Source organism: Phyllobates terribilis, unplaced genomic scaffold (assembly GCF_046119375.1).
Source record: "Phyllobates terribilis strain yellow unplaced genomic scaffold, ASM4611937v1 Scaffold_17__1_contigs__length_24005725, whole genome shotgun sequence".
In the NCBI taxonomy this organism is placed as follows: Eukaryota; Metazoa; Chordata; class Amphibia; order Anura; family Dendrobatidae; genus Phyllobates; species Phyllobates terribilis.
In genome coordinates, this window is record NW_027362777.1 from 12,842,085 (window position 1) to 12,986,263 (window position 144,179).

The window sequence follows — 144,179 nt, forward strand, 5'->3', positions numbered from 1 at the left end:
AAGAGCCAGACCCGTATTAGTACGTCATGGCGATCGCACGCGCACACAGGCTGTGCGGGCGCGATCGCCGCCGGGTGTCAGCTGATTGTCACAGCTGACACCCGGTACTATGTGCAGGGAGCGGTCACGCACCGCTCCCAGCACATTAACCCCCGCGATGCTGCGATCGAAGTCGATCGCAGCATTGCGGAGGCCAGGGGAGGTGATCGCAGATACTCACCTCCTCTTCTGGCTTCCAGCGCTGTCTGCCGTGGCTTCCAGGATGTTGCCATGACGACCCGATGTCGTCATGACAACATCCGGGTCACCAGACAGCAGGAAGATTTTTTGGACATGCACAGTGAACCTCCAAACAATCTTCTCCCTGTCCAGCGCTGACAGCCTGCATGGCACAGGGATGGTGCTGCATTCCTGTGCCATGCAGGCGATCAGAGAAAAAAAAGTCCCAGAGTGGGACAAAGTAATAAAGTATAAAAACTATCAGAAAGTGAGAAAAAAATATAAAAAAAAATTGCAAAAATATAAAAAAAATAATCCACCAAAAATAAAAATATAATGTACCCATCAATATATATTATTATTATTAAAAAAAAAAAAAAAACAATAAAAGTACACATATTTGGTGTTGCCGCATCCGGAACAACCTGACCTATAAAACTGTCCCTCTAGTTAACCCCTTCAGTGAACACGGTAAAAATAAAAATAAAAAATGAAGCAAAAAGCAATGCTTTATCACCATACTGCCAAACAAAAAATGGAATAACACGCGATCAAAAAGACAAATATAAATAAAAATGGTACCGCTGAAAACGTCATCTCGTCCCACAAAAAACAAGCCACCATACAGCTCCATCAGCCGAAAAATAAAAAAGTTATAGCTCTCAGAATAAAGCTATGCTAAAAAATAATTTTTTCTATAAAATTGCTTTTATTATGTAAAAGTGCAAAACATAGAAAAACTATATAAATGTGGTACCGCTGTAAACGTACTGACCCGAAGAATAAACCTGCCTTATCAATTTTACCATACGCGGAACAGAATAAAAAAAAACAAAAAAAACAATTCCTGAATTGTTGTTTTTTGTTTATTCTGCCTTCCAGAAATCAGAATAGAAAGCGATCAAAAAATGTCACGTGCCTGAAAATGGCACCAATAACAACGTCAACTCATCCCGCAAAAAACAAGCCGTCACATGACTGTCTGTCAAAATCTGGAAAAATTATAGCTCTCAAAATATGGCTATGCAAAAACTAGATTTTACAAAAAATGCGTCTTTTAGTGTGTGACAGCTGTCAGTCATAAAAACCCCATATGATTCTGGTATTGCTGTAATCACACCGACCAGAAGAATAAAGTCGTCTAATCACTTATACCGCACGAGGAACGGCGTAAAAAAAAAACTCTCAGGTTAGGGTTGTGCTAGGGTTGGCCTAGAGTTAGGGCTGGGTTTGGGGTTAGGGTTGTGATGGGGTTGGGATTTTTTTCAAAAGTAAGAAAAAAAGATGACGATATGGCGACTAGTGTTGAGCGCAAGTGCTCGCTACTTGAGTTTGAATCGGGTGCTCTGGTATGCATTGAGTATCGTGGGTATTTGAGTGACATGCACGAGTCTCCGCCCCATATGCTTCGCGGCCAAAAAAACTTTGCGGGGATTGCCTGCCATGCACGAGCGATCCCCGCATGTTTTTTTTTGGGTGTCTAATAACCATGAAACATGAGGAGCAGGGACTCGAGCATGTCAATCGAGCACACGCTGTACATGGTGCATACCTGAGTACCCAATGGAAACTCAAGTAGCGAGCACTTGCGCTCAAGGCTAATGACAACTTATTCAATATGATGACCAAATGTTAGAAAATTCTGTGTCGTACCTCTGGGTTCAAAATGTTCACTATACACCTTAATAAAATCCTTGAGGGGTATAGTTTCCAAAATGGGGTCACTTGTGGGGGAGTTCCACTGTTTAGGCACATCAGGGGCTCTCCAAACGTGACATGGTGTCCGCTAACAATTTGAGCGACAATTTGTTAGCGGATACCATGTTGCATTTGGAGAGTCCCTGTGTGCCCAAACATTGGAGCTCCCCCACAAGTGACCCCATTTTGGAAACTATACCCCCCAAGGCACCTATCTAGATGCATAGTGAGCACTTGGAACCCCCAGGTGCTTCACAAATTGATTAGTAAAAATGAAAAAGTGAAAAAAAACATTTTTCATTTTTATGAATCAATTTGTGAAGCACCTGAGGGTTCCAAGTGCTCACTATGCATCTAGATAGGTGCCTTGGGGGGTCTAGTTTCCAAAATGGGGTCACTTGTGGTGGAGCTCCAATGTTTGGGCACACAGGGGCTCTCCAAACGCAACATGGTGTCCGCTAACAATTTGAGCCGACAATTTGTTAGCGGATACCATGTTGCATTTGAAGAGTCCCTGTGTGCCCAAACATTGGAGCTCCCCCACAAGTGACCCCATTTTGGAAACTAGACCCCCCAAGTCACCTATTTAGATGCATAATGAGCACGTGGAACCCCCAGGTGCTTCACAAATTGATTTATAAAAATGAAAAAGTGTTTTTTTTTTTTTTTTTTTCACTTTTTCATTTTTACAAATCAATTTGTGAAGCACCAGGGGGTTCCAAGTGCTCACTATGCATCTAGATAGGTGCATTGGGGGGTCTAGTTTCCAAAATGGGGTCACTTGTGGGGGAGCTCCAATGTTTGGGCATACAGGGGCTCTCCAAACGCAACATGGTGTCCGCTAACAATTTGAGCCGATTTTCCATTCAATTTGTTAGCGGACACCATGTCGCGTTTGGAGAGCCCCTGTGTGCCTAAACATTGGAGCTCCCCCACAAGTGACCACATTTTGGAAACTAGACCCCCCCAAGGCACCTATCTAGATGCATAGTGAGCACTTGGAAACCCCAGGTGCTTCACAAATTAATCCGTAAAAATGAAAAAGTGGAAAAAAAAACACTTTTTTATTTTTACGGATTAATTTGTGAAGCACCTGGGGGCTCCAAGTGCTCACTATGCATCTAGATAGGTGCCTTGGGGGGTCTAGTTTCCAAAATGGGGTCACTTGTGGGGGAGCTCCAATGTTTAGGCGCACAGGGGCTCTCCAAACGCGACATGGTGTCCGCTAACAAATTGAGCCGACAATTTGTTAGCGGATACCATGTTGCATTTGGAGAGTCCCTGTATGCCCAAACATTGGAGCTCCCCCACAAGTGACCCCATTTTGGAAACTAGACCCCCCAAGTCACCTATCTAGATGCATAGTGAGCACTTGGAACCCCCAGGTGCTTCACAAATTGATTCATAAAAATGAAAAAGTGTTTTTTTTTTCACTTTTTCATTTTTACAAATCAATTTGTGAAGCACCTGGGGGTTCCAAGTGCGCACTATGCATCTAGATAGGTGCCTTGGGGGGTCTACTTTCCAAAATGGGGTCACTTGTGGGGGAGCTCCAATGTTTGGGCACACAGGGTCTCTCCAAACGCAACATGGCGTCCGCTAATTATTCAAGCAAATTTTACAATCAAAAAGTCAAATGGCGCTCCTTCCCTTCCGAGCCCTGCCGTGCGCCCAAACAGTGTTTTTTCCCCACATTTGGGGTATCTGCGTGCCCAGGGGAAATTGCACAACAAATTTTGGGGTCTATTTTTTCTTGTTATCCCAGTGAAAATAAAAAAAATTGGGTCTAAAGTAACATTTTTGTGAAAAAAGTTAAATGTTCATTTTTTTCTTCCACATTCCAAAAATTCCTGTGAAGCACCTGAAGGGTTAATAAAGTTCTTGAATGTGGTTTTGAACACCTTGAGGGGTGCAGTTTTTAGAGTGGTGTCACTTTTTGGTATTTTCTGTCATAAAGACCTCTCAAAGTGACTTCAAATATGATGTGGTCCCTAAAAAAATGTTTTTGTAAATTTTGTTGGAAAAATGAGAAATCGCTGGTCAACTTTTAACCCTTATAGCTCCCTAACAAAAGAAAATTGTGCTGATGTAAAATAGACATGTGGGAAATGTTATTTATTAACTCTTTTGTGTGACATATCTCTCTGATTTAAGGGCATAAAAATTCCAATTTTGAAAATTGCAAAATCTTCAAATTTTTTGCCAAATTTCCGTTTTTTTCACAAATAAACGCAAATGATATCGAAGAAATTTTACCACAATCATGAAGTACAATATGTCACGAAAAAACATTCTCAGAATCAGGGGGATCCGTTGAAGCGTTCCAGAGTAATTACCTCATAAAGTGACAGTGGTCAGAATTGTAAAAATTGGCCTGGTCATTAACGTGCAAACCACCCTCGGGGGTTAAGGGGTTAAGCACTTAGCATCGTCAACATACAACAGGTTCTTATGATCGGTCAAGACAGTCACCTTATCTGCTGGACCTCAAATTGACATTTCTCCAGTTTAGCAAATAAATGGTTGCCACGTAGAGCCTGAAGAAACTCTCTGACATGCTCGTGATGCTACTCCAGAGTATGTGAATAAATCAATATGTCATACAGGTAAATCACCACAAGTCTACCCACTAGTGAGCAAAAAATATTATGATATTTTAAAAGACTGAAGGTGCATTGGTTAACCCAAATGGCATCACCAAATTTTCAAAATGGCACTGAGGCGTAATGAATGCGGTCTTCCATTCGTCACCCTGATGTATGTGTATAAGGTTATATGCCCCTCTCAAGTCAAGTTTGGAAAACCATTTAGCTCCAGATAATTGCTTAAACAGGTCCGGTATAAGGGGTAAATGATAGGAATTGTGAGCCGTGATTTTATTAATCTCTCTAAAATCCAAGTACGGATGCAACTCTCCATCCTTTTTTTAACAAGACAAACCCTCACGGCGAGGTGGATGGACGTATATGACACTTAGGGCAGAGACACACAAGGCCATATAACTTGTGCGAGGATCGCATCGCACTGAATGGACTGGCCCGCACCTCTCCTGACCTGAACATGACAGCGTGATGTATTTCTATGTAGCTGTCAAGCTCAGGTCAGGAGAGGTGTCGGCCAGTACGAGATTTATGATGTGATCCTCGCAGGAGAAGTACGGCAGTCTGTCTCTGCCCTCAGCCGGACTCTTCTGAGTATAGTCTATCAAGGCTGCCCTCCCTGGAAGGGGTTAAACATACAATATTTCGGCCTTTTAGCTCCTGGTATGAAGTGGATAGCACAATCATATGCCGCCATATAGTAGACGTCGGGTAACTGGTGATAATCACCTCATGTGTCGTCTATTTGTCTCCAAGCAGGAAAATCCCACGTTACATTCACACATAAAACTGTAGAAAAGGCGGCGCGGGGTAATTGTGCCAGTAGTGAGGGGCAAATAATGCCGGAAATGTCACTGACTGCGGAGACGTCTCCATGTAGCGTCTTCACTCTGGATATCACTGTACAGGAGCCGCACAGTTCACACTGTGCATCCACTGAGGCCCCTGATCATGTGACCCCTGACTCCTCCCCTCCTGTGACCTCATCACAGGTCCTGTGCGCACAGAGCAGCCATATATGTTGTGGCGGCTCTGCAGGTGGAGGTATGTGGAGACCCCCATTACTGGGCGCAGGGGGCATTAACCCCTTCAGCACGGAGACTCTTTTGGGGTCTCTGTGTGGTGTGAACAGTGAGATAACAGCTGTGGACAGAATGCGGCTTAGCTGGTTCCCATCCACATTAGATCCATTCAGACGACTGCAGGATGAAGGACAGAAGCCCAGAGAAGTCCTCACACAACGCCATTATTCATCTCCTAGCTCCAGCACAGTAATGTAGATGCTAGTGATGACATTCGGAGGATTTGCAGCAATATGTGGCAGATACTTGCTGGATCTTCTGCTTTCTGGACCGGTTCTACTTGTAAGTCTTATTAACCCTTTCACCCCAGAGTCTGTTTCACCTTCCTTACAGGTCACTTTTTTCAATTCTGACCAGTGTGTGAAGAATTAAAGCAATGGCAAAGGGAAAAAATTAAAATGTTACTTTTCCCCACAAAAATGTTACTTTACCCCCAAATTTTGCATTTTCAAAAGGGTAACAGGAGAAAGTGCATCATACAATTTGTTGTGCAATTTTTCCTGAGTAAGCCGATATCCTATGTGTGGTAGGAAAACTACTGTTTGGGTGTACGGCAGGGCTCGGAAGGGAAGGAGTCCACTTGACTTTTTGTATGCAAAAATTTTTGGAATCGAGAGCATACCCCATGTCGGCCCCTGATGTGCCTATACAGTGGCAACCCCCCACAAGGGACACAATTTTTGAAGATAGACCCCTCAAGGAATTTATCTAGTTTTGTGGTGAGCACCTGGAACACACAGGTGCTTCACATAATGTTATAATAAGCCGAAGACGAACAACTCCCATACAACAAACTGTAATAATTATGTTATTGAACATATATTAAAAAGACAACAATTAAAAACAAAACCAGAATTAAAAAAGGGAAATCTACTGCAAATGAACAAGTAACAGGTAAAAAAGTTTTACTTATAGTTTATGCCAGATGTGAAAATACATATATAGATCCATATGGAGAAATATCTAATAAACACTAACTATATGATTACTTCATACATATAAATAAAAAGAGCATAGTGCATGTATGAGCACCACATATCTGTTAGTAGTGTCAGTTCATTTTTTAATGTCTCCCCCGAGTGGGACCATATGGAATCTTATGAAAACTCCAGAAATAAAGATATTTGGTCTCATTCAAAATCCATCACGGCTAGTTGCTGAGGTTATGCTATACAAATACAAAATTATTATTATTATTTATATAGCTCCATTGATTCCATGGCGCTGTACATAAGAAGGGGTTACATACAAAATACAGATATCACTTACAGTAAGCAAACTAACAATGATAGACTGGTACAGAGGGAAGAGGACCCTGCCCTTGTGGGCTTACATTCTACTGGATGATGGGGAAGGAGACAGTAGGTTGGGGGGTTGCAGTAGCTCCGGTGTTGTTGAGGTGGCAGCAAGCAAGGTCATGGCAGGCTGTAAGCTTGTTTAAAGAGATGTATTTTCAGGTTCCATCTGAAGGATAAAAGTGTGGTGGATAATCGGACGTGTTGAGGCACAGAATTTCATAGGATGAGGGATATTCGGAAGAAATCTTGGAGGCGATTAACCTCCACCTGTAGAGCCGCCACCACATATATGGTTGGTAGAGACTAAATCCAAGTTGACAAAATATAACTAGTGCTGTGATAGGGTAACAAGAGGTACACAATGTATTCAGGTATATTAATAACCCCTACAGAGCCATCTAGAATTGTTTAGCACAGGCTTTTGCAGAGCCTTTGTACTACCAGTAACGTGGAAGCCCCCTATATTTCCATTGACAGAAGACGCACCTGAGCGGGGACTTGCATTTTTTGTAGATTGAATTGAAGCTTTTTTTGAAAACATTTTACATAACATTTTCTATCACATTTATCCTGCGCTCTACGCTGAGCACTTACATTGGGGTTTCCATCTACAGTGGGGGAAATAATTATTTGATCCCTTGCTGTTTTTGCAAGTTTGCCCACTGACAAAGACATGAACAGTCTATAATTTTAAGGGTAGGTTAATTTTAACATTGAGAAATGGAATATCCAAAAAAATCAAGAAAATCACATTGTATAAATTAGATATTTTTTTGCATTTGGCAGTAAGAAATAAGTATTTGATCCCTCTGGCAAACAACACTTAATACTTGGTGGCAAAACCCTTGTTGGCAAGCACAGCAGTCAGACTTTGTTTGTAGTTGATGATGAGGTTTGCGCACATGTCAGGAGGAATTTTGGTCCACTCTTTGCAGGTCATCTCTAAATCATTTTGAGGCTGTCGCTTGGCAACTCAGAGCTTCAACTCCCTCCATAAGTTTTCTATGGGACATGACCCCATCCATCTTCCTTTCAGCAAGGTGAAGTCATCTTGTCCCCTTTGATGTTCTTAGGGTTGTACTCATTCTTCTTCTTCCTCCAAACATGGCGAGTTGAGTTAATGCCAAAGAGCTCAATTTTTGTCTCATCTGACCATAGCACCTTATCCCAATAACTCACAGAATCATCCAGGTATTCAATGACAAAATTCAGACAAGCCTGCACATGTGCCTTCCTGAGCAGGGGGACCTTGAGGGCACTGCAGGATTTTAAACCTTTAAGGTGTAATCTGTTACCAATGGTTTTCTTGGTGACTGTAGTCCGGGGTGCCTTGAGATCATTAACAAGTTCCAGTCCGTGTAGTTAAAGCCTGATCTCTCACCTTCCTCATGATCAAGGATACCCCACGAGGTGAGATTTTGCATGGTGCCCCAGATCGATGTAGATTGACAGTCATTTTGTATTTCTTCCATTGTCTTACTATTGCACCAACAGTTGTCTTGTTCTCACCCAGCATCTTACTTATGGTTTTGTAGCCCATTCCAGCTTTGTGCAGGTCTATAATCTTGTCCCTGACATCCTTAGAAAGCTCTTTGGTCTTGCCCATTTTGTAGAGGTTAGAGTCTGACTGATTAGTTAAATCTGTGGATAGTAGTCTTTTTCAGGTGATTATATAAGACAGCTGTCTTTAATGCAGGTAATGAGTTGATTAGGAGCGTCTAACTGGTCTGTAGGAGTCAGAACTCATAATGGTTTGTAGGAGATCAAATACTTTTTTTCTCACTGCAAAATGCAAAAAAAATTATCTAATGTATACAATGAGATTTTCTTGATTTTATTTTTTGGATATTCTATCTCTCAATGTTAAAATTAACCTACCCTTAAAATTATAGACTGTTCATGTCTTTGTCAGTGGGCAAACTTACAAAAACAGCAAGGGATCAAATAATTATTTCCCCCCACTGTAAATCTCTGAGTGACATGATTCAGATAAAACCCATTCACTATAACGAGGCAGCAGAGTTACTGTGGACTCCATCTCGTCTCTGTTTAGCGTTGTCTTTTTTGGTCTATTGCGCTTTTATGCTCTCTTAAAAATATGGACACTGCCAAATCATAGGACAGACTTGAGTCCACAATGTCTTAATCTGCCTTATTATAGGGAATCTTCCATTGGGTTTTCCGTCTGAATCACATATTTCAGAGATCTACATGGAAACCCTGATGTAAGCGTAGAGCGCAGGATAAATGTGCGCCAAGCCTTATTGCGATCTTTGGGAGGAAGAATGAACAAATCAACAGCAGGTGAAGAATTGTTTTTATTTATTTTTTATGCCGTTCCTCATGTGGTATAAATGATTAGACGACTTTATTCTATGGGTCAGTACGATTACAGCGATACCAGATTTATATTGTTTTTTATGTTTGGCTGCTGTCACACACTAAAAGATCCTTTTTTTTTTAGAGCTATAATTTTTCATTATCTCTGCCGACAGAGTCATTTAAGGGTTTGCTTTTTGCGGGACGAGTTGATGTTTTTATTGGTACCATTTTCGGGCATATAACATTTTTTGATCACTTTCTATTCCAATTTTTGGGAGGCAGAATGAACAAAAACAAGCAATTGTTTGGATTTTTTTATCTCGTTCCGCGTGTGCTAAAAGGCAGCTTTATTCTTCTGTTCAGTATGATTACTGCGATACTACGATTATATCATTTTTATATTTTGGCGCTTTTACACAATAATAACAATTTTATAGAAAATTAATTGTTTTTGCATCGCTATATTTTGACAGCTATATTTTTTTTCTTCTCTGCTGACGGAGCTGTATTACAGCTTGCTTTTTGCGTGACAAGATGATGTTTTTTGTGATACAATTTTAATTTAAATTCGACTTTTTGATGGTGTTTTATTTCACTTTTTTGGCAGCTTCATGAAAAACCATAGTTTTTGCTACCTTTTTTATTTTTTACACTGTTCACTGAAGGGGTTAACTAGTGTGACAGTTTTATAGATCAGATAGTTCTGGACGCGGTATTTGAGTACCAGGGGGTGACAGTACGAGAGACATAACCAGTCCGTGATGAAAGCACTGGAATTCTGCCTGACCAAAAATGTATTTTTATTCAATAAGGAGTACTTCCACCAGCTCAGGGGCACCGCGATAGGCAGCCCGTGTGCACCATCGTATGCCAACCTGCTCCTGGGCTAGTGGGAGGAAACTATTGTTTTTGGTGACACTTCGCAGTGCCCTGAGGAGAGTATTATCATATGGCTCTGCTACATTGATGATATCTTTGTCATCTGGAAGGGCACTGCGGAGACGTTCAAGGATTTTGTCAAGAAACTCAATGTTAACAATATTGGGTTACATTTTATGTATGAGTTGAATTCATCTAGCCTGGCCTTTTTGTACATTAAAATTGAGATCAATTCCAAGGGTGAAATTATCACTAAGGCACATAGGAAAGAAACGGCCACAAATTCCCTCCTGAGGTGGGAGAGCAACCATCCGGCGCCCCTCAGGAGGGAAATCCCCAAGAGACAATATTTAAGAATGCACCAGAATTGCTCTACCTTGCGGTCCTTCGAGAAGCAGGCAGATGACCTCAAGATAAGGTTTAAAGACAGAGGTTACCCCGAAAGAGCCTTGAGGGAGGCAAACAACGAGGCCTTAAAAAACCTGATCAAAGTGAAACTACACGATTCGTCATGAGATATTGCAATAGAGAGGAGGAGATTAGATCAATCCTCCAAAGGAGTATTAAAGATGGACACAGACATGGAAAATGAGATCACACCTTACCCACAAATCACATACCAAAAAGATAAATCTTTGAGGGATAGGCTAGTGCATAGCCAGTATCAGCTGAGAACCACCCCAACTTGGTTGGATAGAGGAATCAAAGGGTGTTTCACATGTGGGGTAAGATGTAAGATGTGTGAATCGATCCAGTCAATCAATGTTCAGAAGCAATGTTACTGGTATCAGGTACTCCATTCGGCACTTCATAAATTGTCGCACTAAGGGCATCATCTATAAGGGCATATGTGAGTGTGTGGTGGAGTACGTTGAAAAAACAAGAAGAGAATTTCGTAGGCGGGTGGGGAAACATATACGAGATATATGGAATAAAAGAGACACACTGGTCGCTAATCACATAAACCTACTGCATCACGGGGATGTAAGGAAGATCCTATTTATGGGGGTCGAGAAAATTACATCTCCGGTGAAAGGAGGTAACTGGGATAGGTCGATTTTACAGAGGGAGACCCGTTGGATTTTCAACCTCAGAACGGTACACCCGAATGGCCTGAATAAGAAAATGTCCTTAACTCCTTTCTTTGAAATAGAGGTGTAATAGGGACATATAGTCAGGGACAGCCGCCGACGAGTGGGGGCGCCATTGCGCAGGACAGGATGCCAACCTCCGCGTTAGGTAGGTGTGCAGATAGAGAGGGAAACGCTAGGGCATTTATAGATCTTTTCCACCCATTCTTTGGCAGTTTGGTTTGGTAGGGCAGTTCTGTATTGACTAGACACACCTGCCCACACTGTAACAAAACCCTCACTGGCGACAACAGTCGCTGATACATAGCACTCTCTTTGATGTCTCCAACATCGTTGACAGCCATCATTTCTGCTCAGCGTGAATCGATTTTAACCAATGAACAGCACTGAAGTCCACTGTTCCCTCGTCCAGCGTAGATGCTACCTGGCCCATGCAAGTCGATGACGCCTGTGCCTGGTGGTGTGGTCAGGAACCCTAGCAGACCACACTGATGTAAACTGTTTCGAATGGTCTGACATGACACTTGGGTGCCTCTCACCTCCCTTAAATGTGCCTGCAGTTGTGTGGCATTATTCAGTTCCGAAAGGCATTGTTCACAATGAAGCAGTCATCAGTGTGGGGTGTGGCCAAAGGATGTCCACTTCTCTGCCTTTCTGTGACTTTTCCACTCTCTCTGTATCTCTATTGCAACCTGCTGATGATGACACTCTGTGACACTCAAAGCTCAGTGACCACTTTCATCTGAAAACATCCTGCTTCAATTCTAACGCCTACATTTTTTGGGCGATTCATGGATCAAACACTTGTGAATTTTGCCATTAGGCTCCTTGTTAGAGAACAGCAAGTTGTGCAAAGAGTTCTGTAGGGTTTCTAGTCACTCAGCTGCGGTTGAGGAAGGCACCGGTTTCATTAAAATGTCCAGGCTAGTTTATTAGAACTTCATAAACCACTCAGCATAAGCTAACAAAAAGACGCCCTTTTCCGGCACAGTGAAAAACAGAAAGTAAATAGTTCAGACAGTGCTGTGGGTTCGCCTACTCAGGTCAGTGTCCTTTAGCAGACAGCCTGGAGGTCTCCACAGTTCCAGTCACAGACACTGAATGAGACACTTGGCCTTCATTTTATCTGCCATACCACACTCCCGGCTGGGACTATGTGAGCCCCACTCTTTGACTGCTCTTAAACTCGGCCCTGATACGCCCTATTAACCCTCAGCACTATCTGTCCTTGAGTCTGCTTTCCAAAGCTTACATCACCGAAGCTACCAACCTCGATGATATATATCTCCCATCAAGCACCTGTGTTACATGCAAGCCGCCTAAGCTCAGATAGGGGCGAGACCGATTACATGAATTCATTGGAATTCTGGGGGAACCGTTATTCCGGGCGACCATAGGCTGCAGCTTCTCTGAGGCACAGGACAGATTCAATTGCTGACCAGACACATTTGAAAGAGTCCTCATAAACGGTAGAACAGTAACATTTAATGAGGCATGGCCAATGCAATGTACATGTCTCTTTGAGCAACAGGCTCCAGTAATAACAGTACAATCTTCTTTGCAGCACAGCAGTACACAGTCTATTATCCTGTAGCATAGTACAGTACAGTTTAGATGCATACACAACCACAGGCTTTTCCTTCACAAGGTCTCAATTGTACACAGCATTCTTTATCCTGCATGGAGATGGGGGGGGGTTTGATGAGGGAGACGATCCCTATGACAGGATTCCTTCCAGTCCTTATCTTCCTGGTTGACAGTACTCCACACTGTTAGCTCAGGGAGTCTATCTGACCTGTGCTTAGCTTCCCTCCTGACCTGAATTCTGTTTTCTTGCCTTCTGTGAGATACAGATCATAAGCCACCTTTCTCTTCCGCTCTGGACAGACAGTAAACAACTTCCCCACAATCCCCCTGGGGCTCTGCTAAAACACTCCCCTTCTCCTGTGACTGTGTTAACCCCTCTAGTTGCTGGATGCTTCTGGAGCACACTTCCTGTCTCCTGTGCTTGTGTTACTTCTAATAGTTGCTGAATGCTTTTAAAGCAACAGCACTATTTCTGCACGTCACACATGTCCGGCGGCCATCTTACAGTACTGAAACATTGAACAGTTGGACATGTGTATCAAAACATTAAGAGATGGTCACATTAAAGAGGTTATCCACTGCAATGTGTAGTTGGCAGATGGATTTAAACCTAGGAAATAAGGCTTTCTTCAAATACCTTGTGTTTCCAAATGTGCCTGTGAGCGGCGCTATCGTTGTCCTCTTAGCACCATCATGTGACCCCCGGCTGCAGTTGCCTCTGATGTCTGGTGACTTCACGTCAAGTTCCGGAATTGATTGACTGGGCTGTGGGCGGCGTTTCACCACGTCACAGCCCAGCATCGTGTGCGCTCTCTCTTCACTGCTTTCATTAACAGAGTGGCGCAAGCCCGCGAGATGCTGGGCTATGAAGTGATGAAACTTCACAGCCCAGTCAATCATTGAGACTGGGACATCGGTGATGTCGGGTCAACTTCCAGTTCTGGGAGTTGTCATTTTTGCCCAGTCTCTTTCTTATGGTGGAGTCATGAACATTGACCTTAACTGAGGCAAGTGAGGTCTGCAGTTCTTTGGATGTTGTTGTGGGGTCTTTTGTGAGCTCTTGGATGAGTCATCGCTGCACTCTTAGGGTAATTTTGATCGGCCGGCCACTACTGGGAACATTCACCACTGTTCCATGTTTTTTGCTATTTGTGAATAATGGCTCTCACTGTGGTTTGCTGGCATGTCAAAGATTTAGAAATGGCTTTATAACCTTTTGCAGACTGATAGATCTCAATTACTTTGTTTCTCATTTGTTCCTGAATTTCTTTGGATCTCAGCATGATGGCTAGCTTTTGAGGATCTTTTAGTCTACTTCACTTTTTCAGGCAGGTTCTATTTAAGTGATGCCTTGATTGAGAACAGGTGTGGCAGTAATCAGGCCTCTATATGGCGAAATTGAACTCCGCTTCCCAAAGATGTGATAAACCACAGTTAATTTATGTTTTAATGGGGACTTTCAGCAAGGTGAAGTCATCTTGTCCCCTTTGATGTTCTTAGGGTTGTACTCATTCTTCTTCTTCCTCCAAACATGGCGAGTTGAGTTAATGCCAAAGAGCTCAATTTTTGTCTCATCTGACCATAGCACCTTATCCCAATAACTCACAGAATCATCCAGGTATTCAATGACAAAATTCAGACAAGCCTGCACATGTGCCTTCCTGAGCAGGGGGACCTTGAGGGCACTGCAGGATTTTAAACCTTTAAGGTGTAATCTGTTACCAATGGTTTTCTTGGTGACTGTAGTCCGGGGTGCCTTGAGATCATTAACAAGTTCCAGTCCGTGTAGTTAAAGCCTGATCTCTCACCTTCCTCATGATCAAGGATACCCCACGAGGTGAGATTTTGCATGGTGCCCCAGATCGATGTAGATTGACAGTCATTTTGTATTTCTTCCATTGTCTTACTATTGCACCAACAGTTGTCTTGTTCTCACCCAGCATCTTACTTATGGTTTTGTAGCCCATTCCAGCTTTGTGCAGGTCTATAATCTTGTCCCTGACATCCTTAGAAAGCTCTTTGGTCTTGCCCATTTTGTAGAGGTTAGAGTCTGACTGATTAGTTAAATCTGTGGATAGTAGTCTTTTTCAGGTGATTATATAAGACAGCTGTCTTTAATGCAGGTAATGAGTTGATTAGGAGCGTCTAACTGGTCTGTAGGAGTCAGAACTCATAATGGTTTGTAGGAGATCAAATACTTTTTTTCTCACTGCAAAATGCAAAAAAAATTATCTAATGTATACAATGAGATTTTCTTGATTTTATTTTTTGGATATTCTATCTCTCAATGTTAAAATTAACCTACCCTTAAAATTATAGACTGTTCATGTCTTTGTCAGTGGGCAAACTTACAAAAACAGCAAGGGATCAAATAATTATTTCCCCCCACTGTAAATCTCTGAGTGACATGATTCAGATAAAACCCATTCACTATAACGAGGCAGCAGAGTTACTGTGGACTCCATCTCGTCTCTGTTTAGCGTTGTCTTTTTTGGTCTATTGCGCTTTTATGCTCTCTTAAAAATATGGACACTGCCAAATCATAGGACAGACTTGAGTCCACAATGTCTTAATCTGCCTTATTATAGGGAATCTTCCATTGGGTTTTCCGTCTGAATCACATATTTCAGAGATCTACATGGAAACCCTGATGTAAGCGTAGAGCGCAGGATAAATGTGCGCCAAGCCTTATTGCGATCTTTGGGAGGAAGAATGAACAAATCAACAGCAGGTGAAGAATTGTTTTTATTTATTTTTTATGCCGTTCCTCATGTGGTATAAATGATTAGACGACTTTATTCTATGGGTCAGTACGATTACAGCGATACCAGATTTATATTGTTTTTTATGTTTGGCTGCTGTCACACACTAAAAGATCCTTTTTTTTTTAGAGCTATAATTTTTCATTATCTCTGCCGACAGAGTCATTTAAGGGTTTGCTTTTTGCGGGACGAGTTGATGTTTTTATTGGTACCATTTTCGGGCATATAACATTTTTTGATCACTTTCTATTCCAATTTTTGGGAGGCAGAATGAACAAAAACAAGCAATTGTTTGGATTTTTTTATCTCGTTCCGCGTGTGCTAAAAGGCAGCTTTATTCTTCTGTTCAGTATGATTACTGCGATACTACGATTATATCATTTTTATATTTTGGCGCTTTTACACAATAATAACAATTTTATAGAAAATTAATTGTTTTTGCATCGCTATATTTTGACAGCTATATTTTTTTTCTTCTCTGCTGACGGAGCTGTATTACAGCTTGCTTTTTGCGTGACAAGATGATGTTTTTTGTGATACAATTTTAATTTAAATTCGACTTTTTGATGGTGTTTTATTTCACTTTTTTGGCAGCTTCATGAAAAACCATAGTTTTTGCTACCTTTTTTATTTTTTACACTGTTCACTGAAGGGGTTAACTAGTGTGACAGTTTTATAGATCAGATAGTTCTGGACGCGGTATTTGAGTACCAGGGGGTGACAGTACGAGAGACATAACCAGTCCGTGATGAAAGCACTGGAATTCTGCCTGACCAAAAATGTATTTTTATTCAATAAGGAGTACTTCCACCAGCTCAGGGGCACCGCGATAGGCAGCCCGTGTGCACCATCGTATGCCAACCTGCTCCTGGGCTAGTGGGAGGAAACTATTGTTTTTGGTGACACTTCGCAGTGCCCTGAGGAGAGTATTATCATATGGCTCTGCTACATTGATGATATCTTTGTCATCTGGAAGGGCACTGCGGAGACGTTCAAGGATTTTGTCAAGAAACTCAATGTTAACAATATTGGGTTACATTTTATGTATGAGTTGAATTCATCTAGCCTGGCCTTTTTGTACATTAAAATTGAGATCAATTCCAAGGGTGAAATTATCACTAAGGCACATAGGAAAGAAACGGCCACAAATTCCCTCCTGAGGTGGGAGAGCAACCATCCGGCGCCCCTCAGGAGGGAAATCCCCAAGAGACAATATTTAAGAATGCACCAGAATTGCTCTACCTTGCGGTCCTTCAAGAAGCAGGCAGATGACCTCAAGATAAGGTTTAAAGACAGAGGTTACCCCGAAAGAGCCTTGAGGGAGGCAAACAACGAGGCCTTAAAAAACCTGATCAAAGTGAAACTACACGATTCGTCATGAGATATTGCAATAGAGAGGAGGAGATTAGATCAATCCTCCAAAGGAGTATTAAAGATGGACACAGACATGGAAAATGAGATCACACCTTACCCACAAATCACATACCAAAAAGATAAATCTTTGAGGGATAGGCTAGTGCATAGCCAGTATCAGCTGAGAACCACCCCAACTTGGTTGGATAGAGGAATCAAAGGGTGTTTCACATGTGGGGTAAGATGTAAGATGTGTGAATCGATCCAGTCAATCAATGTTCAGAAGCAATGTTACTGGTATCAGGTACTCCATTCGGCACTTCATAAATTGTCGCACTAAGGGCATCATCTATAAGGGCATATGTGAGTGTGTGGTGGAGTACGTTGAAAAAACAAGAAGAGAATTTCGTAGGCGGGTGGGGAAACATATACGAGATATATGGAATAAAAGAGACACACTGGTTGCTAATCACATAAACCTACTGCATCACGGGGATGTAAGGAAGATCCTATTTATGGGGGTCGAGAAAATTACATCTCCGGTGAAAGGAGGTAACTGGGATAGGTCGATTTTACAGAGGGAGACCCGTTGGATTTTCAACCTCAGAACGGTACACCCGAATGGCCTGAATAAGAAAATGTCCTTAACTCCTTTCTTTGAAATAGAGGTGTAATAGGGACATATAGTCAGGGACAGCCGCCGACGAGTGGGGGCGCCATTGCGCAGGACAGGATGCCAACCTCCGCGTTAGGTAGGTGTGCAGATAGAGAGGGAAACGCTAGGGCATTTATAGATCTTTTCCACCCATTCTTTGGCAGTTTGGTTTGGTAGGGCAGTTCTGTATTGACTAGACACACCTGCCCACACTGTAACAAAACCCTCACTGGCGACAACAGTCGCTGATACATAGCACTCTCTTTGATGTCTCCAACATCGTTGACAGCCATCATTTCTGCTCAGCGTGAATCGATTTTAACCAATGAACAGCACTGAAGTCCACTGTTCCCTCGTCCAGCGTAGATGCTACCTGGCCCATGCAAGTCGATGACGCCTGTGCCTGGTGGTGTGGTCAGGAACCCTAGCAGACCACACTGATGTAAACTGTTTCGAATGGTCTGACATGACACTTGGGTGCCTCTCACCTCCCTTAAATGTGCCTGCAGTTGTGTGGCATTATTCAGTTCCGAAAGGCATTGTTCACAATGAAGCAGTCATCAGTGTGGGGTGTGGCCAAAGAATGTCCACTTCTCTGCCTTTCTGTGACTTTTCCACTCTCTCTGTATCTCTATTGCAACCTGCTGATGATGACACTCTGTGACACTCAAAGCTCAGTGACCACTTTCATCTGAAAACATCCTGCTTCAATTCTAACGCCTACATTTTTTGGGCGATTCATGGATCAAACACTTGTGAATTTTGCCATTAGGCTCCTTGTTAGAGAACAGCAAGTTGTGCAAAGAGTTCTGTAGGGTTTCTAGTCACTCAGCTGCGGTTGAGGAAGGCACCGGTTTCATTAAAATGTCCAGGCTAGTTTATTAGAACTTCATAAACCACTCAGCATAAGCTAACAAAAAGACGCCCTTTTCCGGCACAGTGAAAAACAGAAAGTAAATAGTTCAGACAGTGCTGTGGGTTCGCCTACTCAGGTCAGTGTCCTTTAGCAGACAGCCTGGAGGTCTCCACAGTTCCAGTCACAGACACTGAATGAGACACTTGGCCTTCATTTTATCTGCCATACCACACTCCCGGCTGGGACTATGTGAGCCCCACTCTTTGACTGCTCTTAAACTCGGCCCTGATACGCCCTATTAACCCTCAGCACTATCTGTCCTTGAGTCTGCTTTCCAAGGCTTACATCACCGAAGCTACCAACCTCGATGATATATATCTCCCATCAAGCACCTGTGTTACATGCAAGCCGCCTAAGCTCAGATAGGGGCGAGACCGATTACATGAATTCATTGGAATTCTGGGGGAACCGTTATTCCGGGCGACCATAGGCTGCAGCTTCTCTGAGGCACAGGACAGATTCAATTGCTGACCAGACACATTTGAAAGAGTCCTCATAAACGGTAGAACAGTAACATTTAATGAGGCATGGCCAATGCAATGTACATGTCTCTTTGTACTGTTATTACTGGAGCCTGTTGCTCAATCTTCTTTGCAGCACAGCAGTACACAGTCTATTATCCTGTAGCATAGTACAGTACAGTTTAGATGCATACACAACCACAGGCTTTTCCTTCACAAGGTCTCAATTGTACACAGCATTCTTTATCCTGCATGGAGATGGGGGGGGTTTGATGAGGGAGACGATCCCTATGACAGGATTCCTTCCAGTCCTTATCTTCCTGGTTGACAGTACTCCACACTGTTAGCTCAGGGAGTCTATCTGACCTGTGCTTAGCTTCCCTCCTGACCTGAATTCTGTTTTCTTGCCTTCTGTGAGATACAGATCATAAGCCACCTTTCTCTTCCGCTCTGGACAGACAGTAAACAACTTCCCCACAATCCCCCTGGGGCTCTGCTAAAACACTCCCCTTCTCCTGTGACTGTGTTAACCCCTCTAGTTGCTGGATGCTTCTGGAGCACACTTCCTGTCTCCTGTGCTTGTGTTACTTCTAATAGTTGCTGAATGCTTTTAAAGCAACAGCACTATTTCTGCACGTCACACATGTCCGGCGGCCATCTTACAGTACTGAAACATTGAACAGTTGGACATGTGTATCAAAACATTAAGAGATGGTCACATTAAAGAGGTTATCCACTGCAATGTGTAGTTGGCAGATGGATTTAAACCTAGGAAATAAGGCTTTCTTCAAATACCTTGTGTTTCCAAATGTGCCTGTGAGCGGCGCTATCGTTGTCCTCTTAGCACCATCATGTGACCCCCGGCTGCAGTTGCCTCTGATGTCTGGTGACTTCACGTCAAGTTCCGGAATTGATTGACTGGGCTGTGGGCGGCGTTTCACCACGTCACAGCCCAGCATCGTGTGCGCTCTCTCTTCACTGCTTTCATTAACAGAGTGGCGCAAGCCCGCGAGATGCTGGGCTATGAAGTGATGAAACTTCACAGCCCAGTCAATCATTGAGACTGGGACATCGGTGATGTCGGGTCAACTTCCAGTTCTGGGAGTTGTCATTTTTGCCCAGTCTCTTTCTTATGGTGGAGTCATGAACATTGACCTTAACTGAGGCAAGTGAGGTCTGCAGTTCTTTGGATGTTGTTGTGGGGTCTTTTGTGAGCTCTTGGATGAGTCATCGCTGCACTCTTAGGGTAATTTTGATCGGCCGGCCACTACTGGGAACATTCACCACTGTTCCATGTTTTTTGCTATTTGTGAATAATGGCTCTCACTGTGGTTTGCTGGCATGTCAAAGATTTAGAAATGGCTTTATAACCTTTTGCAGACTGATAGATCTCAATTACTTTGTTTCTCATTTGTTCCTGAATTTCTTTGGATCTCAGCATGATGGCTAGCTTTTGAGGATCTTTTAGTCTACTTCACTTTTTCAGGCAGGTTCTATTTAAGTGATGCCTTGATTGAGAACAGGTGTGGCAGTAATCAGGCCTCTATATGGCGAAATTGAACTCCGCTTCCCAAAGATGTGATAAACCACAGTTAATTTATGTTTTAATGGGGAGTTGGGGGGGGGGGCAATCACTTTTTCACACAGGGCTCTGTAGGTTTGGATTTCTTTTTCCCTTAATAATAAAGACCTTCATTTAAAAACTGCATTTTGTGTTTACTTGTGTTATCCTTGTCTAATATTTAAATTTCTTTTGTGATCTGAAACATTTAAGTGTGAAAGACATGTGAAAGAATAAGAAATCAGGAAAGGGGCGAACACTTTTTCACACCACTGTTGGTTTTATTAGTAGATGTAAAGGAATCTAAATACTGTACAATAATCTCCTCATATGTTCCCCTTATTATCTCCAGTAATTGTATTATTACACTGGATTTTTATGATGTTACATCGGCTCATCATCTTCTCATTCAGGTCTCTACAATATCGGATCCTCTTAGTGAATATCTTCTATATAAAAGAATTTTCCTGAATTACGCATCAAAGATGGATATGGACAGAGACAAGATGGCGGAGAGGATATTACACCTCACCCTAGACATCCTCTTCCGTCTTACTGGAGAGGTGAGAGATTCTGATGATGTCACATTACACCATTCTTATCTATGGGAATAACAGATGGACAGAACTGGAGAGGTGAGGACTCTGGAAATGTCTGGAGTGAGATTTATTAATGTGTCTCTCCATAACCAGGATTGCACAGTAGTGAAGAAGACTTCTAGTGAGCGCTGTCAGGACCCTGTGTCTGAGGGATGGGGAAGACCCCTGAGCCCAATCACGAGGCCTTCACCTCACCACCTAATACATGAGGACATCAATGACCAGAAGATCCTAGAACTCACCTACAAGATGATTGAGCTGCTGACTGGAGAGGTGACACTGCTGGGAATGCTGGGACATTATACAGTAATGTTATGAAGGGATCGGGGGGATGACGGTATCATTGTATATGTCAGGTTCCTATAAGGTGTCAGGATGTCGCTGTCTATTTCTCCATGGAGGAGTGGGAGTATTTAGAAGGACACAAAGATCTGTACAAGGACGTCATGATGGAGGTTCCCCAGCCCCTCACATCACCAGGTAATAGACAGGACTAAATACACACGGCCTATAATTATCTGTATGTAAAGAATGAATTCAGTCCCTGTATGTGTTTCCTCCAGATCTATCCAGTAAGAGGACAACACCAGAGAGATGTTCCTGTCCTCTTCTTCCACAGGACTGCAAACAAGAAGATCCCAATGTTCCTCAGGCTCATCAGGTAGATGGAGAGAAGGTGTCATGAGATCTCCCCTATGATGTGTAGACGGCTGTGAAGATCTTGTACTCAGTCTTGTTTTATCCACCAGTATTATATGTTTTATACTTGTGTAATGAGAATGGTGGAGATGGCAGGATTAGAGCTGATCATAGATGTGACTTCTCCATCTGTCTGTGACTTTTATAATATTTGTTTCAGGGTGAAGATCTGACCCATATTAATACTACAGAGACATATGTGAGGGATGATGATCGGTGTAAAGAGGAGATTCCTACATATGACTACCCAGGTGAGTAGTAATCACTAAATGCAGAGAAGTCACAGATTCTTCTCAGTCACCAGCTGTGGCTGCTTTATTGGTTGTGTAGTCCGGCTGTATCACAATTGTGTGATCACCATTTTGCCTCTAGACCACAACATTCTCTTCCACCCAAAACTGTTTGAATGGCTTTGAACATTGAAAGACCTTTTCCATAGAACTTATAACCTGGAGGATCCACCTACCCCCTGGGATTAGATGATGCTGACTGTTACCTGCCCAGATCTGTAAACTACAAAGTAAAATGACAGCGTATGTAGAATGTGCTGACAAGTGAGAAAATCTCTTGTAGAAAAATATTATGATGGGCCTCTTAGAGAAAGCGGAGGGTAATGATGCTGTTGGCTTCCTAGTTCCCTGATATCTTATTGGATGAATCTACCTTCCCTCCCTTCTGTGCTGTTGAATGTCCTCATATGGTCCCTACAAGACCAGGTCCAGTCTCCCTGACCTAACTTAACTTTTATGATTGAAAATATTAAATGTGCAGTGAGGGCCACGTGTGAATTTCTGTACAATAACAGCAGATTTACCCTTTATCCTGACTTTTCAATTTCTTTTTAAACCGACTAACTTCAAAACAGATTGTGATAAACTATAAAGAAAACATTACACCTGTGCCACGATATATCTCTAAGCTGTGCGTGGCTGATGGCTGTAATATACATTTATTCACGTCTGCAGGAAATGTGTGGCCATGGCTCGAGTCCTGGTTTCATGGATTTGTTGAGGGAGGGCAATAACCCTTCACGGTTGACCAAGTGAGTGTCAAATTATTATATTGATTGCAATCCACAGAAAACCAAACGGAAACAATGTTCTGTATTGGGAGGATTCAAAGAATCTCTGATCCCTTTTATTTTGCTTAGCATTTTATATTGTTTTGAGCATATCAATAGCCAATCAACTCTGCAGCCATACTACAGTCCTACAGGCTGACCGATGTTAGTACAATTATTACGGAAACACATATATGGTCATATTAGTTCGAAGCACGATGGAATTTTACAAGGTCAATCCTGGCCTAAACTAGTTAGATAACAGGAGCGGAGTGTCTGACAAAATACAAAATGTTCTTGTGAGAAAAGTTAGTGTGGGAAAGATGAAGCGAGAGAAAAGATGGAAAGAATGTATGTTATGCAAGGAGTGATAATAACATGATTTTGAAACAAGCAGACAAAATGGAGCTGCTATAGCATGAATATCAATATGTCCTTTACATTTTCCCCCCTAAAAATTATGTTATTATCAACATTAGAGGTGCTATCCCAGGGTCATGCTTTGAGCCTGAGGGACATTGGTCTTCGCTCAATTAGTGCCCTTGTTACCAATCGAGGCTATCGCGGCATGTCCATCCCCCCTTGTTGGTTGATATAATCATAAAGCTCTGATCTTCAGACGTAAGGTTTGTCAGGGCGTGCGGGTAAAGGTCATCATTCCCTTGCCATCCAGGTCCTCAATGCTGGTTACATCTGGGAGGTCCGTGTACAGTAGCACTGAATGTCGGTTAACAGCGTCCTCCTTGCTCTCTGCTGACTGGCAAGTTTTCCTCATGCAAAATGGGATACAATAAAAGACTAGTTTTAGTAAGACATATATTACCAAGATGCAAGCAGCAATATGCAACACTCCTTGTAATATTCCAGCAATCCACCCACCAATCCCTTTAAACCAATTAGCAGGATTCAAAAAGGAAAATGTATCAGACCACCAATTGTCTTTGGTCAATTCTTTATGTTTGTTATACTCTTCCCTGAGTTTCCTAATGTCCTCCATTTTAGTCTTTAACCGTATGGTAGAGTCGGGATCAATATAGTGACAACAGGCTGGGCTTATAACCTGACACATCCCTCCTTGAGTTGCTGTCAAATAGTCCAGCACTAAAGTATGTTGATTAGCCACTATGATAAGTTGATTCTGCACCGCAACAGTAGTATTAATTACTTTCAAAATATTCCAAATCTGGTCATCTAAGTAATCAGTGACCTCCAATAATTTATCCCACATTTGTGTTACCATAGGGTAGAGGAAGACAGTACTGGCTATCTTATTGGGTATACTAATTTGTACTAAATGAGGTCTTCCTGATGGGCGTGGGGTGTTGTTCTTGGCACGTTTATAGATGGTATGAAGAGGGATGGCTCTCATATCTACTTTACTATAGGGAATAAGATAAGTGGCTGGAGTTAGCCGGGCCAACGTACAAGTCCCCCCTACTCCGACTGGGAGCCATTTATATGCATTATTCCCACAGACCCAATATGTGGCTGATGGCAGATCCCATAAAGCAGACTGCTGTAATACTAACTTATGTACCAAATCAATAAAAACGGTGTTATTTGATAACATACACCATGAAGGCATTTGTCCCAGGGGGCTACAATATCCATCATTCGGACTGCCAAATGTTGGATCACTAGGCTTATATTCAGAGGATTCATTACAAGGGATATTACCAGATATTTTATAACATGTGTCATTGGTACCTTTTATAAACAGATTTGCATGTACCCATGAGTGATTATGAATGTATCTTTCCAACAATGACGGTTTAAAAGCATCTGCCATACTAGAGGTAGCATTAAAACTGATTTGTAGACCTTCAGTTGGTATGAAGCCTAAATTAGTCTAGGAAGACTTGTTTCTGGGCACCCATTTGTTTCCTTTAAGGGCAGGAAATTTTAGGTGTCTACTGGTGGCAGTAAGATTTCCTTGCCACCAGGGGAGATACAGTGGTGTTCCATAATCTACTAAACTTAGTAGCGTTATTAGCAAGGGCGTCGCTACAATTGGGCCAGTTTAGTATTTCTTCCAGAGTGACTGGGACCGCCAGAAAAGGCATACTAGTGGCTGAAACTGGTGAGTGAGTACATATCCAACAGTCACTGATCGGGTTGTTCTCTAATTGACTCAATTCCTGTACCAAAATCTGGTGGTGAGTAATGAACTTGTTATTAAAAGGGTCAGTATTCTGTTGTAGGCTATTCCTGGTATTGATTAATCTAACCATACATATTATCATAAAACATCTCAGGATGGTTGACGTTTGCAATGTGAAGCATGGATCCATGTTGAACTCCCTTCAAGTTTTACTGCACTTGGTATGGTCCGTCATACAATGGTACTAGTCCGTGTTTCCAAACATGCCTCTTCACATACACATAAACTCCGGGCTTGAGGGTATGATAACCTTCTGCATCAGCTGGATCTGGAATAGAAGATGATACTAACGCATGGGTGTTAGTTAAGGCTTTGGCAAGCTGAATCACATATTGCACAACATGATCTGTTTCTTCTGATAATTGTTGTGGGGTAAATCGAGCTATAGCTGGTTATTACCCAAATAGTATCTCATAGGGTGACAGTTTGTTTCCCTATGGGGGTGGTGCGTATGTGGTATAATGCAATGGGAAGGAGTTCAGGCCACTGGGCCGTAGTCTCCTGCATCATTTTGGTCAATTGCCTTTTCAGTGTGCCATTCAATCTCTCCACCTTGCCGCTTGACTGAGGATGGTAAGGAGTATGCAGCTCCACTGTTGATCCGATCATGGTAAGTATTTCTTGATATGCGCATGAGGAAAAGGCTGGTCCCTGATCACTTTCGATAACTTCTGGGACTCCATACCGGAAAACTTCTTCGGAGACCAGCTTCTTGGCAGTCATGTTTGGAACGGCGAATGCTTCTGGCCAGCTGGAAAACATATCCACTACCACTAAGCAGTATTCATATCGTCCTGCTTTAAGGAGAGTGATATGATCAACTTGCAATTGTTGGAACGGATACTCTGGTTTAGCAAGGTGTTTTGTCGGTACATTCTGTAATCTGCCTGGGTTGCAGGTTTGGCATATTGTGCAACCTTGTTTTGTGCGCTCAACACGGTGGAAATTCCTGGGGCCCAATAGAGTTTCTGTACCAGTAGCAAAGCTTGATTCTTCCCTCAATGCACCGGTCCATGGGCCCAGGCTGCAACGGCCTGATATAGGAGTCGAGGCAAACAATACAGTTGTCCCTTTTTCCATAGCCCATCTATCAATTTAGCACCCGCCTCCTTCCATGACTGGTGTTCTTCTTTAGAGACTTTTTGCTATGTGCAGCGTAGCTTTGTGATTGGAGGGACCGGTTGATGATTTTTCAGCAGGTTGATCCTGGGTTGGCACGGAATTTAGCTGTTTGGTCTGCTGCCGCGTAACAGCCATGGACATGGATGTTGGAAGAAGAGCTGCTTGCTTAGCATGGAGATCAGCAAGTGCATTACCTCTTGCTTCAGGGGCATCTGGTCAGGTATGAGCTTTTACCTTTACAACAGCCAACTGTCTTGGTAGTTGTACTGCTTCCATCAATTGTCTGACTCTTTCAGCATTTTTCACAGGAGAACCTGCAGTCGTGACAAAGCCTCTCCTTGCCCAGATCTCCCCAAAGTCATGTGCAATCCCGAAGGCGTATCTCGAGTCAGTAAATATACACTGTGTTCCAAATTATTATGCAAATAATATTTTCTCAGATTTTCCCAAATTACCTATATGAATTGCAGTCATTTTAATTTTCCAGTCAAATAACTATTAGAGTACAATTGAAAGGTTTTTGTACAAACTGCCTATGATAACAGTATATTTAAAAAAAAACAAAAAAAAACTCAAACTGCACTCAAAATGCATGTTCCAAATTATTATGCACAGCAGAGTTTTCAACCTTTTAATTTTAATAAAGAACAAAAAAATGGTCATTTTTGAAATTATAAGCATTAGCAGGTTATTACAAACTGAAATCAAACAGTTTTCAACTCAAAACTTTATTCTAGGTGATGTTACATTTGCACATAGGACCCCTTGTTCGAAAGGAGCTTCTGAACTCTCTCGTCCATTGAATTTGTCAGGTTTTGGATGGTTTCTGCTTTAATTGTTTTGCATGAGGACAGAATACCCTCCCAGAGCTGTTGCTTAGATGTGAACTGCCTCCCGCCATCATAGACACTCCTTTTGATGATGCTCCAGAGGTTCTCAATGGGGTTGAGGTCAGGGGAGCATGGGTGCCACACCATAAGTTTGTCCCCTTTTATGCCCATAGCAGCCAGAGATGCAGATGTGTTATGTGCAGCATGAGATGGGGCATTATCATGCATGAAAATGATCTTGCTGCGGAATGCACGGTTCTTCTTCTTGAACCATGGAAGGAAGTGCTGTTTGAGAAACTCAACATACATTATGGAGTTCATCTTTACCCCTTCAGGGATCCTAAAAGGGCCGACAATCTCTCTCCCCATGATTCCAGCCCAAAACATTACTCCACCTCCTCCCGTAGCCGTGTTTGCATGGGGTGTCCATCAACCAGCCATCCTCCACTCCATCCATCTGGACCATTGAGATCATTTCATGCATGATAATGCCCCGTCTCATGCTGCACATAACACATCTGCATCTCTGGCTGTTATGGGCATAAAAGGGGACAAACTTATGGTGTGGCACCCATGCTCCCCTGACCTCAACCCCATTGAGAACCTCTGGAGCATCATCAAAAGGAGTGTCTATGATGGCGGGAGGCAGTTCACATCTAAGCAACAGCTCTGGGAGGGTATTCTGTCCTCATGCAAAACAATTGGAAGCAGAAACCATCCAAAACCTGACAAATTCAATGGACGAGAGAGTTCAGAAGCTCCTTTCGAACAAGGGGTCCTATGTGCAAATGTAACATCACCTAGAATAAAGTTTTGAGTTGAAAACTGTTTGATTTCAGTTTGTAATAACCTGATAATGCTTATAATTTCAAAAATTACCATTTTTTTGTTCTTTATTAAAATGAAAAGGTTGAAAACTCTGCTGTGCATAATAATTTGGAACATGCATTTTGAGTGCAGTTTGAGTTTTTTATTTTTTTAAAAATATACTGTTATCATAGGCAGTTTGTACAAAAACCTTTCAATTGTACTCTAATAGTTATTTGACTGGAAAATTACAATGACTGCAATTCATATAGGTATTTTGGGAAAATCTGAGAAAATATTATTTGCATAATAATTTGGAACACAGTGTATTCACACGTTTTCCTTCGGCCTGTTGACAAGCAGCAATCAGAGCTTTGAGCTCTGCTTCATGTGCTGACATACTGGGAGGTAAGGCTGCAGCCTCTACCAATGTATCTTCAGTTGTGACAGCATATCCAGTATGAAACCTGCCAGAGGTGTCAGCATATCTGGATCCATCCGTATATAACGTAAGTCCTGGGTCATCCAAGGGTACTTCCCCCCACTAAAACAAGTGAAGTTGACTCCGCAGTAATTAGTTCCAGACAATCATGTGGTGGAGCATCTTTCCCCTCTCCTTCAGGTGCTGGTAGCAGGGTGGCCGGGTTGATGGTGGTGCACCGGTGTAATTTCACATTTTCTGGCAAAATCAACGTACACTGCAGCTGCGGGTGTCTCTGTGTGGACAGATGTTTAGGTTGCTGTAAAGCAAAAACAGCTGCAATATCGTGTGGAGCATAAAGGTGAGTCTCATGTCCAAGGATGATGTCCACCGTTTTTTCAAGTAACTGCTGTGTAGCGTGAACCGCTCGTAGACAGCTGGGGGAGGCCCTGGCTACCGGGTCCAGACGCGCTGAGCAATAACCGACCGGGCGCTGCTTTGTACAGTTTCTCTGTGTGAGTACCCCGGCGGCATGCCCTCCTGTCTCAGAGACATACAAATGGAAAGGTTGAGCATAATCTGGGTTTCCAAGGGCAGGGGCTGTCATTATCCTTGATTTTAGTTGCTCAAAGGCTTGTTGCAGCAGTTCTTGGTGGTCCTTGTTGTTTACACCAGCCAGAGTGTCTTCTTTTAATGCATCATATAGGGGTTGCATCAGACGTGAAGCGCCTGGGATCCATTGTCTACAACATGTACATAGTCCGAGGAACCGTTGCAGCTCTATGGGATCTTTTGGGAATGGTAGTAGGTAGATGGTCTTTCTTTCTTCTGTGAGATGTCTGGTACCCTGAGTAAGGCAGTGGCCTAAGAAAACCACTTGACCAAGGCAAAACTGAAGTTTCGAGGCTGAGACTCGACAATTCAGTTTTGCTAGATGCTTGAGGAGGCTAACACTGGCCCTGATGGACACTTGCTCCATGGGGGCACACAAAAGAAGATCATCAACGTATTGTAATAGTACGACCTCAGAGTTGTCCAGCTGCCACGGCAGCAGACAGCTAGACATGTTCTTTGCAAACTGATTAGGGCTATTCTGCACTCCCTGCGGCATCACCGTCCAAGTCAATTGCCTGCCCTGATATGTAAATGCAAACAGAAACTGACAGTCTTTATGTAGTGGAATGCTGAAAAAGGTGTTTGCTAAATCAATTACTGTAAACCAGGCTGCGGTAGATGGTATTTGTGAGAGAAGTGTATGTGGGTTAGGCACCACAGTAGTTTCCAAGACTGTCGCTACATTTACTGCCCTCAAATCCTGCACCAATCGATAAGCGGGCGGCTGCCCCGGTTGGGATTTTTTCCTTACGGGGAACAACGGCGTATTGCACGGGGAGACGCAGGGGATTAGTGCCCCTTTCTCTAACAAGGTGTGAATTTGCTGGTGTAGACCTTGTTCTTGTGCATGTGTGAGCGGGTACTGGCGAACCTTGGGAAAGGGCGCTCCGGGCTTGAGGTACACCTGTATTGGTTCTACCGGCAATCACCCAATGTGGTCTGGGCCTTGTGACCACAGAAGGGATTTCCTCTGTGTATGGAGCTAACCTGGGATCTTTTGGGAGATTTCCAATCGTATCTGATATGTTAATCATAACCGTGGGTAGCGCCCGTAAGATGCAGACCTCCTCTATGTGTGCATCAGAGTTTGGATCCTTTAAACCATTGACCATTGTCCTGGTATTGAATTCGGGATCAGAATTTAGACAAGAGGTCTGCTCCTAAAAGATTTACCCGGCAGGTCGGGGATATGACAAATTGTGCCATTACTTCCGGAAATGGGCCAATCGGAATAGGTTTAGTGAGAGTGTGTTTGTTAGGTCTGCCATCTACACCGATCAATATTAGATTGTCGTTAGAAAATTGGACTGGGAGACCCTGGGGCAGTTCAGTGGATTTTAAAATGGAGTTGACTGCCCCAGTGTCTACCATGAACTTCACCGGATTCCCTCCTACTGGGATAACTACAGATGAACAGAGCCCGGGCGTGGTTACGGGCATCACGATGGCAGACTCTGGTTGGCCTCCATTTCAGAATGGATGGTCTTGGGGGACATTTTCTCGTGAGTCTCGTGGGCCGGGCGTCCTATTTCTAGATAGGGGGGCTTGGGCAGTGCACTGGCTAGCAGGGGTGTGACAGTCCCTTTGGAAATGTCCCGTCCGGCCACACCTCCAACAATGAAGATGGGAATTCACTACTGGTCTTTTCCCGGGATACATTACTCGCTGATCAGGTACCGCCATGGGGTAATAGTGAGGCTGTAAGGGAGGATACTGTGTTGCGGGTACTGTAGGTGCTGCAACTGCCACTGCAGCGGGTTTTGATTTGGGCTTAACCGCAGAAGCGGTCCGGCCGACACTTTTCTGGAAGCTTTTTGCTACCTTTAGGGCATCTCCTGGGGTGGCTGACTCAACATCTGGTCATACAGCCAATATCGAGTCCTTGATTTCAGTCCGTAACCCCTGGATAAAGGCGGATACTAACAGCTGGCAATGAGTTTTAGTATGTAAGGAGAACCCAAGGTCCTTATAGACCTGCATAAGGCGCCCATTAAACTTCTCAGCTGACTCTCCCTTCTCTTGAGTGACATCTGTGAGGGTAGTGGATTGATCAGCCAACTTATCCTGAGCCCATATTTTAAGGGCTTGACAGAAGTCAACCCAACTCTCATACGTATTGGTGTCTAATGCTCTATTATATGGGACAGCTGCGTCTACCATGGGATAATATCCTTCACCGGCTTTTACATGGAGCAGGTGTAAAAGATCTTTCCTTGTTGTTGAATATATCTCTCTATCTGCGGCCATGCCCCTGCAAAAAGCCATGGGGGAATGTTCGGGATCCGGGAGACAGTTACACAGAGTATCCGTCTGTACTGGGGTAAATGGAGTATATTTGGGTGGGCTGGTATTGTGGTCCGCTTCCTCCATTTCCTCCATCTTTGTGAGAGGGGGTGGAGGTGGAGGGAAATCAGCATGAGTACTGATTGTTGGGAGATCTTGGAGGTAGGGGAACACTGTGGGAGACCAGATATCGGGTTTGATTAGTTGAGCGGCATAATCAACGAGATCCCTGTCGATGGCCAAGAGTCTTATCTCTCTCAATTTAGTTGGATGCGTGGCGATGTATTGCTTTATAGCCCTGACTATTATTTTGGCCGCGTCTTGTTTTGGATATCCAAAAATACCGGTGGAAATAAATGGCAGGGCTAGGGTTGGGACCGCATGAAGCTGTGATGCGTATGCTATGGTGTTTTGAATTGTTTCTGTAAGCAGGTGTTGTGACCTGGGTACATCCAGGGGATCATATTTTGGTCCCACCGCATGTATAACATACTGACATGATAGCTGTCTCGCTCTTGTAGCCATCACTTCTCCTTCTCTTAACGGACCGTGGACACGGATGTAATCGTTGGATGTAATTTGTATTGTAGGTCCCCCAATACAACATATTTCTGCAGCTAGCCCCCCCCCATGCTGTAGTTTTGCATTTGCTGCGCTTACAATGATCCCAACTTGCTGTTGCGGTATACTCCCCATGCCTATTCTCAGTATAGTGGAAAATTCCGAAGGACCATTCAGCAAAACAGACGCCACCTCCTGGTACTCGTGTCCATGTTCTATTTCCCCAGTTCGGGAGAGGGTGAATAGGGTAGAGTTCGCAGGTCCCTGGGTCTCCCCGAATGGAGTGTGGACCATGGCGGGAGCAGGTGGGACAATGGTTTATAATACCCGCCATCAGCGTTAAGTAATGGGAAGGTTGGTGCTACAACACTGGGTCTGCGTGTTCCACAATTATAATACGTCTCGCACCATCCCGGATTGGTGACCCAACACACTTTACAAAGCCTGCCTTCTGGGTTATATGGTGGTGGCTGGCCACCAGTGGGAAGTGCAGGGTATTTAATCTCCTTAGGTATAAATTGCTCCGGATTCAGAATCTGGGGTACAGCTACATTTGTGGGGGTAGGGGATGCTTCTTTAGGGGCTTCAGATTCAGTTTGTGGACACATAAGTTGGGAAGGGGAATTTACTTCCTCCTCTACCTTTTCCCCATCAGCTTCATTTTGTAGCACAAAACAGCCAGTCTTTGTTACAGTGCTAGATAATTTTACTTTCTTGACATAAAGATAATTGAAATAACCAGGCTCCTCCTCTATTTCAACATATCCATCACCACAAATCTCATGTGCAACTTTCTTAAACTTTTCAGCATCTTCCAACAATCCACAGTCAACTAGTCTTCCCCTTTTCTGCCGGATTCCTTCGTCCCACAATGTAGGCTGAAGTCTCCCCTCCACGGGATAGTTTAACAACTTAAACACTTTTGGTGCATTCTTAAATGATCTTTTCCCCTCTCGACCGACCATGATAGTCATCACATCCTCTCCCTCCTGAGGGGGAGACACTTTCTTTCTGCTCCACGTAAACATTGATTAATCACTGCACTGCTGTCTTTCGACTGACAAAGATCCTTGATTTGTGCACAGTATGAGTCCGGCCGGCCTCAACTGTTCCACTGACTCGCCCCTCCCTTCGGGGAAGTCACATACGGTACTAGGTGAATGGAGGAGAGCTCGCGTCTGCAGCCCTCCGGACACTCGATATACTTATATCTGTGTGCGTGTCCTACCCAATATTCGATCACCTGCCGCGACTGATACTAATAGTGTTCAGTCTCCTAAGAATCTTTGTCAGAAGTTAAGGAAGATTCATACAATATTCACTTGTCAATCCGAGGTGGTACTGCTTTAAAAGTTATCAATATCAGACCCCTAATTGGACTACACCCCTATAGTCTCAACTTTGACTATATCCAACCAAGACATCCGGAGATACTGCAAACAACCACGCACCACGTGGAAACCACGCCAAACGGTCAGTATCACTAGTAAAGAACTCGGGCACTTACCGTGGCTTTTGTGGGGGATGATCAGTCCCAATTCCAGTGGGGGAGGCCGAAAGCAAATCTCTCTTTGTGGATGTCCAGAGGTGGTGGGGCGTCCCTGGTTAGGGATCCGAGTCACGGCACCAAGCTGTTGAGGGAGGGCAGCAATGACCCTTCATGGTTGACCAAGTGAGTGTCAAATTATTATGTTACAAGGTTGATGTAAAGGACATATCGATATTCATGCTATAGTTACTTCATTTTGTGCTTGCTTCTAAAATGATGTTATTATTACACCTTGCATAGCATACATTATTTCATTCTTTTCTCCTGCTTCACATGCAATTTTCTTACAAGAATCTTTTCTCTCAAGAACATTCTATGAAACACCCTGCTCCTGTTATCTAACTAGTCTGAGCCGGGATGTATAACCTTGTAACTTTCCATCATGTGCCGAACTAACGATAATATGACCATATGTGTGTTTCTGTAATAATCGTACTAACATTGGTTTAAGCCTGTAGTACGGCTGTAGGTGATTGGCTATTGATATACTCAAAACAATATATAATGCTAAGTAAAATAAATGGGATTAGAGATTCTCCGAACAGGAAAAAAATACACAAGCCGGGAGCTGAGCACAGAGGACTGAACCAGAGGAGAACAAGGCTGTATCTGGCAGCTTCCGGCAATATGCTTCCAGCTTTAGTAGGGTGTGGTGCTTTCCAGTTGGCTGAAGCAGGGAGCAGATTACTCCAGCTGGACAGCACACACACCCATACTGCCAGACTGGATGGTACTACTGGTCCCAGGCACCCTAATCTTAGTGGCTGGACAGAGCCTGCGCCGCCCAGAGCTTCTGGTTCTGACGTCTCCTCCATCACCAGCGCCGCCTGCAGGATGAATAAGGCGGCTTCTGGTGAGAGAAGCAGACGTCGCAGGAGCAGATCCCAGAGGAGATGGGACCCACCATTTGCAGAAGCCCTAATGTGACCAAATTGCAGAAAACAAGAGCAGTAGAAATCCTCATAAAGGGACACCATTTTGGAAATTATAACCCTCAGTGAAATAATCTATAGGAGTAGTGACTATTTTGACTCCACAGGCACTTTCCGGAAATTAGCACGCAGTGGATGTTGGAGAGTGAAAATTACAAATATATAATTTCATTACCCAACACATAGTGCCCAGATTGTGCTCCAGGAGACACACACCATCAATTAAGTGGGTTCTTCTCACTATAGTAATGTCAAGTAAATGGATGCTAAATGTGTTTTGGGCACACTGCAAGGCTTTGAAGTGAGGGTGAGATTTGACTTTGGGAGAGTGGATATTGCTGGATTGGTTTATGGAAGCCATGTTGCTTTTCAAAAGCCTTTGAGCCACTAATAATGTGGAAACCTCTGGTTTTCTATTGACAGATGATGGACCTGAGTGGGGACTTGTTTTTTGTGAGATGAGTAGAAGTTTTTATTGGTATTATTTTTGGCTACATAACATTGCTTGGTGGCTTTTTATTCCATATTTGGGAGGCAGAATTAACAAACAGTTGAACACTACGATCCACTGGTTCATCCTATGAGGTTTTCTATTAGACTGTGAACTGTTATTGTCTTGGTGAATAATGACGGCTAACATAGGACAAAAAAAAAATCACAGAAAAAGATACAGCCTTACTAACTCCAAATCATATAACAAATGCACTAGCAGGATGCCACAGACCCCCATGATAAAGGGGGGGGGGGGCAGCGCAGGTGAAAAATACTGATGAAGCAACCACTCACAAACCTACCAATTCATGGGGGGGTGGTTGCCTAGTATTAAAGATGCACACAGATGAAGCTTGCATAGGACGCCAGTCACACAGGTAGGTGTGATGCAGTGTCTGGCTTAGGATAGTGATGATGCCCATACTATTAGATCAGGAGGGCTGCCCAGCACTATATAAGTGCACCCCACATGGACAGACACCCCAGTACACCCAACCAACACTAAATTGCTAATGCATTTGTTATCTGATTTATGTTGGTAAGGCTGATTTTTCTCTGTGATGTTTTCTTGGTAGATAATGATACTTTTACATAAAGTACATTTTTATGGAGAGTTTAATTAGAAATATTCAACATTATAAATTTTAAGGATATGTTATTCATAAATAATAATTGGTTTTATTCTTGGCAGATGACTGTACCAGGAGATCAGAGAGACAGCTGACATCTTCAATTTTTAAATCAAATGATCTTGAGATCCCCCAAGATGCAATTGAAGTGAATGCCATTACTCCAGATATACCATCATTCCTTCACAGCAAAGATCTGTCATCTCATCATTTGAAACAGGTCCTGTCTTCTAATTCATTACCGACTACTAAGGAAAATCAAAGTCACAAAATAAGCATTAAAAAAGAAATTGCTCCTAAAACAAAGAAGCAATTTTCATGTTCAGAATATGGAAAAAGTTTTTCCCTCGAAAAGTCTTTTCTTGGGCTGTGTGCCCACTTTGCGTTTTCCAAGTGATTATGCTGCGAAATTTCCTCAGCATAAATGCTTGGGAAACCCTTGGTAATCCGCCCCCCAGGGTCCCCAATGACAAGCCGCAATGTCAATGCCCATGCTGCGGATTTTTCCGCAGCGTTTATGCTGCGCTCAAAAATCCGCAGCATGTCCATTAATTTTGCGGAAACGCGGCGTAATCGCTGCCATTGACTTGCATTGAAACGCATAATATCCGTGTCAGTACATTTGTACACACGGATATTATGCGTTTCTATGTGTGGATGGTACCCAAGTCTGGAGGAGAGGAGACTCTCATCCAGACCTGGGTACCATAGAAACTGTAAAAAAAAGAATTTAAAACAAAAAATAAAGTTCATACTCACCTTCCGATGTCCTCCCGGTGTTTTGTCTGCTCCGTCCGGTCTCTTGCAATGCTCGCGCTGTTGTGAAGAACCTGCCATGACGTCAGAGTCATGTGACCCATCACATGGCTCAATGACATCACCGCAGGTCCTTCACAACAGCGTGAGCCGCCCAACACACCGGACGCAGCGGAGATAACACCGGGAGGACATCGGAAGGTGAGTATAAACTTAATTTTTTTATTTTTTAACATTCTTATTCTTTTTTTTAACTAACTTGGTCACACTACTATAAATCCATGCCGGTTGCATGGATTTATATAGTGTGAACAAGTTGTCAAGCACTTTTCCAAGTGATGCTAAAATCGCTCGGAAAAGCTCTTGATAACCCGCATGCAGAAATGCATGTGTAGCACCCTGAGGATTCGGCTGCTACAGGGGTATTACACCTCAAGCCAGAGGTGTGGTATTCCACTCCCGGGTAAGGATGGAGTGTGGAACTGAGCTCAGTAGGCTGCATGCACTACATACATCCCATTTCCGGGGGACAGACCAATGGTACTCCCACTAGAGAAATGTGCAGGTACGACAGCGTCTGTCCCTGGCTGGAGTGGGAGGGGGGTGGAACATCCCAGTAGTGTAGGGGCAGATAGGGGGAGCAGTCTGGGTAATGCTAGGAGCTCATTGGGTGCTGGTCACCTGAGCTCACACATAGAGGGAGTATATAAGGTGGGAACCATCTTAGAACAGGGTCTTTTGTAGAGGTTTGGTCAGACAAGCAGAGCAGCTCAGCCAGCTCCAAGGCCAAGAGAGTGAGAGAGAGGAGAAAAGAAGGACCCAGAGGGGGAGAAGAGGGAACTCCAAGAACCCAAAATTAGACCAAAGGGTGAAGAGTTGGCACAAGGGTACCGGATCCCAAGCTGGTGGAGGGCACTAATCCTTAGCCAGAGACCGGAGGTCGTGGGCAGGATCTGCCACGACCACCCACTAAATCCACCCGGAAGGCAAACCAAGAATAGGGTCAGGGAACCCAGAGACAAGGGTTTTACCAACAAGAGGCCCGAGGGAGCCGGACTTAGGTGGATCCCTGGTGGGGAAGGCCAGAGAGAAGGACAAGTCAGAAAGGGAGCTCAGGAACACGCTCCAGAATCACCTGGGGGTTGGCCGAGTCCAGGACCTGGTGGACGCAGCACGGCTCGGGTGGTCACTCAAGGCCGGAGTGACCAACACAAAAGCAGTAAGTAAAAACCCTGAACTGCACAGCCCGACTCTGAGTTTCATTACCATCCTCACTGCACCTCCACAACCACCATCCTCTGCAACTGACCCCCTGAGGCTATACCCCTCCCGTTGGGGGTTATACTACCTGAGCTGCACACACACCACCAGCCTCAGCGGACCCTGCTGCAGCGGCGGCCGTAGTGACCGCAAATCAACGGGTGGCATAGTCGACACTAAAGAACATCCAGTAACATCTGTAGGACTGCCACACACTGAGCTTGACACCCTGGGCACGGACCGGGTCACCGCCACTCGGAGACTACAAACCCCATCTGATCCGGCTCCGGGTATCCCCCAAACAACACTGGTCCAGGGGGCGCGTCACATGCAAAGACGCTTAACAAACGCTTCTACCCGGCGGGATAAACGCATGTAAAAAACGCATGCGTTTTTCCTGCCAGGGAGAAGCGTAAAAAATATGCAGCATTTCTGCATCGTGGGCACATAGCCTTAAACATAAAATCATTTACACAGCAGAAAATAGATTTTTTTGTTTCAAGTGTGGGAAATTTTTTAACCAGAAATCAAATCTTGTTAATCACCAGAGAAGTCACACAGAGGAGAAGCCATTTTCTTGTTCAGAATGTGGAAAATGTTTTACAGAGAAATCAAGTTTAATCAAACATCAGAGAAATCACACAGGGGAGATGCCTTTTTCCTGTTCAGAATGTGGAAAATGTTTTAGCCGGAAATCAGGTTTGGTTAAGCACAAGAGATCTAATGTGATAGAAGATTACAGTCCGGGGAAGACGGGAAACATTCATATAGACGACCGGTGGAGATGTAGTCAGTGAAGAACTCTGGCTAAATATGTTTGTAGAGCCGTAGTAGAAGATGAAGATGTTGTCCTCCTCATGAAGTAGTTATTTCTCATGTCACATGTAATGAATATCTCCTGCAGTATTGCTAATGCTGATTGCAGTGTCGGTAAATGAGACGAGAATTAGCTTTATGGAAGATGAGTCTTTGAGAAATGTGTTCAGCTACAGACTCCGAGGAAGAAACTGCTTGTTGTCTGTGGCCTAAAATATATAGGTTTTATTAGTAGATGTAAAGAAGAAAACTAAATACTGTAAAATAATATATCTCCTCATATGTTTCCCCTTATTATCTCCAGTAATTGTATTATGACGCAGGATTTTTATGATGTTACATAGGCTCATCATCTTCTCATTCAGGTCCCTACAATATTAGATCCTCTCAGTGAAGATCTTCTATTTAAGAGAATTTTCCTAATGGACCCATCAAAGATGGATTTGGATAGAGACAAGATGGCGGAGAGGATATTACAACTCACCCTAGAGATCCTCTTCCATCTTACTGGAGAGGTGAGAGATTCTGATGACGTCACATTACACCATTCTTATCTATGGGAGTAACAGATGGACAGAACTGGAGAGGTGAGGACTCTGGAAATGTCTGGAGGGAGATTTATTTATATGTCTTTCCATAACCAGGATTACATATTAGTGAAGACCTCTAGTGAGCGCTGTCAGGTCCATGTGTCTGAGGGATGGGGAAGACCACTGAGCCCAATCACAGGGCCTCCATCTCACCCCTTCATACATGAGGACATCAATGACCGGAAGATCGTAGAACTCACCTACAAGATGATTGAGCTGCTGACTGGAGAGGTGACAGTGCTGGGAATACTGGGATATTATACAGTAACCCAATGAAGGATCGGGGGGATGACTATATCATTGTATGTGTCAGGTTCCTATAAGATGTGAGTATGTCACTGTCTATTTCTCCATGGAGGAGTGGGAGTATTTAGAAGGACATAAAGATTTGTACAAAGACGTCATGATGGAGGTTCCCCAGCCCCTCACATCACCAGGTAATAGACAGGACTAAATACACACAGCCTATAATTATCTGTATGTAAAGAATAAATTCAGTCCCTGTATGTGTTTCTTCCAGATCTATCCAGTAAGAGGACAACACCAGAGAGATGTCCCCGTCCTCTTCTTCCACAGGACTGTAAACAAGAAGATCCCAGTGTTCCTCAGGATCATCAGGTAGATGGAGAGAAGCTGTCATGAGATCTCCCCTATGATGTGTAGATCGCTGTGAAGGTCTTGTGCTCAGTCTTGTTTTATCCACCAGTATTATGTGTTTTCCTTTTGTGTAATGAGAACGGTGGAGATGGCAGGATTAGAGCTGATCATAGATGGGACTTCTCATCTGTCTGTGACTTTTACAATATTTGTTTCAGGGTGAAAATCTGACCCATATTAATACTACAGAGACATATGTGAGGGGTGATGAGCGGTGTAAAGAGGAGATTCCTACATATGACTACCCAGGTGAGTAGTAACCACTAAATGCAGAGAAGTCACAGATTCTTCTCTGTCACCGGCTGTGGCTGCTTTATCGGTGGTGTAGTCCGGCCATATCACAATCGTGTGATCACCATTTTGCCTCTAGACCACAACATTCTCCTTCACCAAAAACTGTTCAAATGATTTTGGGCATTTAAAAGCCTTTTCCATAGAACTTACAACCTGGAGGATCCACCTCCCCCCTGTGATTAGGAGACGTTACCTGCCCAGATCTGTAAATCACAAAGCCAGAAAATCACTTGAAGAAAAATATAATGATGGGTCTGTAAGAGAAAGCGGAGGGTAATGATGCTGTTGGTTTCCTAGGACCCTGATATCTTATTGGATGACTCTACCTTCTCTCCCTTCTGTGCTGCTGAATGTCCTCATATGGTCCCTACAAGACCAGGTCCAGTCTTTCTGGCCAAACTTCACTTTTATGATCGACAACATTAAATGTGCAGTGAGACCAAGTGTGAATTTTGTACAATAACAACAGAGTTTCCCTTTATCCTGACTTTTCAGTTTCTTTTAAAACCGACTAACTTCAAACCGGATTGTGATAAACTAAACAAAAAAAACAAACATTACACCTGTGCCATGATATATCTCTAAGCTAAATTTAAGACACCTCAGCTCTGCACTATTATAAAAAGTTCTCTTTGAACGTCTAATATTTCTTCTTGAAACTCATCTGACAGAAAATATTGTCCCTTACGATAGTTTAGATTGCCAAGAGCCACCGAGCTCCATACTCTAATTACCTCAGAGAGGTTTCACCACTAGTTACTCACTACTTACTGATGGAGACTGCTGAGATTGGTCATTTCAGTAGATGTGTTATTGTCTATACTCACAGTTTTGCCTATAGTAGTTAGTGCCCAAAATACTCTGATTTAACCCCTTCCTGCAGCCAGTTTTGTGTTCCTATCTGGGCCCATTTTTCAAATCTATGGAAAAATACTCTGGCTTCTCTTCAGAACGTAAAAATCTTTTGCCTTTTACTAAAGATTTCCATGGAGAGGAGCAAAACTGAGTTTTGTGAAGATATTTTTTCTATTTTTTTTTTTTAAACACAAATTGAGAGATTACGGGGAATTTTACTTTGATTTTACAGAATGTCTGCAAAACTGCTGAATGGTTTGTGGTATCGGGGTATTTATTTTCTGGGCTTTGACTGAATGCTTCATCTGCTCCCCCAAACCCGCTATGTGATTAAACCACTAAACCTGTTAAAGAGGTTATGTACGGTTGTCCTGAGGAAGGAGTCGGTGGTCTCTGAAACGCGTAGACAATAAACCTACATTTTTATCCATACTAATGGTTTGTCGTGACTCCAGAGGACGCAGAAACAACGTCCTTTCCCAGCACCTATCTCTGACATTTTTCAAATCTGACGTGTGTCACTTTATGTGGTGAAAAGTGTTGGAATTCTTCACAAAGGATAATAGGAAACAAATGGACCTTACAAATAATTTTCCATCTTCTCTTGAATCTGACAATACCCTATATATGGTTGTACACTACTGTCTGGGCACATGGCAGGTTAAGAAGGGAAGGAGCGCCATTTAGCTATTTGAATGCAGATTTTGCTGGGATAGTTTGCAGACACAATGTATTGGGGAAACTGTTCATGGTCACCTGGCAGCTCAAAAGTTGGCTACCACAAACAGGCTTGGCACTATCTACTCCATTTTCCAGATCCCAGGGTTTGCCTTGCTCATCATCTTTTAACCCCTCTACATGGATTTGGACTTAGACAGAGACCCCCTAAGCTTGGGCCACAGTGTTATCTAATGTTCTGTGGTGTGAGATGGCAAGAAGAATAGTCAGATAGCCGGGTCAGAACATGGAGGTCAGAGAAAATACAAAATCACACAAGAGTAGTCAGTAAACGGGCCGAGGTCACAACAGGACACAAGTACACAAGCCGGGAGCTGAGCACAGAGGACTGAACCAGAGGAGAACAAGGCTGTATCTGGCAGCTTCCGGCAATATGCTTCCAGCTTTAGTAGGGTGTGGCGCTTTCCAAATGGCTGAAGCAGGGAGCAGATTACTCCAGCTGGACAGCACACACACTCATACTGCCAGACAGGATGATACTACAGGTCCCAGGCACCCTAATCTTAGTGGCTGCGCAGAGCCTGTGCCGCCCAGAGCTTCTGGTTCTGACGTCTCCTCCATCACCAGTGCCGCCTGCAGGATGAATAAGGTGGCTCCTGGTTACAGAAGCAGACGTCGCAGGAGCAGATCCCAGAGGAGATGGGACCCACCATTTGCAGAAGCCCTAATGTGACCAAAATGCAGAAAACCAGAGCAGTAGAAATCCCCCATAAAGTGACCCCATTTTGGAAATTATAACCCTCAGTGAAATAATCTATAGGAGTAGTGAGTATTTTGACTCCACAGGCACTTTCTGGAAATTAGCACGCAGTGGATGATGGTGAGTGAAAATTACAAATATATAATTTCATTACCCAACACACAGTGTCCAGATTGTGCTCCAGGAGACATACACCATCAATTAAGTGGGTTCTTCTCACTATAGTAATGTCAAATACATGGATGCTAAATGTGGTTTGGGCGCACTGCAAGCCTCAGAAGCGAGGGGGAGATTTGACTTTGGGAGAGTGGATATTGCTGGATTGGTTTATGGAAGCCATGTTGCTTTTCAAAAGCCTTTGAGCCACTAATAATGTGGAAACCTCTGGTTTTCCATTGACAGATGATGGACCTGAGTGGGGACTTGTTTTTTGTGAGATGAGTAGAAGTTTCTATTGACATTATTTTTGCCTACATAACATTGTTTGGTGGCTTTTTATTCCATATTTTGGAGGCAGACTGAACAAACAGTTGAACATTACGACCCACTGGTTCATCCTATGAGGTTTTCTATTAGACTGTGAACTGTTATTGTCTTGGTGAATAATGATGGCTAACATAGGGCAAAATTAAAAAAAAAATCACAGAAAAAGATACAGCCTTACTAACACCAATAATCGTACCAATTCATGGAGGGGGTGGTTGCCTAGTATTAAAGATGCACACAGATGAATAGGACTCCAGTCACACAGGTAGGTTTGATGCACCGTGTCTGGCTTAGGATACTGATGATGTCCATACTGGGTAGGAAGGCTGCCCAGCACTATATAAGTGCACCCCACATGGACAGACACCCCAGTACACCCAACCAACACTAAAATGCTAATGCATTTGTTATCTGATTTGGTGTTGGTAAGGCTGATTTTTTTCTGTGATGTTTTCTTGGTAGATAATGATACTTTTACATAAAGTACATTTTTACAGAGAGTTTAAGTATAAATATTCAACAATATAAATTTTAAGGATATGTTATTCATAAATAATAATTGGTTTTATCCTTGGCAGATGACTGTACCTGGAGATCAGAGGGACAGCTGACATCTTCAATTTTTAAACCAGATGATCTTGAGATCACACAAGATACAACTGAAAAGAATGCTATTACTCCAGATATCCCATCATCCCTTCACAGCAAAGATCTGTCATCTGATCCTCTGAAACTGGTCCTGTCTTCTGATTCATTACCAACTACTAAGGAAAATCAAAGTCACAAAATAAGCAATAAAAAAGAAATTGCTCCTAAAACAAAGAAGCCATTTTCATGTTCAGAAAGTGGAAAATGTTTTACAGAGAAATCAAGTTTAATCAGACATCAGATAACTCACACAGTGGAGAAGCCTTTTTCCTGTTCAGAATGTGGAAAATGTTTTAGCCGGCAATCAATTTTGGTTGCGCACAAGAGAATTCACACTGGGGAAAAGCCTTTTTCCTGTTCAGAATGTGGGAAATGTTTTTTCCAGAAAGCGCATCTTGATAGACATCAGAGAACCCACACAGGGGAGAAGCCTTTTTCCTGTTCAGAATGTGGGAAATGTTTTAACCAGAAATCAGATTTGGTTGAGCACCAGAGAACTCACACAGGGGAGAAGCCGTTTTGCTGTTCAGAATGTGGAAAATGTTTTAGCCGGAAATCAGTTTTGGTTGAGCACAAGAGAACTCACACAGCGGAGAAGCCTTTTTCCTGTTCAGAATGTGAGAAATGTTTTAACCAGAAATCAGATTTGGTTGAACACCAGAGAACTCACACAGGGGAGAAGCCTTTTTGCTGTTCAGAATGTGGAAAATGTTTTAGCTGGAAATCAGGTTTGGTTATACACAAGAGAACTCACACAGGGGAGAAGCCTTTTTCCTGTTCAGAATGTGGAAAATGTTTTAGCCGGAAATCAGGTTTGGTTAAGCACAAGAGAACTCACACAGGGGAGAAGCCTTTTTCCTGTTCAGAATGTGGAAAATGTTTTAGCTGGAAATCAGATTTGGTTATACACCAGAGAACTCACACAGGGGAGAAGCCTGTTTCCTGTTCAGAATGTGAGAAATGTTTTAACCAGAAATCAGAGTTGGTTAAGCACCAGAGAATTCACACAGGGGAGAAACCTTTTTGCTGTTCAGAATGTGGAAAATGTTTTAGCTGGAAATCAGATTTGGTTATACACCAGAGAACTCACACAGGGGAGAAGCCTTTTTTCTGTTCAGAATGTGGAAAATATTTTTGCTGGAAATCAGGTTTTGTTACGCACAAAAGAATTCACACAGGGGAGAAGCCTTTTTCCTGTACAGAATGTGGGAAATGTTTTAACCAGAAATCAGATTTGGTTAAGCACCAGAGAACTCATACAGGGGAGAAGCCTTTTTCCTGTTCAGAATGTGGAAAATGTTTTAGCCAGAAATCAGTTTTGGTTGAGCACAAGAGAATTCACACAGGGGAGAAGCCTTTTTGCTGATCAGAATGTGGGAAATGTTTTAGCCGGAAATCAGATTTGGTTATACACCAGAGAAATCACACAGGGGAGAAGCATTTTTCATGTTTGGAATGTGGGAAATGTTTTAACCAAAGATCAGCTTTAGTTATACACCAGAGAAATCATACAGGGGAGAAGCCTTTTTCATTTTTAACCAAAAATTTTATCTTCATAAAGGGGTTGTCCACTACTAGGACAACTCCTTCTCATTCCTCATGTTTAGCCTTGTTAAAATAAAAACACTGATACGCACTTCCTGTTCTGGCGCCGTTCCATTGGTGTCACAACTTGCTTTTCCGTAAGGATCACACAAGATTGTTGCATCACACAATCCTGCTGCCAATCAACTCCACCTTCAGACGTATTGTACATCAACAGGAAGGACATGGCATGGACATAGCACCAAGAGAACGCACACACTGAAAGAACTCTCTTCAGACCGTGTTCTTGGGGGAATTATAAGCAATTTACAGCCTCAAACATGACTTTCGATATGGGAAAGAAAGAAGAGATCAGAGGTTAATCTGAGGTCCTCCACCTCTGTCAGCATGTCTGGTATGCAGCGTTTCTTATGGAAGGTCTTATCTTCCTGCTCCGGAGCTATTACTGCCTCACCTCAGCGTGGTAAAAGAAGCAGTCTTAACCCTCATGATGCCAGACAGCTCCGGACTGTAAGTCCTGCACCAACTTCTCTCTTAATGTAGGCCTCACAAGAAAACAGCTCCACAAGTCTCCCTGTACTCTCACCAAAGCCCCCATGCTGAGCAGTGCTTGCTTCACAGGGACATTTACCCCCCAGCCACAGGTTATTCTGATATGGGGAACAACATAACTTATTTGTATATCAGATTGCGTCTATCCCTACTAAAGAAGATATGGAGCAATATATTCAGAGTCTGGAGACCACATCCAATACTGAAATACGTCCCCTCACTTCTATCCTGTCACAGCTTACTGACAAGGTACAGAGATTAGAGGATAATGTCGTCCAAGTTAGAGGCCATCATAATGCTCAGAAACTAACACTGGATCTTCACAGCCAGTAAATAAACCATCTGTTTAATATGGTTGATGATCAAGAAAATCGCAATAATATCTGGATAAGGGGTATACCTGAAAGCATCAATGCACAAGCGATTATGCCAACACTGCGATCATTATTCATAATATCCTTGGTGACCCTATTGATAAGAAGCTGGAGATTTATAAGGCGCACCATACAATAGGCAATCATGGCCCAGATCTTGAGCATCCAAGGGACATTATCTCTCGCATACATTTTTTCAATGTAAAAGAGGCCATTGTGAGGAAAGCAGAGGAGTTGGGTCCTGGTGATTTCAATGGAAAATGCATATAATAGCTCACAGATCTATCCTGAATGACACTTGCTAAAAGAAGGGTATTGAAACCACTACTTGATGCCATCCGGGAAAATGGCCTGATGTACTCTTGGGGGTATCCATTCCAGCTGTATATTTTCAAAGATCCAAGCAACATGAGACCTATTTGTGATGCCCTGGACATTCCATATATCTGACTGGCCACCTGCTCCACCATTGCCACAGAGAGTTCCAGCACGTCACAGAAGGTGTTCAATGGATCAGGAACTTGATGGTGATGCTGCCAGATGGGAAAGGAACCTGCCAATCATATGAGCTCCTGAAATGAATCTAGTCTTCCCTGATGAGAGACAGTTTGCCGATGCTTACTTATTTCTTTAAGCATATAATTAGATATATCTAAATAGAGCATTAGGTGCCACTCTTCCACTATATAGAATGTCTAAGTTCATATAAGATCTTAGACCGGCATATAAGTTGAGTTCACATGATACTACTGTAATATCAGGCTGTATTACATTACTTGTTTTATATTCCATGGTTCCACCTAATAGGAATCCTAGAACCGAAAGTTTGACTTACGCCTGTAAAGACAACCCCCAGTTAGGGACTTGCATTGGGATCTGCTTGTTTCGCAATTTCCTACTGTTTTGATGTATTCATAATCTATACTTCTTAGACACTGAGAGGTTGACGTTACTATCTATCGTCTATACTTCATCTTTTCTCTTAATCTTTCTCTCTTCCATTCCCCCTTTTTTTCATATAATATGGCACAACTCAAAACTTGCGCATTGAATGTCACAGGACTTAATGTTCCAGAGAAAGGAGCTCGTGTTTTATCGTAGGCACAAACAGCACGTACATTTTCTCTTTCTTCAGGAGTCACACTTTAGAGGCGATCATATACTGTACCTCAGATTACTAATAGATAGCATTTTTCTGGGGCGCCAAGATGATTAATGTTTTGAAGTCTAAGGTGCTGAGTATAGGCCGCCACAGATCCCTGCTGCATACTATTGTAGAAACACTGACACGGAGAGGAGGTATGCGTTAAGATCTCCGTCTACTCCAAAATTTTGACTTTGGAAAACTGCTATCTCCCTAATTGTGACCAAATTAAGACATGCCGTCATTACTTAAACAAACTAAAATATTTTGCGGAGGACCTTATCATCATTGGAGGTGACTTTAATTTTTTCTTGGATCCTTCTTTAGACGCGTCCCTGGGCTGGAGTCACCAATCTAAAACACAAACAAAAGCTTTGCTAATTGTGCTTTGGTCTCAACCGGTTGACGTATGGAGGATACTACATCCAGACGTAAAGGATTATACCTATTATTCTCCTTTACACAATATGAATAGCCATATAGTCCTTTTCTTAATTAGCCGTCACTTGCCTACATGGCAACCTACATCTCTAAAATGTTGTACAGTAAAGTTAATATATAAGGCGTGGGATAGGGGTAAAAATATTCTGGGGATTGAAAAGTACACAAACTATACTCCTTTATGGCACAGCTATAACTTACCAGAGCTACAGAAAAAAAAATGTTAGTGAGTGTGAGGATATGGGTATATATTTGGTGTCACAACTCTTGAGGGATGGATTATTCAAGATGTTTGAACAAATAAAGGCAGGTTTTAACCTTCCACATAGGGTGTTTTATCAATATCTGCAAATACATATTGCATATACTACACAACTAGAATAAACATAAATTGACATCACCCAATAGATACCATTACTACATCGATGGATACAAAAGGTCTAATATCCCTTATTTATAGGCAGTTACTGGCCCTACGTTTGGATAAATATCCTTTGATAGTTAAGACATGGGAGGTGGATGTGGGTCCCTTATCTGAGGAGCAATGGGGGAAATACTGGATTAGACACCGAAAGTTTCATTGTCAGAGTTACAAAGATTGTCCCGAATTCTTCTCATTCATAGGGTATATAGATCCCCAAGTATTTTATTTAAAATTGAAATACAAATGGATGACACATCTCCTATATGTGGTCAAAAGGACGCGCCCACTTGATACATATGACGTGGAAATGTGTAAATATTGGCGACTAATGGAACGTGGTGATGGCTCTTGTACGATCTGTATTTGGGATACAACTTCAGTTGGAACCTAAAATCCGAATCCTAGGACTCCTGGGAGAGGACGTAGACCCAGACTCCATATGGCAGTAGATAGCTCAAGAATATTATTCCCAGCCAGAAAGTTGTTGGCACTACATTGGATAGACAATTCTCCCCCAACGATAACAGAACTAAAATCCAGGATAAATAACACTCTATGCTTGGAAAGGGGATCTTATATTAAAGGAACGCTGTCAAGAAATCCATACACATATGGGAGCAATGGTTAATTACCCCAGGTATTGCTTCAAAGAACCTTCACAGAAATACTATCCTGGATCGTTTGTCCATTTCCTTACAGTAAGCCAGGAATTTATATCCTTATACCCAAGGTGTCAGCAAATAATAATTGTCTCAGTCCACACAATTGCCCCTTCTTAGATATATCCTTTTTCTTTTGATGTCTCAATAGGGAAAAACATAAGCAGTCGGGAAGTATTCAGATATTTATGTACAAATGTACAAATTACTGTTCCAAAACATTGTACTATAGAGCGATATTGGGATTTATATCATTGTAAACCGGTTCTTGTATTGTTTACTGGTTTTTCTTTCTTTTTATTGTTGTTCTCACAATGTTTGTATAAAAAAAAAAAAATATTGGTAATTCTTTTATTTTTTTTTCCATAAAATCGATCTGATTGAAAAACGAAAGGAGGGAAGGTCTTTACTAGATCAAACGTACACAAAATGCCAAGATCACATGTGAAGGTTCTCGTACGAATTTGCAGATAAATGTGGTTGCTCATTGGCAAGGAGGTTACATCCACACGTGTAAAGGACATACGTATCCAAAATAAAAGGGGCACCCGGGCCAGAAATTCATAACCCCACTGACATAGCGGAAGCATTTAGTTGCTGTTTAATAGTTCACTATATAATATTCATGGACAAAACCCTGACATGCCACCTAATATTCTTGAAACAAAAATTGACAAATATATTATGGACACTGACTTTCCTTCCTTACAGATCCCTGAGCAGGAGATACTAGACAAAGCTTTCACTGAACAAGAGACAGGAGAGGCCAATAAATCCCTATCGGGAAGAGCCCTGGGGCAGATGGATTCAATAATAGATTTTATAAGATGTTTTCCCCCCCAGTTATTACCATTTTTAGCCAAAGTGTTCAATAATATCTCAGAAGACTCCCCTTTTGCCCCCAATCACTTAAGGCTCATATAATGGTTTCATCAAAGCCTGGAAAAGAACCAAATACCTGCCCTAATATTCATCCAATATCATTAAATAATGTAGACGTCAAAATATTCTCTGAAGTGATTACAACACGGCTCTCCCACTATCTACCCTCAATTGTTAGCAACGATCAGGTTGGCTTCATTAAGAGTAGAGAAGCTCGTGATAATAAAAATAAAACATTGTTGTTAACCACTTTACAGCCTGTGGCGTATTAGTACGCACCAGGCTGTCACCCCCTGGTACAGTGAGGGCTCCGGCGCTGAGCCTGCACTGAACCGGGCACATGTCAGCTGATTTATACAGCTGACATGTGCCCCCAACAGCCGCGGGTGGAATCGCGATCCACCTACGGCTTTTAACATGCTAATTGCTGCTGTCAATCTCTGACAGCGGCATTTAACATCACCGCGCCGGAAGCGTGTCACTTACCCCGCCCATCGGTGACCCCGTCACGTGGTCGTGGGTCACTGATGGGTGGGCATGACAACCCTGGGTTTGCAGCAGACCCCAGTGGTTGTCATGTGCTGATCGCTATGAGCGCCACCTACTGGTCGACGCTCATAGCACAGGAGCATTTCTGCTACATAGAGGTGATCTGCTCATCCCCTCTATGTAGCAGAGATGATCAGACAGTTGCTGCTTCTATAGAAGGAAGTAAAAAGTGAAAAAAAAAATGTTTTTAAAAATATTAAAATAATATAAAAGTTGAAATCACCCCCCTTTTGCCCCATTCAAAATAAAATATTAAAAAAAAACAACCCACATACACATATTTGGTATCACCGCTTTCAGAATCGCCCGATCTATCAATATAAAAAAATTATTAATCCGATCGGTAAACGGCGTAACGAGAAAAGGAATTCTAACCGCCAGAATTATGTTTTTTGGTCGCCGCAGCATTGCAATAAAATACAATAACGGGCGATCAAAACATCAGATCTACCCCAAAATGGTATCAATAAAAACTTCAGCTCAGCACGCAAAAAATAAGCCCTCACCTGGCCCCAGATCCCGAAAAATGGAGAAGCTACGGGTCTTGGAAAATGGCGCCATTTTGTTTTTTAGCAAACTTTGGAATTTTTTCCACCACTTAAATAAAAAAGAACCTATACATGTTTGGTATCTACAAACTTGTAATGACCTGGAGAATAATAATGGCAGGTCAGTTTTAGCATTCAGTGAACGTCGTAAAGAAATTAAAAAAAAAAACATCTGAGGTATTGCACTTTTTTTGCAATTTCAACGCACTTGGAATTTTTTTCCTGCTTTCCCGTACACGACATGGTAAAACCAGTAATGTCGTTCAAAAGTACAACTCGTCCCACAAAAAATAAGCCCTCACATGGCCATATTGGCCAACAAATAAAAACGCTATGGCTCTGGGAACAAGGGGAGCAAAAAACAACAAGGCAAAAGCGGAAAAACCCAGGGTTGCGAAGGGGTTAATTTGACATGCAAAAAAACGGGCACCCAATGTTCCTTGTTTCTGCCTACACTAAAAAAGCGTTCGACACAGTGCATTGGACTTTCTTGAAGAGCACCCTACCACAAATTAGGATGGACTCTTTCTTGTTATCTAAAATTCTCTCCCTCTACACTGACACTAAAGCGATAGGGTAAACGGCCTTCTATATGACACATTTTCTATTAAAAAGGGGACGAGACAAGAGTGTCCCTTATCACCTCTCCTATACACATTGGTGATGGAATATTTAGCGGTAGCATTACACACAAATCCAGATATTAGTGGAGTTACTATATACTCACATCACTATAAACTAGCTCTATACGCAGATGACTTGTTGCTCTATGTTTCAAACCCAATGATCTCATTTCCCTCTATAATAAAGGAATTCTAATAACTCGGCCATGAAAGCAATTTTAAAGTCAACTACTCTAAAACAGAAGCCATGAACATAACTTTTAACCCTGAACTGACACAATAACTAATTTCTAACTTCCCCTTTAAGTGGCAGAAAGACACAATTAAGTACCTGGGTATACAAATTCTGGGGAACTTGGATGATCTGTATCTTTTAAATTATATCCCCCATCCTTGAACAAATGGTTCAAAATTGAATTAATTATAACTTGAAACCCTTGTTCTGGTTTGGTCGTATTAATGTGATCAAAATGGACATTTTACCAGATCTTCTTTATATATTTCAGTCCGTTCCAGTCTGCGTTCCTCAGACCTTTTTCTCCCGTCTCAACAATTCTAACAGCAAGTTTGTATGGGGAACACCGAGGCCTAGGATACGTGTTACAATATTGTGAAGAAACAGGAGGGAGGGTTAGGGAGCTGCAACGCTGAATCCAAACAGGGTGAAGATAGTCCACTGAAGGGTGCCGGTCCCGCTGGTGAGCACAGACATATGAAGAAAACGAAAAGGAGAAAATCAGCACTCCAACAGGTAAAATATGAAAAAAATGTATTGGATCATTTAAAAAAAAACAAAAATGTAAAATTCTTATGCGTTTATGGCGCTAGGGTTGCGCCATTAGTCATAGCAGATGAGAAAAGGACAATGAAGTCATATATATACAAGCACAATGGAGTCACATGACACGAAATGAGAAATCAATTAGACATGCAAAAGGTGTGAAGAAAATCCCAGCCACAGTTCACATTGAAGGCAACTAGATCAAATACAGACAAGATGATCATTGCAAGTGACTCGCCCCCTGGGCCGTGGGGCACACGGAACCGGGCGATAGGGAGACGCTGGGAGTAGTAGTGGCGGCCCGGTCCCGCGGCTCAGGGTGGTCAGGCCAGTGGTAGTCCGTTATGTGCTGATGATTATGTCCGACTACGCCACCCGTGGATTGCGGTTATTAGGAACCGCCGCTGCAAGGCAGTCCGCTGGGGCTGATGACGTGTGCAGATGGGATGGTGTGACTCCCCACGGGAAGAGTGCGGCCCCAGGGCAGTGTAGTGGATGGTGGGAGTGATGGTGATGAGAGTCCCAGTACCGGTAGTGCTGGAGGAGCGAAAGAGCACACAGACAACGTACTGCAGTCCAATGTCTTTTACTCACAGTTCAGGTACTCCAGGTCACTTCTGTACAGGTAGTGACTGCCCGAGCCGTGCTGCGTCCACCAGGTGTGGGGCTCGGTCAACTCCCAGGCAGTTCAGGAGTATGGCTCAGGACCCCCTTTTGCCCTTTCTCTGGCCTGCCTCACCAGTGACCCACTTTTGTCCAGCTGCCGCGGACTTGTGCGGTTAAACGTGGGCCCCGTCCTCTGCTGTCCTATATGGTGCCTTCCTAGCAGGTTTGATGAGGTGTCGCACCAATAAATGATCACGACGACCGGTCTTTGGCTGAGGGTAGTTTCTCCTCCACCAACTTGGGATCCGGTACCCTTAATCTGCCTGACCCTTCACCCTGGATTCTCGTGCGTTCTTAGGGTCCCTTCCACCTTCTTGTTCCTGAGCCCTTCTGTTTCTCTGTCTCTCCTCCGTCTTTCCTGTTCCTTCTTATCCTCCCTTCTCGTGGAGCTGGGCTCAGGTGGCACCACAGCTCCCCTTCACCTCCTCCTCGGCCTCTCACTAGGCCCTCCTGGAGTAGAGCTCCTACAGAGCCTCTACTCCCTGTCTTCTCCTCTCTGGACAGAACCTAGATCTAAGATGGTGCCCACCTTTTATACCTCCCTCTAGCCATGAGCCCAGGTGACCAGCAACCAATGAGCTCCTATCTACGCTCAGGAACCAACCCCTATCTGCCCCTACAGCACTGGGTGTTCCACCCCCCTCCCCACTCCAGACAGGGACATAGTCGGTCGTGCCTGCACTTCTGTCTAGTGGGAGCACCGTTGAGCTGTCCCTCGGAAATGGGGTGTGTGTGCTGTATGCAGCTAACTGAGCCCTGGTCCATACTCCATCCTTACCTGGGAGTGGGATATCACACCTCTGGCAGAGGTGCAATACCCCTGTAGCGGCCGAACCCTCGGGGCGCTACACAAGCGTCACACAACAAGCCAGAAATGTAAAACACCATGATGGTGAAAAATAAGATAGAATTAGACCTCATACTCTTATTCATGCATATCCGTATCCCCCTCTGTATATAAACTGTTTATTGCAGGACATTTGTGTGAAGACCACCAGTGTTAGCTGCCAGGGGATTATCCCATATAGGAACACAACATTGGGATTAAGTGTACAGGTGTGAGATCACAGGGTCAGAACATCGCAAATGCCATCAACTATAGCAACGGCAGGTGGGAGGATATACTGATTATAGAGGGACAGGAACATGTATACTGTACATGAGATGGATGATAGCTTCAATATAGAGCATCGCAATAACAATGTCCAATAAACAGAGAAAACGCATCAATGTCTAATTTGTTAATAGAAATATTGTTCTTATCGATCTGACACATGTAAAAATAGTACAAACAAGCAAGAAAACGATCAATAAGCTAATATTTAGAAAAATAGTTCAATAAACTTTATTGTAAATAGTAACAAGCATGATTTAGGGTAATTATAAATATAGCCATTCCAAACCTTGAAAAAGATTGCTCCACTAGGTACAGCATTAAACATCTAATCCACAATTGGAAAGATACATGTATGTAAACAAGTATTGACAATCAGTACACATACTAGAGGGTGCATAGTCTACCACTAGCCAATAAAGTGCCAAAATAAGTGCATGTATAGTCATTTCAATAAAAATATGCAGTCCATCATAGTCCTGTCTATACATACCAAGAAATAAACGAAAGGGCTGCAGAGAACAAATGACAGGGCACAGGAGCGTCACATTAACCAGCTGTACACGTGGAGCAACAGCCCCGACGCGCGTTTTGGATTTCCCTTCGTCAGGGGGCGTGGAGATTTGTATGTTTGAATTGATTTAAATAGTACCCGAAGGACCCATGGGCCGGAAGGGGCGTGTGCGTAGTCATAGCTACATAGACGCTATCAGCGCCCGCATCACGCCACCACCGGAAAACAAGGCCCCACGTGACCCGGAAGTGACGCGTGCGTTACTAAGGATACCACAACGTGCGCCGGCATCCACATCACATGGCGATAGCTACAGGCCACACGTGACCCGGTAAGAACCATCGCCACAGATACAGAGAGACGGCAGGCGCCGAGGAGCCACAGCACGCACGCGTACAGGGTCATTATTCCAACAATTGTACAGGCTGTATATATGCTTATTAGAAAAAAGGGGGGGGGAGGAGGGGGGAAATGAAGTATAACAAACACTAGATTTTCCATGGCCACATATACAATAGAAGAAGAATAAGGAGAATAGATATATATATCAACTCAAAAATGAAAGATTCAAAATAAAAAAATAAAAAATAAACGATATGAAAAAATAAAGATAGTGACAACATGTATAAACATATGCATTTAGAGCCACGACCCAGCAACCACAAGGGGATTCCATCAGGACATCCCACAATGTGTACACACATGTGTGTTAAAAGGCATAATGAATAGGTACATAGATTAAATACGTCCTCAATACAGGAAAGAAAGCATATTAAATATTATAAATAAATGAACCCATAGATGTAAATACATCAATCGCATACAATGTTGCAACCCGCACACATATAGATGGATATCTAAATGTTTTTTCACATAGTGAATACATCAAGCCACGTAATGTCCAATTATATGTATCACTTATCAAAAAATATATACCAGGACGGCTCCATCTGTGTGGTGCGGAGACGGGACGAACAAAGTCAATTATATGCCACACTCGTCAAGTAGACACCGGGACGGCTCCATAAACGTGGCACAAAAGAGGAAGAAGAGAAAGCAAGTAAAACCGCAGCCAGGAAGAGTAGGTAGTAAGAGGTCCTAGATAGCATAGAAAGTACATTAAAAACAGATAAAAAACAATATAAAAAACAACAACACAAATACAAATGCAGGGTTCATGGCATAGAACATAATATAGGCGTTGCACAATTCAATGTAAATTAATGGACACTTTCAATTATTCAAAGGAATAATGCATAGCTGATGTTTTCATTCAACCCTCGTGGATGTACAGAATTTAGGGTCCAGATCCAGCGAGATTCAATTTGGGCTAATTTCTGTCCGATCTTGCCTCCCCGTATATTTGGTGTAATGGAGTCTATCCCCCTAACCCGAAAGAGCGAGGCATCGCTGTTATGATGGATTTTATAGTGACGCGGGATCGTCTTAAGAGTTGATGTATCCGCGTGGTCGGCGGCAGCCAAAATCCCCAGTACATGTTCACATATTCGTATCTTAAACTGGCGAGTTGTCATGCCAACATAAATCAGGCCACATGGACATGTAGCGATGTATATTACATTTTTAGTTGTACATGTGATGAATTTGTTAATTGTAAATGTTCTAGTTCCATCAGATTTGAAGAACGTATCACTCCGTTCTACATTAGGGCATGCCACACACCGACCACACGGGACACATCCGCTCCGCCTAGGTTGCCCATCCAGAAATGTATTGCCTCCCGACCCCTCATAATGAAAGCGTACCAAATAATCTCTGAGCATACCGAGCATTATCTGTCATATCAACGGGAGGCAAATAGATGCATCATTGTAAAACAGAAGAGAACAAGTACAGAACACTGGTGAGATTACTGTGGAGCATTGTAATGGTGAATCAGATTACTGTGGAGCATTGTAATGGTGAATCAGATTACTGTGGAGCATTGTAATGGCGAATCAGATTAGATGGAGCGCACAAATCCATGATATCCAAGAGCTGAATGTACAGCTGTACAGATCAATGTACAGATCAATGGCAATGGGAGACGTCTGCATAGAGTCTGATGGAAAACCTGATCGTGAGGCTATAGATGGAGCAAGAATTTCTATCTGTATCAAGAAAAACAGGTAATTACATTATAATAAAACTGACAAAAACAAATATCTGATGCAGAACTGAATCGTGAAGCTGTGGATGTAGCGGGAATTTCTATCTGTATCAACGAAAAACAAATCATTGAATTATATTGCGAAAAAAACTGATAAGAATAAATATATGAGAAATGGAAGATAAATAAGCTGCAGAACATTGCAATGGAAATACTCAGTCATTGCTGAAAAATCTTTAAGATATTTGCATCATTCATGTGCGTTCTGCGAAGATGAATCAGCGATGATAGCACAATATACAGAAAGGCAAATAAGTACACCGGCAAATAATAACACACTAGAGAATGGCAAGAGTGTGCAAAGCAGTTATCAAAGCAAAAGGTGGCTACTTTGAAGAACCTAGAATATAAGACATATTTTCAGTTGTTTCACACTTTTTTGTTAAGTATATAATTCCACATGTGTTAATTCATAGTTTTGATGCCTTCAGTGTGAATGTACAATTTTCATAGTAATGAAAATACAGAAAATCTTTAAATGAGAAGGTGTGTCCAAACTTTTGGTCTGTACTGTACATCCAACTCCTGGATAGTATGGATTTGTACGCTCCATCTAATCTGATTCACCATTGCAATGTTCCACAGTAATCTCACCAGTGTTCTGTACTTGTTTTCGTCTGTTTTACAATGATGCATCTATTTGCCTCCTGTTGATATGATTGATAATGCTTGGAATATCTGCGGCTCTATGATCCTTCGCCAGGATATTATACTTTGCACCAGATCAGATGCGGGTGTATTTCCTAACATCAGTGGTTTTCACACAAATTTCCTGCAATAAACAGTTTATATACAGGGTGGGATACAAATATGCATAAACAAGAGTATGAGGTTTAATTCTATGTTCCTTGTATGTAGTATTATTTGGTCATTATCTGGTGGTAATATGTGGTCTGGTCATGGTGTGGTGGTACTTGTTCCTTGTATGTGGTGTTAAAATGTTCTGTCACTATGTGGTGGTAAAATGTGGTCCGGCCATGGTGTGGTGGTATTTGCTCCTTGTATGTAGTATTATTTGGTCACTATGTGGTGATATGTGGTCTAGTCATCGTGTGTCGGTATTCTTTGTATGTGGTATTATTTGGTCACTATGTGGTGGTAATATGCAGTCTGGCCATGGTGTGACGGTTTTTATCCCTTTGTATGTGATATTATTTGAAAAAAATGTATGTGACATATTCCCTTAAAGAAAAATATACCTAAATAGAGTACTGGATATTTTAAGAAATGTTTAATAGGTTACAGTAGAGTAGGGCCCTGCCAGAAGAGTCTACCTTGTCGTGGCGGCGGCTTACAAAATCGTTTGGCCAAAACAAAAGCTGCTGCTATGTATGTGATATGGTGTTCTATGGGAACTGTTAGGGTATGTGCACATGGTCAGGAGCCGCTGTGTGTTTGACACTGCATGCTTATGCAGCATCAAACCTGCCGCAGTCTGGTGTTACAGCATAGTGGATAGGATTTCTAGAAATCCCATGTCCACTATGCGACTCTGTGCACCTATGGATCACCCACGGAAACTGACATGCAGTACGTCTTTCAGACCTGCAGCATGTCAATTTCTCTTGCGGGTCCACATGTGGACTTTCTCCACAGACTAACATCTATGAGAAAACTCCACATGTGCAAAAAAAAAATCGTGCCACTCAATAGCATAAATTGAGGGCAGAAGCCGCACGGCTATCCCGCAGCTTCGGTGTTGCAGGCGCCTCTGGAGCGTGGGCACATACCCTTAATGTGTGATTGATAAGGATGTGGTGCAGAAGTGGAGTTTTTCCAAGAGTGGGCGGTGTGACTGTGGAAGGTTTGAGGAGTGGAGGTGGAGCTGGGGTGGAGCCTGGGCGGAGTCTCAAGGGGCCCGAAATTTTTTTGTCAGTATGGGGCCTGAAATTCCTGGCGGCAGCCCCGCACATATACATACACTCATATACTAATCTTTCATGATATCACGGTCTTCTGGAGAGGGCGGCAGAACCCACTGTGGAGGAGGGGACACAGCAGACAGGACTGATTTCAGCTTCCTGCCCCTGCGTGCGGTCCGATGCTGTGGACTCTCCTCCCCCACCCTCTACTCTTTGAGGAAATGCTGCTGGGAAAGGAACCGCAGGAGGCAGAAGACCCCTATAAGACCCTGCAGGAGGACAGACACAGCAGCCAATGAGCGCTCTCATCAGTCTGATGGAACAGCGTTCATTGGCCAGCGGCCTCTCTCCTGCATGACATGCCCCATTTTTCAATGCCCGCACTCTGCCCTGAGTATCAAAAATCATTACGGGTGGGAGTGGACGGGATTAAGCAGCATCAGCCCTCAGTCAAGGGCCCCCATAGCAGCTGCGTGGTCTACTGCCTGAGCACTGCACCCCTTCCTGCATGGGCCCCCCTTCACCTCTGGGCCCGGGTGCATCGGTGGTGTGTCGGGCCCTGGCTGAACCCCTCGCTGCGGCTCTGAGCAAATGTAATCTTATTTACACACCAACAAGTGGTAAAGAAATCAGTGAGACACCTGTGGGATAAGAACGTAAGAACGCCCATTACACCCTCAGATGATTCCCTGGTGGGTACAGTGTCCGAAATGGGGTCATTTTAGGGGGTCGTATGTTCTTTACACCTCGAGGGCTTTGCTTTTGGCCGCTCCGTACACCTCGTACACACCTGACTCCGCTCCGTACACACAGCTCCGATCTGTACACCTCACACACACATGGCTCCGCTCCGTACACACAGCTCCGCTCCGTACACACGGCTCCGCTCTGTACACCTCGTAAACACGCGGCTCTGCTCCCTACAACTCGTACACATGCGTCTCTGCTCCGCAGTTCTCTACTCCGTACATCTCGTACACGCGCGGCTCCGCTCCGTACACCTCGTACACGCGCGGCTCCGCTCCGTACACCTCGTACACGCGCGGCTCCGCTCCGTACACCTCGTACACGCGCGGCTCCGCTCCGTACACCTCGTACACCCGCGGCTCCGCTCCGTACCCCTCGTACACGCGCGGCTCCGCTCCGTACGCCTCGTACACGCGCGGCTCCGCTCCGTACGCCTCGTACACGCGCGGCTCCGCTCCGTACGCCTCGTACACACACGGCTCCGCTCCGTACACCTCGTACACACACGGCTCTGCTCCGTACACCTCGTACACACACGGCTCTGCTCCGCACACCTCGTACACACACGACTCTGCTCCGCACACCTCGTACACACACGACTCTGCTCCGTACACCTCGTACAAACGCGGCTCCGCTCCGTACACCTCGTACACACGCGGCTCCGCTCCGTACGCCTCGTACACACGCGGCTCCGCTCCGTACGCCTCGTACACACGCGGCTCCGCTCCGTACGCCTCGTACACACGCGGCTCCGCTCCGTACACCTCGTACACACGCGGCTCTGCTCCGTACGCCTCGTACACACGCGGCTCCGCTCCGTACGTCTCGTACACGCGCAGCTCCGCTCCGTACACCTCGTACACACGCGGCTCCGCTCCGTACACCTCGTACACACGCGGCTCTGCTCCGTACACCTCGTACACACACGGCTCCGCTCCGTACACCTCGTACACACGCGGCTCCGCTCCGTACACCTCGTACACGCGGGGCTCCGCTCCGTACACCTCGTACACACGCGGCTCCGCTCCGTACACCTCGTACACACGCGGCTCCGCTCCGTACACCTCGTACACACGCGGCTCCGCTCCGTACACCTCGTACACACGCGGCTCCGCTCCGTACACCTCGTACACGCGGGGCTCCGCTCCGTACACCTCGTACACACGCGGCTCCGCTCCGTACACCTCGTACACGCGGGGCTCCGCTCCGTACACCTCGTACACACGCGGCTCCGCTCCGTACACCTCGTACACACACGGCTCCGCTCCGTACACCTCGTACACACGCGGCTCCGCTACATCCACACTGTAAACCTCTCCTGACTCCACACATAAACTTCAGCTCATCCAGCACCATGACAACCAGCACAGCAGAGTCCTGCATCCACTGAGGCCCCTGATCATGTGACCCCTGACTCCTCCCCTCCTGTGACCTCATCACAGCTCCTGTGCGCACAGAGCAGCCATATATGTGGTGGCGGCTCTGCAGGTGGAGGTATGTGGAGACCCCATTACTGGGCGCAGGGGGCATTAACCCCTTCAGCACAGAGACTCTTTTGGGGTCTTGTGTTGCCCCTTTATAAGAATGTAGCACCCCGAGGACTTGGCTGCTACAGGGGTATTGCACCTCGAACCAGAGGTGTGGTATTCCACTCCCGGGTAAGGATGGAGCGTGGAACAGAGCTCAGTTAGCTGCATGCACTACACTCACCCCATTTCCGGGGGACAGACCAACGGTACTCCCACCAGATAGATGTGCAGGTACGACAGCTTCTGTCCCTGGCTGGAGTGGGGAGGGGGGAGGAACATCCCAGTGGTGTAGGAGCAGAGGGGGGAGGGACTCTGGGCATAGGTAGGAGCCCATTGGGTGCTAGTCACCTGGGCTTGGGTGTCAGAAGGGAGTATATAAGGTGGGCACCATCTTAAGTCAGAGAGTCCAGACAGGAGTAGAGTCCGGGTCTGTGCAGAGAGGAGCTCAGCCAGAGAGGGCTGACAGGGAGCTGTGGCTCAGTCTGGGCCCAGCTCCAGAGCCAGGCCTGGAGAGGAGGCCTGAGGCAGAGAGAGAGAGAAAGAAGAAGAAGGAGGAACAGGAACACCAGGAAAGGCCCAGAGACGCAAGAAGAGAGGGAACCCTGAGATCCCACGAGTTAACGGGTGAAGGGTTGGCAGAACAGGGTACCGGATCCCAAACTGGTGGAGGCCAATTATCCTCAGCCAGGAACCGGAGGTCGTGGTCAAGCCTTGGCGCGACCCCTCACCATATCCACCAGGAAGGCATACCATATAGGGTCAGGGAAGCCGGGAAAGGTTTCGCCACCAGAAGGCCCGAGGGAGCCGGACAAAGGTGGGTCCCTGGTGGGGACGGCCAGTAGAAAGGAAGAGAGGGGAGCCCCGGACCACGCTCCGGAATTGCCTGGGAGTTAGCCGAGTCCCTCACCTGGTGGGCGCAGCACGGCTCGGGTGGTCCTGACTGCGCACAAGTGACCTGATAAAGAACTGTGAGTAAAGCTGTGAAAACTGCAACCGCACGTCTCAGTGATTCCTTGTCACACCACCACTTCCACCATCATTCCTCCCTGCTTCACCAGCTACCCTGAGGCTATACCCCTCCCGTTGGGGGTTATACCATCCACGCTGCACCACCGTACCACCGGCCTCAGCGGTCTGCCCTGCAGCGGCGGCTTCATAGCCGCAATCAACGGGTGGCGTAGTCGAACTCTATAACATCTATTAAATTCCGCCACATAGTTTGACACCCTGGGCACGGACCGGGTCACCGCCACGAGGACTACTACCCCTATCAGATCCGGCTCCGGGTATTCCCCCGCATGCGCAACGCAGCACAACATGGCCCAGGGGGCGAGTCAAGAATCATAAGGTTTTTGTTCTGTTTCCTGTAATAGATACATACTACCCAACTATGGAGACAGGAAGGGAGGAAACGTATTGTTCTCATAGTACAGGACCCCTTTACTGCCACACAGTGTAATGCCCCCATTATGCCCCTTATGCAGGATGTATGATGCCCCCACAGTGTAATGCCCCCATTATGCCCCTTATGCAGGATGTATGATGCCCCCCACACAGTGTAATGCCCCCATTATGCCCCTTATGTAATATGTATGATGCCCCCACACAGTGTAATGCCCCCATTATGCCCCTTATGCAGGATGTATGATGCACCCACACAGTGTAATGCCCCCATTATGCCCCTTATGCAGGATGTATGATGCCCCCACACAGTGTAATGCTCCCATTATGCCCCTTATTCAGGATGTATGATGCCCCCCACACAGTGTAATGCCCCCATTATGCCCCTTATGCAGTATGTAGGATGCCCCCCACAGTGTAATGCCCCCATTATGCCCCTTATGCAGGATGTGTGATGCCCCCACAGTGTAATGCCCCCATTATGCCCCTTATGCAGGATGTATGATGCCCCCACAGTGTAATGCCACCATTATGCCCCTTATGCAGGATGTATGATGTCCCCACACAGTGTAATGCCCCCATTATGCCCCTTATACAGGATGTTTGATGCCCCCACACAGTGTAATGCCCCCATTATGCCCCTTATACAGGATGTATGACCCCCCCCCACACAGTGTAATGCCCCCATTATGCCCCTTATGCAGGATTTATGATCCCCCCACACAGTATTATGCCCCTTATGCAGGGTGTATGATGCCCCCACACAATGTAATGCCCCCATTATGCCCCTTATGCAGGATGTATGATGCCCCCACACAGTGTAATGCCCCCATTATGCCCCTTATGCAGGATGTATGATGCCCCCACACAGTGTATTGCCCCCATTATGCCCCTTATGCAGGATGTATGATGCCCCCCCCACAGTGTAATGCCCCGATTATGCCCCTTATGCAGGATGTATGATGCCCCCACACAGTGTAATGCCCCGATTATGCCCCTTATGCAGTATGTATGATGCCCCACACAGTGTAATGCCCCCATTATGCCCCTTATGCAGTATGTATGATGCCCCCACACAGTGTAATGCCCCCATTATGCCCCTTATGCGGGATGTATGATGCCCCCACACAGTGTAATGCCCCCATTATGCCCCTTATGCGGGATGTATGATGCCCCCACACAGTGTAATGCCCCCATTATGCCCCTTATGCGGGATGTATGATGCCCCCACACAGTGTAATGCCCCCATTATGCCCCTTATGCAGTATGTATGATGTGCCACACAGTGTAATGCCCACATTATGCCCCTTATGCGGGATGTATGATGCCCCAACACAGTGTAATGCCCACATTATGCCCCTTATGCAGGATGTATGATGCCCACACATAGTGTAATGTCCCTTATGCAGTATGTAAGCTGCCCCCACACAGTGTAATGCCCCCATTATGTCTCTTATGCAGTATGTATTATGCCCCCCACACAGTGTAATGCCCCCATTATGCCCCTTATGCAGGATGTATGATGCCCCACACAGTGTAATGCCCCCATTATGCCCCTTATGAGTCATTCCATGTCAAGTGGACCAGTGGTCCCCACTTGACCTTCTCCGATTTTGCTGAAAATTTATAAGGATGTACATGTATGTTTGAAAAGAGGTTCTGTAAATTTTTAGGGCCAGATCTCAAATACATTGGGCACTGTTGACCTTTCACTGGAGGTTCCACCAAGCCTGCGGCTTCAGCTAAGAGAATTTTGCAAACTTTGGCACATAGCCATTAGAGTTCTATACTGGCTATGATGCTGAAATTTGCCATACTAGCTCAACTTTTGCTGCTAAACACGATAAAATTTTTACCCGCTATGACAAAACAATATATCGGCCGCAATTTTGTGTCAAAGTAGCTTGTAAAACGCGTCGCATAAAATTCATGCCAAACTTTGCCCATATATAACTCAAGACCAAAAACCAATAGTAACTGGTGCTTTGCCCTGTACACCAAACATCTACATGACTTTGCATTACTGCAATATCCCGGTCAAATCATATGTATTTGTGGAAATATTCACACCCACATATGATGAAAAACTTAAAAAAAACGAATTTTACCTATTTTTAGGTCAAATTTCTAAAAAAGGGTACCCCTAAAATATATTAATTCTGATATCATTAGAAAGAGCACATATTTCTCTACAAGGATCATTGTTGTTTTTTTTTGGAGTCTCTCAGTTTAAGAAAAAAAAAATGCCACTGAACATGGTGTTATTTATTAATAAGCAATGAATGGTAACTGCACTATTCAAACCCTTGCGTTTGTCCATGGTGGTTATACCACAACCAATTCCCTAAGAATTGGTATTATAATCCTATTAAGATTTGTAATAATGCTGTCTTTCGAGAATTGGCAGCCCCATCGCCTAGGAGCCATGGCCGATAGCAGGGCAAGGCCAGCCGCGGGCGGTCTCTTTATCGCAGGTTCCGAAGCCTGAGGGTGGGTGTCTTTGCCTAGGATCCCAAGCCTAATATTGGGTATCTTTTGTTGGTTCCCAAGCCATAATGTTCAGTCTAAGTGGTCTGGAATTGTTGCTGAATTTGCAACATAATCGGTTCAGAGAAGCTGTATTGTCGGCCCATTGCTGTTGCAGCTGGTGCTGGAATTATTGCAATGATTGACTGCTCGGGAATCCAGCATGTATCATTTCTCACAGGCCAGTGAAAGAAGCTAGCTGGTCCATGAGGATGGATAAAATTTATTAATGCATCATGGTCGTCGACTGAAATTTCAGAAATATTTCCAATCCACCAGTTCCTATCGTAAATGCAGGCAATGTGTTGCCCTGGCTGGAGGTTTGCAATTGGCACAAAAGGCATTTCTGATCTGACAGATCTATCTACATGGGCAATGAAAGATGATGGGTCATTTGACACCCTTGAAATGCGAATCTTTTTGTCATCAATTGGCACAAACTGGTGATTTTCTCTTGTTCCAGCAATTGTATGTCCATCTTTGAACCTTTCCTCTTGAACTACCCGTATTTCGTCAATTTTTTCTTTTTGAACAAAAAAAAATTTGATTCCATGCAGTTGCTCGTTGCAAAAGTTGAATAAATCCACCGGGGTCAGGGGTCAGTATTTGGTTTTCAGTTGGGCGTTGAAGACTGGCACGAGCTGCCAACCTCTTTGCTGTCCCTCCAATCCCATCACAGGGCGACTTTCCATGACTGGTACCAAAAAAATTCCATTCAGCGCTGATATTGAAATAAGCATTGTGGTGGCACAAGTTGAGAAAATTTTTGAAATTTTTGTACTGGGCTGCAGATCCATCGCTGAAGTAGTGGATATGATGAATCCCATAGATGAGAGTCTTGAGATACTCCACAATTACTGTTAAGAAAGTGTGGACTGCAACTGTGTCATGTCGTGAGCAATCACTGATTATGCACAAGCTGATGTTCTGCGCAGCTTCACCATTTAACTCCTTGAAGTAAATTATAAATGGGTGTACTGTAGCTTGACTATTTTCCCAGTGGAAACATTGAATGGCATCTTGAACAATAAATGAGTAATTTTCAGCAAAGTCCATAAGGATCACAAGCTCTCTAGGTCTCAGATTTTCCTTCAACGATTTCAAATAGCTACTTTGATGCTTGGCGATGTAGTGATGGCTACAAAGTTTAGAAATTTTCAAAACCAATTCTTCAATGAAATCTTCTATAGTCAGTTGTTTGGTATCAAGCGTGTCTCGATCAGTGTGAATCCATTGTTTGAACTCAATAATATCTTCAGGGTCACTGATGACAAACACATTGACTAGAAATTCTTTTAAAACTTCAGGACCCAGGCATTTATCACAACGGCCAAGCATACAGTCCTTGGATTTAATTCCACAGACCATTTTGCATATGAGCTCTTTGTAGTCATCATTGATTGGGCATGCTGCAAGCATTAGTTTGACATTTTGGTGAATGGTACACACACAAACTTAATGTGTTCCAGCAGATCCAACGGTTACGCGCCACTTTGGCCGAAGCTCACAAAACTTGGAAAATCCAATTTCAGGGCTATTCCAATCCCGATAAGCAACAAACATTTCCCTCATATTGCTCAGTAATAGTCGCTTTTGCATCTGCTTTTTTTCTCCTGCTATTCGCACTGATACATAGTCTTTTTTACCAGGGCACATTCGACTGAATTCATCATCCTCAAAAAATGCCTGCACCTTTTTCTTCACTTCCTCAGAAACTTTCTTGCCACACTTGATTCTAGGTAAGGCTAAGATCCCATGTTCACATTTAAGCTTTCGAGCTTGTTTGACCATTCGTTCAGAGACACCGAATTCGTCTGATATAGCCTTAATGGACCAACTTTTAGGTGCCAATTTCAAGATTTGGACCTTTTCTGCCCGACTGGACACCTGCAGCTTTTGCTTCAAATCTGCCAAAAGGTGATTGTAATCCAGACACATTTTGCACTGTGCTGTTTTTGTTTGCTCAATGTCTTTCGGCTCAAGCCCTCCAATTGAAGCAATCTTGCTAGAAAATGAATTTTGTACCTGGCTTATCTTTCTCCTTGCATATCCAAGTGAATCCCGCTGGCTTACCCGTGGATATTTCAGAGGAGAGATGCCAATGGATGTTAAGCTTGAATTTAGACTTTCAGGAGAACATTCCATTCCATCTGGATCTGATTCAGAGGAAACTGGATCAGCTGATTTTTTCCTGTTAGCAAATTCTTTTCGATATGATGCACACATCTTCTGGCCAGGCTTCACATCATTCTTTGTAAATTCGTTCAACTGGTCAGCTGCTAACAAATTGATAGCTCGCAAATTCTTTTTGGTGGTATGACCTTTCTTCCCAAAAGGATTGCAACACGATTTTTGCAAATGCTCATATTTGGTCAAGAATGAAGCTTCATGGTGTAAACAGATTTGTGAATGTTCGTCAAAATTTAGTCCCACTCGTCGACGCAGCAATTTCTGTTCATCCAATCCAAAGCTTGTAAACAATTTCAACTCATCCTTGCTATGGGTGAATGTCTTAAGGTGGCACTTCGAATTGTTCGCAAGGCCGATAAAGCACTGGGCCGATTCTTCATCAATTTCATTCTCCATCACTAAAAAATAAATAATATATGCATTAAAATGTAACAATAGTCAATAACTTCATAAACAAAAAGGTTTATAGGTTTTTGATTATAATGGACATTGCTAGCAACAATACAACTCTGTAACGTGATAAGAATCTGAAAATCAAACACAAAATCAATGCATTACGCGCATAAATAACACCATGTTCAGTGGAATTTTTCTTTTCTTAAACTGAGAGACTCCAAAAAAAAAACCAATGATCCTTGTAGAGAAAAATGTGCTCTTTCTAATGATATCAGAATTAATATATTTTAGGGGTACCCTTTTTGAGAAATTTGACCTAAAAATAGGTAAAATTCGTTTTTTTTAAGTTTTTCATCATATGTGGGTGTGAATATTTCCACAAATACATATGGTTTGACCGTGATATTGCAGAAATGCAAAGTCATGTAGATGTTTGGTGTACAGGGCAAAGCACCAGTTACTATTGGTTTTTGGTCTTGAGTTATATATGGGCAAAGTTTGGCATAAATTTTATACGACGCGTTTTACAAGCTACTTTGACACAAAATTGCGGCCGAATTATTGTTTTGTCATAGCCGGTAATAATTTTATCGTGTTTAGCAGCAAAAGTTGAGCTAGTATGCCAAATTTCAGCATCATAGCCAGTATAGAACTCTAATGGCTATGTGCCAAAGTTTGCAAAATCCTCTTAGCTGAAGCCGCAGGCTTGGTGGAACCTCCAGTGAAAGGTCAACAGTGCCCAATGTATTTGAGATCTGGCCCTAAAAATTTACAGAACCTCTTTTCAAACATACATGTACATCCTTATAAATTTTCAACAAAATCGGAGAAGGTCGAGTGGGGACGATTTTTAAAACTGGTCCACTTGATGTGGAATGAGCCATATGCCGGATGTATGATGCCCCAACACAGTGTAATGCCCCCATTATGCCCCTTATGCAGGATGTATTATGCCCCCACACAGTTTAATGCCCCCATTATGCCCCTTATGCAGTATGTATGATGCCCCCACACAGTGTAATGCCCCCATTATGCCCCTTATGCAGTATGTATGATGCCCCCATTATGCCCCTTATGCAGTATGTATGATGCCCCCACATAGTGTAATGCCCCCATTATGCCCCTTATGCAGGATGTTTGATGCCCCCACACAGTGTAATGCCCCCATTATGCCCCTTATGCTGGATGTATGATGCCCCCCACACAGTGTAATGCCCCCATTATGCCCCTTATGCAGGATGTATTATGCCCCCACACAGTTTAATGCCCCCATTATGCCCCTTATGCAGGATGTATTATGCCCCCACACAGTTTAATGCCCCCATTATGCCCCTTATGCAGTATGTATGATGCCCCCACACAGTGTAATGCCCCCATTATGCCCCTTATGCAGTATGTATGATGCCCCCATTATGCCCCTTATGCAGTATGTATGATGCCCCAACATAGTGTAATGCCCCCATTATGCCCCTTATACAGGATGTTTGATGCCCCCACACAGTGTAATGCCCCCATTATGCCCCTTATGCTGGATGTATGATGCCTCCCACACAGTGTAATGCCCCCATTATGCCCCTTATGCAGGATGTATGATACCCCCACACAGTGTAATGCCCCCATTATGCCCCTTATGCAGGATGTATGATGCCCCCACACAGTGTAATGCCCCCATTATGCCCCTTATGCAGTATGTATGATGCCCCCATTATGCCCCTTATGCAGTATGTATGATGCCCCCATTATGCCCCTTATGCAGGATGTTTGATGCCCCCACACAGTGTAATGCCCCCATTATGCCCCTTATGCAGGATGTATGATGCCCCCCTCACAGTGTAATGCCCCCATTATGCCCCTTATGCAGTATGTATGATACCCCCCACACAGTGTAATGCCCCCATTATGCCCCTTATGCCGTATGTATGATCCCCCACACAGTGTAATGCCCCCATTATGCCCCTTATGCAGGATGTATGATGCCCCCCACACAGTTTAATGTTCCGGGACGTACTAAAAAGAATGAAGATCAAGAATAAATAAAAAGAATGAACATAAAAACTTACAGTCCAAACATATGGAGAGATATTATGGATTTCTTTTGTATCTTGCACATGGGATGAACATGAAATATATCAAGATTACAAGGGAATGAACACATTCCATTTAAACAGGTGTATCACTACCACCATCCCCCCTCACACAGTATAATATTTCCACAGTACCGCCTGAGGTCCTGCAGTTGGAATAATCCCTCTGGGAAATGGTTTTCCCTCTGCCTGCTCCCCTCCATGTAGACCCTCGAGCATGTATACTTGCATGTAGGGGAGCAGGCCTTACTAGATATCGAGGCTTTGTACAGTAATATACCGCATGAGGATGGTATCAGAGGAGTAAGACATTTCTTGAAATCGAGATCAATAGAGTGTAGCAGACATAATGACTTCATGGAGGATCTTCTAAAACTCACTCTTACTCATAACATATTTCTTCTTGACAGGAAGTACTTCCACCAGTTCAGGGGTACTGCGATGGGGAGCCCCTGTGCCCCCTCGTATGCTAACCTATTCCTGGGCTCATAGGAGGAAACCACAATATTCAGGGATGATCATAAGTGGTGGCATCCATATATTGGGGTATGATATAGATATATTGACAACATTTTTATCATCTGGTCAGAGACGAGTGAACAATTTCTTGAATTTGTCAGGGAACTCAATATCCATAGAGTGGGCCTTAGATTTATATCAGAGTTTAATTATGACAGTTGCCTTACTCAAGAAAGAACGGGATGGGACCCTAGGGACACTCATCTGCCATTAACCTATGAGCACTAATAAACTATTAAATTACTAAAAAAAAACAAGCAATATGCAAGGGCCAATTTTTACAGTTGAGTAGAAACTGCTCTAATGTCACAGATATTAATATACAGGCAATAGACATGAACACCAGATTCAAGGAAAAAGGTACCTACAGTACATTTTGGATTACGCACAATTGTTTGCAGAAAAACAGGATAGACGGACACTCCTCCATGCCTAACCGAGAGACCCAGAAAAATATGGGATAACACAAGTAGTAGGAACTTGTCACAATCAGAGTGACCTTATCTTTAATATCCGCAGAAAACACTAGTATAGTATGTACTTGTGGTCGACCCTGACCTGAGGGTGCTGTGGGATCTACTCCCACAATAACTTGTCAATTATGGACCGTTTAGTGCATAGTTTCTATAAAAATTTGGCTAGGTAGAAGAATCTGTGGTTTCTTTAGTTGTGGAGAAAGTTGTACATGTAATTGGATGAGACCATATAAATCTTTCTCGAGTTCATCTACGGTTGAAGCCTTTTTCCAGAGGGATTATTCTAACTGTAAAACCTCAGGACTTGTATATGTGGCCACATGCAACTGCCCCCTAGATTATGTATGCACGACCAAGAGGATTGTGGGGGGGGCATTTGGGCGAAATACGCCATGGCCGGGACACCTCATTAGTGAGACACATGAACAGTGCACATTGAGGTGAAACCAGAGACATCTCCTTTTGCATCATTGAGGTGGTTAAACCCAATGTGAGAGGAGGTGATCTCATTAGATGTATCCTCAAAATGGAAAGTGAGTGGATTTCCAGACTGGATTCACAAGCTCCAAAGGAACTCAGTGAGCAAATTTCCACCAACGTCACATTGCACCACAGACTGTCCAGAAGTTGGCAGATGCTTTAGTCCAGGTCTGGGAGGAGATCCCACAGCAGACCATCCACAACCTCATCAGGAGCATGCCCAGGCATTGTAGGGAGGTCAAACAGGCACGTGGAGGCCACACACAATACTGAGCCTCATTTTGACTTGTTTTAACGACATTACATCAAAGTTGGATCAGCCTGTAGTGTGTTTTTCCACTTTAATTTTGGGGGTGGCTCCAAATCCAGGCCTCCATTGGTTAATAAATTTGATTTCATTGTTGATTTTTGTGTGATTTTGTTGTCAGCACATTCAACTTTGTACAGAACAAAGTATTCAATGAGAATATTTCATTCATTCAGATCTAGGATGTGTTATTTGAGTTTTCCCTTTATTTTTTTGAGCAGTGTATTTTGATGTTGCCCGCGAGCAGATTCAATCAGGGGACCAACCAATTTCCATAGCAATTCTCTTGAATGCTCTACAATAATGGGCAAAGGCACAAGGGGACTTCGAAAGTGAGAGGTGGGGGCGGTTAATTGGCGTGTAGGGCAAGACTTGCAATACTTACATCCGGGCCAATAGAACCTCTGCACAATCTATTCCTGCGTTTTTTCCACTCCCAGATATCTCCCCAAGACATGTCAATGGGCCATGTCCAACACCTTCTGTCTATAGGGGCCCGGCACTATTAACTGCTCCACTCGCTCCTCCCTCACTTTCTTGACCCGGTATGACTCCCCACTCATCATAAAATGGGGAAACCTTGTGTCAACCCCCGGCTCCTGTGTAACCCCATTTATAACAGTGACATTATTAAAGGCTTCCTTCAGAGTTAGGTCCCAATGTTGGGCAAACCCAAAATTCTCACTGGTCACCCCTAACTCCGGAATGGCAGACTCGGGGGGCACTACCTCCTTATCCCCAATAAGGACACAAAAGGGAAACCTGTCTGACTCTGGGTGTGGTGATACCTCCTCAGGGTTAACTGGTTTCTTATCTGAGCCAGCGAACCTGGAACTCTTCCCCCACACATCCCAAAACAAACAAAAGTCCCAGCCTATAGTAATAGGGTGCAACAAGTCCTGAACGACGCCGACCTCGTGGGACTCAGTACCGTGAGCCATTTCAATGTCTACTCTGGCCATGGGCTAGTCCTTAGCATTACCATGAATGCACCGACCGCCAACTTTTTTTCCCCGGGATCATTTGAAGAGGAAGGGTGGCCATCATAAGGGTCACCAGACTCCCGGATTCTAGCAGTGCCGTTACCTCCTGTCTGTTGTCCTTCACAGAACATGCTTGTGGCCCCTCGCTGGGTTTACATTTCACACTACAGGTCGGATAAGCTTAATATGAACAATGGCGTCCTATGCTGCAGTCCATCGGCTCAGCTGACAATGGGCGGCTATATGGCCTGGGCCGTGGCACCTCGAGTAAACAACATCACCTGTAGGGACCTTAGGCACCACCTCCCCCGCCCCTTTGGACCTTGGATGGCCCACCCCCTTTTGAGTCTCCGCCCCCTGTTGGGAACCCCAGTATGGAGTGGGCTGCCTTCCCAAGGAACCTTCAACCCCCTGGTATCTCTTGACCAGTCCAACCAGGTCATCCGCATTCCAGGGATCACCCTGGGCAACCCAAGCCTGTATGGGCCTTGGCAGGGAGTGCACAAACGGGTCCATCACCACCCGCTCTACCATCTGCGCAGGTGTAGGGGAATCCGGTACCAGCAACTTCTGGACCAGGTGCAACAGGTTAAACATTTGGAAGCAAGGTGGATTGTCCCGGTGATTACCCCAGCGGTGAACCCACTGCGCCCTGATAGTCATTGTCACCCCCAAGTGGGCGAGAATCTCAGTTTTTAGCTTGCCATACCCTTTGGCGTCCTGCAAAGCTAAATCATAGTACACCTTCTGGGGCTCTCCCGTCAAGTATGGCGCCAATACCTTAGCCCACTGCTCTGGCGCAAGTTTCTCCCTCTCAGCGACCCTTTCAAACACCGTTAGGAAGGCCTGAACGTCATCCACCAAGGTCATTTTCTGCAATGCCCGTTGTGACATGCAGAAGTAGTGCTGTTGCTTTAAAAGCATTCAGCAACTATTAGCAGTAACACAAGCACATGAGACAGGAAGTGTTGTGCTCCAGAAGCATCCAGCAACTAAAGGGGTTAACACAGTCACAGGAGTACAGTGTCCATTTTAGGACATGATCAGATATCAAAATCAAACATCATAATGATGTCAGTTTGAGGCTAAATACCCTGTCTGACAAGTGTTTCTGAAAAGTGATTTTGATAAGTGACTTTTACAACTGTTCGCTGATGGGACTTGAACCTAAAATTCTGTATCAAGACACCAGTGCACTAACCACTGAGATATTAACTCAGTTGAAGAAACCTAGGAGTTCCATCTGGTTATATGCTTTTCAGTTCAAATCTGATTGAAACTCATTGGGACTTATGCACAGACTGCAAGCAAGACCAATTCAAATGATGTTTGATTTTGATGTGTGAGTCTGATGTGTGACTTTCTTCAAACATTAGAATCAGAATCACAATGACTTTTACTCACCCTGAGTATTTTCATGGTTGATCTCATAAGACAAGAAAAGCTGCCAGTTACTATCACTTGCCTGGATAGCTCAATGGTAAGGCATCAGCCTCTGAAACTAAAGTGTCACAGTACAAATCCCAATAGAAATATTATTTTTTTTTTTAACTATCCCTGTTTAGCACACAAACTACAGGGGTGTTTTACTTTTAATATCTGACATTTTGATTGTCATCCTGACGTGTTAAGAGTTTCCGACACGCTGTGCATTTGCATGGTAAATTACATAGCCAAAGTAAATTGGGAGGCACTAATTTACTACATATCTATTTCCAAGTGACTGTTCATTTGCATAATTTCTTAAAGGGGTCTAATGATAACCTTTCTTTTTTGTCAATTTTTCTTTCCATCCACCCAAGAACTGGCTGCAAACTCCCAATTTACTTTTGCTATGTAATTATTATAATTATATATCACTACCTAATTAATCAAATAATGAACCTACAGTTTAATGGTAAGGCATCTGTGTCACATAGTTTTGGTTTGAAAGGATAATAGTAATAATAATAATAATTAATAATAAAAAGTTCAGTGTCCCTACAGGTTTTTCTTGGCTTATGAGATTAACCATGATAATACTTAGTAATTGTGATTCTTATTCTGATGTGTGAGAAAAGTCAGATATCAAAGCCAAGCATCAGTGAAGTTTGTGTGCTCGCCAGCATCATTTAAAAAAACAAAAGTTTATTTTTTCTGCATCAGTGATTTAAACTCAGAACTAGTGATGGGCGAGCACTAAAATGCTCGGGTGCTCGATTCTCGGGTTGAGCATATTGGAATACTCGGGTGCTCGACCCGAGCAACGAGCCCAATGTAAGTCTATGGGAAACTCGAGCATTTTTCAGGCGGCTCCCCCTGGCGGTCTGTTTTTGATCAAAAATAGCATGAAAGCTATCCCACCATGGCAAGGTGAACCTATTCGGGATAGTCCTACTCTGTATAATATTAAAAACCTTACCATGTGTCAAAGCCTCAAACTTCTGTGTGTGAATCAATCATGAGATCAAATGTGATAGAAGATTACAGTCCTGGGAAGATGGGAAACATTCATATAGACGACTGGTGGAGATGTAGTCAGTGACGGACTCTGGCTAAATATGTTTCTAGAGCCGTAGTAGAAGATGAATGTCGTCCTCATGAAGTAGTTATTTCTCATGTTACGTGTAATGAATATCTTCTGCAGTATTGCTAATGCCGATTCCAGTGTCTGTAAATGAGACGAGAATTAGCTTTATGGAAGATGAGTCTATGAGAAACATGTTCAGCTGCAGACTCCAAGGAAGAAACTGCTTGGTGTCTGTGGCCTAAAATATATAGGTTTTATTACTAGATGTAAAGAAGAAAACTAAATACTGTAAAATAATAAATCTCATATGCTTCCCTTATTATCTCCAGTAATTGTATTATTACACAGGATTTTTATGATGTTACATAGGCTCATCATCTTCTCATTCAGGTCCCTACAATATCGGATCCTCTCAGTGAAGATCAATTAAACAGAATTTTCCTGATTTTACCCATCAAAGATGGATTTGGACAGAGACAAGATGGCGGAGAGGATATTACACCTCACCCTAGAGATCCTCTTCCGTCTTACTGGAGAGGTGAGAGATTCTGATGATGTCACATTACATCGTTCTTATCTATGGGAATAACAGATGGACAGAACTGGAGAGATGAGGACTCTGGAAATGTCTGTAGTGAGATTTATTAATGTCTCTCTCCATAACCAGGATTACAGAGTAGTGAAGAAAACCTCTAGTGAGCGCCGTCAGGTCCATGTGTCTGAGGGATGGGGAAGACCCCTGAGCCCATTCACAGCTCCTCCATCTCAAGCCTTGATACATGAGGACATCAATGACCAGAAGATCCTAGAACTCACCTACAAGTTGATTGAGCTGCTAACTGGAGAGGTGACACTGCTGGGAATACTGGGAAATTATACAGTAACACAATGAAAGGATCGGGGGGATGACTGTATCATTGTATGTGTCAGGTTCCTATAAGATGTCAGGATGTCACTGTCTATTTCTCTATGGAAGAGTGGGAGTATTTAGAAGGACACAAAGATTTGTACAAAGACGTCATGATGGAGGTTCCTCAGCCCCTCACATCACCAGGTAATAGGACAGGACTAAATATACACGGCTTATAATTATCTGTATGTAAAGAATGAATTCAGTCCCTGTATGTGTTTCCTACAGATCTATCCAGTAAGAGGACAACACCAGAGAGATGTCCCCGTCCTCTTCTTCCACAGGACTGTAAACAAGAAGATCCCAATGTTCCTCACGATCATCAGGTAGATGGAGAGAAGGTGTCATGAGATCTCCCCTATGATGTGTAGATGGCTGTGAAGGTCTTGTGTTCAGTCTTGTTTTATCCACCAGTATTATGTGTTTTCTATTTGTGTAATGAGAACGGTGGAGATGGCAGGATTACAGCCGATCATAGATGGAACTTCTCATCTGTTTGTGACTTACAATATTTGTTTCAGGGTGAAGATCTGACCCATATTAATACTATAGAGGCATATGTAAGGGGTGATGAGTGGTGTAAAGAGGAGATTCCCACATATGACTACCCAGGTGAGTAGTAACCACTAAATGCAGAGAAGTCACAGATTCTTCTCAGTCACCGGCTGTGGCTACTTTATCAGTGGTGGAGTCCGGCCGTATCACAATCGTGTGATCACCATTTTGCCTCTAGACCACAACATTCTCTTCCACCCAAAACTGTTCAAATGATTTTGGGCATTGAAACCCTTTTCCATAGAACTTACAACCTGGAGGATCCACCTACTCCATGTGATTAGGAGACGTTACCTGCCCAGATCTGTAAACCACAAAGCCAGAAAATTACTTGAAGAAAAATATTATGGTGGGACTGTAAGAGAAAGTGGAGGGTAATGATGGTGTTGGCATCCTAGATCCCTGATATCTTATTGGATAAATCTACCTTTTCTCCCTTCTGTGCTGCTGAATGTGCTCATATGGTCCCTACAAGACCAGGTCCAGTCTTTCTGGCCAAACTTCACTTTTATGATCAACAACATTAAATGTGCAGTGAGGACCAAGTGTGAATTTCTGTACATTAACAGAGTTTCCCTTTATCCTGACTTTTCAATTTCTTTTAAAACCGACTAACTTCAAACCAGATTGTGATAAACTAAACAACAAAAAAAATTACACCTGTGCCATGATATATCTCTAAGCTAAATTTAAGACCCATCAGCTCTGCACTATTATAACAAGTTCTCTTTGAACGTCTAATATTTCTTCTTGAAACTCATCTGACAGAAAATATTGTCCCTTACGATAGTTTAGATTGCCAAGAGCCCCCGAGCCCCATACTCTAATTACCCCAGAGAGGTTTCACCACTAGTTACTCACTACTTACTGATGAAGACTGTTGAGTTTGATCATTTCAGTAGACGTATTATTGTTACTCACAGTTTTGACTATAGTAGTTAGTGCACAAAATACTCTGATTTAACCCCTTCCTGCAGCCAGTTTTGTGTTCCTATCTGGGCCCATTTTTCAAATCTGACGTGTGTCACTTTATGTGGTGATAATTTTGGAATTCTTCACAAAGGATAATAGGAAACAAATGGACCTTACAAATAATATTCCAACTTCTCTTGAATCTGACAATACCCGATATACTGTTGTACACTACTGTCTGGGCACATGGCCGGTTAAGAAGGGCAGGAGCACCATTTAGCTATTTGAATGCAGATCTTGCTGGGATAGTGTGCAGACACAATGTATTGGGGACACTGTTCGTTGTCACCTGGCAGCTCAAAAGATGGCTACCACAAACAGGCTTAGCGCTATCTACTCCATTATCCAGATCCCAGGGTTTGCCTTTAACCCCTCTACATGGATTTGTACTAAGAGAGAGACCCCCTAAGCTTGGGCCACAGTGTTACCTAATGTTCTGTGGTGTGAGATGGCAAGAACAATAGTCAGATAGCCGGGTCAGAACATGGAGGTCAGAGAAAATACAAAATCACACAAAAGTAGTCAGTAAACGGGCCAAGGTCACAACAGAACACAAATACACAAGCCGGGAGCTGAGCACAGAGGACTGAACCGGAGGAGAACAAGGCTGTATCTGGCAGCTGCCGGCAATATGCTTCCAGCTTTAGTAGGGTGCGGTGCTCTCCAAATGGCTGAAGCAGGGAGCAGATTACTCCAGCTGGACAGCACACACACCCATACTGCCAGACTGGATAGTACTAATGGTCCCAGGCACCCTAATCTTAGTGGCTGGACAGAGCCTGGGCCGCCCAAAGCTTCTGGTTCTGACGTCTCCTCCATCACCAGCGCCGCCTGCAGGATGAATAAGGCGGCTCCTGGTGAGAGAAGCAGACGTCGCAGGAGCAGATCCCAGAGGAGATGGGACCCACCATTTACAGAAGCCCTAATGTGACCAAATTGCAGAAAACCAGAGCAGTAGAAATCCCCATAAAGTGACACCATTTTGGAAATTATAATCCTCAGTGAAATAATCTATAGGAGTAGTGACTATTTTGACTCCACAGGCGCTTTCCAGATATTATCACGCAGTGGATGTTGGAGAGTGAAAATTACAAATATATAATTTCATTACCCAACACATAGTGCCCAGATTGTGCTCCAGGAGACACACACCATCAATTAAGTGGGTTCTTCTCACTATAGTAATGTCAACTACATGGATGCTAAATGTGTTTTGGGCGCACTGCAAGGCTCAGAAGTGAGGGGGAGATCTGACTTTGGGGGAGCGGATATTACTGGATTGGTTTATGGAAGCCATGTTGCTTTTCAAAAGCCTTTGAGCCACTAATAATGTGGAAACCTCTGGTTTTCCATTGACAGATGATGGACCTGAGTGGGGACTTGTTTTTTTGTGAGATGAGTAGAAGTTATTATTGATATTATTTTCGCCTACATAACATTTTTTGGTGGCTTTTTATTCTATATTTGGGAGGCAGAATTAACAAACAGTTGAACACTACGATCCACTGGTTCATCCTATGAGGTTTTCTATTAGTCTGTGAACTGTTATTGTCTTGGTGAATAATGACGGCTAACATAGGTCAAAATTTTAAAAAAATCACAGAAAAAGATACAGCCTTACTAACACCAAATCATATAACAAATGCACTAGCAGGATGCCGCAGACCCCCATGATAAAGGTGGGGGCAGCGCAGGTGCAAAATGCTGATGAAGCAACCACTCACAAACCTACCAATTCATGGAGGGGGCGGTTGCCTAGTATTAAAGATGCAAACAGATGAAGCTTGCACAGGACGCCAGTCACACAGGTAGGTTTGATGCACAGTGTCTGGCTTAGGATACTGATGATATCCATACTATTACATCAGGAAGGCTGCCCAGTACTATATAAGTGCACCCCACATGGACAGACACCCCAGTACACCCAACCAACACTAAAATGCTAATGCATTTGTTATCTGATTTGGTGTTGGTAAGGCTGACTTTTCTGTGATGTTTTCTTGGTAAATAATGATACTTTTACATAAAGTACATTTTTACGTAGAGTTTAATTAGAAATATTCAACAATGTAAATTTTAAGGATATGTTATTCATAAATAATAATTGGTTTTATTCTTGGCAGATGACTGTACCAGGAGATCAGAGGAACAGCTGACATCTTCAATTTTTAAATCAGATGATCTTGAGATCCCACAAGATACAATTGAAGTGAATGCCATTAACCCAGATATACCATCATCCCTTCACAGCAAAGATCAGTCATCTGATCATTTGAAACAGGTCCTGTCTTCTGATTCATTACCGACTACTAAGGAAAATCAAAGTCACAAAATGAGCATTAAAAAAGAAATTGCTCCTAAAGCAAAGAAGCCATTTTCATGTTCAGAATATGGAAATAGTTTTTCCCTCGAAAAGTCTTTTCTTAAACATCAAAGCATTCACACCGCAGAAAATAGATTTTTTTGTTTCAACTGTGGGAAATTTTTTAACCAGAAATCAAATTTTGTTAATCACCAGAGAAGTCACACAGGGGAGAAGCCTTTTTTCTGTTCAGGCATGAGATCTAACGTGATGGAAGATTACAGTCCGGGGAAGACGGGAAACATTCATATAGACGGCCGGTGGTGATGTAGTCAGTGAAGAACTCTGGCTAAATATGTTTCAAGAGCCGTAGTAGAAGATGAAGATGTTGTTCTCATGAAGTAGTTATTTCTCATGTCACGTGTAATGAATATCTCCTGCAGTATTGCTAATGCCGATTCTAGTGTCAGTAAATCAGACGAGAATTAGCTTTATGGAAGATGAGTCTTTGAGAAACGTGTTCAGCTACAGACTCCAAGGAAGAAACTGCTTGTTGTATGTGGCCTAAAATATATAGGTTTTATTACTAGATGTAAAGAAGAAAACTAAATACTGTAAAATAATATATCTCCTCATATGTTTCCCCTTATTATCTCCAGTAATTGTATTATTACACAGGATTTTTATGATGTTACATAGGCTCATCATCTTTTCATTCAGGTCCCTACAATATTAGATCCTCTCAGTGAAGATCTTCTATTTAAGAGAATTTTCCTTATGGACCCATCAAAGATGGATATGGACAGGGACAAAATGGCGGAGAGGATATTACACCTCACCCTAGAGATCCTCTTCCGGCTTACTGGAGAGGTGAGAGATTCTGATGACGTCACATTACATCATTCTTATCTATGGGAATAACAGATGGACAGAACTGGAGAGGTGAGGACTCTGGAAATGTCTGGAGGGAGATTTATTAATGTGTCTCTCCATAACCAGGATTACTCAGTAGTGAAGAAGACCTCTAGTGAGCGCTGTCAGGTCCATGTGTCTGAGGGATGGGAAAGACCCCTGAGCCCAATCACAGGGCATCCATCTCACCCCTTCATACATGATGACATCAATGACCGGAAGATCGTAGAACTCACCTACAAGATGATTGAGCTGCTGACTGGAGAGGTGACACTGCTGGAAATGCTGGGACATTATACAGTAACGCTATTAAAGGATCGGGGGGGATGACTGTATCATTGTATGTGTCAGGTTCCTCTAAGATGTCAGGATGTCACTGTTTATTTTTCCATGGAGGAGTGGGAGTATTTAGAAGGACACAAAGATTTGTACAAATACATCATGATGGAGGTTCCCCAGTCCCTCACATCACCAGGTAATAGATAGGACTAAATACACACGGCCTATAATTATCTGTATGTAAAGAATGAATTCAGCCCCTGTATGTGCTTCCTCTAGATCTATCCAGTAAGAGGACAACACCAGAGAGATGTCCCCATCCTCTTCTTCCACAGGACTGTAAACAAGAAGATCCCAATGTTCCTCAGGATCATCAGGTAGATGGAGAGAAGGTGTCATGAGATCTCCCCTATGATGTGTAGACGGCTGTGAAGGTCTTGTGCTCAGTCTTGTTTTAACCACCAGTATTATGTGTTTTCCTTTTGTGTAATGAGAATGGTGGAGATGGCAGGATTAGAGCTGATCATAGATGTGACTTCTCATCTGTTTGTGACTTTTACAATATTTGTTTCAGGGTGAAGATCTGACCCATATTAATACTATAGAGACATATGTGAGGGGGGATGAGCGGTGTAAAGAGGAGATTCCTACATATGACCACCCAGGTGAGTAGTGACCACTAAATGCAGAGAAGTCACAGATTCTTCTCAGTCACCGGCTGTGGCTGCTTTATCGGTTGTGTACTCCGGCTGTATCACAATCTTGTGATCACCATTTTGCCTCTAGACCACAACATTCTCCTCCGTCCGAAAATGTTCAAATGATTTTGGGCTTTGAAACCCTTTTCCATAGAACTTACAACCTGGAGGATCCACCTACACCCTGTGATTAGGAGACATTACCTGCCCAGATCTGTAAATCACAAAGCCAGAAAATCACTTGAAGAAAAATATTATGATGAGCCTGTAAGAGAAAGCGGAGGGTAATGATGCTGTTGGCTTCCTAGAATCCTGATATCTTATTGGATGAATCTACCTTCTCTCCCTTCTGTGCTGCTGAATGTGCTCATATGGTCCCTACAAGACCAGGTCCAGTCTTTCTGGCCAAACTTCACTTTTATGATCGACAACATTAAATGTGCAGTGAGGCCAAGTGTGAATTTCTGTCCAATAACAACAGAGTTTCCCTTTATCCTGACTTTTCAATTTCTTTTAAAACCGACTAACTTCAAACAGGATTGTGATAAACTATACAGAAAACATTACACCTGTGCCATGATATATCTCTAAGCTAAATATAAAAAGTTCACTTTAAATGTCTAATATTTGTTCTTGAAACTCATCTGACAGAAAATATTGTCCCTTACGATAGTTTAGATTCCCAAGAGCCACCGAGCCCCATACTCTAATTACCCCAGAGAGGTTTCACCACTAGTTACTCACTACTTACTGATGGAGACTGTTGAGTTTGATCATTTCAGTAGATGTGTTGTTGTCTATACTCACAGTTTTGACTATAGTACTTAGTGCCCAAAATACTCTGATTTAACCCCTTCCTGCGGCCAGTTTTGTGTTCCTATCTGGGCCCATTTTTCAAATCTATGGAAAAATACTCTGGCTTCTCTTCAGAACGTAAAAATCTTTCGCCTTTACTAAAGATTTCCGTGGAGAGGAGCAAAACTGAGTTTTGTGGAGATATTTTTTTCTATTTTTTTTTTTTTTTTAAGCACAAATTGAGAGATTGCGGGGAATTTTACTTTGATTTTACACAATGACTGCAAAACTGCTGAATGGTTTGTGGTATCGGGTTATTTATATTCTGGGCATTGACTGAATGCTTTTGGTTTTGTTTTTTTTACCCTTAACTGAAGGATGCTCCAAAAATGGAAAGAAAAAAACAACCACAAAGAGCTGAAAAATGGAGAGCTTCATCTGCTCCCCCAAACCCGCTATGTGGTTAAACCACTAAACCTGTTAAAGAGGTTATGTACGGTTGTCCTGAGGAAGGTGTTGGTGGTCTCTGAAAAGCGTAGACAATAAACCTACATTTTTATCCATACTAATGGTTTGTCATGACTCCAGAGAGCGCAGAAACAACTTCCTTTCCCAGTACCTATCTCTGACATTTTTCAAATCTGACGTGTGTGACTTTATATGGTGATAACTTTGGAATTCTTCACAAAGGATAATAGGAAACAAATGGACCTTACAAATAATATTCCAACTTCTCTTGAATCCGACAATACCCTATATACGGTTGTACACTACTGTCTGGGCACATGGCAGGTTAATAAGGGAAGGAGCGCCATTTAGCTATTTGAATGCAGATTTTGCTGAGATAGTTTGCAGACACAATGTATTGGGGACACTGTTCATGGTCACATGGCAGCTCAAAAGATGGCTACCACAAACAGGCTTGTCACTATCTACTCCATTTTCCAGATCCCAGGGTTTGCCTTGCTCATCATCCTATAACCCGTCTACATGGATTTGGACTTAGACAGAGGCCCCCTAAGCTTGGGCCACAGTGTTACCTAATGTTCTGTGGTGTGAGATGGCAAGAACAATAGTCAGATAGCCGGGTCAGAACAAAATCACACAAAAGTAGTCAGTAAACGGGCCGAGGTCACAACAGGAATCAAATACACAAGCCGGGAGCTGAGCACAGAGGACTGAACCAGAGGAGAACAAGGCTGTATCTGGCAGCTTCTGGCAATATGCTTCCAGCTTTAGTAGGGTGCGGTGCTTTCCAAATGGCTGAAGCAGGGAGCAGATTACTCCAGCTGGACAGCACACACACCCATACTGCCAGACTGTATGGTACTACAGGTCCCAAGCACCCTAATCTTAGTGGCTGGACAGAGCCTGCGCCGCCCAGAGCTTCTGGTTCTGACGTCTCCTCCATCACCAGCACTGCCTGCAGGATGAATAAAACGGCTCCTGATGAGAGAAGCAGACGTTACAAGAACAGATCCCAGAGGAGACACACCATGTGACCAAAATGCAGAAAACCACAGCAGTAGAAATCCCCATAAAGTGACACCATTTTGGAAATTATAACCCTTAGTGAAATAATCTATAGGAGTAGTGACTATTTTGACTCCACAGGCACTTTCCGGAAATTAGCACGCAGTGGATGATGGAGAGTGAAAATTACAAATATATAGTTTCATTACCCAACACATAGTGCCCAGATTGTGCCCCAGGAGACACACACCATCAATTAAGTGGGTTCTTCTCACTATAGTAATGTCAAATACATGGAGGCTAAATGTGGTTTGGGCGCACTGCAAGGCTCAGAAGTGAGGGGGAGATCTGACTTTGGGAGAGCGGATATTGCTGGATTGGTTTATGGCAGCCATGTTGCTTTTCTAGAGCCTTTGAGACACTAATAATGTGGAAACCTCTATTTTTCCACTGACAGATGATGGACCTGAGTGGGGACTTGTTTTTTGTGGGATGAATAGAAGTTTTTATTGATATTATTTTTGCATACATAACATTGTTTGGTGGCTTTTTATTCCATATTTGGGAGGCAGAATTAACAAACAGTTGAACACTACGATCCACTGGTTCATCCTATGAGGTTTTCTATTAGACTGTGAACTGTTATTGTCTTGGTGAATAATGGCGGCTAACATAGGGCAAAATTTAAAAAAATCACAGAAAAAGATACAGCCTTACTAACACCAATAATCGTACCAATTCATGGAGGGGGCGGTTGCCTAGTATTAAAGATGCACACAGATGAAGCTTGCATAGGACGCCAGTCACACATGTAGGTTTGATGCACAGTGTCTGGCTTAGGATACTGATGATGTCCATACTGGGCAGAAAGGCTTCCCAGCACTATATAAGTGCACCCCACATGGACAGACACCCCAGTACACCCAACCAACACTAAAATGCTACTGCATTTGTTATCTAATTTGGTGTTGGTAAGGCTGATTTTTCTGTGATGTTTTCTTGGCAGATAATGATACTTTTACATAAAGTACATTTTTACGGAGAGTTTAAGTAGAAATATTCAACAATATAAATTTTAAGGATATGTTATTCATAAATAATAATTGGTTTTATTCTTAGCAGATGACTGTACCAGGAGATCAGAGGGACAGCTGACATCTTCAATTTTTAAATCAGATGATCTTGAGATCAAACAAGATACAATTGAAGTGAATGCTATTACTCCAGATATACCATCATCCCTTCACAGCAAAGATCTGTCATCTGTTCCTTTGAAACAGGTCCTGTCTTGTGATTCATTACCAACTACTAAGGAAAATCATAGTCACAAAATAAGCATTAAAAAACAAATTGCTCCTAAAGCAAAGAAGCCATTTTCATGTTCAGAATATGGAAATAGTTTTTCCCTCGAAAAGTCTTTTCTTAAACATCAAAGCATTCACACAGCAGAGAATAGATTTTTTGGTTTCAACTGTGGGAAATTTTTTAACCAGAAATCAAATCTTGTTAATCACCAGAGAAGTCACACAGAGGAGAATCCATTTTCTTGTTCAGAAAGTGGAAATTGTTTTACAGAGAAATCAAGTTTAATCAGACATCAGATAACTCACACAGGGGAGAAGCCATTTTCCTGTTCAAAATGTGGAAAATGTTTTAACCAGAAATCAGATTTGGTTAAGCACAAGAGAACTCACATACATGAGAAGCCTTTTTCCTGTTCAGAATGTGGAAAATGTTTTAGCCGGAAATCAGATTTGGTTAAGCACAAGAGAACTCACACAGGGGAGAAGCCTTTTTCCTGTTCAGAATGTGGAAAATGTTGTAGCCGGAAATCAGGTTTGGTTAAGCACAAGAGAACTCACACAGGGGAGAAGCCTTTTTCCTGTTCAGAATGTGGGAAATGTTTTAACCTGAAATCAGATTTGGTTAAGCACCAGAGAACTCACACAGGGGAGAAACCTTTTTGCTGTTCAGAATGTGGGAAATGTTTTAAAGATAAATCAGTTTTGGTTAAGCACAACAGAACTCACACAGGGGAGAAGCCTTTTTCTGTTCAGAATGTGGGAAATGTTTTAACCAGAAATCAGATTTGGTTAAGCACCAGAGAATTCACACAGGGGACAAACCTTTTTGCTGTTCAGAATGTGGGAAATGTTTTAACCATAAATCAGATTTGGTTAAGCACCAGAGAACTCACACAGGGGAGAAACCTTTTTCCTGTTCAGAATGTGGGAAATGTTTTGTGAAGAAATCATCACTTCTTAGTCACCAGAGAACTCACACAGACGAGAAGCCATTTTCATGTTCTTAATGTGGGAAATGTTTTACACGGAAATCAACTCTTAATAAACTTTAGAGAAGTCACACAGGAGAAAAGCCTTTTTCATTTTTAACCGAATATTGTATCTTCATAAAGGGGTTGCCCACTACTAGGACAACTCCTTCTCATTCCTTATGTTTGGCCTTGTTAAAATAAAAACACTCATGCGCACTCCCTGTTCTGGCGCCGTTTCCATCGCGTTTCCATAAGGATGTTACATCACACAAGATTGTTACATCACACAATCCTGCTCCCAATCACCGCCACCTTCAGACGTATTGTACATCAACAGGAAGGACATGGCCTGGACATAGCACCAAGAGAATGCACACACTGAATGCACTCTCTTCAGACCGTGTTCCTGGGGGAATTATAAGCAATTTACAGCCTCAAACATGCTGTCCGATATGGGAAAGAAAGAAGAGATCAGAGGTTAATCTGAGGTCCTCCACCTCCGTCAGCATGTCTGGTATGCAGCGTTTCTTATGGAAGGTCTTATCTTCCTGCTCCGGAGCTATTACTGCCTCACCTCAGTGTGGAAAAAGAAGCAGTCTTAACCCTCATGATGACAGACAGCTCCAGCCTGTAAGTCCTGCACCAACTTCTCTCTTAATGTAAGCCTCACAAGAAAACAGCTCCACAAATCTCCCTGTACTCTCACCAAAGCCCCCATACTGAGCAGTGCTTGCTTCACAGGGACATTTACCCCCCAGCCACAGGGAATTCTGATATGGGGAACAACATAACTGATTTGTATATCAGATTGCGTCTATCCCTTCTAAAGAAGATATGGAGCAATATATTCAGAGGCTGGAGACCACATACAATACTGAAATACGTCCCCTCGCTTCTATCCTGTCACAGCTTACTGACAAGGTACAGAGATTAGAGGATAATGTTGTCCAAGTTAGAGGCCATCATAATGCTCAGAAACTAACACTGGATCTTCACAGCCCGTAAATAAACCATCTGTTTAATATGGTTGATGATCAAGAAAATCACAATAATATCTGGATAAAGGGTGTACCTGAAAGCATCAATGCACAAGTGATTATGCCAACACTGCGATCATTATTCATAATATCCTTGGTGATCCTATTGATAAGGAGGTGGAGATTTAAAAGGCGCACCGGACAATAGGCAATCATGGCCCAGATCCTGAGTGTCCAAGGGACATTATCTGTCGCATACATTTTTTCAATGTAAAAGAGGCCATTGTGAGGAAAGCAGAGGAGTTGGATCCTGGTGATTTAAATGGAAAACACATATAATTGCTCACAGATCTATCCTGAATGACACTTGCTAAAAGAAGGGTATTGAAACCACTACTTGATGCCATCCGGGAAAATGGCCTGATGTACTCCTGGGGGTACCCATTCCAGCTGTATATTTTCAAAGATCCAAGCAACATGAGACCTTTCTGTGATGCCCTGGACATTCCATATATCTGACTGGCCACCTGATCCACCATTGCCACAGAGAGTTCCAGCACGTCGCAGAAGGTGTTCAATGGATCAGGAACTTGATGGTGACGCAGACAGATGGGAAAGGAACCTGCTAATCATATGAGCTCCTGAAATGAATCTTGTCTTTCCTGATGAGAGACAGTTTGCAGATGCTTACTTATTTCTTTAAGCATATAATTAGATACATCTAAATAGAGCATTAGGTGCCACTCTTCCACTATATAGAATGTCTAAGTTCATATAAGATCTTAGACCGGCATATAAGTTGAGTTCACATGATACTACTGTAATATCAGGCTGTATTACATTACTTGCTTTATATTCCATGGTTCCCCCTATTAGGAATCCTAGAACTGAAAGTTTGACTTACGCCTGTAAAGACAACCCCCAGTTAGGGACTTGCATTGGGATCTGCTTGTTTCGCAATTTCCTACTGTTTTGATATATTCATAATCTATACTTCTTAGACACTGAGAGGTAGACGTTACTATCTACCGTCTATACTTCCTCTTTTCTCTTAATCTTTCTCTCTTCCATTCCCCCTTTTTTTCATATAATATGGCACAACTCAAAACTTGTTCATTGAATGTTAGAGGACTTAATGTTCCAGAGAAAGGAGCTCAGGTATTTTATCGTAGGCATAAACAGCACGTACATTTTCTCTTTCTTCAGGAGTCACACTTTAGAGGCGATTATATACTGTACCCCAGTTAACTAATAGATATTATTCATCTTGGCGTCCCAGAAAAATGCTGTTTTGAAGTCTAAGGTGCTGAGTATCGGCCGCCACAGATCACTGCTGCATACTATTGTAGAAACACTGTCTGACACGGAGAGGAGGTTCGTGTTTGTTAAGATCTCCGTCTACTCCAAAATTTTGACTTTGGCAAACTTCTATCTCCCTAATTGTGACCAAATTAAGACATGCCGTCATTACTTAAACAAACTAAAATATTTTGCGGAGGACCTTATCATCATTGGAGGTGACTTTAATTTTGTCTTGGATCCTTCTTTAGACGGTTCCCTGGGCTGGAGTCACCAATCTAAAACACAAACAAAAGCTTTGCTAATTGTGCTTTGGTCTCAACCGGTTGATGTATGGAGGATACTACATCCAGACGTAAAGGATTATACCTATTATTCTCCTTTACACAATATGCATAGCCATATAGTCCTTTTCTTAATTAGCCGTCACTTGCCTACATGGCAACCTCCATCTCAGGTAGGAACTGCTGTATGGTCAGATCATGCTCCTGTATATTGTAACTAGCTATTGAACCCGTTCTACGCCCGGGTGACGAGCATTTTTATTGGTATATAGTCTCCCATGCGGGTATGTGCTGCCCCCCTCCTGGTATTTCTGCTGCCCCCATCATCCTATCCCGGTATGCATGGCACCCCTCATCCCCATCCTGGTATGCATGGCACCCCTCATCCCCATCCTGGTATACATGACACCCCTCATTCCCAATCCTGTTATGCATAGCACCCCTCACCCCCAATCCTGGTATGCATTGCACCCCTCATCCCCAATCCTGGTATGCATGGCACTCCTCATCCCCAATCTTGGTATGCATGGCACCTCTCATTCCAAATCTGGTATACATTGCACCCCTCATCCCAATCCTGATATGTATGGTACCAAATCCCTCATCCTGGTATGCATGGCACCACTCATCCCCCAATCCTGGTATGCATGGCACCCCATCCCTCTTCCTGGTATGCATGGTGCCCCTCATTCCTATCCTGGTATGCATGGTACCCCTCATCCCTATCCTGGTATGCATGGCACCACTCATCCCCCAATCCTGGTATGCATGTCACCCCATCCCTCTTCCTGGTATGCATGTCACCCCATCCCTCTTCCTGGTATGCATGGTGCCCCTCATTCCTATCCTGGTATGCATGGTACCCCTCATCCCTATCCTGGTATGTATGGTACCACTCGTCCTGGTATGCATGGCACCCCATCCCTCATTCTGGTATACATGGCACCCCTCATCCCAATTATGGTATGTATGGCCTCCTCATCTCAGAAACCTGGTATGCATGGCACCCAATCGCTCATCCTGGTATGCAATGCATGCCTCATCCCCAATACTGGTATATATGGCACCCAATCCCCTATCCTAGTGCGTATGGCACCCCTCATCCCTATACTGGTATGCATGGTACCCCTCATCCCTATTCTGGTATGCATGGTACCCCTCATCCTGGTATGCATGGTACCCCACATTCCTATCCTGGTATGTATGGTACCCCCCATCCCTATCCTGGTATGCATGGTACCCCGCATTCCTATCCTGGTATGTAGGGTACCCCTCATCCCTATCCTGGTATGCATGACACCCCATCCCTCATCCTGGTATACATGGCACCCCTCATCCCAATTCTGGTATGTATGGCCTCCTCATCCCAGAAACCTGGTATGCATGGCACCCAATTCCTCATCCTGGTATGCATGGCACGCCTCATCCCCAATCATGGTATATATGGCTCCCTCATCCCTATCCTGGTATGCATGGCGCCCTATCCCCTATCCTGGTATGTATGACACCCCTCATTCCTATCCTGGTATGTATGGTACCCCTCATCCCTATCCTGGTATGCATGGTATCCCGCATTCCTATCCTGGTATGAAGGGTACCCCTCATCCCTATCCTGGTATGCATGGTACCCCATCCCTATCCTGGTATGTATGGTACCCCTCACCCCTATTCTGGTATGCATGGCACCCCTCACCCACCAATCCTTGTATGCATGGCACTCCTCATCACTATACTGGTATGTATGGCACCCCTCACCCCCCCAATCCTGGTATGTGTGGTACCCCTCATCCTGGTATGCATGGTACCCCTCATCCCCCAATCCTGGTATGCTTGGTACCCCTCATCCCCCAATCCTGATATGTGTGGCCCCATCACCCCCCAATCCTGGTATGTATGGCACCCCTCATCCCTTTCACGCTGCACACATACAAAAAAATAAACACTTAATCTTACCTTTCTTCTCTGTGCTCCAGCACTGAAGTGTTCTGTTCTGCTGGAGGCTGGGGAAGGAGTGCGGCTCCGGAGTACGCACATGCCCATACCGCGCTGTCCGGCGCCATTTTGCTGAAGACACACTGCAAATGTGTCTTCAGTAAAATGGCGCTGGATAGCGCTACGTGAATGTGCTGATTCCGACACCTTCACTCCTGCCCCAGTCTCCGGCGAAGAGAGGCGACGCGGCAATGCTCCTTCCGGTCAGGTAAGTATGGCGCCGGGAGATCGCAGTATGCGTTCAGTGTCTACGCATACCGTGATCTCCGGCGCCATACACACTCCTCTTACCTGTAACGGCACAGTCTATAAAGGCTTCAGACAGAGACATGCATCTCCCGTTATATTATAGATCTGACTATGCCGGACTCCACCAAGGCTTCAGATGTTGGAACCTAAATGATAATCTGCTGAAAGACTCACTCTGTGTCTCAGACCTTCTTGAGTATAGACTCCTTCAAATGTATGAGCATGATGAAACTGCCTTACCATTTAAATGGGAAGCACTCACATGTGTCCTCAGAAGTATAATAATAATAAAACATAGATAAAAGCTAAAAAACGGAGAGAACAGCTAAAGTCCTCATTTGCTTGAGCGGATTGATCTCCTTGACAAACAACATAAACGATCTGCTTCCCTCCAGGTATACACAGACCGGCTTAATGCTAGAATGGAGCTAAAGTAGGTTCATGGATGGGATAAATATTGTGGTATTTCAGGGCATTTACTTACGGAAGGAACCAAGTGGAAGCTTCCATTCTCGGTACTAGATATGGGGCCTCCTCGAGAAAATTATTTAAAATGTCGTACACTAAAGTTAATATATAAGGCGTGGGATAGGAGTAAAAATATTCTTGGAATTGGAAAGTACACAAATTATACTCCTTTATGGCACAACTATAACTTACCAGAGCTACATAAACTAAAAAATGTTAGTGAGTGGGAGAATAGGGGTATTAGAATAAACGCCATACTGATTGATAGACATCACCCAATAGATACCATTGCTAAAGCAGTGGATACAAAAGGTCTATTAACCCTTATTTATAGGCAGTTACTGGCCCTACATTTGGATAATATTGATAGTTAAGACAAAATGGGAGGAGGATGTGGGTCTGTTATCTGAGGAGCAATGGGGGAAATACTGGATTTGACACAGACACTTTCATTGTCGGAGTCACAAAGATTGTCCCGAATTCTTCTCATTCATAGGGTATATAGATCCCCAAGTATTTTATTTAAAATTGAAATACAAACGGATGACACATGTCCTAGATGTGGTCAAAATGATGCCCACCTGATGCATATGATGTGGGAATATTGGCGACTACTGGAAGGGGGTGATCACTCTTGTACTATCTGTATTTGGGATACAACTTCAGTTGGAACCTAAAATCTGTATCCTAGGACTCCTGGGAGAGGACGTAGACCCAGACTCCATATGGCAGTAGATAGGTCAGGAATATTATTCCAAGCCAGAAAGTTGTTGGCACTACATTGGATAGACAATTCTCCCCTAACGATAACAGAACTAAGATCCAGGATAAATAACACTCTATGCTTGGAAAGGGGATCTTATATTAAAGGAACGCTCTCAAGAAATTCATATAAATATGGGAGCAATGGTTAAATACCCCAGGTATTGCTTCAAAGAACCTTCACAGAAATACTATCCTGGATCGTTTGTCCATTTCCTTACAGTAAGCCAGGAATTTATATCCTTATACCCAAGGTGTCAGCAAATAATAATTGTCTCAGTCCACACAATTGGCCCTTCTTAGATATATCCTTTTTCTTTTGATGTCCCAATAGGGAAAAAAATAAGCCTTTAGGAAGTATTCAGATATTTATGTACAAATGTACAAATTACTGTTCCAAAACATTGCACTATAGAGCGATATTGGGATTTATATCATTGTAAACCGGTTCTTGTATTCTTTACTGGTTTTTATTTCTTTTTCTTTGTCACAAAGTTTATTTAAAAAAAAGAAATGTTGGTAATTCTTTGTTTTGTAAAATAAAAATGATCTGATTGAAAAAAAGAAAGGAGCGAAGGTCTTTACTAGATCAAACGTACACAAAATGCCAAGATCACATGTGAAGGTACTCGTACGAATTCGCAAATAAATGTGGTTGCTCATTGGCAAGGAGGTTACATCCACACGTGTAAAGGACATACATATCCAAAATAAAAGGGGCACCCGGGCCAGAAATTCATAACCCCATTGATATAGCGGAAGCATTTAGTTTCTTTTATAGTTCACTATATAATATTCATGGACAATACCACGACATGCCACCTAATATTCTTGAAACTAAAAATGACAAATATATTATGGACACTGACTTTCCTTCCTTACAGACCCCTGAGCAGGAGATACTAGACAAAGCATTCACTGAACAAGAGATAGGAGAGGACATTAAATCATTCCCTATCGGGAAGAGCCCTGGGCCAGATGGATTCAATAATAGATTTTATAAGATGTTTTCCCCCCCAGTTATTACCATTTTTAGCCAAAGTGTTCGATAATATCTCAGAAGACTCCCCCTTTTGCCCCCCAATCACTTAAGGCTCATATAATGGTTTCATCAAAGCCTGGAAAAGAACCAAATACCTGCCCTAATATTCATCCAATATCATTAAATAATGTAAAATATTCTCTAAAGTGGTTACAACACGGCTCTCCCACTATCTACCCTCAATTGTCAGCAACGATCAGGTTGGATTCATTAAGGGTAGAGAAGCTCGTGATAATAAAAATAAAACGTTAATTTCACATGCAAAAAACAGGGGATCCCAATGTGCCTTGTTTCTGTCTACGCTAAAAAAGCGTTCGACACAGTGCATTGGACTTTCTTGAAGAGCACCCTACCACAAATTAGGTTGGACTCTTTCTTGTTATCTAAAATTCTATCGTTATACATTGACCCTAAAGCGATAGGGTAAACGGCCTTCTATATGACACATTTTCTATTAAAAAGGGGACGAGACAAGGGTGTCCTTTATCACCTCTGCCATACACATTGGTGATGGACCAATTAGCGGTAGCATTACACACAAATCCAGATATTAGTGGAGTTACTATAGACTCACACCACTATAAACTAGCTCTACATGCAGATGACTTGTTGCTCTATGTTTCAAACCCAATGATCTCATTTCCCTCTATAATAAAGGAATTCGAATAACTCGGCCATGTAAGCAATTTTAAAGTCAACTATTCTAAAACAGAAGCCATGAACATAACTTTTAACCCTGAACTGACACAATAACTAATTTCTAACTTCCCCTTTAAGCGTCAGAAAGACATAATTAAGTACCTGGGCATACAAATTCTGGGGAACTTGGATGATCTGTATCGTTTAAATCAGAGGTCCCCAACCGCCGGTCCGCGGACCAGGACCGGGCCGTTGGGGTTTTTCAGCCGGTCCGCGGGGAGAGGGGGCCCCTCCAGCCTCCAGCAGGGCCGCCATCAGGGCATGACTGCCCTGACTCCAGTATGGGGCCCGGCCGGTAGGAGCCCCCTCGGAGCCCCCCTCTTGTGCGTCTCTCTCCTCATGGGGCCCCCGGCCGCATGCTAAGCGCCGGGTCCGGGACATCTTAGCGCTGCGCTGCTGCGGCAGCACCTTCATGATTCCCCTGACTTCCGGTCATGTGACGGCGCCGTCACATGGCCGGAAGTCAGGAGAACCTGGTGTCAGCGATTTGGACGAGCGCCAGGATTCTGCAGGGATAGCATGGGGGTAAGTATAACAAGTTTTATTTTTTTTTAAATACAATTAACTAGGAGTGGGGGGAATGGGAGATGCACATGGGGGGAGGGGAGAGATGAGAGATGCACATGGGGGAGGGGAGAGATGAGAGATCCACATGGGGGGGAGGGGAGAGATGAGAGATGCACATGGGGGAGGGGAGAGATGAGAGATCCACATGGGGGGGAGGGGAGAGATGAGAGATGCACATGGGGGAGGGGAGAGATGAGAGATCCACATGGGGGGAGGGGAGAGATGAGAGATGCACATGGGGGGAGGGGAGAGATGAGAGATGCACATGGGGGGAGGGGAGAGATGCACATGGGAGGGAGGGGAGAGATGAGAGATGCACGGGGGGGTGAGAGATGCACGGGGGGGTGAGAGATGCACGGGGGGGATGAGAGATGCACGGGGGTGGATGAGAGATGCACGGGGGGTGAGAGATGCACGGGGGGGATGAGAGATGCACGGGGGGTGGATGAGAGATGCACGGGGGGGTGAGAGATGCACGGAGGGGATGAGAGATGCACGGGGGGTGGATGAGAGATGCACGGAGGGGGATGAGAGATGCACGGAGGGGGATGAGAGATGCACGGGGTGAGCTGCACATGGGGGGGTGAGAGATGCACATGGGGGGGTTATGTTTACATAACTTTGTTGCCTTATGAAGGGCGGGGGGGGCCCCCAAAAATTTCTTGCACAGGGGCCCACTACAGTCTGTGTCCGCCCCTGGGATGAAGTAAATGCAGCTGAACAGCAGCTGTCAGGACAGCTGCCCTGTCCTGCTGCAGGGCGTGATGGGGCCTCAGTGATGCGGCTCCTGGCACAGCACATTATGTGGGGCTCCTGGCATAGCTCCTGGCGGGGACCTGGTCTACACTATATGATAAGTATGCACTAAACTCCAAATCCCTCCATTACCTCGCCCCCATATGACCAAAGCCCCGCCCACCCCACCCCCTCCTTGCTGGGCCATGGAAAAATGATCTTGCTTCAAGCCGGTCCCTGGTGCAAAAAAGGTTGGGGACCACTGGTTTAAATGATATCCCCCATCCTTGAACAAATGGTTAAAAATCGAATGAATTATAACTTGAAACCTTTGTCCTGGTTTGGTCGTATTAGTGTGATCAAAATGGACATTTTACCAGATCTTCTTTATATATTTCAGACCGTTCCGGTCTGCGTTCCTCAGACCTTTTTCTCCCGTCTCAACAATTCTAACAGCAAGTTTGTATGGGGAACATCGAGGCCTAGGATACGTGTTAAAATATTGCGAAGAAACAGGAGGGAGGGTTAGGGAGCTGCAACGCTGAATCCAAACAGGGTGAAGATAGTCCACTGAAGGGTGCCGGTCCCGCTGGTGAGCACAGCCATATGAAGAAAACAAAAAGGAGAAAATCAGCACTCCAACAGGTAAAATATGAAAAAAAATTATTGGATCATTTAAAAAAATAATAATAATTAAAATTCTTATGTGTTTCTGGCGCTAGGGTTCTGCCCATAGTTATAGCAGATGAGAAAAGGACAATGAAGTCATATATATATATATACAAGCACAATGGAGTCACATGACATGAAATGAGAAATCAATTAGACATGCAAAAGGTGTGAAGAAAATCCAAGCCACAGTTCACATTGAAGGCAACGAGATCAAATACAGACAAGATGATCATTACAAGCGTCACACAACAAGCCAGAAATGCAAAACACCATGATGGTGAAAAATAAGATAGAATTAGACCTCATACTCTTATTCATGTATATCCGTATCCCCCTCTGTATATGAACTGTTTATTGCAGGACATTTGTGTGAAGACCACCGGTGTTAGCTGCCAGGGGATTATCCCATATAGGAACACAACACCGAGATTAAGTGTACAGGTGTGAGATCACAGGGTCAGAACATTGCAAATGCCATCAACTATAGCAACGGAAAGTGGGAGGATATACTGATTATAGAGGGACAGGAACATGTATGCATGAGATGGATGATAGATTCAGTATAGAGCATCACAATAACAATGTCCAATAAACAGAGAAAACGCATCAATGTCTAAATTGTGAATAGAAATATTGTTCTTATCGATCTGACACACGTAAGAATATAATATAAAATAATATGCACAATAACCAATATGGAGAAACTATAAACCTATAACAATGAACATATAAAGGGGAAAAAAATGCAAATCAAAATTGATTATATAGTAGAAGATTTACAAGGAAATCCACCCGCATCTGATCTGGTGCAAAGTATAATATCCTGGCAAACGATCATAGAGCCGCAGATATACCGAGCATTATCTGTAATATCACCAGGAGGCAAATAGATGCATCATTGTAAAACAGACGAGAACAAGTACAGAACACTGGTGAGATTACTGTGGAGCATTGTAATGGCGAATCAGATTACTGTGGAGCATTGTAATGGCGAATCAGATTACTGTGGAGCATTGTAATGGCGAATCAGATTACTGTGGAGCATTGTAATGGCGAATCATATTATATGGAGTGTACAAATCCATGATATCCAAGAGCTGAATGTATAACAGATCAATGGCAATGGGAGACGTCTGCATAGAGTCTGATGGAAAACCTGATCGTGAGGCTATAGATGGAGCAAGCATTTCTATCTGTATCAACGAAAAACAGGTAATTACATTATAATAAAACTGACAAAACAAATATCTGATGCAGAACTGAATCGTGAAGCTGTGGATGTAGCGGGAATTTCTAGCTGTATCAACGAAAAACAAATCAGTGAATTATATTGCGAAAAAACTGACAAAAATAAATATATGAGAAATGGAAGATAAATAAGCTGCAGAACATTGCAATAGAAATACTCCGTCATTGCTGAAAAATCTTTAAGATATTTGCATAATTTATGTGCGTTCTGCGAAGATGAATCAGCGATGATAGCGCAATATACAGAAAGGCAAATAAGTACACCGGCAAATAATAACCGGAAAAACACAAAATAAATTCAGAAAACCTGGAATGTCACCATATAGATGGTCTGCTGGGAATAAACCAGTATGGATTTCATCAATAGATGTAAAACAGATCATTGCGGAAATTCATTACCCGAAGGGTATTTAGTATTTACACGTCAGATCCAGAAGGCTTCACGCATATTAAGGTGTTTCTGTCTGTTTCCACCCCTTACCGGTTAATTAACTTTTTCAAGACCAAAGAAAGAAAAATGTGTGAGATCATTATTCTGTATGGACACAAAATGTTTTGTTCCCCCGGAGTATGTGCTATTAGAACTGTTGATATATGAAATCTGCTCCGGTGGTCTCTATGAATCCTACCAATTTGTGTAAAACAATGTTGTCCACTATTCTGGAGGAAGGCATTTATTTGTCGGTGTTTAATAACAAAATTCAGCGCTGGCTGTTACCTGATTATCCCATTTTTCATGGGCTCCCCAAAACACACTAGGGTACCCCCCCCCCACCCTTCGCCCTATTATCTTGGGTATGGGTTCATTGAATGAGAATTTAAGCCAATGGCTGGTGAACATTTGTATTCTCTGGTTATTCAAACACCAGGCTATGTGAAAGATACTACGTCTGTCCTGAGGGTTTTTGACAGGTTCGTGTGGCAGGAAGAATATAGGTTTGTCACCAGCAATGTTGTCAACCTGTATTCCTCCATCCCTCACGCATTGGCCATTATTGCCATTCAACACTATTTAAATAAATATAGTGGATATTCTGTGAATTTAAAAAGGTTCATTATGACATAAAAGATTTGTTGTCCCACAATAATTTTATGTTTGATTCTAAATATTATTTACAAGTACTTAGAGCCCCCATGGGCTACAAATTCTCACCATCTTTGGCTATTCTGTACATGTCGTGGTGGGAAGAAATCTACATTTTTTCTGATGATAATCCATTTTTGAGCACATTTTTTGGTTTGGTAGATATGTTGATGATGTACTTTTGGTATGGAGAGGTGACCCCCAGTTAGTGTCACAATTTGTTTTGTAATTGAATTCCTATTCCTTAAATTTAAAATTCACTGTCAGTGAACCTTTGATTTCCACTCCATTTCTGGATATTTTCCTGACAGGGATAGTAACATCTCATAAAGTGGACACCACACTCTATAGAAAACCTTTGTCAGGCAACACATTACTGTTGTCTTCCAATTCTCAACTTACTCTATACAGCTCGCAGGGGCGACTCAGTGTAGTTGGAGGGAAGCACTCCGATCCTGTTCAGCGAATGTGACCCGTACTACACAAAATATGTAACTTCCAACATAAGTGCTGATCCATCCTCCATGGATTCTTTTATGCCTAAGGGGAGACCTGCCCACATACCCCCTGTGATTTTGTTACTTTTGCGCCACAGCTCCCCAGAGGGGCTTACAGTGACGGTTAAATATCCATATTGTTCCTTAGCTGACCCTGCTACCCAAAATATAGGCCCCATTATTATCGGACATATGGAACTTTAGTTATTCCATATTCCATATCGGCTTCGGGCAATCGGCAGGCCTTTGTTACATTCCCTTTGAAGCACTGGGAATACAACCTTCTCAGTTAGCTGTAAATCTATCACAAGCCTGTGTTAATTGGGTTTGGTAGCAGCTTTTGGGCCAGCATTTGCTTGCAAGGCCCTTCTCATATGTGTGTTGATTTGCATAGAGGCCACTGGCCAAAGTGTCAGCTCTTCTCCCGTGGACAATTACTATAGGGGAGGAGGGAAGAGGAGTCTGAGAGAGAGACTTCTTAATATCTATGACAGGGGAGAAGAAAATATTTTCAATATTTCCATTACAATCTGTTTTTCATTGATACAGATAGAAATGCTTGCTATACCTATAGCCTCACGATCAGGTTTTGCATCAGACTCTATGCAGACGTATCCCATTGCAATTGATCTGTTATACATCCAACTCCTGGATGGCATGGATTTGTACATTCCATCTAATCTGATTCACCATTGCAATGTTCTACAGTAATCTCACCAGTGTTTTGTACATACTTGTTTTCGTCTGTTTTACAATAATGCATCTATTTGCCTCCCGTTGATATGATTGATAATGCTTGGTATATCTGCGGCTCTATGATCCTTTGCCAGGATATTATGCTTTGCACCAGATCAGATGCGGGTGTATTTCCTAACATCGGTGGTTTTCACATAAATTTCCTGCAATAAACAGTTTATATACAGGGTGGGATACAAATATGCATGAACAAGAGTATGAGGTTTAATTCATTGTTCCTTGTATGTAGTATTATTTGGTCACTATCTGGTGGTAATATGTGGTCTGGTCATGGTGTGGTGGTATTTGTTCCTTGTATGTGGTGTTGTTCGGTCACTATGTGGTGGTAATATGTGGTCCGGCCATGGTGTGGTGGTATTTCCTCCTTGTATGTAGTATAATTTGGTCACTATGTGGTGATAATATGTTGTCTAGTCATCGTGTGTCGGTATTCTTTGTATCTGGTATTATCTGGTCACTATGTGGTGGTAATATGCAGTCCGGCCATGGTGTGACGGTTTTTGTCCCTTTGTATGTGATATTATTTGAAAAAATGTATGTGACACATTCCCTTAAAGAAAAATATACCTAAATAGAGTACTGGATATTTTAAGAAATGTTTAATAGGTTAGAGTAGAGTAGGGCCCTGCCAGAAGAGTCTACCTTGTCGTGGCGGCGGCTTACAAAATCTTTTGGCCAAAACAAAAGCTGCTGCTATGTATGTGATATGGTGTTCTATGGGAACTGTTAGGGTATGTGCACATGGTCAGGAGCCGCTGTGGGTTTGACACTGCGTGCTTATGCAGCATCAAACCTTCAGCAGTCTGGAGTTACAGCATAGTGGATAGGATTTCTAGAAATCCCATGTCCACTATGCGACTCTGTGCACCTATGGATCACCCACGGAAACTGACATGCAGTACATCTTTCAGACCCGCAGCATGTCAATTTCTCTTGCGGGTCCACATGTGGACTTTCTCCACAGACTAACATCTATGAGGAAACTCCGCATGTACAAAAAAAAAATTGCGCCACTCAATTGCATAAAATGAGGGCAGAAGCCGCACGGCTATCCCGCAGCTTCGGGGTTGCAGGCGCCTCCTGAGCGTGGGCACAAACCCTTAATGTGTGATTGATAAGGATGTGGTGCAGAAGTGGAGTTTTTCCACGAGTGGGCGGTGTGACTGTGGAAGGTTTGAGGAGTGGAGGTGGAGCTGGGATGGAGCCTGGGCGGAGTCTCAAGTGTGCCTGAACATTTTTTGCCAGTATGCGGCCTGAAATTCCTGGCGGCAGCCCTGCACACATATACATACACTCATATACTAATCTTTCATGATATCACGGTCTTCTGGAGAGGGCGGCAGAACCCACTGTGGAGGAGGGGACACAGCAGACAGGACTGATTTCAGCTTCCTGCCCCTGCGTGCGGTCCGATGCTGTGGACTCTCCTCCCCCACCCTCTACTCTTTGAGGAAATGCTGCTGGGAAAGGAACCGCAGGAGGCAGAAGACCCACTGTAAAGGCCCCGTCACACTATAGCGACGCTGCAATGATCCCGACAACGACACGACCTGTCAGGGATCGTTGCTGCGTCGCTATGTGGTCACTGGTGAGCTGTCAAACAGGCAGGCTCACCAACGATCAGGGGAGCAGCGACATCGTGGAAAGAATCTTTCCACGATGTCCTGCTCCTGGTTACGAGCCTGCTGAAGCAGGAGCAGGCTGGTAACTATGGTAAACATCGGGTTACTAGGGGCACATGCGCACCTAGTAACCCGTTGTTTATCATGGTTACCACTCTGCTACAGTGAGCGGGAGGTTACCGCTCACTGTAGCAGGCTCGTAACCATGATAAACAACGGGTTACTAGGTGCGCGTGTGCCCCTAGAAACCCGATGTTTACCATAGTTACCAGCCTGATCGCTGCTCCCGCTGGTCACACACAGCGATGTGTGCTGACCAGCGGGAGAGCAACGACCAAAAAATGGTCCAGGACACTTTGCAGCGATCAGCGACGTCACAGCAGGGGCCTGATCGTTGCAAAGTGTCACACATAGCGACATCGCTGGTGAGGTCGCTGTTGCGTCACCAAAACCGTGACACAGCAGCGATCTCGCTAGCGATCTCGCTATGTGAGACGGGGGCTTAAGACCCTGCAGGAGGACAGACACAGTAGCCAATGAGCGCTCTCATCAGTCTGATGGGGAAGAGTTCATTGGCCAGCAGCCTCTCTCCTGCATGACATGCCCCATTTTTCAATGCCCGCACTCTGCCCAGGGTATCAAAAATCATTACGGGTGGGAGTGGACGGGGTTAAGCAGCATCAGCCCTGACTCAAGGGGCCCCATAGCAGCTGTGTGGTCTACTGCCTGAGCATTACGCCCCTTCCTGCATGGGCCCCCCTCCACCTCTGGGCCCGGGTGCGGCTGCATCGGTGGTGTGTCCACCCCTGGCTGAACCCCTCGCTGCGGCTCTGAGCAAATGTAATATTATTTACACACAAACGAGTGGTAAAGAAATCAGTGAGACACCTGTGGGATAAGAACGTAAGAACGCCCATTACACCCTCAGATGACTTCCCTGGTGGGTACAGTGTCCGAAATGGGGTCACTTTAGGGGGTCGTATGTTCTTCACACCTCGAGGGCTTTGCTTTTGGCCGCTCGATACACCTCGTACACACCTGGCTCCGCTCCGTACACACAGCTCCGCTCTGTACACCCCGTACACGCGCAGCTCTGCTCCGTACACCTCGCACACACACGGCTCCGCTCCGTACACCACGTACACACGGCTCCGCTCCATACGCCTCGTACACACATGGCTCCGCTCCGTACACCTCGTACACGCGCGGCTCCGCTCCGTACACCACGTACACACGGCTCCGCTCCATACGCCTTGTACACACATGGCTCCGCTCCGTACACCTCGTACACGCGCGGCTCCGCTCCATACACCTCGTACACACGCGGCTCCGCACACATCGTACACGCGCGGCTCCGCACACCTCGTACATGCACGGCTCCGCTCCGTACACCTCGTACACGCGCGGCTCTGCTCCGTATGCCTCGTACACACGCGGCTCCGCTCCGTACGCCTCGTACACACGCGGCTCCGCTCCGTACGCCTCGTACACACGCGGCTCCGCTCCGTACGCCTCGTACACACGCGGCTCCGCTCCGTACGCCTCATACACACCCGGCTCCGCTCCGTACAACTCGTACACGCGCTGCTCCGCTCCGTACACCTCGTACACGCGCGGCTCCGCTCCGTACACCTCGTACACGCGCGGCTCCGCTCCGTACACCTCGTACACGCGCGGCTCCGCTCCGTACACCTCGTACACGCCCGGCTCCGCTCCGTACACCTCGTACACGCCCGGCTCCGCTCCGTACACCTCGTACACGCCCGGCTCCGCTCCGTACACGCCCGGCTCCGCTCCGTACACCTCGTACACGCTCGGCTCCGCACACCTCGTACACGCCCGGCTCCGCTCCGTACACCTCGTACACGCCCGGCTCCGCTCCGTACACCTCGTACACACGCGGCTCTGCTCCGTACACCTCGTACACACGCGGCTCTGCTCCGTACACCTCGTACACACGCGGCTCTGCTCCGTACACCTCGTACACACGCGGCTCCGCTCCGTACAGCGCGTACACACGCGGCTCCGCTCTGTACACACGCGGCTCTGCTCCGTACACCTCGTACACACGCGGCTCCGCTCCGTACACCTCGTACACACGGCTCTGCTCCGTACGCCTCGTACACGCGCGGCTCTGCTCCGTACGCCTCGTACACGCGCGGCTCTGCTCCGTACGCCTCGTACACGCGCGGCTCTGCTCCGTACGCCTCGTACACGCGCGGCTCTGCTCCGTACGCCTCGTACACGCGCGGCTCTGCTCCGTACGCCTCGCACACGCGCGGCTCTGCTCCGTACGCCTCGTACACGCGCGGCTCTGCTCCGTACGCCTCGCACACGCGCGGCTCTGCTCCGTACGCCTCGCACACGCGCGGCTCCGCTCCGTACGCCTCGCACACGCGCGGCTCCGCTCCGTACGCCTCGCACACGCGCGGCTCCGCTCCGTACGCCTCGCACACGCGCGGCTCCGCTCCGTACGCCTCGTACACACGCGGCTCCGCTCCGTACGCCTCGTACACACGCGGCTCCGCTCCGTACGCCTCGTACACACGCGGCTCCGCTCCGTACACCTCGTACACGCGCGGCTCCGCTCCGTACACCTCGTACACGCGCGGCTCCGCTCCGTACACCTCGTACACGCGCGGCTCTGCTCCGTACACCTCGTACACGCGCGGCTCTGCTCCGTACACCTCGTACACGCGCGGCTCTGCTCCGTACACCTCGTACACGCGCGGCTCTGCTCCGTACACCTCGTACACACGCGGCTCTGCTCCGTACACCTCGTACACACGCGGCTCTGCTCCGTACACCTCGTACACGCGCGGATCTGCTCCGTACACCTCGTACACGCGCGGCTCTGCTCCGTACACCTCGTACACGCGCGGCTCTGCTCCGTACACCTCGTACACGCGCGGCTCTGCTCCGTACACCTCGTACACGCGCGGCTCTGCTCCGTACACCTCGTACACGCGCGGCTCCGCTCCGTACACCTCGTACACGCGCGGCTCCGCTCCGTACACCTCGTACACGCGCGGCTCTGCTCCGTACACCTCGTACACACGCGGCTCCGCTCCGTACACCTCGTACACACGCGGCTCCGCTCCGTACACCTCGTACACACGCGGCTCCGCTCCGTACACCTCGTACACACGCGGCTCCGCTCCGTACACCTCGTACACGCGCGGCTCCGCTCCGTACACCTCGTACACACGCGGCTCTGCTCCGTACACCTCGTACACACGCGGCTCTGCTCCGTACACCTCGTACACACGCGGCTCTGCTCCGTACACCTCGTACACACACGGCTCTGCTCCGTACACCTCGTACACACGCGGCTCTGCTACATCCACACTGTAAACCCCTCCTGACCCCACACATAAACTTCAGCTCATCCAGCACCATGACAACCAGCACAGCAGAGTCCTGCATCCACTGAGGCCCCTGATCATGTGACCCCTGACTCCTCCCCTCCTGTGACCTCATCACAGCTCCTGTGCGTACAGAGCAGCCATATATGTGGTGGCGGCTCTGCAGGTGGAGGTATGTGGAGACCCCATTACTGGGCGCAGGGGGCATTAACCCCTTCAGCACGGAGACTCTTTTGGGGTCTTGTGTTGCCCCTTTATAAGAATCATAAGGTTTTTCATCTGTTTCCTGTAATAGATACATACGACCCAACTATGGAGACAGGAAGGGAGGAAACGTATTGTTCTCATAGTACAGGACCCCTTTACTGGCCCCACAGTGTAATGCCCCCATTATGCCCCTTATGCAGGATGTATGATGCCCCCATTATGCCCCTTATGCAGGATGTATGATGCCCCCACACAGTGTAATGCCCCCATTATGCCCCTTATGCAGGATGTATGATGCCCCCATTATGCCCCTTATGCTGTATGTATGATGCCCCCACACAGTGTAATGCCCCCATTATGCCCCTTATGCGGGATGTATGATGCCCACACAGTGTAATGCCCCCATTATGCCCCTTATGCAGGATGTATGATACCCCCACACAGTGTAATGCCCCCATTATGCCCCTTATGCAGTATGTATGATGCCCCCACACAGTGTAATGCCCCCATTATGCCCCTTATGCAGGATGTATGATGCCCACACAGTGTAATGCTCCCATTATGCCCCTTATGCAGGATGTATGATGCCCCCACAGTGTAATGCTGCCATTATGCCCCTTATGCAGGATGTATGATGCCCACACAGTGTAATGCCCCCATTATGCACCTTATGCAGTATGTATGATGCCCCCACAGTGTAATGCTCCCATTATGCCCCTTATGCAATATGTATGATGCCCCTTATGCAGGATGTATGATGCCCCCATTATGCCCCTTATGCAGGATGTATGATGCCCCCACACATTGTAATGCCCCCATTATGCCCCTTATGCAGGATGTATGATGCCCCCATTATGCCCCTTATGCAGGATGTATGATGCCCACACAGTGTAATGCCCCCATTATGCCCCTTATGCAGGATGTATGATGCCCCCACAGTGTAATGCCCCCATCATGCCCCTTATGCAGGATGTATGATGCCCCCACAGTGTAATGCTGCCATTATGCCCCTTATGCAGGATGTATGATGCCCACACAGTGTAATGCCCCCATTATGCACCTTATGCAGTATGTATGATGCCCCCACAGTGTAATGCTCCCATTATGCCCCTTATGCAATATGTATGATGCCCCTTATGCAGGATGTATGATGCCAGCACAATGTAATGCCCCCATTATGCCCCTTATGCAGTATGTATGATGCCCCCACACAGTGTAATGCCCCATTATGCCCCTTATGCCGAATGTATGATGCCCCACACAGTGTAATGCCCCATTATGCCCCTTATGCAGTATGTATGATGCCCCACACAGTGTAATGCCCCCATTATGCCCCTTATGCAGTATGTATGATGCCCCACACAGTGTAATGCCCCCATTATGCCCCTTATGCAGTATGTATGATGCCCCCACACAGTGTAATGCCCCCATTATGCCCCTTATGCAGTATGTATGATGCCCCACACAGTGTAATACTCCATTATGCCCCTTATGCAGTATGTATGATGCCCCACACAGAGTAATGCCCCCATTATGTGCCTTATGTAGGATGTATGATGCCCCCACACAGTGTAATGCCCCCATTATGCCCCTTATGCAGAGTGTATGATGCCCCACACAGTGTAATGCCCCCATGATGCCCCTTATGCAGTGTATATGATGCCCCCACACAGTGTAATGCCCCTTATGCAGTATGTATGATGCCCCACACAGTTTAATGCCCCATTATGCCCCTTATGCCGTATGTATGATGCCCCACACAGTGTAATGCCCCCATTATGCCCCTTATGCAGTATGTATGATGCCCCACACAGTGTAATGCCCCCATTATGCCCCTTATGCAGTATGTATGATGCCCCCACACAGTGTAATGCCACCATTATGCCCCTTATGCAGTATGTATGATGCCCCCACACAGTGTAATGCCCCCATTATGCCCCTTATGCAGGATGTATGATCCCCACACAGTGTAATGCCCCCATTATGCCCCTTATGCAGTATGTATGATGCCCCCCACACAGTATAATGTTCCCACAGTAGCGCCATCCTTCCACACACAGTAGAATGTTCCCACAGTACCGTCATCCCACCACACACAGTATAATGTTCCCACCATACCGCCATCCCCCCACACTCAGCATAGTGTTCCCACAGTACTGCTTGAGGTCCTGTAGTTGCAATAAGTCCTGAGGTTTTATAGTTGGGATTATCCCTCTGGAAAATGGTTTTCCCTTTGCCTGCTCCCCTACATGTAGACCCTCAAGCATGTATGCATGCATGTAGGGGAGCAGGCCTTACTAGATATCGAGGCTTTGTACAGTAACATAGCGCATGAGGATTGTATCGGAGGAGTAAGACATTTCTTGAAATCGAGATCAGTAGAGTGTAGCAGACATAATGACTTTATGGAGGATCGTCTAACATTCACTCTTACTCATAACGTCTTTCTTTTTGACAGGAAGTACTTCCCCGATCTCAGGGGTACTGCGATGGGGAGCCCCTATGCCTCCTCATATGCTAACCTATTCCTGGTCTGGTGGGAGGAAACCACAATATTCAGGGATAATCATAACTGGTGGCATCCATATACTGGGGCATAGTATAGATATATTGACGACGTTCTTATCATCTGCACAGGGACGAGTGAAAAGTTTCTTGAATTTGTCAGGGAACTCAACATCAATAGAGTGGGCCTTAGATTTATATCAGAGTTTAATTATTACCAGTTGCCTTTCCTGGATATGCTAATCAAGAAAAAGAGCTGGATGGGACCCTAGGGACACTCATCTACAAAAAACCTACAAGCACTAATAAACTATTGAAGTGGGATAGCCACCACCCCATCACCCTAAAAAAAAAGCAATATCCACAGGCCAATTTTTAAGGTTAAGAAGACATGAACACCAGATTCAGGGAAAAAGGGTACAAATACTCCTTCATACCTAACCAAGAGACCAAGAAAAAGATGGGATAAAACGAGTAATAGAAACTTACGACAATCAGAGTCACCCTATCTTTAATATCCTCAGAAAACAATAGGGTGTACTTGTGGTCAACCTGGACCTAAGGGTGCTGTGTTATCTGCTCCCACAATAACTTTTAGAAACGGTCGGTCAATTAGGGACCTTTTAGTGCATAGTTTCTATAAAAATCTGCACCCAAGGGGACTTGGCTTTATAGAAGAATCTGAGGTTTCTTTAGATGTGGAGAAAGTTGTACATGTAATTGGATGAGACCTTGTAAATGTTTCTCGAGTTCCTCTACAGGTAAAACCTTTTTTCAGAGCCAGAGGGATTATTTCAACTGTAAAACTTCAGGACTTGTATATGTGGCCACATGCACCCTAGATTATGTATGCAAGACCAATAGGCAGTCTAGGAGGAGAGTGGGGAGCATTTGGGCGATATACACCATGGTCGAGACACCCCAGTTAGTGAGACACATGAACAGTGTACATCGAGGTGAAACCGGAGACATCTCCTTTTGTATCATTGAGGAGTTTAAACTCAATGTGAGGGGAGGTGATCACAATAGATGTATCCTCTAAAAAGGAAGTGAGTGGATTTCCAGACTTGATTCACGAACCCCTAAGGGACTCAATGAGCAAATCTCCTATTCATGTCTGTTTTGTGTGAATACAGTCCCATTCTGGATTACATTTTTTGGATTTTATACTCTACCCATTGCTAGTCAGTTCCCTGTGAATGGGGTTCACATATTGTTGTACTTGATTGAGATATCTGAGCTTCTATATCAGTTATATCCCACTTATACTATTTAGTACCTAACACGTGTGGTGTTCCTTGTGTATTTCTAATTATGCAATAGTCATCAAATTTGACCATTTAGGAATATACTGTGGGCCACCATCCCATATCTTATGTAGTGATAAAGTAGATCTACATGCCTCTTTTATGATGGGAGGATGTGCAATACTTGTTTTTAGTCTCCCATGACGCTGATCTCGGAGAGAGGAGTATTCTGTTGATGGAATGCAATCCAATACCATATGCGCTCCATTGTGGAATGCAGACATCTGGGCATGTGACAATGATCCTAGATACTTTCTGTTGTAGAACACATAACTATGGGAATGCGCAGTCACGGGTACCAGTGGGGCGATGGCAATCAGTTTATCTGGCGTTTCAGTGTAAAGCTTGTCACTTCCGGACATGCACACTAGGGGATGGACATTATCGGACCTCTAGCGCATGAGAAGTTGTGCAGGCGCAGTACAATATTGTATACAGACTTAATTCTATATATCCTGTGACAATTCACCTCTAGGAATGGGAATGGGCCTCCTAGTCTGGGGAGGGGTTGTGGATGAAGTGGGATATTTAAACATGGACACCTGGCTACTAGGCACACTATGCTAAACATTATTGTGGCACCCCAGGGGTCTGGTTTTCCACAGTAATGTAATGTTATGTCTGAGAGCAGGTGGGAGGTCCTTTGGTCTGGGATCCTGTGCATGCCACACCTCCTGCCCAGTCTTGGGAGGGGAAGAACTTCCCCTGTATAAAACCCGGGGCTGAGGCAGGGTGAGTCAGACAAGGAGAGTGGAGACAAGAAGCAGCATAGGAAACAGCAGAGTTCCAAGGAGTCAGGGGCTGGCAGCTGCAGCGCTCGCCCTGACTAAGAAGATTCTTTACCGGACCCGGAGTCCGAGGCTGTGGGGACTAACTCCTACCCAGCAGCAGAATCCGTCAGGCAGGGGATTTCAGGTCCTCTGGCCCAGAAGCCCGAAGGCACGGTCACACGCGTGGGACCAGCACTGCCATCGTGGAGCGGAAGCCATTAGAAGGCCCCGAGTCACCGGCCATACGGGTGAGCACCACACGGTACACTCAGGGACGTGGGCTACTTACATCAGCTTCTAGCAAGGTAGCCAGAAGAGTACAGTCAGTTTGGGAGGCCTACAACTACGCCTGGCCAGGGGAGATCCCATCTGCTCAAAGACTGACCAGGCCCCGTTTGCTAGCAAGTACTCCGGGAGGGTCTGTCGTTGTTACCAGTAAAGACCCTGAACTACACCGTACCGTCTCTGAGTGGTTCCTGCTACCCCCATCATCCACGTCGGCTGCCCTGAGGCCATACCCCTCCCGTTGGGGGTTATACTATCACGCTGCACAATCCTACCACCGGCCTCAGCGGTCTGCCCTGCAGCAGCAGCTTCCTGGCTGCACTCAACGGGTGGCGTAGTCATCAACTATTTACTACTAATAGACTGCCGTCTAGTTTGACTCCCTGGGCACGGACCGGGTCACCGCCACGAGACTACGACCCTCCACTGATCCGGCTCCGGGTAGGCTCCCGCGTGCGCAACGCAGCGCGACACAGGCCCAGGGGCGCGTCAACTTTGGCGTAGTCGGCAGGATTTCGTGCCCGCAACCACCGGGTACTGCGTGCCTGAAAAGCAAAGACTGTTCAAACTTACCAGTGGTGAAGATTCCCGCTATCCGTGGAGGTTTCCCGCCATCCGGCGCCATCTTCTACCTTCTTCCCGCTATCGGTGAAGTTTCCCGCCATCCGGCGCCATCTTCGGCCTTCTTCCCGCCATCCGTGGAGTTTTCCCGCCGTTGGACGCCATCTTGGGGACGCCGTTCGGGAAGAAGAGGGGCGTGGACTCCGAAAGCGCGCGAGAACTGAAACCCCGCCTCACTTCCGGACGTTGCGTAAGGTCCTGGAAGGAGCCCAGCAGACGCCGACGTCACAGGAGCGCGACGGAAGGTCCTCAACCCTGACGATCCACTGCGGAGCCGCGGCCTACGGAAGAGGATCATCGCAAGGTAGGCCACGGTCCACTAGGGGGGAGGAAGATGTCGGATACGGAGGAGAGCTTCACTGCCCCAACCCCCGCCAGCGCTACCGCTGCTGCAGTTATGCCCTTCACCATGCCCTATATCCCGGGAGCAGCTTGGCTACCCCAGTATTCAGGGGAGTCACATACCCTGCATGACTTTAGAGAAAAGCTGGATAGCCTCTTCCAGGTGTACCCCCTCACAGAAGAGCAAAAAGTGAGCATCCTGGTGGCCCAACTAACCGGGGCAGCCAAAAGGGAAGTAAAATCCTGGCCACCTGGGAGGAAGACTGTCGCAGGGATACTAACCCGGCTGAAGGACACCTTTGATACCCGCACCTCAGCCGAGATTAAGCTTAGATTCTACGGGTGCAAGCAGCGAGCGCATGAGAGTATAAGGGACTATGCACTAAACCTACAAGAGGCCCTGAGGGCCATAAAGCAGACCGACCCTGATGGGGTGGGAAACGAGGACAGGTTGTTGACTGAACAATTTATAGAGGGTTTATATTGCAATGCCCACCGAACCCAGTTGCGGGCAATGGCCTTACAGGATCCCCATCTGGACTTTGCACAGTTCAAGGACAGAGCCATCCGGGTGCTCCGAGAACCGGCACCAGGTGGTGTTGTGACCCACAGACGCCCCACTACCACTTACTACCAGGAGGCGGCGCCCTTGTCAGCAGGGCCTGTGGGAGCTGATGCGCAGGCTTTGGACAATGACCCGGCTCCAGACCTACACCATCAGGTCCAAGAGCTAGTTAAGAGCGTTGCTGCGCTAACCCGAACTGTGCAGTCTTTACAGGTTTCCACCCCAGGGAAGATCCAGCTGGCATCCGGACCGGAGGACATCCCGTGGCGTCGACCAAGGAGGACCCCAGTGACCGATACAGCGAGGACGGACGACCCATCTGCCGCCGCTGCAATCAACCCGGACATATGGAAAGGTACTGTTCTTTAAACGGGCACAACCTGGGGTAGAGGGCCAACCCCCAGGAAAAAGATCACCAGGCCCATCGAACTGGCGCGACAGATATGTGGGAGGACGTCCAGTCTTGCCTGTGGTACTGGATGGCATTCCCATGAGTGCCCTACTGGATACCGGGTCACAGGTCACCACCATCCCGTACGTGCTCTTCAAGCAGTACTGGAATGACTCGGATATTACCCACTACCCTGACAACGACTTGAGTATCATCGCCAGCAATGGCCAGCCCGTGCCACAGATCGGATTTAAGGAGGTGGCCCTCAAAATCGGTAGAGTCGAACTGGCCGCACAGGGACTGATCATTGTAGATATTGATAAACATGAGAGTCACCCAAAAATAACTCTAGGAACTAACGTAATTGAAAATTGTCTTGCAGAGGTGATTTTCCTTTTACAGCAGGTTGCCAAGAACGCCAGCTCCGGCGAGCAGCGGGTGCTCCAGAAAGAGATCCGGGCACTGATGCAACGGCAACAAGTGGAACTCTCCGGCGGTGAGATTGGTAGCGTAAGAATGTGTGACCCTTTTCCTATTGCCATGCCCCCAAAAAGTGAAATGATGATTTGGTGCCGGGCAGCTATTGGTCTGAGAGGAAGAGATTACCAGGCAATGGTAGAACCAGTTTACTCAGACAGTAGGCCCACCATTTTGACAGCACGGGGGGTGGTCAATGTACGCCATGGGAGGGTGCCCATTCGCATAATAAATATCGGGGAGAGGGAAGTGTACCTGCCCCGGTATGCCACGCTAGCCAAATTATATACCACTAATCAAAATTCTATACAATCTGTGGAACCCTTGCCTCCATCTCACCCGGAGGAAGGTAACGGCTCTAAGAAAGACATGGAGGACTGGTGTCAGCAACTACATTTGGGTACTGATTCCACTCCCTCACATCAGAAACAAGGAGTCTATCGGGTGGTTCAAGAGTATGAGAGAGTGTTTAGTAAACACCCGTTAGACTTCGGGCGAGTCAAGGGGGTAGAACACCGCATCCCCACGGGAGATCATCCTCCCATAAAAGAGAGGTATCGACCCGTACCCCCTGCACATTACCAACACGCCAAGGGGATGCTTAGAGACATGAAGGAGGCTGGGGTAATCCGGGATAGCTGTAGCCCCTGGGCAGCCCCACTAGTTTTAGTCAAAAAGAAAGACAACACCATGAGGATGTGTGTAGATTACCGGAAAATCAACCGTATCACACACAAGGATGCGTACCCCTTACCAAGGATAGAGGAGTCATTGGCTGCTTTAAGATCTGCTAACTTCTTCTCTACCTTGGATCTCACTAGCGGGTACTGGCAGGTTCCTGTAGCAGAGGCGGACCGGGAGAAGACCGCATTCACCACCCCGATGGGACTTAGCGAGTTCACCTGCATGCCGTTCGGACTCTGCAACGCCCCAGGAACCTTCCAACGATTAATGGAGTGCTGTCTGGGCCACAGAAACTTCGAGACGGTCCTGTTGTACCTGGACGATGTCATCGTATACTCCAAAACTTATGAGGACCACCTGAAACACCTGGCGGAGGTGTTCGAAGCTCTGGCGAGTTACGGCCTAAAGGTGAAACCCTCCAAGTGTCACCTCCTGAAACCAAAGGTGCAATACCTGGGACACGTGGTGAGCGCTGACGGAGTGGCTCCCGACCCCGATAAGATCACCGCAATTAAGGGATGGCCAAGCCCCTCCAGCGTAAAAGAAGTGCGGCAGTTCCTAGGGTTGGTAGGCTACTACCGAAGGTTTATTCCTGGTTTCACCAAAAAGGCAGCGCCTATGCAGGACCTCCTGATAGGCCAGTCCCGGAAGGCCAAGAACCAGAAGCCGCCCTTCAAATGGGAAGAGCCAGAAGAGGAGTCCTTCCGCCAGCTGAAGATGGCCCTCACGGGGGATGAAATCTTGGCGTACCCAGACTATAGCCAGCCCTTCATCCTCTACACCGACGCCAGTAACATCGGGCTAGGAGCCGTACTATCCCAGATTCAGCAGGGGAGAGAACGAGTGATCTCCTATGCCAGCCGAAAACTGCGACCCACCGAAAGGAACCCCGAGAATTACAGCTCATTTAAGCTAGAGTTCCTGGCCGTGGTATGGGCAGTCACCGAGCGCTTTAGGCATTACCTCGCTTCTTCCCGGTTCACCGTATACACGGATAACAACCCGTTGATACACCTGGACACGGCAAGACTCGGTGCCCTGGAGCAGAGGTGGATGGCCCATCTGTCCAACTACGAGTTCACAATCAAATACCGGGCAGGACGCTCCAATACTAACGCGGATGCCCTGTCCAGGATGCCCAACCTGCCGGACGAAGGAGAAGATCCGGAGGGACTGGAAGAAGTTGAACTCCCTGCGTTCCACCGTCATGGGACTATCCAGTATTCCCACCGGGTAAGGGGTAAACAGGCTGCTACGTTGAACCCCTTACCCCACTACAACTGGGCGGAAACGCAAGACAGCGACCCTGCCGTCCGACTGGTGAAGGAGATGCTGACTCGGCCGGAGGCTCGACTTGAACCAGACGCTCCGGAGGAAGCCAAACAACTATGGGCAGAGAAGAGTCGACTATTCCTTTACAAGGGGAAGTTGTGCCGCAGAATGGTCAACTCCCGGACGCATGAACTACTCTGGCAAGTAGTGGTGCCACGAAGAGACGCAGCCATGGTGATGGAGGCATACCACGACGGAGCTGGACACTTCGGGTGGAAAAAGCTGGAGTTCCTGCTGCGCGAGCGGTTCCACTGGGTAGGCATGAGGGGAACCATCGAGAAGTGGTGCAGAGACTGTGGCCCGTGCAATCTGAGAAGGAAGGACCGGGCCAGCCAGAAGACTCCCCTGCAATCCATCGTCACCCGGCAACCGTTGGAACTGGTAGCCTTGGATCATGTAAAACTGACCCCAAGCAGAAGTGGCTACGTCTACGCGTTAACCATCGTGGATCATTACTCCCGGTTCTTGGTTGTCGTCCCCGTCAAGGACTTAACGGCTCAAACAGCAGCTAGAGCCTTCCAGCAGCACTTCTGCCGTCCACACGGGTACCCAGACCAAGTGCTGACGGACCAGGGACCTGCCTTTGAAGCGGAGGTCTTCCAGGAATTCTGCAATCTGTATGGCTGCCGGAAGATAAGGACGACACCCTACCATCCGCAAACTAATGGACTTTGTGAAAAAATGAACCAGGTGGTAATGGATCTGCTAAAAACATTGCCCCTGGAAGAACGCAGTCTGTGGCCTGAGAAGTTGCCCGATCTGGTGGACCTATACAACCACATCCCGGTAGGTTCCACCAACTGTACCCCGGCTTACCTAATGAGGGCGAGACCTGGTAAGTTACCTGTTGACCTGGAAATGGGAGTCCTGACACCTGAGGACACTTCACCAGAAACAGACTGGGACACAGAGAGGCAGCAGCAGTACCGGAGAGTACAAGAGAGCGTGGAGCGAAGTCTCTGTCAGGCTAGGGAAAGACAAGAGAAGACTTACAACCAGTATGCTCCCGCTGTTCCCCTGGTACCCGGAGAGCAGGTCTTGAAGAGGAAAAGACGGCTCCACAAGTTGGATGACCAGTGGGAGGAGGACCCGTACACCGTACTGCCCTCAAGCCATGAGAACCCGAAGGTCTGTACCATCAGTAAAGACGGAGGGGAAACCACAGCCATTGTATCCCGGGACCACCTGAAGAAGTGTCCCGAACAACTGAGGAACCCTGAAGAGGAACAAGAAGACCATCGACCCGTGGAAGAAAGGGAAGATATGGTTAGTACCGTGCTCGGGGACTTCCCTCAGTCTTGGACTCAAGTCAATGGTGCAGTTGTGGTACCCGTACTCACCTTCCTCCAACCATCATCCCAAGAACCTACGGAGCAACGGGTAGAGCTGGAAGAACAGCCGGTCCAGGAGGCAGAAGACTCCACACAAGCAGAACAGGAGAATCAACCCTCTGCTTATAGTGAGCCTGCCGTACCCCTAGTGAGACAAAGAGCCGGTAGACAGCTGCCCAGTTTACCCTTGACAGCTCCTACACCCTGTAGTTCAGGGCCAGACAGTCAGCTCCGTAGGTCCACTCGGGCCACTAGAGGCCAGTTACCCGCACGCTGGAGAATTTAAAGTGTATAAATTGTTTTATTTATGTTTTTTTTTCTGCGTATTGTTGCTTGTGAATAATTTTGTGTTTCCAGTTGTTTTTAGGAAACCTTGGTGGATTTACCGGGAATCCTTGTATATAGTTGGAGCGTAACCCAGGATGGACTAGAGACTGTTAAGGACTCGGGGTAGGACAGACCCCTACCTGGTTACGTCTCCCTGTGTTGGTGAAATGGACACCTTTGCTTTTCTTCAAAGACTGCACCCGGTTGCGGACACGCCGCAACCATCTTATGTGTTTTTCTTATTGTGTTGTTATTGTTATACTTTGTTATGTTTTTCTAAATGTGTTTAGTCCCGGAGTACTAAATTTCACTAGGGGGGAATGTGGCACCCCAGGGGTCTGGTTTTCCACAGTAATGTAATGTTATGTCTGAGAGCAGGTGGGAGGTCCTTTGGTCAGGGATCCTGTGCATGCCACACCTCCTGCCCAGTCTTGGGAGGGGAAGAACTTCCCCTGTATAAAACCCGGGGCTGAGGCAGGGTGAGTCAGACAAGGAGAGTGGAGACAAGAAGCAGCATAGGAAACAGCAGAGTTCCAAGGAGTCAGGGGCTGGCAGCTGCAGCGCTCGCCCTGACTAAGAAGATTCTTTACCGGACCCGGAGTCCGAGGCTGTGGGGACTAACTCCTACCCAGCAGCAGAATCCGTCAGGCAGGGGATTTCAGGTCCTCTGGCCCAGAAGCCCGAAGGCACGGTCACACGCGTGGGACCAGCACTGCCATCGTGGAGCGGAAGCCATTAGAAGGCCCCGAGTCACCGGCCATACGGGTGAGCACCACACGGTACACTCAGGGACGTGGGCTACTTACATCAGCTTCTAGCAAGGTAGCCAGAAGAGTACAGTCAGTTTGGGAGGCCTACAACTACGCCTGGCCAGGGGAGATCCCATCTGCTCAAAGACTGACCAGGCCCCGTTTGCTAGCAAGTACTCCGGGAGGGTCTGTCGTTGTTACCAGTAAAGACCCTGAACTACACCGTACCGTCTCTGAGTGGTTCCTGCTACCCCCATCATCCACGTCGGCTGCCCTGAGGCCATACCCCTCCCGTTGGGGGTTATACTATCACGCTGCACAATCCTACCACCGGCCTCAGCGGTCTGCCCTGCAGCAGCAGCTTCCTGGCTGCACTCAACGGGTGGCGTAGTCATCAACTATTTACTACTAATAGACTGCCGTCTAGTTTGACTCCCTGGGCACGGACCGGGTCACCGCCACGAGACTACGACCCTCCACTGATCCGGCTCCGGGTAGGCTCCCGCGTGCGCAACGCAGCGCGACACAGGCCCAGGGGCGCGTCATTATCATCCCTGTATCAAGCCTCCTGATGAAGCTGTTGGGGAAACGCGTTGAGGCAGATTATTGAAACATTCTCTGAGTACCATACCCTTTCCTTTATATATACCTTGATACATATCTGGTTCTATTTAATGTATCAGTGTATTATATACAGTTGAAACCAGAAGTTTACATACACTATATAAAAAGACACATATGCATGTTTTTCACAATATCTGACATGAAATCAGAATAAACCCTTCCCATTTTAGGTCAGTTTGGATTATCATAATTTTTAATATTTGCCAAATGCCAGAATAATGAGCGAGAGGCATTTTTATTACTGCAAAGTCAAAAGTTTACATACATTTCATTAGTATTTGGTACCATTGCCCTTAAACTGAATGATTTAGGTCAAGCATTTAGGACATCCTTCCAGAAGCTTCTCACAATAGTTGGTCGGAATTTGGGCCCATTCCTGACAAAACTGATTTAACTGATCCAGTTTTGTTGCTCGCACCTGTCTTTTCAGCTTTGCCCACAAATTTTCAATAGGATTGAGATCAGGGCTTTGTGATGACCACTCCAAAACACTGACTTTGTTATCCTTAAGCCACTTTGTTACCATTTTAGCAGTATTCTTTGGGTCATTGTTCATTTGGAAGACCTATTTCCGCCCAAGCTTTAACTTCCTGGCTGATGTCTTGAGATGTTGCTTCAGTATTGCCACATAATCTTCTTTTCTCATGAAGTCATCTATTTTGTGAATTTCACCAGTTTCTCCTGCAGCCAAGCAACCCCACAACATGATGCTGCCACCCCTGTGTTTCACAGTTGGGATGGTGTTCTTAGACTTCGAAGCTTCTCCCTTTTTCCTCCAAACGTAACAATGGTCATTGTGAGGAGTTACCCACTTACTAAAGACTAGAATACTTTTCCAGCACTAAGCACCCATTTTCATTGATCTTAATTTTGTGTTTTGTTAGAAATTAGTTTGCTGTGTTGTGTTAGTGATTTGTTTGCTCATCAGTTCAACCTCAGGTATCAATTCCATTCAGTGACCTTATATCAGGGGCCTTGGGTCATTGTTCTCTCAGCCAACGGACCCCTTGTGTAGATGGAAAGAGTAGACGAAGAGGAACCGTCACCACAGGGAGTCTCACAAGCAAACCCAGGTGATGGCTGAGAAAATACCTCCACTAAGGCACAATTAGCTGTGGGAGGGAGGGGTGAGCTCTTCTGCCCATTCAGGGGGCTGATCCCTGTGCAGGAGAAAGAGAAGACACATTTTCTAGTCAGGGAGAGTTGGTGGAAGGATGCCAAAGGAAGAGGATGGAGACTGAGGACTTGGAAGGATGGATGGATAAGCATGTTACAGTTATGGGATCTGTCATTTGGATGTAAACTTTCTTAAAGGATTGTTGCTACTGGATACCTGTGTTTCCATCGTTTTATCTGTCGTCTGGTGGATTGTGGACTGTGGCTACAGACTATACTGGCTGGGGATACGAAATCTGTGGGCCAACCAAAAGTTGGGAGACAGTGAATATGGCCAGATACAAAGCCAGCGGAACTACTGATCCCAGGTTGGGAACTTAAGGACTGAGAGAACTGTATTTTGTCTATTTACCTAGAATTGCTGTATTACTACACATGTGATTAATAAAATATTGTTGCATCGTTAACCTGCTTAGGTGATTACTTACAACCCACAGCCTCAGATCTTCACAGTCATTATGCCTAAAAAGTTAAATTTATTTTCATCAGACCAGAGGACATGTCTCCAAAATTAAGGTATTTGTTCCTTTGTGCATTTGTCAACATTAATCTGACTTTGTTATGTTTATTTTGGAGTAATAGCTTCTTCCTGGCAGAGTGGCCTTTCAGCCCATGTTGATACAGCACTCGTTTCACAGTGGATATTGACACAATCTTACCAGCTTTCGCCATCATCTTCACAAGGTCTCTTGCTTTTGTCCTTGGGTTGATATGCACCTGTCAGACCAAAGCACGTTCATCTCTGGGACACAGAACCCACCTACTTCCTGAGTGGTATGATGGTTCTACATTCCCATCTTGTTTGTACTTGCGTATAATTGTTTGTACAGATGAACGAGGTGCCTTCAGGTATCTTGAAATTGTACCCAAGGATAAGCCAGACTGTGCAAGTCCACAATTCTCATCCTGATATCTTGGCTGATTTCTTTAGACTTTCCCATGATGCTACACAAAGAAGCAGTGTGTTTCAGGTGTGCATTAAAATACATCCACAGGTGTGTTTCTAAATAACTCAGATGTTGCCAAAAAATCTTAAGTTTCCAAACACATGACATCATCATATGGGCAGTCCAAAATAGTTTAAAGGCATAGTAATCTTAGTGTATGTAAACTTTTGACTTTGCAGCGAGTAATAAAAATGCCTTAAAACATTCTCTCTCTCTCATTATTCTGGCATTTGGCAAATATTAAAAATTATGGTAATCATAATTGACCTAAAAAAAAAAAAGGTTTCTTCTGATTTCATGTCAGATATTGAGAAAAACATCCATATGTGTCTTTTTATATAGTGTATGGAAACTTCTTTTTTTCAACTGTATGTGTCAGGGTTAACAAGGGCTTCTGAGGTACAGCCACCAGCGAGCGGGGGTGCCGTTGTTGTTCTTTAGGGTTCCATCCTCAGCTGATAGGCAGTATAAGCTTTGTTTAGGTACAGGATAGGGTTAGGTAGTGACTGTATCAATTATTCAGCAGCATCATTTTTTACACCTGTTTATATACATCCACAAAAAGCCATTCAGCTTGTAATTTTGCTTGTTTTAAGAACATATGTGTTGTTAGTCCAGTTTTTAATGCATATATTTAATAAATGTTTAAGATTTTACTTTAGGGGGGTTTTCCAGCAGTACTGCCCCCTACACACAATATATGGTTTCATCCACTCCACCGACTACCCCACGGATGATTAATAAATACTCACTTAGCCCCATTCTTGGTGCAGATACTAATGAATCCAGAACCTATGAGATTTTTACCACATGATAGTTTGATAGTTAAGTGGGTATCATCCATAGCGGCAGCCAACCCGACCACTATGGTGCCCATGAGAAAAACAAGAATTTGAGCTTGGTTTAAGTTGGTATCCATGCAGCACATAAATGCATGCTTACAATGGCCATGAATCAGAAAAAAATTACAAGAAGAAAAATTATCATAAACCCTGCTGTAAATAAAAAGCAAAAGTGCATTTAAATAAAATAGGGTTCTTAGTAACACTGTTTTTGATCAAAAATAGCATGAAAGCTATCCCAACCATGGCAAGGTGAACCTATTCGGGATAGTCCTACTCTGTCTAATATTAAAAACCTTACCATGTGTCAAAGCTTCAAACTTCTGTGTGTGAATCAGACGTGAGATCTAATGTGATAGAAGATTACAGTGCAGAGAAGACGGGAAACATTCATATAGACGGGTGGAGATGTAGTCAGTGATGGACTCTGGCTAAATATGTTTCTGGAGCCGTAGAAGAAGATGAAGATGTCGTCCTCATCATGAAGTAGTTATTTCTCATGTCATGTGTAATTAATATCTCCTGCAGTATTGCTAATGCCGATTCCAGTGTCTGTAAATGAGACGAGAATTAGTGTTATGGAAGATGAGTCTATGAGAAACGTATTCGGCTACAGACTCCGAGGAAGAAACTGCTTGTTGTCTGTGACCTATAATATATAGGTTTTATTACTAGATGTAAAGCAGAAAACTAAATACTGTAAAATAATATATCTCCTCATATTTTTCTGTGACATCCCGGTACCCGTTCTACTGCTGCTAAATGAGACAGATGTAGAGTGATAGTAGACTTGTTCCAGTGTGGGCACTGTGAGTCAGGAGATATAATACATTGCATTGTAAATTGGACTTTCCTGCCATCTGCTGGCCAATGTGTGTATATGAAAGGCAAGTGATTACTCTCCTCGCAATAAGCTGCCATAGAAATGTCTGGGAGGAGTCTCTCAGCTCAGGGCTCACACACTGACTGAGCACTGGTACAAATCAGTAGTGGGCGGTTCAAGCTGCCTAATGAAGATACAGGAGACAGACACTGTTTCTCACAGAAGAGTTTCCATGCCAGTCCATGCTGGGGGGACATTTTTCTCCACATAATCTCCTTCACAAAATGAGTGAAGCCTCTGCCAGTCAGGAGAGATAACGCTGTTCGTGTGCTCTCCTGCACGCTGGTTATCCTGTTTGCTTCTAGCCAGGACCAGATCCACGTGGCTGCCACACCATCGACTACCGACTGCGAAAGGGAATGGTGGTCTAAAAACTGAGCACACCCAGACTTTAGTGTGTTTCCACGGAGAGCCAATCTGTGAAGGTCCCTCCATCAGTGTAATATTTCTTGGACTGCGCATAGCATTTCCTCTACTAGCAAGTGAAGAGAACTCTGCTCCAGCTGCCCTGTACAGTGTCCATTTTAGGACATGATCAGATATCAAAATCAAACATCAGAATGATGTCAGTTTGAGGCTAAATACCCTGTCTGACAAATGATCCTGATCAGTGACTTTGATAAGTGACTTTTACAACTGTAATAATAATAAAAAAAAAGTCACTGTTCGCTGATGGGACTTGAACCCAAAATTCTGTGTTCAGAAGCCAGTGCACTAAGCACTGAGCTATTAAGTTAGATGATGAATCCTAGCAGTTCTATTTGGTTATATGATTTTCAGAGTAAACCTGTCTGAAACTGATTGGGACTTTCAGAAATACCTGCTCCTAGCCAAATTCAAATGATGTTTGATTCTGATGTGTGAGTCTGATGTGTGACTTTCTTCAACCATCAGAATCACAATGACTTTTAGTCACCCTGAGTATTTTCATTGTTGATTTTATAAGACAAGGAAAGCTGCCAGCTACTATCACTTGAACGAATAGCTCAACGGCAAGTCATCAGTTTCTGAAACTCTAGGTTCAAATCCCAATAGGAATGTTATTTTTTTTAATTATGTCTGTTTAGCACACAAACTACAGGGGTGTTTTACTTTTTAATATCTGACATTTTGATTGTCATCCTGACGTGTTAAGAGTTTCCGACACGCTGTGTATTTGCATGGTAAATTACATAGCCAAAGTAAATTGGGAGGCACTAATTTACTACATATCTATTTCCAAGTGACTGTTCATTTGCATAATTTCTTAAAGGGGTCTAATGATAACATTTCTTTATTGTAAATTTTTCTTTCCATCCACCCAAGAACTGGCTGCAAACTCCCAATTTACTTTTGCTATGTAATTATTATAATTACCGTATATTCCGGCGTATAAGACGACTTTTGAAGACTGAAAAATCTTCTGTCTAGTCTGGGGTCGTCTTATATGCCGGTAATGCTTTTGAACTTTCAGAAATTGACATGCGGGGATACACTGGGGGTGTTAATAAGCTGCCGTGGCCGTATCCCTGCCATGTCGGAGTTAATATAAGGTGGAGGGAGTTAAAATACGGCGGCGGTAGGTCCAGACAGTCAGCGCTTCTGTGCTGAAACTGACACATCGCTGCGTATTCCCAGCTCCGGACACAGCGCAGGGCTTCTGTGCCGACAGCTTTCACTTGTCACAGAAGCGCTGCGCTGTGTCCGGAGCAGGGAAGTTCGCATCGCTTCTGTGACAATATATGAAAAGCCGGCAATTCAGCAGCGGCATAAGCCGGCACCCGACAATTTAGAATAGAAAGAATAGAGCTTCACACATAGATTAGATAGATAGAAACATGTCAGTCACATATATATGAAGTACAGTGACAGTGTTGCTTACTGTACTTGTCATTTAGTGTAAAGGATTTATTAAAACAAATAATAGTGTTTTCATGCACCGTCTCTTTAAAAAAGCCGGCCGGCAATTCAGCAGCGGTACCCGACAATTTATAACAGACAGAATAGAGCTTCACACATAGATTAGATAGATAGAAACATGTCAGTCACATATATATGAAGTACAGTGACAGTGTTGATTACTGTACTTGTCATCTAGTGTTAAAGGATTTATTTAAAAAAAAATTGGCGTGGGGTTCCCCTTAATTTTAGGCTCTAGCGGAGGTTAAGCAGACAGCTGGGGCAGATGTTTGAAGCCTGGGAAGGGGGTAATACCCACGGAGCTTCCCAGGCTACTAATATCAGCCCCCAGCTGAATACCTAGCCTTTACTAGCTATTAAAATGGGGGACCCCCCCAAAAAAATGACGTGGGGTCCCCCCTAATTTAATAGCTAGCAAAGGCTAGGCAGACAGCTGGGGGCTGATATTAATAGCCCAGGAAGGGAGCCATGAATATTGGCCCCCTCCCAGGCTAGAAACACCAGCCGTCAGCCGCCCCAGAAATGGCGCATCCATAGGATGCGCCAATTCTGGCACTTAGCCTCGCTCTTCCACGCTGCCCTGGTGCGGTGGCAGGGGGTAATAGGGTTGGGGTTGATGTCAGCTTATAATGCCAGCTGACATCAAGCCCAGGTTAGTAATGGAGAGGCGTCTATAAGACACCCCCATTACTAACCCCATAGTAAAAGTTAAAAAAAACACAAACACCCAGAATAAAGTCCTTTAATTCAGGGTTCCCCAACTCCAGTCCTCAAGGCCCACCAACAGGTCATGTTTTCAGGATTTCCTTAGTATTACACAGGTGATAATTCCATCACCTGCACAGGCAATAATTCCATCACCTGTGCAATACTAAGGAAATCCTGAAAACATGACCTGTTGGTGGGCCTTGAGGACTGGAGTTGGGGAACCCTGCTTTAATTGAAATAAAGACACAATTCTTTATTGTTCTAAATTAAACCATACTTACCATCACGCCCATTCCAGCTGAAGCCAACGATCTCCTGCAATAAAAGAAAAATAATAAACCAACATCATCCTTACCTTTCCATGGTTCCCACGACAGCTTCAGCTCTGCTACATCGAGATGACAGGCTGGACCGCAGCAGAACGCTGCCATCCAGCCTGTCATCCCGCAGACACTGAGAAGCGCAGGCATGCTTGCGCTCTGCAGTGTCTGGCTGTGACGGCATCCAGATGAGCCGACAATGAACTCAGCTCACCTCCTGGACGTCCGTCACTGACAGCGTGGGAAACTTCTACTGCGCATGCGGGGAGCAGGAGAATTTTCCCACGCTGTCAGTGACGTGCATGAGGTGAGCCGAGTTCATTGGACATGATCTCGGCTCATCTGGATGCCGTCACAGTCAGACACCGAGGAGCACAAGCATGCCTGCGCTTCTCAGTGTCTGCCGCATGGCAAGCTGAACGGCAGCGTTCTGCTGCGGTGCAGCCTGTCATGTGAATGTAGCAGAGCTGGACCGGTCCTGGGAACCATGGAAAGGTAAGGATGAGGTTGCTTTATTATTTTACTTTTATTGCAAGAGATCGTTGGCTTCAGCTGGAATGGGCGTGACGGTAAGTATGGTTTAATTTAGAACATTAAAAAATTGTGTCTTTATTTCAATTAAAGGACTTTATTCTGGGTGTTGTGTTTTTTTTAATTACGGTACTTTACTAGAAATTCATGGTGGTCATGTCTAATATTGGCGTGACCCCATGAATTTCGGGCTTAGGGCCAGCTGATAATGCCAAGCTGGCCCTAACCCCTTTATTACCCAGTGAGCCACCGCACCAGGGCCCTGGATGAGTTGGGTACAGCGCCAGAAGATGGCGCTTCTATGAACGCGCCATTTTCCGGGGTGGCTGCGGACTGCAATTTGCAGCGGGGGGGGGCCCAGAAAGCTTGGGTCTCCCTGCGCTGCAGATTCCAGCCCCCAGCTGCCTAGTTATACCTGGCTGGACACAAAAATAGGGCGAAGCCCCACGTCTTTTTTTTTTAATTATTTCATGAAATAATTAAAAAAAAAAGGGCTTCCCTATATTGTTGTGTCCGGCCAGGTACAAATAGGCAGCTGGTGGTTGGGGGCAGCCCGTTCCTGCCTGCTGTACCTGGCTGGACACAAAAATATGGCGAAGCCCACGTCAACATTTTTGGGAAAAATTAATTACAAAATTAATAATAATTGAGGGACTGCATCTTTATTAACCCCTCAATTGTCATTTAGTGTTAAAATAAAGGATTTTTTAAAAAGAAAATTGGCGTGGGATCCACCATCATTATAGTCTGTAGCGGAGGTTAAGCAGACGGCTGGGGCAGATGTTTGAAGTCTGGGAAGAGGGTAATACCCACGGAGCTTCCCAGGCTACTAATATCAGCCCCCAGCTGAATACCTAGCCTTTACTAGCTATTAGAATGGGGGACCCCCCCAAAAAATGACGTGGGGTCCCCCCTATTTTAATATGTTTATGAGTGACAGTTTTCCTGCTATATACCTGCATGTCATAAGAATTTAAATTAAAAAAGGACCATGTTAAATTCAAATCTGTTTTTTTTTAATTTTTACCGGTGTTTGGTATGCGTTGGAAAAGGGGTAGTCTTATACGGTGAATATATCCTAAACTCTATATTTTAACAGGAAAGTAGGGGGGTCGTCTTATACACCAGGTCGTCTTATACGCCGGAATATACGGTATATATCACTACCTAAATAATCAAATAATGAACCTACAGTTTAATGGTAAGGCATCTGTGTCACATAGTTTTGGTTTGAAAGGATAATAATAATAGTAATAATAATAAATAATAAAAAGTTCAGTGTCCCTACAGGTTTTTCTTGGCTTATGAGATTAACCATGATAATACTCAGGGGGTCTAAAAGTAATTGTGATTCTTATTCTGATGTGTGAGAAAAGTCAGATATCAAAGCCAAGCATCAGTGAAGTTTTTGTGCTACCAGCACCATTTAAAAAGCAATAGTTTATTTTTTTCTGCACCAGGAATTTGAACTCACAATGTCCACTTTGTGACACAAGAGAGTTACCATTCTGCCATAAGCTCAAATGATGCTGCTGGATGGTTTTCCTTGGTTTACGAGATTTACTATGCAAATCCTCATGGTGTCTGGAAGTCCTTCTGATTTTGATTCTGATGTGTGAAGAAAGTCAGGTATCAAACTCATTCATCATTTGAATTTGGTTTGGACAATGTCTGTGTTTAAGTCCTGATTGCACTGGAAATAACATAACCAAGTAGAATACCCAGTTTTCTTTAATGAGTGTATAGCTCAATGGTAAGCGTGCTGACTGTGAAACAAATGCTTTTGGGTTCAAGTCCCAGTAGCGTGACATAGTTGCCTTACCATTAAACTGTAGGTTCATTATTTGATTATTTAGGTAGTGATTAGTGTTGAGCGAGTATGTTCTATTAACCTTTTCGCCGAGTATGCTCAGGCCGAGCTCAGAGTATTTATAGCTGCTCGGTGATAGGGTTAAATCCCCCCCCCCCCGTGTGCATGATTTGCGACTGTTTGACAGTTTTATTACATGTGAGGAATGACTATTTCTTACACATTCCTCCCATGTAATAAAGCTGTCAAACAGTTGCGAATCATGCACACGGGAGCGATTCAACCATATCACCGAGCAGCTGTAAATACTCGGAGCTCGGCCCGAGCGTACTTGGAACAGAACATACTCGCTCAACCCTAGTAGTGATATATAATAATAATTACATAGCAAAAGTAAATTGGGAGTTTGCAGCCAGTTCTTGGGTGGATGGAAAGAAAAATTTAAAATAAAGAAATGTTATCATTAAACCCCTTTAAGAAATTATGCAAATGTACAGTCACTTGGAAATAACTATGTAGTAAATTAGTGCCTCCCAATTTACTTTGGCTATGTAATTTACCATGCAAATAGACAGTGTGTCTGAAACTCTTATTACGTCAGGATGACAATCAGAATGTCAGATATTAAAAGTAAAACACCCTTGTAGTTTTGGTGCTAAATGGGCATAATTAAAAAATATATATTCCTATTGGGATTTGAACCTGGACACTGTAGTTTCAGAGGCTGATGCCTTGCCATTGAGCTATCCAGTCAAGTTATAGCAACTGGTAGCTTTTCTTGTCTTATGAGATCAACCATGAAAATACTCAGGGTGACTAAAAGTCATTCTGATTCTGATGTTTGAAGAAAGTCACACATCAGACTCACACATCAAAATCAAACATCATTTGAATTTGGTTTGGAGGAGGTATTTCTGAAAGTCCCAATCAGGTTCAGACAGGTTTACTCTGAAAATCATATAACCAAATAGAACTGCTAGGTTTCATCAACTGCGTTTATAGCTCAGTGGTTAGTGCACTGGCTTCTGGACACAGAATTTTGGGTTGAAGACCCATCAGCGAACAGTGACTTTTTTTTATTATTATTACAGCTCTAAAGTCACTTATCAAAGTCACTTGTCAGGATCACTTGTCAGACCGGGTATTTAGCCTCAAACTGACATCATTCTGATGTTTGATTTTGATATCTGATCATGTCTTAAAATGGACACTATAGCCCTGAGAGGCCATGACCTCACTTGTTTCATGAGGAGAGAACCATTACTTTCATATGCACAATATACTGTAAACTTTGCCTTTAAGAGAGACTGTACCCCGTTACCTCCTTTAGTAAATCCTTTAGTAAAGTTGTTATATTTACAAGTTCACCTGCGTGTCTGGCTGCTTGTGATTGCACAAACATCACGGGCACTCCAAACTTGCACCCAGACACCACAGCTACAGGAGTGCCCCCTGGGGGTCCTATACCATCCACAAGTGCCACCTCTCGTTTTTGACAATTGTTGTGGACATGAGGGAAGTGTTGAGGGGTCCAGTGACCCACTTCAGCTACTGTGACATCATTATCTGTTGCCAGTGAGACTACATACCCCAGGTGGCCGTTCTGCAACATCTGGCGCCTCCCCAGTGGCCCACCACATTTCCCCTTATTATCTCCAGTAATTGTATTATTACACAAGATATTTATGATGTTATATTGGCTCATCATCTTCTCATTCAGATCCCTACAATATCGGATCCTCTCAGTGAAGATCTTCTATATAACAGAATTTTCCTTATTGACCCATCAAAGATGGATATGGACAGAGACAAGATGGTGGAGAGGATATTACACCTCACCCTAGAGATCCTCTTCCGGCTTACTGGAGAGGTGAGAGATTCTGATGACGTCACATTACATCATTCTTATCTATGGAAATAACAGATGGACAGAACTGGAGAGGTGAGGACTCTGGAAATGTCTGGAGTGAGTTTTATTATTGTGTCTCTCCATAACCAGGATTACACAGTAGTGAAGAAGACCTCTAGTGAGCGCTGTCAAGACCCTGTGTCTGAGGGATGGAGAAGACCTCTGAGCCCAATCACAGGGCCTCCACCTCACCCCCTGATACATAAGGACATCAATGACCAGAAGATCCTAGAAGTCGCCTACAAGATGATTGAGCTGCTGACTGGAGAGGTGACACTGCTGGGAATGCTGGGACATTATACAGTAATGTTATGAAAGGATCAGGGGAATGACTGTATCATTTTATGTGTCAGGTTCCTATAAGGTGTCAGGATGTCACAATCTATTTCTCCATGGAGGAGTGGGAGTATTTAGAAGGACACAAAGATCTGTACAGGGACGTCATGATGGAGGTTCCCCAGCCCCTCACATCACCAGGTAATAGACAGGACTAAGTACACACGGCCTATAATTATCTGTATGTAAAGAATGAATTCAGTCCCTGTATGTGTTTCCTCCAGATCTATCCAGTAAGAGGACAACACCAGAGAGATGTCCCCATCCTCTTCTTCCACAGGACTGTAAACAAGAAGATCCCAATGTTCCTCAGGATCATCAGGTAGATGGAGAGAAGGTGCCATGAGATCTCCCTTTTGATGTGTAGACGGCTGTGAAGGTCTTGTGTTCAGTCTTGTTTTATCCACCAGTATTATATGTTTTTTATTTGTGTAATGAGAACGGTGGAGATGGCAGGATTAGAGCTGATCATAGATGTGACTTCTCATCTGTCTGTGACTTTTACAATATTTGTTTCAGGGTGAAGATCTGACCCATATTAATACTACAGAGACATATGTGAGGGGTGATGAGCGGTGTAAAGAGGAGATTCCTACAGATAACCGCCTAGGTGAGTAGTAACCACCAAATGCGGAGTAGTCACAGATTCTCCTCTGTCACTGGCTGTGGCTAGTTTATCGCTGGTGTAGTCCGGCCATATCATAATCGTGTGATCACCATTTTGCCTCTAGACCACAACACTCACCTCCACCCAAAACTGTTCAAATGATTTTGGGCATTGAAAACCCTTTTCTATAGAACTTACAACCTCGAGAATCCACTTACCCCCTGGGATTAGGAGACGCTGACCGTTACCTGCCCAGATCTGTAAACTACAAAGCCAAATGACAGCGTACGTAGAATGTGCTGACAAGTTAGAAAATCACTTGAAGAAAAATATTGTGATGGTCTGTAAGAGAAAGCGGAGGGTAATGATGCTGTTGGCTTCCTAGATCCCTGATATCTTATTGGATGAATCTACCTTCTCTCCCTTCTGTGCTGCTGAATGTCCTCATATGGTTCCTACAAGACCAGGTCCAGTCTTTCTGGCCAAACTTCACTTTTATGATCGACAACATTAAATGTGCAGTGAGGGACAAGTGTGAATTTCTGTACAATAACAACAGAGTTTCCCTTTATCCTGACTTTTCAATTTCTTTTAAAACCAACTAACTTCAAAGAGGATTGTGATAAACTACATAAAATACATTACACCTGTGCCATGATATATCTCTAAGCTAAATGTAAGACACCTCAGCTCTGCACTATTATAAAAAGTTCTCTTTGAACGTCTAATATTTCTTCTTGAATTCATCTGACAGAAAATATTGGCCCTTACGATAGTTTAGATTGCCAAGAGCCACCGAGCCCCATACTCTAATTACCCCAGAGAGGTTTCACCACTAGTTACTCATCTTTTACTGATGGAGACTGTTGAGTTTGATCATTTCAGTAGATGTGTTATTTTCTATACAGTTTTTGACTACAGTAGTTAGTGCCCAAAATACTCTGATTTAACCTCTTCCTGCTGCCAGTTTTCTGTTCCTAATCAGCCCCCATTTTTCAAATCTGACGTGTGTCACTTTATATGGTGATAACTTTGGAATTCTTCACAAAGGATAATAGGAAACAAATGGACCTTACAAATTATTTTCCAACTTCTCTTGAATCTGACAATACCCTATATACGGTTGTACACTACTGTCTGGGCACATGGCAGGTTAAGAAGGGAAGGAGCGACATTTAGCTATTTGAATGCTGATCTTGCTGGAATAGTTTACAGACACAATATATTGGGGGCACTGTTCATGGCCATCACAAACAGGCTTGGCGCTATCTACTCCATTTTCCAGATCCCTGGGTTTGCCTTGCTCCTCATCCTTTAACCCCTCTACATGGATCTGGACTTACACAGAGACCCCTAAGCTTGGGCCATGGTATTACCTGCTGTTCTGTGGACTGATATGGCAAGAGGAATAGTCAGGTAGCCGGGCCAGGAGGGCAGAGTTAATACAAAATCAGAAGACACAAGAGTAGCCAGTAAACGGGTTGTTGCACAACAGGAAAGAAATAGCTGGGAGCTGAGCACAGAGGACTGAACCAGAGGAGAACAAGGCTGTATCTGGCAGCTTCCGGCAATATGCTTCCAGCTTTAGTAGGGTGCGGTGCTTTCCAACTGGCTGAAGTAGGGAGCAGATTACTCCAGCTGGACAGTACACACATCCATACTGCAAGACTGGATGGTACTTCTGGTCCCAGGCACCCTAATTGTAGTGGCTGGACAGAGAATGTGCCACCCTTAGCTTCTGGTTCCGACGTCCCTTCCATCACCAGAGCCGCCTGCAGGATGAATAAGGCGGCTCCTGGTGACAGAAGCAGACGTCTCAGGAGCAGGTCCCTCCCAGAGCAGATGGGACCCACCATTTGAAGAAGCCCTAGTAAAACAAAAAAGCAGAAATTCAGAGCAGTAGAAATCCCCATAAAGTGACTCCATTTTGGAAATTATAACCCTCAGTGAAATAATCTATAGACGTAGCGATTATTTTGATTCCAGAGGCACTTTCTGGAAATTAGCACGCAGTGGATGTTGGAGAGTAAAAATTGTACATTTGCCATTTTATTCCCCTACACATAGTGCCCAGATTGTGCTCCAGGAGACACACACCGTAAATTAAGTGGGCTCTTCTCACTATAGTAATGCCAAATACATAGATGCTGAATGTGGTTTGGGCGAACTGCAAGGCTCAGAAGTGAGGGGGAGATCTGACTTTGGGAGAGCGGATATTGCTGGATTGGTTTATGGAAGCCATATTGTTTTTCAAGAACCTTTGAGCCGCTAATGATGTGGAAACCTTTGTTTTTCCATTGAGAGATGATGGACCTGAGTGGGGGCTTTTTTTGTGAGATGAGTAGAAGTTTTTATTGGTGTTATTTTCACCTACATAACATTTTTAGTGGCTTTTAAGGGTATGTGCCCACAGTGCAGTTCTGAAGCAGAAATTTCTTGAGCTTTTTTTCCTCTCCCTGGCAGAAAAAACGCATGCGGACTTTACATGCATTTCGAAGCGTTTTTACATGCGTTTTTGCATGTGTTTTTTTTCAAGCCGTTTTCCAAGCGATTTTGAGCATCACAATGCTTTTGGAAAAGGGCTTGACAATATAAGTTGGTCACACAATATAAATCCATGCGACTGGCATGGATTTATATTGTGTGACCAACTTATGAGGAGTAGGTAAAAGAAAGTTATGCTTTCAAATGTTGCATCTACCAATGTCCATAGATTCCCATGCTGTGTATAGTAAAAAAAAAATAATTTAAAAGTTAAAAGGAAAAAAAACCCTGATACTCACCTCTCCGGCGGCCCCGTTGTCCTCCCGGCGGCGATCCTCTCTCCTCGGCGGCCCGCGGTGTACTGCCAGGACCTGCGGTGACATCATTTATCAGCTGATGGTCACGCGACCACCAGCTGATAGGTGATGTCAGCGGTCAGCTGATGGTCGTGTGACCATCAGCTGATAAATGATGTCACCGCAGGTCCTGGCAGTACACCGCGGGCTGCCGAGGAGAGAGCATCGCCGCTGGGAGGACACTGGGGGCCGACTGTGAGGTGAGTATGAAGGTATTTTTTTATTTTTTTACTTTTTAATTATTTTTTTACTCACGCTGTGGAAAAGCAGGCTGCTGCTTCTACCATCCACTCTGCTCATGCTGTTATCAGCCAGAGCAGCAGTCGGATGAGAGGAGTAGCAGTCTCCTCTCCCAGGCCCGGGTACCATGCGCACATTGAACCGCAGCAAATCCGTATGTATAGATGTTATACATACTTGTTTTCTGCGGTTCAATGCAAGTCAGTGGGCGCAATTTTGGTGTGAAATCGCTCCTAAATTGGCTGTGTTGCGGATGCTTCGGCAATGATAATCTGAAGCGGAAATCTTCACAGCATGTGCACAGCACATGCGGGTTATCATTGGGAAACATGCCAGATCTCTTGACAAGCGATTTTAATGCGTTTCAGCGGCAGGATAGCAGCCGCGGAAACGCATTAACACAGCATCGTGGGCACACAGCCTAATTCCATACTTGGGTGGCAGAATGAATAAACAGTTGTACACCACACTCTACTGGTTCATGCTATAAGGTTTTCTATAACACTGTGAGCTATTGTTCTGTTGAATAATTCAATATTTTTACATAACTTGCCATTTTTAATGAAAGTTTAAGTAGAAATATTCAACAATATAAATTTTAAGGATATGTTATTCATAAATAATAAATGTTTTTATTCTTGGTAGATGACTGTACCAGGAGATCAGAGGGACAGCTGACATCTTCAATTTTTAAATCTGTTGATCTTGAGATCCCACAGGATACCATTGAAGTGAATGCCATTACTCCAGATATACCATCATCCCTTCACAGCAAAGATCTGTCACCTGATCCTTTGAAACAGGTCCTGTCTTCTGATTCATTACCGACTACTGAGGAAAATCATAGTCACAAAATAAGCATCAAAAAACGAGCTGCTCCTAAAGCAAAGAAGCCATTTTCACGTTCAGAATATACAAATAGTTTTCCTCTTAAAAAGTCTTTTCTTAAACATCGAAAGGTACGCACAGCTGAGAATAGATTTTCTTGTTCCAATTGTGAGAGATGTTTTGACTGGAAATCACATCTTCTTAGACACCAGAGAAGTCACACAGGGGAGAAGCCTTTTTCCTGCTCAGAATGTGAGAAATGTTTTACAGAGAAATCAAGTCTTATCAAACATCAGAGAACTCACACAGGGGAGAAGCCTTTTCCCTGTTCAGAATGTGGGAAATGTTTTAACCAGAGATCTGATGTTGTTATACACCAGAGAACTCACACAGGGGAGAAGCCTTTTTCTTGTTCAGAATGTGGAAGATGTTTTACAAAGATATCAAGTCTTATAAAACATCACAGAACTCATACAGGGGAGAAGCCTTTTCCCTGTTCAGAATGTGGGAAATGTTTTACAGAGAAATCAAGTCTTATCAAACATCAGAGAAGTCACACAGGGGAGAAGCGTTTTTCCTGTTCAGAATGTGGGAAATGTTTTAACCAGAGATCTGATGTTGTTATACATCAGAGAACTCACACAGGGGAAAAGCCTTTTCCCTGTTCAGAATGTGGAAAATGTTTTAAACGTCAAGCAAATCTTGATAGACATCAGAGTACTCACACAGGGGAGAAGCCATTATCATGCTCAGAATGTGGAAAATGTTTTATGCGGAAATCAAATCTTACCACACATCAGAAAACTCACACCAAGGAGAAACTTGTTTAGGATGTGGGATATTTTTTAAATATAAAATCGCATCTTGTTAGACACCAGAGGAGTCACACAAAGAAGCCTTTTTCATGTTCAGAATGTGGGAAGTGTTTTAACCAGATTGTGAGCCCTCGCAGGCAGGGTCCTCTCTCCTCCTGTACCAGTCGCTGACTCGTTTTCTAAAGATTATTGTAAGTGTTTTTGACCTGGAATCAGCAGATACAATTGTTTCAAAGAAAACTGTAAATAATGGACTCAACCTCCATGGCCTGCACGCACGCTCACCACGCAAGATTCCATTACTGAACAAAAAGCATGTTCAAGTGCGTTTAAAGTTTACTCAACAACATTTAGAAAATAATGTGAAATACTGGGAAAATATAGTCTTGTAAGATGAGACCAAAATTTAACTCTTTGGATGCCATAATACACGCCATGTTTGGAAACCAAAGGCACTGCATTTAAACCCAAAAACACCATACCAACAGTGAAGTTTGAAGGTGGGAATAAAGCACTGGAAAACTTCATATAATTGAAGGAATGATGAATGGACAAATGTACTGAGTCATTCTTGATAAAAATCTGCTGCCATCTACCAGGCCCAGCCAATCACCTGACCTGAATCCAATAGAAAATGTATTGAAGGAACTAAAGCTCAGAGTTCATAGAAGGATACCACAGGACCTTCAAAATTTGAAGAGTGTTTGTATGGGAGAATGGGCCAAAATCACATCTGAGCAATGCATGCGACTGGTTTCGCCATACAGGAGGCGTCATGAAGCGGTCATCACCAACAAAGGCTTTTGTACGAAGCATTAAATACATTTCAATAAGCGAGTTCAATACTTTTTCCCTGTGTCATTTCTCATTATTACACATAATTTATTGCCATCTATGATTTGACTTCTTTGCTTGTGTGGATTGGATGGGTTGTAACTGACATCTGGTGAGAATTTTATGTCAGTAGCACTTTTAGATAGGTCCAGAAAATATTTGGACAGTGACACAAGTTTTGCCATTTTGGCTGTTTACCAAAACATATTCAAGAAACAATCAATCTGGTCATCAATCTGGTCTTAAAGTTCCGACTCTCAGCTTTACTTTGAGGGTATTCACATCCTAAGTGGAGTAAGGGTTTAGCAATTACAGCTCTTTAATATGGAGCTGCCTCATTTTATAGGGACCAAAAGTAATTGGACAATTGTCTGAAATGCTCTTTCATTGGCTGGGTTTCATGGGTTTTTCCCTCGTTAATCCATCATCACTTAAGCAAATAAAAGGTGTGTAGCTGATTTCATTTGTGGCATTTGTATTTGGAAGCTGTTGCTGTGAACCCCTAACACGGAAAGGAGCTCTTAATGGAAGTGAAAGAGACCTAGTATTGACTGAAAAAAAAGAATAAATCCATCAAATAGATAGCAGAAATGTTAGGCATCCCCAAATCAACAGTTTGGTACATTCTGCAATAAAAGAAAAAAAAAGAGCACTGGTTAGTGGGAACTCAAAGAGGCGTGGAGGTCCATTGAAGAAAACAGTGGTGGATTATTGCAGAATGCTTGATGAAGAAATGCCACTTCACAAAATCAACCTAAGTGAAGAACGTTCTTCAAGAAGTATATATTTCATTGTGTATGTCCATCATAAAAGAGAAAACTTCATGAGAGCAAAAACAAAGTGTTCACCACAAGGTACAAACCATTAATCATCCTAAAAAATAGAAAGGCCAGATTAGACTTTGCCAAAAAAAACATCTAAAGAAGGCAGTCCAGTTCTGGAAAAGCATCTGTTATGATCTGCAACAAGAATTAAGGAAAGATAGGGGAAAGCTGTCCCTACAGTAAGACTAAGCTGAATCCCTACGATGTAGCGGGCTGCCTGTTCCTTGTGAACAGACCCGCCTTAGTCCTCGGCTAGTCTGAATGAAGACCTATAAAAATAAGGGAGGGGTCCCTAAAAGAACTAAGGAATGGGACACCTAAACAGAAATTGTTGTAGAACACAAAAGACAAACTGACAAAAAGTACTAGAGGTCCCAGAGGACCAAGCAAACTGACAGAGATAGGCACCAAAGCCCCAGGCTAGCAAAACAGTCAAACAACACTGAAGTCCAGCAAAGCCAGAAGGGCGGAGCTGGAATATAAAGGCAGATGGTCACGTGACCGCAAAACACAAGATGGAAAAAAACTAACAGGAGGGTTCTAACAGTACCCCCTCTTTTATGAGGATCATCCGGATCCTCCAGGCCTATCCGGAAACCTCCTGTGGAAAGCTTTAACAAGCCTAGGAGCAGAGACATCATCCGTCCTTACCCAGGAGTTGTCTTCGGGACCGAAACCCTTCCAGGAGACAAGATATTGTAATCTCCCTCTATGCAATCTAGAATTCAAGATACGCGAAATTTCATATTCGCCGCCTTCCACCACAGGAGGAACTGTGGCAGTGACGTCCCTATCAGATACTTCAGCCTTTTTCAACAAGGAAACATGAAACACAGGATTAATCTTCCAGGAAGTAGGGACATCCAACCTAACAGCAGACGGGTTAACAACCTGAAGCACTTTAAATGGACCCACAAACTTAGGACTCAATTTTTTAGAGGGAATCCTCAACCGCAGGTTCTTCGAGGACAACCAAACCATGTCACCCACAGTAAACAAAACCTCTTTACGTTTCCTGTCAAAATACTTCTTGGATTTTTTGTTAGCCTCTTGAAGGTTACAACGTACATTAGTCCAAACTCTCTCCAAATCACCGGAAAAATTCTCCTCCGGCACCGCCGACCCCAATTTGGAGAACGAACCAAAAGACGGATGTCTCCCAGTACAACAAAAAAAGAACACCCAGCAGAGGAGGATGTATGATTGTTAAGAACAAATTCTGCGAGAGGCAGAAACTCAGACCACACCTCTTGATTGTCCGCCACAAAACAACGCAAAAACTGCTCAACATCCTGGTTCTTTCTTTCAGTCTGTCCATTAGACTCAGGATGATAACCAGACGAAAATGAAAAATGGACTCCCAACCTGTCACAAAAAGTACGCCAAAAGCGAGCCACAAACTGAGGTCCTCTATCAGAAACAATATCCGGGGGGAAGAAGAATCCAACTGCCACAGGCGACTTAGAAGGTCTAATGTGACCAGCAGCCAGGCTAGTCTGTATGTACTCCTCCAAGGCCTTTCTTTCAGGGATAGTCAGATTAAACAAGCGACTTTTGGGAACAGTAGCACCCAGAACAAACTCAATGGCTCAATCATAATCCCTATGAGGAGGTAACACTTGCGACTCCTCCTCTGAAAAAACCCTCCAAAAATCTTGAATAGGTACAGGTAATTCCACTTTTTCCACAGCTGCAATGCGACCATTACATCATTTATCATAGCACTTCGGACTCCAAGACTTAATCACATTAGTAGACCAGTCCAATAAAGGATTGTGCAGTTTTAACCAAGGCAATCCTAGAACAATCGGAGAGGGTAAATTATCCAAAACAACCAAGTCCAAAACTTCTTAGTGAACTCCATCGATAGTGAGAGAAAATGCAGCAGTCTTGTGAGTAATACATTTCAAAGGAGTGTTATCAATTGTAACCACAGAAATAGGTGATGACAAAGGTTTGGATTTCAATTTAAGGTTTTCCAAAAACCCTTTATCAACCACATTAAGTGTTGAACCACAATCCACAAAAACCTGAAATTCAATCAAATCTCCCTGCAGAGTAGTACTCCCAGAAAGAAATACTCCTGCAGAGCGTAAACAAGCTATACGGACGTAACTGACCTTTTTTTTTTCTTTACTTAAACGACGCTCACAATACTTAATCAAATGATCACCTTTACCACAATAAAGACACAATCCCTCGGCGAATCTCCTGTCTTTTTCCTGAGAGCGGAGTGACATCCCCCCAACCTCCATTGGTTCCCCACCGTCAGAGCAGATTTTCTGGGGACTAGGACCTGACATTACAGGAGTCTTTACCTCATTGAGCCTGCACCCCAGTCTCCTATCCACACGAACAGCTAACTGCATAGCTTCCTGCAGAGTCTCAGGTGCAGGGAATGCAATTAGCAAATCCTTAACCCTTTCACTCAGACCAGCAAGAAATAAACATCTCAGCGCCGAATCATTCCGTTTAACTTCTGAAGCCCATCTCCTGAAGTGTGTGCAATAGTTTTCAACATCATCAGACCCCTGATTCAAACGTCTAAGTTCTGATTCAGCAGATGAGATTCGATCAGGATCGTCATATAATAGCCCCATGGCAGAAAAAAATTCTTCAACAGAACTTAAACACGGATCATTAGGCTGAAGAGAAAAGGCCCAACCCTGTGGTTCTTTGCACAAAAGTGACATAATAAAACCAATGCGCTGTGATTCATTCCCAGAGGATATTGGTCTCAAACGAAAATATAATAATCATTTTTAAAGGAAAAAAAATCTTGCTGTTTACCACAAAAAACATCAGGCAGTCCTACCTTGGGTTTGACAAAATGCACTCCAGGACAGCTACTCACATGTTGCTGAAGCTCAGCCACCTCCAGAGACAATCCCTGCAGGTGTTGAGCAAACTCCTGGACGGAAACCATACTGATCCCCGAATTTCTTTCCTTTTAGTTTTTTTGGGCTGGACTTACTGTTATGATCTGCAACAAGAACTAAGGAAAGATAGGGGAAAGCTGTCCCTACACTAAGACTAAGCTGAATCCCTGCGATGTAGCAGGCTGCCTGTTCCTTGTGAACAGACCCGCCTTAGTCCTCGGCTAGTCTGAACGAAGACCTATAGAAATAAGGGAGGGGTCCCTAAAAGAACTAAGGACTGGGACAAAAATGGGACACCTCCTAAACAGAAATTGTTGTGGAACACAAAAGACAAACTGACAAAAAGTACTAGAGCAAACTGACAGAGATAGACACCGAAGCACCAGGCTAGCAAAACAGTCAAACAACACTGAAGTCCAGCAAAGCCAGAAGGGCGGAGCTGGAATATATAGGCAGATGGTCACGTGACCGCAAAACACAAGATAGAAAAAACTAACAGGAGGGTTCTAACAGCATCCTTTGGACAGATGAATCAAAGATTCATCTTCACCAAAATAATGGGAATAAGAAAGAATGGAGAAGGCTTGGAATGGGTCATGATCCAAAGCACAGCCCATCCTCTGTAACACATGAAGGAGGAGGTGTGATGGTGCGGGCTTGCATGGCTTCCAGTGGGGCTCGGTCACTAGTATTTATTGATGATGTGACTGAAGACCAAAGCAGCCGGATGAATTCTGAAGTGTACAGGTCGATATTTTATGCTCAGATTCAACCAAATGCAGTAAGGTTGATTGGACGGCGCTTCGCAGTACAGAGAGACAATGACCCAAAATATAGGACAAAAGCAATCCAGGAATTTTTAAGGGCAAAGAAGTGGAATATTCTGCAATGGCCGAGTCCATCACCAGATCTCAACCACATCGAGCTGCATTTCAAAGGCTAAAAGGGGTATTCCCATGTCCAAGATTCCAATATGTAGTAGATGTAACAATAATAATATTAGCAAATTTCTCCAATTAGAAATGTTATATCTTTTTTCTGATTTGCTATGTCTCTTTCCTCATGTGCAGGCATTGTAGGACCTTAGGTATCCATGGTTACGACCACTAGCAAACTAACTGTCACTATATCAGTAGTCGTAGCCATGGATACCTAAGGTCCTGCAATACTTGCACATGAGGTAAGAGACATAGTGAATCAGAAAAACTATACTACATTTGTAATTGGAGGTATTTGCTAAGATTATTATTATTACACCTACTACATATTGGGGTAGGATCTTGGACATGGGAAAACTCCTTTAAGACAAATCATAAGGCAGAAAGACCCACAAATAAGCATAAACTGACGTCACTGCAGTAAAGGCCTGGAAAAGCCTCTCAAAGGAGGAAACCCAACGTTTGGTGACATCCATGGTTTCCAGACTTCAGGCCGTCATTGCTGCAAAGGATTCTCTGCAAAGGATTGAACATGAACATTTTATTTATTGTAAAGTTAATTATTATTTTTAAGCCCCTGAAATGAGGAGGCTTTGTAGAGAAATGGTTGTAATTCCTAAACAATTCACAGGATATTTTTGTTCAACCCCTTTAATTAAGCCTGAAAGTCTCCACTTCAATTGTATCTCAGTTGTTTTATTTTAAATCCAAATTCAGAAAGGTAGAATATACTAAAATATAAGTTTTATAATAGATAGGATAAAATAGCCACTGGCCAGTGAACATGCAGTACATATAGACACACAAATAACCCCATGTATGACTAGAATAGGTGACACCAATCAGTTCTCATGTGCAATGAGGCACCTATCAAGGTGATGTATACAAAGCTGTATATAAATATATACACTGCTCCAAAAAATAAAGGGAACACTCAAATAACACATCCTAGATCTGAATGAATGAAATATTCTCATTGAATACTTTGTTCTGTACAAAGTTGAATGTGCTGACAACAAAATCACACAAAAATCATCAATGGAAATCAAATTTATTAACCAATGGAGGCACTGCGCATGACCAAAATATCTTCCTGCTGTCTGGTGACCCGGATGTTGTAATGACGACATCGGGTCATCATGGCAACATCCGGGAAGCCGCGGCAGACATCGCTGAACGCCGGCAGGAGACGTGAGTATCTGCGATCACCTCCCCTTGCCCCCGCAATGCTGCGATCGACTTCGATCGTAGAATTGCGGGGTTAATGTGCCAGGAGCGGAGGGGGACCGCTCCCTGCACATAGCACCGGATGTCAGCTGTGACAATCAGCTGACACCCGGCGGCAATCGCGCCCACACAACCTGTGTGCGGACGCGATCGCCAAGACGTACTAATACATATCAGGCTCTTAAAGCCCAGGGCGCAGATACGTATTAGTACGTCTTGGCCTTTAAAGGGGTATTCCCATCTCCAAGATCCTATCCCAATTTGTAGTAGGTGTAATAATAATAATATTAGCAAATGCTTCCAATTAGAAATGTACTATCGTTTTTCTGATTCGGTATGTCTCTTTTCTTATGTGTAGGTGACACGCCCCCTGGGCCTGTGCTGTGCAGGGGATACCCGGAGCCGGATCGCTGGGAGTTGTAGTCTTCCGTGGCGGTGACCCGGTCCGTGCCCAGGGCGGTCAAACCAGTGGCAGTCTTAGTGCAATAACAAATGTCCGACTACGCCACCCGTGGATTGCGGTCAGTGGGGACCGCCGCTGCGCTGCAGACCGCTGAGGCTGATGTTGTATGCGCAGCCAAGTATGGGATAACTCCCCACGGGAGAAGTATTGCCTCAGGGCAGATAGTGTGGATGATGGGAGTAATGGTGTGAGCGTCCCAGTACTAATGGTGCTGGTGTGGCGATGAAACACAGAGACGTGTGGTGCAGTTCAGGGTCTTTACTGATGGTATAAAGCAGACCCTCCCGGGAGTACTGGCTAGCGGTAGAGGTCTGGTCAGTCTGAGAGCTAGCAGGATCTTCCCCTGGCCAGGTGGAGTTGTAGGCCTCCCCGTCTATCTGCACTCTTTCCTGGCTACCTTGCTGTGTGCGGGTAGAAGTAGCCCACGTCCCTGAGTATACCGTGTGGTGCTCACCCGTATGGCCGGTGACTTGGGGCCTTCTGTTAGCCTCCGCTCCTGGATGGCGGTGCTGGTCCCTTGCTTGTGACCGTGCCTCCGGGCTTCTATGGCCAGAATACATGGAATCCCCTGCTGGTTGGATTCTGCTGCTGGACCTGGATGTCCCCACAGCCTCGGACTCCGTGTCCGGGTTTAGTGTCTTCAGCCAAGGCGAGCTATCTAGCTTCCAGCCTCTGGCACTCGCTCCTGCTCCTACAGAGCTCCTGTTGTAACTCTCCCTTTCTAGGCTCTGACTGCTCTGCTTGTTCTGCAGGCTCTGTCTCACCTAATCCCGCCCCAGACCCAGTTTATAAGGGCAGATTCCTTCCCCCCCAGGTCTGGGCGGGCAGTGTTGCATGCTTAGGGCTCCTGACCAGAGAAACCTCCTACTTGCTCTCAGACATAATATTTCTATTACTGTGGCAATCAGACCCCCTGGGGTGCCACATAGGCATTTCAGGACCTTAGGTATCCATGGTTACGACCACTAGCAGCTAGCTATTTAACTGTCACTTTATCAGTGGACGTAACCATGGATACTTAAGGTTCTGCAATGCTTGCACATGAGGAAAGAGACATAGCGAATCAAAAAAACTATGCTTCATTTCTAATTGGAGGTATTTGCTAATATTATTATTATTACACCTATTACATATTGGGATTGGATCTTGGAGATGGGAATACCCCTTTAAAATTGGTACTTTATGAATACTACTCCTGATTCTGCCAGCAGTTTGACTACATTGCCTTATGTGGATGATTCTTCCTCTCAATGGAATAGAACGTTTTTCTTTACTGAATTGTTAAGTCTCACTACTCTGAGAGATCGGATTCACATGAGATGCAGGATTCTCTAAATGACTTATTTGTCACTCAGAACCATTTTTTCTATGCGGTCCAATCTAGACCGCGTGACCTGGACGTATTTCAAGAACTGGTAGAAAAAGAACATCTGTTGGACTGTAATAGTACTTACAGCTCTGGCAAAAATTAAGAGATCACTGCAAAATTTTCAGTTTCTTTGATATTTTATAGGTATATTATAGAGTAAAATGTACATTGTTGTTTGTACTGACAACTTGTCTCCGAAATTCAAAGCTAAAAATTTTGTATTTATTTGCAGCAAATGATAAAGTGTCAAAATACTAAAAAATAAACAGTGCTTTCAGACCTCAAATTACTCATGTTTTAACTCAGGAAGAGTTCAGAAATCAATATTTGGTGGACTAACCATGATTTTAATCACAGCTTTCATTCGTCTTGCCATGCTTTCCACCAGTCTTTCCATGCTTTCCAATAGAAAACTGTTCAGTGGTCTCTTAATTTTTGCCAGAGCTGTATATTAAGGACAATTTATCTGTTCATGAACGAATTGCATTAACAGAACTAACAATAAAGATCTATTAATTAGACCGGCAGACAAAAGAGGGGGTATAGTCCTCTTGACTGCTGTGAACAATGTTGTCAGAGTATTACGCCACTTTTACAGGCTCACAATAAAACATACAAAAACGAAACCAAAATGGATTTTCCTGTGAAAAAATATTAAGGAACATCCTTTCCAGGGTAATGACTTGCATAAAAGGCAAAATAAATAACTAAAAACAAAAATGATCCTCCACACCTTGGGCTATGTTCACATGTAGCGTTTTTAATGCGTTTTTGCACTTTTGCATTGCTTTCAACAGTGAAAAATACATTCACCGGTAAATGTCATTTTAACATTTTACTACCTTATCTGGCTATGTAGTGCCTGCTGAGGGAGCACAACAAACACCCACATCATGTCGAACTACATTCCTGTCCCAATTTCTAAGGGGCCGCGGAACACCACTATGGAAGCCAGATCAGTGTGAAAAGGTTGCTGGTTGGATGGCAGATAATGCTTCCAGTTAGTTTGCCACCACCACCACCCTGTCTTCCACACGGTCCAGTCTAGGTAGCCGTGAGTCTGGACCACATTACTATTATTACTTTAGCGCCATTTATTACATGGTGCTTTACTTGTGAAAGAGGGGTATACATCGCAAAAACAATTACAATAATCTTGAACAAAAATGTGACAGCGACTGGTACAGGAAAGGAGATGACCCTGCCATTGAGGGCTCACAGTCTTCAAGGGATGGGTACTGATACAGTAGATGAGGGTAGAGCTGGTCGTGCAGCGGTATGGTGGAGCGAGGAATACTGCAGTTTGTACACTTGCTGGAAGAGGTGGGTCTTCAGGTGCCTTTTGAAGGTTTCAACACTAGGTGAGAGTTCCAGAGTAATGGGGAGGCATGAGAGAAATCTTGTATGCGATTGTGGGAAGAGAGGATAAGAGGGGAGTAGAGAAGGAGATCTTGTGAGGATCGGAGGTTCCATGCAGGTAAATACCGAGAGACTAGGTCACAGATATATGGAGGAGACAGGTTGTGGATGGCTTTGCATGCTAAGGTTATGGTTTTGAACTGGAGTCTCTGGGCAATGGGGAGCCAGTGAAGGGAGAGAAGAGGCCAGGGAATAGTGGGGGGACAGGTGGATTAGTCAGGCAACAGAGTTTAGGATAGATTAGAGGGGTGAAAGATTGGAGGCCACAGAGCAGGAGGTTGCATTAGTCGAGGCGGGAGATGATGAGGGCGTGCACTAGTGTTTTTGCAGATTCTTGTTTGAGGAATGTACAGATCCAGGAGATTTTTTTTACTTCGAGTCGGCATATTCCTCACCCTGATCCTCCTTTCTCCCATCATGCCTAGTGCCCTGAGACAACTGATCCCATACTTGGACACTCTGAAGAGCTGTTTTGTTCATCTTTCCATTTATGGATTCTGGTCTCTCACTTGGTCCGCTCAGAAGTGGAAAGAGCTTGGATATGCAGTTTGAAGGAGAGATTAGAGTCCAAGGTTACCCCAAGAGTTGTTGACTTTTCCATTTATAGATTTGGGTCTCTCGCCCGGACCACTTCAAGCAGGGCAACAGAAGATAGCATATAACGATGCCCAAATATTTGAGCAGCCACGGTCACCCGAAGGTGACGGTGGGAACGTGCAATTACTGTCGCAAGAGGTGGATGATGATGAGACACAATGGACAGAAAGGAGGAGAACCAGGGTGCAGAAGTAGAAGATGAGCTGGTGGAAGATGAAATCAATGGGCAGAATGCCAGGATCCAGAAACAGTGTCTGCGGGTGACACCACTGCCTCTTCCCCTGTTGTACATGCATGCCAAGCCTCCATCCATGATGCAGGCGAAAATGCCTCCCACCTTGCACCTGTCGTTGCACGCTTGCAACCATCACCATCTGCAACCATGTCCACGTCCTTGTTCCAGCGCAGCATTTAGATGTCCCTACCCCAGTCCTTTGAACAAAAGTGCAAATATGCAGTCAACCCCCAGAGGCCACAATAATAAACGGCCACATTTCTCGACTGCTTCCACTAGAAATTTTGCCTTTTAGGCTCATGGAGGCGGAAGCTTTCCGCAAACCTCATGGCTGCGACTGGCCCTTGGTACTCAGTCCCCAGCCGCCACTATTTCTCCTGGTTTCGCCCCCGCCTTATACAAGCATGGGTCCCAGAACATTACCCGTGCCCTCACAAGCGCAGTTAGTGGGAAGGACCGCCTAACCACAGACACGTGGACAAGTAAATGTGGCCAGGGACAGTACATCTCACTGACTCATCACTGGGTTAATATTTTGGAAGCCGGGACTCAGTCAGATCCTGGGATGGGACACGTCTTCCCGACGCATAGGATTGCAGGCCCTGGGTCAATCAAGCTTCAACACAATGTTCATAAGGTAGACAGCAGAAGTAGTCGG

General features: G+C 44.5%; 3 protein-coding genes, 2 non-coding genes and 1 pseudogene across 6 annotated transcripts; all 6 read left to right on the forward strand.

Annotated features, from left to right (window-relative positions):
• Nucleotides 1-5,502: 5,502 nt before the first annotated feature.
• Nucleotides 5,503-47,549, forward strand: LOC141176083 (uncharacterized). The gene is made up of 13 exons (XM_073660073.1): nucleotides 5,503-5,881; nucleotides 20,898-21,047; nucleotides 21,177-21,356; nucleotides 21,440-21,563; nucleotides 21,647-21,744; nucleotides 21,943-22,033; nucleotides 35,307-35,464; nucleotides 38,421-38,591; nucleotides 38,721-38,897; nucleotides 38,980-39,103; nucleotides 39,187-39,284; nucleotides 39,482-39,572; nucleotides 42,975-47,549. Exons 1-13 carry the CDS (start codon nucleotides 5,798-5,800, stop codon nucleotides 44,408-44,410), a joined length of 2,982 nt encoding a protein of 993 aa, XP_073516174.1. The 5' UTR covers nucleotides 5,503-5,797; the 3' UTR covers nucleotides 44,411-47,549.
• LOC141176239 (U5 spliceosomal RNA) lies at nucleotides 40,548-40,665 on the forward strand. Its single transcript, XR_012253109.1, has one exon. It is a non-coding gene; the product is annotated as a U5 spliceosomal RNA (small nuclear RNA).
• A 146-nt stretch (nucleotides 47,550-47,695) lies between the features above and the next one.
• On the forward strand, nucleotides 47,696-80,159 carry LOC141176091 (oocyte zinc finger protein XlCOF8.4-like). Of its 2 annotated transcripts, XR_012253100.1 has the most exons (9): nucleotides 47,696-48,633; nucleotides 51,292-51,536; nucleotides 74,430-74,577; nucleotides 74,707-74,886; nucleotides 74,970-75,093; nucleotides 75,178-75,275; nucleotides 75,471-75,561; nucleotides 78,600-79,648; nucleotides 79,778-80,159. XR_012253100.1 is itself a non-coding variant. In XM_073660080.1 (8 exons), the coding sequence occupies exons 3-8, from the start codon at nucleotides 74,500-74,502 to the stop codon at nucleotides 79,103-79,105; spliced, it is 1,077 nt and encodes a 358-aa protein (XP_073516181.1). In that variant the 5' UTR covers nucleotides 47,696-48,633; nucleotides 51,292-51,536; nucleotides 74,430-74,499; the 3' UTR covers nucleotides 79,106-80,159. The 2 variants fall into 2 exon arrangements, 1 of the variants encoding a protein (XP_073516181.1); XM_073660080.1 differs by having other exon boundaries at nucleotides 78,600-80,159.
• Nucleotides 79,230-85,291, forward strand: LOC141176196 (uncharacterized; annotated as a pseudogene).
• Nucleotides 81,578-81,697, forward strand: LOC141176242 (U5 spliceosomal RNA). The gene has a single exon (XR_012253111.1). It is a non-coding gene; the product is annotated as a U5 spliceosomal RNA (small nuclear RNA).
• Nucleotides 85,292-103,615: 18,324 nt separating the features above from the next.
• Nucleotides 103,616-138,247, forward strand: LOC141176089 (uncharacterized). Its single transcript, XM_073660079.1, has 7 exons — nucleotides 103,616-103,700; nucleotides 126,882-127,031; nucleotides 127,161-127,340; nucleotides 127,424-127,547; nucleotides 127,631-127,728; nucleotides 127,926-128,016; nucleotides 131,739-138,247. The coding sequence occupies exons 2-7, from the start codon at nucleotides 126,954-126,956 to the stop codon at nucleotides 132,749-132,751; spliced, it is 1,584 nt and encodes a 527-aa protein (XP_073516180.1). The 5' UTR covers nucleotides 103,616-103,700; nucleotides 126,882-126,953; the 3' UTR covers nucleotides 132,752-138,247.
• The last annotated feature ends 5,932 nt before the right edge of the window (nucleotides 138,248-144,179 follow it).

Excerpts from the sequence above, each read along its gene's own strand:
- LOC141176083 (XM_073660073.1), top strand. The coding sequence starts at position 5,798 with ATGCTAGTGATGACATTCGGAGGATTTGCAGCAATATGTGGCAGATAC. Across the intron at positions 21,357-21,439 it reads TTGAGCTGCTGACTGGAGAG|GTTCCTATAAGGTGTCAGGA; the intron begins GTGACACTGCTG and ends TGTATATGTCAG. Across the intron at positions 39,104-39,186 it reads CCAGCCCCTCACATCACCAG|ATCTATCCAGTAAGAGGACA; the intron begins GTAATAGACAGG and ends TGTTTCTTCCAG.
- LOC141176091 (XM_073660080.1), top strand. The coding sequence starts at position 74,500 with ATGGATTTGGACAGAGACAAGATGGCGGAGAGGATATTACACCTCACC. Across the intron at positions 75,276-75,470 it reads ATGTTCCTCACGATCATCAG|GGTGAAGATCTGACCCATAT; the intron begins GTAGATGGAGAG and ends TATTTGTTTCAG. Across the intron at positions 75,562-78,599 it reads TCCCACATATGACTACCCAG|ATGACTGTACCAGGAGATCA; the intron begins GTGAGTAGTAAC and ends TATTCTTGGCAG.
- LOC141176089 (XM_073660079.1), top strand. The coding sequence starts at position 126,954 with ATGGATATGGACAGAGACAAGATGGTGGAGAGGATATTACACCTCACC. Across the intron at positions 127,032-127,160 it reads TCTTCCGGCTTACTGGAGAG|GATTACACAGTAGTGAAGAA; the intron begins GTGAGAGATTCT and ends CTCCATAACCAG. Across the intron at positions 127,341-127,423 it reads TTGAGCTGCTGACTGGAGAG|GTTCCTATAAGGTGTCAGGA; the intron begins GTGACACTGCTG and ends TTTATGTGTCAG.